The following is a 144,179-nucleotide window of genomic DNA, read 5'->3' as shown; positions in this document are numbered from 1 at the left end:
TTTTCTTTTCTGAGGAGATGTTTGTTTGTGCTGGATATTAGATTCCAGTTATAAGTGATATCATATGGTATTTGTCTTTGTCTTTCTGGCTCATTTCACTCAGTATGAGAGTCTCTAGTTCCATCCATGTTGCTGCAAATGGCATCATGTCATTCTTTTTTATGGCTGAGTAGTATTCCATTGTGTATATATACCTCATCATCCAAATCCAATCATCTGTCGATGGACATTTGGTTGTTTCCATGTCCTGGCTATTGTGAATAGTGCTGCAATGAACATGCGGGTGCACGTGTCTCTTTTAAGTAGAGTTTTGTCCGGATAGATGCCCAAGAGTGGGACTGCAGGGTCATATGGAAGTTCTGTGTATAGATTTCTAAGGTATCTCCAAACTGTTCTCCATAGTGGCTGTAGCAGTTTACATTCCCACCAACAGTGCAGGAGGGTTCCTTTTTCTCCACAGCCCCTCCAGCACTTGTTCTTTGTGGATTTATTAATGATGGCCATTCTGACTGGTGTGAGGTGGTATCTCATGGTAGTTTTGATTTGCATTTCTCTTATAATCAGCGATGTTGACCATTTTTTCATGTGTTTGCTGGCCATCTGTATATCTTCCTTGGAGAAATGTCTATTCAGGTCTTTTGCCCATTTTTCAACTGGGTTGTTGGCTTTTTTGCTATTGAATTGTATAAGTTGCTTGTATATCCTAGAGATTAAGCCCTTGTCCGTTGCATCATTCGAAACTATTTTCTCCCATTCTGTAAGTTGTCTTTTTGGTTTCTTTTGGGTTTCCTTTGCTGTGCAAAAGCTTCTCAGGTTGAGGAGGTCCATGGGCTTATTTTTGCTCTTATTTCTGTTGCTTTGGGAGACTGACCTGAGAAAATATTCATGATGTTGTTGTCAGAGAGTGTTTTGCCTATGTTTTCTTCTAGGAGTTTGATGGTGTCCCGTCATATATTTAAGTCTTTCAGCCATTTGGAGTTTATTTTGGTGCATGGTGTGAGGGTGTGTTCTAGTTTCATTGCTTTGCATGCAGCTGTCCAGGTTTCCCAGCCATGCTTGCTGAATAGACTTTCCTTTTCCCATTTTATGTTCTTGCCTCCCTTGTCAAAGATTAATTGACCATAGGTGTCAGGGTTTATTTCTGGGTTCTCTATTTTGTTCCATTGGTCTGTCTGTCTGTTTTGGTACCAGTACCATGCTGTTTTGATGACTGTGGCTTTGTAATATTTCTTGAAGTCTGGGAGAGTTATGCCTCCTGCTTGGTTTTTGTTTCTCAGGAGTGCTTTTGCGATTCTGGGTCTTATGTTGTTCCATATAAATTTTTGGATTGTTTGTTCTAGTTCTGTGAAAAATGTCATGGGTAATTTGATAGGGATTGCATTGAATCTGTAGATTGCTTTGGGTAGTAGGGCCATTTTTACAATATTGATTTTTCCAATCCATGAACATGGAATATCTTTCCATTTCTTTACATCTTCTTTGATTTCTTTGATTAAAGTTTTATAGTTCTCAGCATATAAGTCCTTTACCTCCTTGGTCAGGTGTATTCCGAGGTATTTGATTTTGTGAGGTGCAATTTTAAAAGGTATCATATTTTTGTATTCCTTTTCTAATATTTCATTGCTGGTATACAGAAATGCAACTGACTTCTGAATGTTAATCTTGTATCCTGCTACTTTGCTGAATTTATTAATCAGTTCAAGTAGGTGTTGGGTGGAGTCCTTAGGGTTTTCTATGCATAGCATCATGTCATCTGCAGACAGTGACAGTTTTATCTCTTCTCTTCCTATATGGATGCCTTTTATTTCTTTTGTTTGTCTAATTGCTATGGCTAGGACTTCCAAAACTATGTTGAAGAGCGGTGGTGAGAGTGGGCATCCCTGTCTTGTTCCAGATTTGAGTGAGAAGGCTTTCAGTTTTTCCCCATTGAGGATTATATTTGCTGTGGGTTTATCATAAATGGCTTTGATTATGTTCAGGAATGTTCCTCTATACCCACTTTGGCGAGGGTCTTGATCATGCATGGATGTTGGACTTTGTCAAATGCTTTTTCTGCGTCTATTGAGATGATCATATGATTTTTGACTTTTCTTTTGTTAATGTGGTGTATGATGTTGATTGATTTGCATATATTGAACCATCCTTGTGAACCTGTGATGAACCCTACCTGGTCATGGTGTATGATGGTTTTGATATGTTGTTGGATTCGGTTGGCTAAGTTTTTGTTGAGAATTTTTACATCTCTATTAATCAAAGATATTGGCCAATAGTTTTCTTTTTTGGTGGTATCTCTGTCTGGTTTTGGAATGAGGGTGATGGTGGCATCATAGAATGTCTTTGGGAGTATGCTTTCTTCTTCAAACTTTTGAAAGAGTTTAAGGAGGATGGCACCAGTTCCTCTTTATATGTTTGATAGAATTCTCTTGTGAAGCCATCTGGTCCTGGACTTTTATTTGTAGGGAGTGATTTTATGACATCTTCAATTTCATTTCTAGTGATCAGTCTGTTCATTTGGTCTGTTTCTTCTTGATTCAGTTTTGGCAGGCTGTAAGATTCTAGAAAATTGTCTATTTCTTCCAGATTGTCAAATTTGTTGGCATATATTTGTTCATAGTATTCTCTTATGGTTTTTTTGTATTTCTGAAATATCTGCTGTGATTTCTCCTATTTCATTTATAATTTTGTTTATTTGGGTTCTTTCTCTCCTCTTTTTAGTGAGTTTGGACAGGGATTTGCCATTTTTTTTACCTTTTCAAAGAACCAGCTCTTATTTTTATTAATTTTCTCTATTGTTTTTTGAATCTCTATTTTATTGATTTCTTCTTTGATCTTTATAATTTCCTTCCTTCTGCCGACTTTAGGTCTTCTTTGTTCTTCTTTTTCTAATTCATTTAGGTGGAGGGTTAAGTTGTCAATTTGGGATCTTTCTTCTTTTTTGAGAAAGGCCTGTATTGCTATAAATTTCCCTCTGAGCACTGCTTTCGCAGCATCCCATAGATTTTGAGAGGTTGTGTCTTCATTATCATTTGTTTCAAGGTAGTTTTTAATTTACTTCTTGATTTCCTCATTTGCCAATTTTTTTTTAGTAGCATGTTGTTTAGTCTCCATGTAGTAGGTTTTTTCTCATTTCTTTTCCTATGGTTGATTTCTAATTTCATGGCGTTGTGGTCAGAGAAGATACTTGAGATAATTTCTATGCTCCTAAATTTGTTGAGGTTAGCTTTGTGTCCCAATATGTGGTCAATTCTTGAGAATGTTCCATGTGCATTTGAGAAGAATGTGTATTCTGATTTTTTTGGATGTAGTGTCCTAAAGATATAAACTAAATCTAATTTTCTATTGTTTCCTTTAGGATCTCTGTTGCTTTATTGGTTTTCTGTCTAGAGGATCTGTCCACTGGTGTAAGTGGGATATTAAAGTCTCCTACTATGAGTGTATTCCCATCAACTTCTCCTTTTTTGTCTGTTAGTATTTGTTGTATGTATCTGGGTGCTCCTGTATTTGGGGCATATATGTTGATGATATATATCCTCTCCTTGGATGCATCTCTTAATCATTAAGTAGTGTCCTTCTTTGTCTTTCTTTATGTCTTTTGTTTTAAGGTCTATTTTGTTTGATATGAGTATTGCAACTCCTGCTTTCCTGTCATGTCTATTGGCATGAATTATTTTTTCCCACCCTTTCACTTTCAATCTATATGTATCCTTTCTCCTGAGGTGAGTTTCTTGTAGGCAGCATATTGAAGGTTTTTGCCTTCTTATCCACTCAGCCACTCTGTGTCTTTTGATTGGAGCTTTCAGTCCATTGACATTTAAGGTGATAATTGACAGATGATTATTTATTGCCATTTTGAACCTCGTATTCCAGTTGATTCTATGGTTCTCCATTCTCCTTTCTTTTTTTGGTTGAATGGTCTCCGGTTATTATCTGCTTGAGTGTTTTTTTTTTTTTTTTCCATTTTTTTGCGAATGCAATGTTTGGTTTTGGTTTGTATTTGCCCTGTTTTTTAAGTATGCTAACCCCTTCCTATAATTGTGTGTTTTAGCCTGATACTCCTGTAGGTTCAAACACTTCATTACTATATTAAAATTAAGAAGAGAAACAAACAAACAAAAAGGGTCTATTTATTTTCTAACATCCCTTGCCCACATTTTATGATTTTGATGACTCTTTTTTTTTTCCTTTTAAATTTATTTTGTTTGAAGCATGATCATGATTAAATCTGTATGCTGGCTTATTTGAGTGACTGCTCTCTGATTGCAGTTCCTCAATCCTAGTTCTTCCTCTTCTTCTTTTTTTGTTTTTCCCCTTTTCCTCCCTTTCTTTCCTTCCTTTCTTTTTGGTTTAGAGAAGCCCTTTCATTTTTTTTCTTTAGAATGGGTTTTTATATTGCTGTATTCTTTTAGCTTTTGTTTGTTGGAGAAAATTTTTATTTCCCCTTCTATTTTAAATGATATTCTTGCTGGGGGATAGAGTATTCTAGGTTGCATATTTTTTCCTTTTAGCACTTTAAATATCTCTTGCCATTCCCTCCTGGCCTGTAGTGTTTCTGTAGAGAAATCAGCTGATATTCTTATGGGGGTTCCCTTGTAGGTAACATTCTGCTTTTTCCTAGCTGCCTTTAGGATCCTCTCTTTATCACTAACTTTTGCCATTTTTATTATTATGTGTCTTGGTGTGGGTTTATTTGGGTTCAACTTGTTTGGGGCCCTCTGTGCTTCCTGTATCCTCAGCTCAGTATCCTTTAGATTTGGGAAGTTTCCAGCAATAATTTCGTCAAATATGTTTTCCATCCACGTATCTTTTTCTACTCCTTCTGGAATTCCTATTATGCGTAGATTGGCCCACTTTATATTATCCCATAGGTCTCTTATATTGCTTTCATGTTTTGTCATTTGGATTTCTGTCTGCTGCCCTGAATGGGTGATTTCCATTATTCTATCTTCCATATCACTGATTCGTTCTTCTGCATTATTCCTTCTGGTTTTTACTGCCCTTAGTTCAGTTTGTATCTCTACAAATGAACGTTCTAGTTTTTCTTGGCTCCTCCTTATATTTTCTAGTTCCTTTCTGAGGGTATCTGCATTACTGTTCATATCTTCTCTTAATTCCTTCAGTATCTTCACTATTTCTCTTTTGAACTCCAGGTCTGTCAGACTGCAGAGATCTGTTTCATTGTTGACTGTTTTAGGCGAGTTCTCCTGTTGGTTTAACTGGGGGTGGTTTCTCAGCTTCTTCATCTTGCTTGTTGTTTTCTTTATTCCTGGTGGAGTTGTACTCTCCATGGCCGGGCAGTGTTTGCCTTGTCACTGCCGTGGAATGTTTCCTGAGGGCTGGAGTTGTTGGTCAGTCTTTTTTGAGGCAGTGTGGCTTTTCTGGAGTGTTGATGGGGCTGACAGGGTCTCTCTGAAGCAAAGGAGGACTTCCTGAGGGCAGACAGGACTGGGAGATCCACACCACAATGGGAACAGATTTCACTCAGCCGGGCAGAGCTTGTTCTGGTGTTTTTGGGCTGTGAGGCTCTTCTAGGGGGATGGCGGTGCTGGGCAGCTGTTCCTCAGGAGTGCAGCACCCCCTGAGGGCTGAAGCAGCTAGCTGGGCCACTGCGAACCCAAGAGGCTCTTCCCCAGGGCAGCCTGACTCAGAAGAACTGTCCAAGAATGTAGGCAGATCTTTTCACGGCCCAGCCAAGCTTGTTCTAACTTCTTCTGGTCTGCAGGGGCTCCTCCAATGGGCTGGGGGTGCTGAACAGCTATTCCGCAGGGGTGCAGCACCCCCCCCCCACCGAGGGATGGTGCAGCAGTTCGTAGTTGGGCCGCTACGAACTCAAGAGGCTCTTCCCCAGGGCAGCCTGACTCAGAAGGACTGTCTGAGAATTAGGCAGATCTTTTCACTGCCTGACCAAGCTTGTTCTAGCTTTTCTGGGCTGCAGGTCTTTTACCAGGGGCTGGTGGTGTTTGGTGCTGCTCCACGGGGGTGTAGCCCCTCCAAAGGGCAAGCAGGCCAGGCTACAGAAGCCCCTGTGGTGGTAGGCTTCTGGCAATTGTTGAGGCCAGCCCTCACTGATGGCAGGCAGCCACAGGTCTGGTGTGTACGTAATGGGTGGTCAGAATGCACTGGGAAGCAAAACTTTCTGATAGCTAGCAGGCCGGTAAGCTCGTTGTGGTGTGGGGAGAATTTTATGGGGGCCCACCCTTTCTTCTCTCCCCTTCCTAACACGGGCGCAGGCCCGGCTCTTCTCCCAGGTTCCCTCTGATGTGACTTTCCACTTTCCCGCCCTTAGCATATTGCTCCCTCCCCCTGCGAGGCTCTGCTTTCTAGTCTCCCAGGCAGTCTCTGCCCCGTCAAACTTGACAGATCGGTTTCTAGACCTCCCAAGCAGTCTCTGCTCCACCCCGCCTGCCCTCCCCCAGCCCTTTCCAAGGTACTAACCTCTGGAGCCATGGTCTTGGTGCCCAGCCCCCACCCAGGCATCTCAATTTTTGGTGACTGTGCCCGTAGTTCAGGTGATCTGTTCGGTTCTTGCTCTGCTTTTCAGAACTCCGACTTACTGCTACACTCTTCTCTGCATCTGGAGATTCCTCCAGTTTGGTTGATCTTTCCATTGATCTAGGTGACTTTCCAGGGTGCAAGATCTCTTTCTCCTCCACAGTTCCCTTTCAGGAGCGTCCGCCCAGCTAGGATTCCCCTTCTCTCACTCTCCTCTTTTCTCTTGTTTTACCCAGTAATGTCATGAAATTCTTGCCATTATTGGAGCTTCTGCCAGTGATTGGTTGCTGTTCTGTGTGAGTCGTTTATCCCCTAGATGTGGTTTTTTTGTTGTGTTTGTGGGAGAGAGCGAGCGTGTCCCCCTATTCTTCCATCATCTTGCCTCCTCTCCCCAAGACATATTATTAATAAGAATGGCAAAAGGTAAAGAGAAAGAGAGGATTCTAAAGACAGCAAGAGAAAAGCAAAGCAATAATTATAAGGGGACCCCCATAAGGCTATCAGCTGATTTCTCTACAGAAACGCTACAGGCAAGAAGGGAGTGGCAAGATATATTTAAAGGGATGAAAGGCAAAAATTTGCAACCTAGAATACTCTATCCAGCAAGAATATCATTTAAATTAGAAGGGGAAATAAAGAATTTCTCCAACAAACAAAAGCTAAAAGAGTACAGAAATACTAAACCCATTCCAAAAGAAATACTGAAAGGGCTTCTCTAAATTAAAAAAAAGAGAGAGAAAAAAGGGAAAAAGAAGAATTAGGATGAAGGAAACCACAATTGTAAAGCAATCACCTAAATAAGCAGCATACAGATCTAAAAATGAAAATGCTAAAAAAAAAGATATCAAATTCAGACAATGTGGGGAAGGGAAGTAAGAAAATATTAATACTTTTTGTACTTCAATGATGTGTCTGAGTCTATATGACTATCAGGCTAAAGCTAGCAAATATAGGAAGGGCTTAATGTGCTTAAAAAACAGGGCAACCGCAAATCAAAACCAAACATTATATTCACAAAAACTGAAAAGTACTCAAGCATTAAAAAAAAAAGAAAAAGAAATGGAAACCGTCAAACCCAAAAGAGAAAAGAAGAAAAGAGAAACATAGAATCAATTGTAAATCAAGTTTTAAAATGGCAATAAATACGTACCTAGCAATAATCAACTTAAATGTCACCATTCTAAATGCTCCAATCAAAAGACATAGAGTGGAAGATTGGATAAAAAACAAAAACTTTCAATCTGCTGCCTACAAGAAACTCACCTTAGGACAAAGGACATATATAGATTGAAAGTGAGGGCATGGGAAAAGATATTTCATGATAATGGACAAGACAGGAAAGTGGGAGTTTCAACCATATCAAACAAAATAGACTTTAAAATGAAGGCCATAAAGAAAGACAAAGAAGGACACTATTTAATGGTTAAAGGATCCATTCAAGAAGAGGCTATTACAATCATCAATATATATGCCCCTAATATAGGAGCACCCAGATACCTACAACAAATACTAACAGACAAAAAAGGAGAAGTTGATGGGAATACACTCATAGTAGGAGACTTTAACGCCCCACTCACAACAATGGACAGATCCTCTAGACCGAAAATCAATAAGGCAACAGAGATCCTAAAGGGCACAATAGAAAAGTTAGATTTAATTGACATTTCAGGACATTACATCCAAACAAATCTGAATACACATTCTTCTCAAGGGCACATAAAACATTCTTAAGAATTGATTACATACTGGGGCACAAAGCTAACCTCAACAAATTTAAGAATATAGAAATTATTTCAAGTATCTTCTCTGACCACAATGGCATGAAACTAGAAATCAACCACAGGAAAAGACATGAGAAAAAATTGACTCCATGGAGACTAAACAACATGCTGTTAAGAAAGCCAACTGGTCAATGAGGAAATCAATAAGGAAATTTAAAAATACATAGAGACAAATGATAATGAAACACATCTACACAAAATCAATGGGATGCCACAAAAGCAGTGCTCAGAGGGAAATTCATAGCAATAAAACCCTTCCTCAAAAAAGAAGAAAAATCTTAAATCAACAACAAACCCCAACACCTAAATGAATTAGACAAAGAAGAACAAACAAAACCTAAAGTCAGCAAAAGGAAGGAAATGACAAAGATCAAAGAGGAAATCAATAAAATAGAGATTCAAAAAATTGAAGAAATCAATAAAACCAAGAGCTGATTCTTTGAAAATGTAAACAAAATTGAAAAAAACCTCTGGCTAGGCTCAACAAGAAGAGTAGAGAAAAAAACCCAAAAAACAAAATCAGAAATGAAAAAAGGAGAAGTCACAATGGATACTATGGAAATACAAAAAAAAAAAAAAAAAAAAAAGAGAGAGAGAGAGAGAGAGAGAGAATACTATGAACAATTGTATGCCAACAAATTTGACAATCTGGAAGAAACGGACAACTTTGTAGAGACTTACAGCCTGCCAAAACTGAATCAAGAAGAAATAGATTAACTGAACAGAACAATCACTAGAAATGAAATTATATATGTCATAAAAACACTCCCCACAAATAAAAGTTCAGGACCAGCGGCTTCACAAGCAAATTCTACCAAACATACAAAGAGGAATTTATACCCAATCTCCTTAAACTTTTTCAAAAAGTTGAAGATGAAGGAACACACCCAAAGACATTTTCTGATGCCACCATCACCCTATTTCCAAAACCAGACAAAGATACCAACAAAAAAGAAAACTCTAGGCTAATATCTTTGATGAATACAGACACAAAATTCTCAACAAAATTTTAGCCATCCTAATCTAACAACATATCAAAAAGATCATAGACCACGACCAGGTGGGATTCATCCCAGGTTCACAAGGATGGTTCAACATACGCAAATCAATCAATATCAAAAGAAAACTCGAAAACTACATGATTATCTCATTAGACACAGAGAAAGCATTTGACAAAGTCCAACTTCACTTCATGATAAAAACTCTTACCAAAGTTGTTATAGAGGGAACATTCCTTAACACAATCAAAGCCATTTATGACAAACCTGCAGCAAATATAATACTCAATGGAGAAAAGCTGAAATCCTTCCCACTAAAATCTGTAACAAGGCAAGGATGCCCACTCTCACCACTGTTATTCTACATAGTACTGGAAGTCCTAGCCACAGCCATTAGACAAACAAAAGAAATAAATGGCATCCACATAGGAAGAGAAGAGGTAAAACTGTCACTGTATGCAGATGACATGATGCTATACATAGAAAACCCTAAGGACTCCACCCAAAAACTACTTGAACTGATCAACAAATTCAGCAAAGTAGCAAAGATTAACATTCAGAAATCACTAGCATTTCTGTATACTAACAATGAAATATTAGAAAAGGAATACAAAAATACAATACCTTTTAAGATTGCACCTCACAAAATCAAATACCTGGGAATAAACCTGACCAAGGAGGTAAAGGATTTACATGCTGAGAACTATAAAATATTAATCAAGGAAATTAAAGAAGATGTAAAGAAATGGAAAGTTATTCCATATTCCTGGATTGGAAATATTAATATTGTAAAAATGGCCATACTACCCAAAACAATCTACAGATTCAATGCAATCCCTATCAAATTACCCATGACATCTTTCACAGAACTAGAACAAACAATGCACAAATTTATATGGAACCAAAAAAGACCCAGAATTGTGAAAGAAATTCTGGAGAACAAAAACCAAGCAGGAAGCATAACTCTCCCAGACTTCAGGCAATACTACAAAGCCACAGTCATCAAGACAGTGTGGTCCTGCCACCAAAGCAGACATACAGTCCAATGGAACATAATAGAGAAGGCAGAAATAAACCCAGACACCCATGGTGAATTAATCTTTGACAAAGGAGGCAAAAATATAAAATGGGAAAAGACAGTCTTTTCAGCAAGCATCGCTAGTAAACCTGGACAGCTGAATGTAAATCAATGAAATTAGAACACACCCTCATACCATGCACCAAGATAAATTCAAAATGGCTGAAAGACTTAAATATAAGACAAGACACCATCAAACTCCTAGAAGAGAACATAGGCAAAACATTCTCTGACATCAACATCATGAATATTTTCTCAGGTCAGTCTCCCAAAGCAACAGAAATAAGAGCAAAAATAAACCAATGGTACCTAATCAAACTGAGGCTTTTTTGCACAGCGAAGGAAACCAAGGGGAGACAATTTACAGAATGGGAGAAAATAGTTTCAAATGATGCAACTGACAAGGGCTTAATCTCTAGAATACATAAACAACTTATACAACCCAACAGCAAAAAAGCCAATCAATCAATGGAAAAATGGGCAAAAGACCTGAATAGACATTTCTCCAAAGAAGATATACAGATGGCCAGCAAACACATGAAAAAATGCTCAACATTGCTGATTATAAGAGAAATGCAAATCAAAACTACCATGAGATACCACCTCACACCAGTCAGAATGGCCATCATTAAAAAGTTCACAAATAATAAATGCTGGAGGGGGTGTGAAGAAAAGGGAACCCTCCTGCACTGTTGGTGGGAATGTAAGCTGGTACACCACTATGGAGATCAGTATGGAGATACCTTAGAAATCTATACATAGAACTACCATATGACTGAGCAATCCCACTCTTGGGCATATGTCCAGACAATACTTTCCTTAAAAAAGACACATGAAACTATATGTTCATTGCAGCTCTATTTACAATAGCCAAGGCAAGGAAACAACCCAAATTTCCATCGACATAGAATTGGATTCAGAAGATGTGGTATATATACCTAAATGGAATACTACTCAGCCATTAAAAAGAATGAAATAGGAGTTCCCGTCGTGGCGCAGTGGTTAACGAATCCGACTAGGAACCATGAGGTTGCGGGTTCGGTCCCTGGCCTTGCTCAGTGGGTTAACGATCCGGCGTTGCCGTGAGCTGTGGCGTAGGTTGCAGACGCGGCTCGGATCCCGCATTGCTGTGGCTCTGGTGTAGGATGGTGGCTACAGCTCCGATTCAACACCTAGCCTGGGAACCTCCATATGCCGCGGGGGCGGCCCAAGAAATAGCAACAACAACAACAACAAAACAACAACAAAAAAGACAAAAGACAAAAAAAAAAAAAAAAAAAAAGAATGAAATAATGCCATGTGCAGCAACATGGCTGGAACCAGAGATTCTCATACTGAGTGAAGTAAGTCAGAAATAGAAAGACAAATACCATATGATATCACTTATATCTGGAATCTAATATACAGTACAAATGAACCTTTCCACAGAAAAGAAAATCATGGACTTGGAGAATAGACTTGTGGTTGCCAAGGGGGAGTGGGAGGGAGAGGGACTGAGGTCATTGGGGCTCTTGGGGTTAACAGATACAAACTATTGCCTTTGGAATGGATTAGCAATGAGATCCTGCTGTGTAGCACTGGGAACTATGTCTAGTCACTTACAATGGAGCATGATAATGTATGAAAATAGAATCTGTATATGTATGTATAACTGGGTCACCATGCTGTACTGTAGAAAAAAAATTGTGTTAGGGAAATAACTATTTAAAAAAAAAGAAAAGAAAAAAGCTTTCCATAGTGATTATTGAGGGTGGAAGTGAGGAAAATGAGAAAAAAGGAGGAAGGACTAACTTTTTCATTTAGTGATGGTAATTATTGGTTAATCCTACTTTTGATTATATTATAAAACTATAAAAGGACAGTTTGGTATTTTCTGTTATGTTTCATTACATAAAACATGTTCTCCAGAAGACAATAATATTTTTAGTATTTTTAATAATATTTATCTTTAATAATATTTATTTTTGTTTGTTTCTGGTATTCCTTATGACCCTCTTTGTGAAATACACTCAGTGTGGTGGAACCACATTTTTAGCTCATCCCACAGAGCATGTTAATATCATTGCCTCACATTTGTTTTTAAATCTACATATTTCAGGCTTTATAAAATATCCCTTGGTTTTTATAAACTGAGAAATAGTATTTCTAGAATATGTCATATATTAATAGAATTTTTTATGTGGTGAATATTCACCAGGGCTGCACATTTTATATACATTTTATTATACCTTAACAGCATCTATGTCAGCTACTTTACAAACCTACTTTCCAGATGAGAAAATTGAGCTTGAGGAAGGTGAGCTAATTTTCCTATTGTAACAAATAATGATAAACCCCAAACCATCCATTTTCAAAGGGTATGCACTGAATCATTACTTTGACTCCACTTTGGGGCTCCTTGGGAACCCTGAGATCATGCACATGAATTTCAAAAAAAAAAAAACAAAACTCAAGAGAAATAGGTGAGTGATGTAGCAGAAAATGTTGTGTCTGCATTGCCTTGAGACACTTATATATCCCAGTCTCTGGAGCTTCAGTCTCCTGTGTCCATTCCCACCATCATGAAGAGACAAAAATCTGGCAAAGGATAGCCATATTAAATACACTCATTTAAATCTGAGTTCCAGATATAAGACAAGTTGTTTTAGTATGCATGTCCTAGATATTGCAGACATATTTATACTATAATTTTATTGTTTTTTTCTTTTGTCTGAAATTCAAACATAATTTGAATTCTGCTTAATCTAGAGAATCATATCCTTCCTTTTTTAGGCAGTTGGGCTGAAAATTTGTCTCAGCAGGTCTGAGCTCTTTGCTCTGGAATTCTCTCTTTCTAAAAAGTCACTTCCAGACCAGGAACATGAGCCTGTTTGTTGTACCTACCCATAAAATTGTGGATCCTTATGGGCCAGAGCCCCCTCTACTGGGACTGCAGCCACAATGCATACAGACCACCAGTTCTGCCTGAAGAGCTTACATCATGGCATGTGCTCTGCTAGTAAATTATTTCTAGTAAATTATTTCCCAATAAACCATATTTTACACCTATATCACATGGTACTAGATACAAGTGTCAGAAAACATTTTTCAAAATTTTCATTTGCTTTACCTTTTTCAATGTACACCCATATATAACAGAAATGCCACACAGGAGCTATTCATAATGGGCTTTGAGGAAGAAGTTTTGTCCTCTTGCTTTTAGAAAGAGAATCCACAGCTGCTCTCATTTACTTTTTAAAATTTCAGAGTAATAATATCTATTTATTCCCTCCTGATATAATACACTATCATTACCTGAAATATGCTATTTTTGCTTCTCTAAATCTCCAGTTTTATAAAGTTTTTCTTGAAATGCAGCTCTCATGCTCACAACTTTCCTTGCATAGATGGCTAACAATTTGGTTCCAAAGACAATTAATAATTTTTCTTTCATTTATCCTTCTCTTCCTAATAGGGACAATCATTAAATTGGTGTCCATTTAGAGTATACATGAAAACACAAGAATTCTACTTTCTCTAGAATTCAGTTAATAGTTTAGAATCTAGTAATACAGTATAAAATTTTGTTTATAACTTTCTGCATTTTGGAAAATGCAGTGTCCACAACTTCATAAAGTCTTATCTTCTCCATTTTTGCCTCTAAAGTGATATTTTTACTTTCAACAGATTTCATGCAATCCTGTGTTATTTAAGAACATTTATGTTCTTATTCAAAAATATCTTCCCAAAGTACTGCTTTTGACACTCCTCTATCTGCCATGCTCTAATTCTATACTATCCAATTCTCTTTCTAAACACCTTATATTTTTACTACTCTACTATTCTCATCAAGCTATTATTATTATTATTTCTTCCCATTTAAAGAAAAAATGACCCATTCTTTAAGAAACCTTGGGTAATACCCTGCTATATGAAAAAAAAATCAAATCTTTTCAGTTAAAATTCATAACTTTATATGAATTATGTTATTATACCTTGAGGTATAATCACTGACCTATTACTCTCCAGATAAAGAAGAATTTCACTGAGGTTGGGGGTCAATGTCATGCCATGTCACTCAAGAGACCAAGCAGAATTCTCCTCACATATTTAGCTTATCTTTGTAGATTCATCGTTACAATAAAATGCAAGACTTTGGAAATATACTGTAATATATTTTTTACAAACTCAATCTCATTGTTTTCCTTCATGACTTAGTAAATCATTCTCTGTGATTCTAGTTTTTTCCCCTTTGTACTTCTTTGAAATACAGGGTAAATCCTCTGATCTCTTTAATCCCTGAAGCAATATAACTTTTGTAACTAAAACATCTGTTTTGATGCAATAAAAATTTCCAACTTCATGTGGAGGTTCATCTGCTCCCATCCTCCTCTTTTTGAGGGTTACTGTAGGCCAGTGTTGTCTGAAGTAGGATAGAGGGTTATGGGTGGTCTTTCTGTCTCTCCCATCAATAGCCCACATCAGGTTCCTCCTTAATTGGAAGGGTGGAAAGGGCAAAGTCTTACTTTCTGTGTTCCACTAGTAAGGTGCTTTAACTTTGTAATTCTTGGCTTCACAGGGGTTGAAAGCTGATTTATTTTTCCTTGTAGCAAATAATTTTCATATCTCTAGCTTTATGCTACAATGACTACTTGCATCTGGGTGATAGGGGCTGACACAATCCAGGAAGAAACCTTCAGGCATTTTCCCTTACTACAATCTGGATGTTATGGTGAGCCCTGATGAAGCAAATATCTCTTTGCTGCTCTTTAAACCAGCTAACTGGTCATGTTCTCTTACTCTTTAGATTTCCTACTTCTGAGTCCAACAGTTTCTCTGAGTTCCCCAATGTGAAAGTTCAGGGTTCTCAGAGCTGTGTGCTGGGGTCTGAAGGTTTGTCCCCCTCTCCACCCAGTTCATATGTTAAAAACCTAACACCTGAGATGATAGTTAAAGAGGAGAAGCCTTTGGAAGGCAATTAGGTCATGAGAGCAGATAAATTAGGTGATAATAATCTTCATGAGTGGATTAGTGCCCTTATGAAAGAGACCCCAAGAGCTCCTTTGCCTTTTCTGATAAGAGGACATGGTGAGAAGTCAGCATTCTGCAACCTGGAAGAAGGCATTCACCAGACCCTGACAGTGCTGGCTGGCACCCTGAGCCTCCAGAAAAATATTTATGTTTTTTATAAGCCTTGGTCTCTGGTATTTTGCTATACCAGCCTGAACAGACAAAGACACTGTGTCAGAAACAAGAAGTAACTATAGTTTTACCTGAAGCTGAATCTATCCCTTCTATACAGAAAGACCTAGAATTGTAGAGTGTTAGAACTAGAAGATGCATTGTACTCATCTAGTCCAGACAAATCATAGATGAAGAAGCTAAGATCTAACCAATGTTTAAATTTAGTTCAACAAATATTACCAAATATTCTTCTGCAAGCAATAATGGGAATAACAAAGATGAGTATGACACAGAATGGACCTTGCAGGATATGCAGTTAATAGATGAACTGATATTACAATCCATATCCTAGTTCTTGTCCAAAATCACATCTGTCGCTCCACACTAGCTGAATTATTCTCAAGTTTAGTATACAGAAGACTCTGCCTGAGAGCTGTTGAAATGCAGATCCAGGTCTCTCTTGCTAGAAATTCAGTTCCCTGAATCTTCATGCACTTCAGGTAGTTCAAGGGCAGATTGTTCTGTTGCAAAATTAAAAACACAGGTTTTTTTTTTTTTGGTCTGCTTTGTTTTGGAGAGGGTCCTGCCCACTGATATCAATGTCAGAGAGAAGAACATCTGTGTCATCCAGTGCCTGCTCTATCACCCCATGATTTGTAGAGCTTAAAAAAAAAGTTTGCAGTAGTATTCAAGATAGTTTCTCTTCCTCCATTTTCCTAAAACTTATATTTTCGGGGGATTATTTTGGAGTTTCCTAAAACATATTTTTGGGGGATTATTTTGGAGTTTGCCAATCATTCCCTTGTTCTGAGATTCTGCAAGACTTTGTTTTGTTTTTCTTGTGATGAGAACTTTTTTTATCTTTTTATATCTCAGTGAATTAAACCTCGCACACACTGGACTGTGTAATATATTGGATTGATTGCATGTTCTTTCTTCCACTTCATAACACATCTTTATAAAATATGAAATTATGAGAGAGGTCTTAATAGTAATATCAATTTCTGTTGATGCTCCTGTTATATCTCATAGCATGTTAGGACCCTGCAAGGCCAAATATCTTGAAACTTAAACAGGTCTGATTGGATATAAGAAATAGATGGCCAAATCAGCTACCTGAGGCATGGCAAAAAATTTCTCAGGTGATAAAATGGTGAAGTTGGAATGCTGATGGCAGCTCTTTTTCAGTCCTTCACAGAAAGATCTCTGGTCCTTCTGTCTAGCCTGTTCTGGCCAAACCCAGTCCTCTTCTACATGGAGTGACACCACTGAGGTTTGGTCACTCTTCCACAAGATACAATATACTCATTTAAAATGAGGAGTATATGTATTTTCTGAATTTGCTAAAATGGACAGAAACCACCTCTATATTTATTTGAAAATGCTGTATATCTACAATTAGATTGCATTTATCCTCAGCATAGATAAGAGATAAAAGTCTATCAATTAATACTTTAATAAGACTAACTTTCCAAAAATAGAAGTTAATTGAGAAGAAAAGCTAGCCAGGCATCTGAATGCACGTTAGTTCTTCTTTCAATAAGGGGAATATTTAATTTGGCGACGTAATTATCACCTTCCTACTTTTATAAAGAAAATAAATTGTAAGGCTAATGTCCTAACAATTGTGTGGCAAATAAGAATCATTTAAAAAGCAAAAGCATTGAAGGAGTCACATTCAAGTACTTTTCTATCTAAAACTATCTTCTCCCAGAGCTGTCTTCTATGCTATTATTCCAGTAATATTTGTACTGATTTTTACAAATCACCTCAAGTGAGCATCCGCTTGTCCTACCTTTTGATCCTAATTCACTGATGAATGTGATGAGAAAACACTATTGTAAGTTGCTGCCTAGGCATTTTACAGCTCGGCAGCCCTGCTTAGGATTCCTGCCATAAGTTCCTGCTTTACTTTTCCTTGGACACCTGCCGCTAAGAGTAATAACTGCTAAGAGTTGACCCTGTGACAAGTTAGTTACCTCCACCCCTCCACTACCATATAAGTAAGTAATAAATCTTGTGGCTTTACTTCCTATGTGTGAGTGTATGGAAATTGCACTTTTAATCCAAAAGACCCAGTTTCAGTTTTCCAAAGGGAAAGCTCAGGTGTGGAGGAAAAACATGCTGACCCCATGGGTGACTTGTGTCTCTTCATACAGCAGGTCATAATATTCATATTCTTAATAAGTCAGCCAATAATGGGCCCCCAAGACAATAACCCAGACACTCTAGTAGATACTGGATACTCAATAGGATGCATAAATAGAAATATTACAACACTGCATAACATGCTATCAGAATTATGAATAGATCTTTGAGACTCAAAGGACAGAGCAACTCAACATTTCTGAAGGAGCTGGAGGAAGCTTTAGAGAAATGGGTCTCCAACTTAACTCTATATTAACATCACCTGGGAAGTTCTTGAAACAAATGATACTAACATCCAGTCCAGGCCAATTAAAGCAGAATCTCTGCAGGTGGGTCCTCAGAACTCATACATTTTAAAATCTATCCTGGTTATTACAATATACATCTAGTGTTAAGAACTACTGATTTAAGGGAAATGGCAAATGAACTCCCTAAAATGAAGAATGAGTAGGAAATCTATGTGTTTAAATACAGCCCAATTTAAATTACCTATTGTAAAATGAGGTTATTTTGTTGGTTTTCCTCTTCCACATTATTTCTATTGTTTTAATAATGCTTGATTAGTTAATTTTGAATGGAGTAGAATTTTAATACTCTCAAATTGAACAACTGCTTATGTAGTAGGTGATCTAGCTTAGCTAAAAGTAGAGGTTTTTTTCCCTACCAAAAGAAAAGAAGTTTGTCAGCTCATTAACTTTGTATTGTATTAGTAAGTATAATAAATTGGAGAGATTTTACTCATCATTTTGAGTGTAAGAAATAAAACTAAAACTAAGGCTTAGTGAAATAGAATAAAAGATTTAGAAAACAGATTTTTCAAATCTCACAGTAAGTATGTGACTATGTACAATAGTGAGCAAACACTGTAAGAACAGTGATTTTTCAGAGGTATATTTTAGGTCTAAACCTTCTGGAACAAACTACAAACATTTCTAAAATTCAATTGATAAATTAATTTAAAATATCTGACATTGATTATGCAGTTATTGTTTATTATAAGTAATAAAGATTAGTAAGGCTAATGATTACTAATCATTAACATCTGCTGTATTGAACCAAAATTTATTGGCAACATCTCACTCTGTTTCCGTAGGCCCCGCCCATCCTGCATCTGACATAATTATCCTCTACTTCTATCTATATAACCAATTACTCAAACAAAAGTTGTTCTATCTAATCATGCTGCTGTCTAGATGTCTTCCCCTCTAAAATCCAAGCCTATCAAAACATCATTTGTTCCTTAAATTCCAGAGGAATACCAGTGTCCCCAATAGAAGTCATATACTTACCTTTTGAATCTTACACTACTTATTTTTGGAATCAAGGATGGTGTCATATGTTTTCTTTTTTAAAATTTTATAATGATTTTTATTTTTTCCATTATAGCTGGTTTACAGTGTTCTGTCAATTTTCTACTGCACAGCAAGGTGACCCAGTCACACATACATGTATACATTCTTTTTTCTCACATTATCATGCTCCATCGTAAGTGACTAGTTCCCAGTGCTATACAGCAGGATCTCATAGGTTATCCACTCAAAAGGCAATTTGCATTTATTAACCCCAAATTAATCACACTCCCAACCCCCACCCCCCTGATAAACACAAGTCTGTTCTCCATGTCCATGTTTTTCTTTTCTGTGGAAAGGTTCATTTGTGCCTTATATTAGATTCCAGATATAGGTGATATCACACAGTATTTGTCTTTCTCTTTTTCACTTACTTCCCTCAGTATGAGAGTCTCTAGTTCCATCCATGTTGCTGCAAATGGCATTATTTGTTCTTTTTGATGGCTGAATAGTTGTCCATTGTGTATATATACACACACCATTTCTTCTTAATCCAATCATCTCTTGATGGACATTTGGGTTGTTTCCATGTCTTGGCTATTGTGAATAGTGCTTCAATGAACATGTGGGTGCATTTGTCTTTTTCAAGGAAAGTTTTGTTTGGATATATGCCCACAAGTGGGATTTCTGGGTCATATGGTAGTTTTATGTATGGTTTTCCAAGGTACCTCCATACTGCTTTCACAGTGGTTGTACCAATTTACATTCCTACCAACAGTGTAGGAGCGTTCCCTTTTCTCCACACCATCTCCAGCATTTGTTGTTTGTGGACATATTAATGATGGCCATTCTGACTGGTGTGAGGTGGTACCTCATAGTAGTTTTGATTTGCATTTTTCTAATAATCACTGATGTTGAGCATTTTTTCATGTGCTTATTGGACATCTGTATATCTTCTTTGGAGAAATGTAAATTCAGGTCTTTCGCCCATTTATCAACTGGGATGTTGGCTTTTTGCTGTTGAGTTGTATAAGTTGTTTTTGTGTCATATGTTTTCTTATTCTGTGTTGCATATATAATCTATTATGTCAGGTGCCAATTCTTGAGGGAAAGAGGATAAAAGGAAAGAAAAGAGCTACAAATTTTTGGAGGCTGCTATGTGTGGAGGTATGAACATACCTGCTATATCTAACATTTACTTCTAATCTGATATAGATTTTAGCATAGCATGTTATGGATTAAAAACACCCGAAATGACGAGTGACTTTCTCAAGTTAACAAAACTAGATAACAGGACGCCCAGACTCAAATTTTCAAATCTAATATCCCTGATTATGAAATCCATGAACTTTCTAATAGTTTATCTTGAAAGCATTATATTTATATTGAATTTTATCTTCCACATTTCTTCATTCACTCAAAAATACCTGATTTACTGAACACTTCCAATTGTATAGTATGCAAAAAATAAAATGTTTTATATTAGTTTCTTTCTGGCTACTGTTTTCAACTATATTATGCCTCATATTCTCCCCACCCCACCCCATAATACTCTCATGAGAAAATCTCATTGGTTTCAGGTAACATTCAGGTACTTAACCAAACCAGTGTAGTCCAAATAAAAACTTCAATTACATGTAGTTGCTGACTCTTTCCCTTTGCTACTCCACTGACTCAAAGAGATAAGCAATTAAGACCAGCTAACCTACTACATAAGAGGCTATGGGACATTCAAATGAGAAATGAGATGCCAGTTTCTCCTTCTTGTTTGCATTATAGGCAATATGTTTTCTGAGTTCCTAAATGTGGGGTGACCTATTACAATAAGCTCTGTACCCTCTCTAACTCCTGACTTCAGCAATTCTCTTGTTTTTATGGAACTACATTTTCATAGGCTGGGGAGAGGATAACCTGGGGCCAAGTTAGGGGCTGGCAGGACTAACATGGACACTTTATTTAGAGGTTAGAGAAGGCATCTCTCCACACCAGGAAAGATTTTCTGTGCCTTTCATTTTAGCAGTCAGTCCTGAGAATTATAATACCTTCTATGCAATGGTATTCATTGAGGGACTAACATTTATATTATAAAACCTCATTAAACTCAAACTGAGGATGCACCAAGTGCTGAGACTTGAGTATGGAATTTTGCACATAGCAAGTAACTAATGAATATGTATTAAAGAATGAGTAGATAGAGTAAGAGACATAAATATAATCATCATGAATGAATTTTTGAACTGAGGGATTCACCATTTCACCATATACAGATGGTATACTAATGAGTAGAGAAAAGAAGCTGTTGATACTGTGTAGAGCACCTAGATAATCAAGTTTAAATCATACCAACATGACCATAAGAAAACCAGCTGAGAAAGACAGAAGGAGAGATTTATGAACTGTGTTAAGTAACACCGAGATTGAAGATGAAAGATATTATTCAGTGGAGGAGATGTAACTGAAAACATTGGGCATTGGGGTAAGAAGACTTGGAAGCAGTTCACTTTCAATGATAGAATAAAACATGCAATGTCTTCAGTTTATTCTATTATATGAAAAATGGAAGATTAAATCTCTACCCAGATCTCATTCTCAAAATATTTAGGGAATTAAGAACACCTTGCATGAAGCAGATAGAAAACAAAACAGTAAGGGCAGCTTGTGATGCAGGAATCATTGAGAAGATAAAGGCTGTATTGCTGCAAGGGAGAGAGAGAGGGGTGTGATCACTGAGAGCTGGAGCAATCAGTAGTATTCTTAGAAGTTCTGGATATTTCCAGGAGAAAAGAAACACACAGGCCTTCATGATTTAAGGTTTCAGTGGGGGCAGAGACGAGGAATAAAAAAAAGATACAATAAAGAAAAGTGTGCCGGAGATTTTTAGATGTGAAAGAGTAATGTGTAATTTTGAATTCTGCAACATGACCATGCATTTGCGTAGCTAAACGAAAGCAAATGTGTACCTCATAACTTATAGAAAATAATAGACCATTGAATTGGAGTTTATATTTAAAGAAAAAGTAAATGTATTGTCTTTTTTCCTCTTTTTAAACTTTTTTCTTTCTCTTCCCTTTCTCTAACCTTTCCTCTTTCTTTATCCATTCATTATATAGATGTTTTCTTCAACTTCTATAAGATAGGTGTTAGAAATAAAGCAATCAACAAACAGCTTATATTCTACTTGAGGGAGATATTGTTTGTGTGTGTGTCTAAAATTGTTTTTGTCAGTAATAACTGATGTAAAGGTAAAGCAAGATAGAATAGAAAATGGTGAAATCATGAAAGAATGTTAAACATCACTCATTATTAGAGAGATGCAAATCAAAACCACTCTGAGGTACCATCTTACACCAACCAGAATGGCCATCATCCAAAAGTCTACAAACTATAAGTGCTAGAGAGGGTGTGGAGAAAAAGGAACCCTAGTACACTGTTGGTGGGATTGTAAATTGGTGCAACCACTGTGGAAAGCAGTATGGAGATGCCTCAGAAAACTAAACATAGAACTACCATTTGATCCACCAATCCCACTCCTGAGCATCTACCCAGAGAAAACCACAACTCGCAAAGACACATGTACTCCAATGTTCATTGCAGCACTATTTACAATAGCCAACACATGGAAACAATGTAAATGTCCATCGACAGAGGAGTGGACCAAGAAGATGTTGTACATATACACAATGGATATTACTCAGCCATTAAAAAGAACGAAATACCAGCATTTTTTGCAACATGGATGGGCCTAGAAACTATCATGCTAAGTGAAGTCAGCCACACAATGAGACACCAACACCCAATGCTTTCACTGACATGTGGAATCTGAAAAAAGGACAGACTGAACTTCTTTGCAGAACAGATGCTGATTTACAGACATTGAAAAACTTATGGTCTCCAGAGGAGACAGTTTGGGGAGTGGGGGGATGTGCTTGGGCTGTGGGATGGAAATCCTGTGGAATCAGATTGTTATGATCATTATACAATTACAGATGTGATAAATTCATTTGAGTAATAAAAAATAAAAATTAAAAAAAAGAAAATGGTGAAAGGTGGAGGCCTTAGCAAATTTTAAAATATACATTATTTTTAACCATAAGTACTATATATATATATATATATAGAGAGAGAGAGAGAGAGAGAGAGAGGTATATATGTGTGTGTGTGTGTGTGTGTGTGTGTGTCAATCACAGTATATTCCTAGGACTATTTCATCATGTATAACTGAAGTTTGTACACCTTTCTAAAGAAGACTGTGCACCTGAAGCTTGTATGGAATAATGAAAGAATATAATACATCCTAAAAAATCTTACTGAAAGATAATAATCCCTGCTGAGGGCTATTTTACTTTAATTAATAGAACTTCAATTGCACAAAATTTTTAATTTAAATTTGATTGATAAATTTGATTATTTTAACACCTTGGGCAATGCATCATAACAATATTTGGGGTGTGTTGTGAAAAATGTCTCCTTTATAATGTGGGAAGAGTGAATATGATGGTGCAGGTGGGAAGGTAAACAAGTCTATTTACAGGAATGCTCCAAGGCAGAGCAGTTCTAGAAAAGAGAACACATAGTAGGTGAAGTCTGAAAATTGTATTCCCTTAAAAATATCATGTACAGTGTACCCTTTAGAAAGATTTTATGTGCCTCTGGGAGTACATATATGACATTTAAACGTGTTTTCATTGTGGTATACAAATTAAGATTTACCATTTTTAGTATACAGTTAAGCGGCGTTAAGTGCATTCACATTTTTGTGCAACCATCACCATCTTACATCTTCAGAGCTTTCTTCATCTTCCCAGTTGAAACTCCATATCTATTAATTAATGTTTTAATTCCTCTCTGTTCCCAGTCTTTGGAAACCATTTTTCTACTTTCTGTCTCTATGAATTTGACTAATCTAGGTACCTCATTTGACTGGAATAATACAATATTTGTCCTTTTGTGTCTAACTTAGTTCACTTAATATGTCTTCAAGGTTTATCCATGTTTTAGCATATGTCAGAATTTCTTTCCTTTTTGTTGCTGAAAATATTCCATTAGATATACAGACAATCTCTATCAATCTCTATTCAATCTGTAGATTACTTTGGGTAGTATTAAAATCTAAACAGTATCAAGTGTTCCAATCCATGAACACAAGATGCTTTTCTGCTTATTTGTGTCTTCTTTTTAAATTTCTTTCAGCACTGATTGGTAGTTTTCAGTGTACAAACTTTCACCTCTTTGGTACACATGCCCCATTTTAAAGACTTCAATTATAGGCTTTGGCACAGACATTGGCTTTCACCCTCATGCTTTGAGAAACTTTATTGTCATTAAAGATAAAACATAATCAGCATTATTAAAAATATACAAAATTGTATGATCGCATATGCAATGAAAGTTCTGGCTTATTTTCTGAGGTAAAACTTAGTGCTCCACACAAAACCAGCTATAAGCAGTAAGGACAGTGCTTTCACACCGTGATTCTCCTTATGTGCTTCAAAATCTCAATTCATGTTATTAAGACATAAGAAACATGTGTAAATTGTTCCCCCACTTATGCAAATAAGCTATTTTACAGATAATTAGATGAAAGATGTATATAAGCCTCATTTCTGATCTGAGTTCACATCCAGTTGCTTTTCTCTCACATTTAACACCCATCTCAAGAGACACAAAATATCACTTAATGCATAGCTGATGCTGTGCTAGCTCAACGATCCCGAAATATCCATTTATTTAAAAGTAGTGAAGAAGGCTTTAAAATATGCTAATAAAGGATATTTTTTAAAAGAAAAAAATTAAAACAAGATTTCTTCTCCTTATGCATTTTCCAGAATTTTCTTTCTTTCCTTTTGTATGAAAACATTACTATTTCAGTATGATCTAGTAAGGCTCAATCATTCTCTGCTTAATTTTTGATTCTGTAATTATTTGTCATATATTATTTACAGAGACCTTTATTAAACACAAAGCTCACAAAACAGAAAATGGATATGGCCATAGTTTAAAATAGCTCCCAAGGAATGAGCAAAACTTGGAAAACACTTGACTGCTTAATTATATTAATGATCTGAAATTAAAGGTATATAAAATTCAGCAAAAATTCTCTACTCATGTTTTATCCCACATTTTGAGTAGAGGAAAATAAAATAGACATACTATGTAAATACTGTATTTACTTAATTCCTTGATCTGTTAAAAGTATGATAGATCTTCAGAGATAACATCTTACCAAAAAATATGCTACATATGCATACATGTAAAAAATGTTCTTTACCATTTCAATAGCATACTTTTATACATTTTACATAATTCTGTACAAATTATATGTAACTCTTTTGTAAATATATATTTTAATTTATTCATATATTTTAGATTTTTGTACTTTTTCCAACAAATTATACTTGAGTTTCTGTTTAGTAGAGTTTTCTTCTAGTTTGAAGAACTTTCTTTTACTATGTCTCGTAGCACAGCTTTGTTGATGGTGTTTTCTTCATTTTGTTTTTGCATTTGTAAGAAAATGTCTTCATCTCACTTTCATTTATTTAAATTTTTTTCTTTTTACGGCTTCACCTGTGGCATACGGATGTTTTCAGACTAGGGGTCCAGTTGGAGCTGCAGTTGCAGGCCTACACCACAACCACAGTAATGCAAGATCCAAGCCACATCTGAGACCTATGCCACAGCCTATGGAAGTGCCAGATCTTTAACCCACTGAGTGAGGCCAGGTATCAAATCCATACCCTCACAGAGACTATGTCAGGTTCATAACCTGCTGGGCCACACTGGGAACTCCCATTTCACTTTCATTTTTGATGAAAATTTCTTTGCATAGAGAACTTTAGATTCACAAGATTTTTTGGTTATCGTTTTTCAGCACTTTAAAGATGCCATCACATCTTGTTTTGCTTTGCATTGCTTCTCATTAGAAGACAGATCTTAGTCTTTTCTTTGTTTCTCTGCAAGTACTATGTCCTTTTACTTTGTTTTTAAAAGTACTTTTGTAGATTTCTTTGGGTAGTAGGGCCATTTTTACAATATTGATTTTTCCAATCCAGGAACATGAAATATCTTTCCATTTCTTTACATCTTCTTTGATTTCTTTGATTAAAGTTTTATAGTTCTCGCAATATAAGTCCTTTACCTCCTGGTCAGGTGTATTCCGAGGTATTTGATTTTGTGAGGTGCAATTTTAAAAGGTATCATATTTTTGTATTCCTTTTCTAATATTTCATTGCTGGTATACAGAAATGCAACTGACTTCTGAATGTTAATCTTGTATCCTGCTACTTTGCTGAATTTATTAATCAGTTCAAGTAGGTGTTGGGTGGAGTCCTTAGGGTTTTCTATGCATAGCATCATGTCATCTGCAGACAGTGACAGTTTTATCTCTTCTCTTCCTATATGGATGCCTTTTATTTCTTTTGTTTGTCTAATTGCTATGGCTAGGACTTCCAAAACTATGTTGAAGAGCGGTGGTGAGAGTGGGCATCCCTGTCTTGTTCCAGATTTGAGTGAGAAGGCTTTTGGTTTTTCCCCATTGAGGATTATATTTGCTGTGGGTTTATCATAAATGGCTTTGACTATACTCAGGAATGTTCCCTCTATACCCACTTTGGCGAGGGTCTTGATCATGCATGGATGTTGGACTTTGTCAAATGCTTTTTCTGCGTCTATTGAGATGATCATATGATTTTTGACTTTTCTTTTGTTAATGTGGTGTATGATGTTGATTTATTTGCATATGTTGAATGCAATTCCTATCAAATTACCCATGACATTTTTCACAGAACTAGAACAAGCAATCCAAACATTTATATGGAACAACAAAAGACCCAGAATCGCAAAAGCACTCCTGAGAAACAAAAACCAAGCAGGAGGCATAACTCTCCCAGACTTCAAGAAATATTACAAAGCCACAGTCATCAAAACAGCATGGTACTGGTAACAAAACAGACAGACAGACCAATGGAACAGAATAGAGAACCCAGAAATAAACCCTGACACCTATGGTCAATTAATCTTTGACAAGGGAGGCAAGAACATAAAATGGGAAAAGGAAAGTCTATTCAGCAAGCATGGCTGGGAAACCTGGACAGCTGCATGCAAAGCAATGAAACTAGAACACACCCTCACACCATGCACCAAAATAAACTCCAAATGGCTGAAAGACTTAAATATATGAAGGACACCATCAAACTCCTAGAAGAAAACCTAGGCAAAACACTCTCTGACATCAACATCATGAGTATTTTCTCAGGTCAGTCTCCAAAGCAATAGAAAGTAGAGCAAAAATAAACCCATGGTACCTCCTCAAACTGAAAAGCTTTTGCACAGCAAATGAAACCCAAAAGAAAACAAAAAGACAACTTTCAGAGTGGAAGAAAACAGTTTCAAATGATGCAACCGACAAGGGCTTAGTCTCTAGATTATATAAGCAACTTCTACAACCCAACAGCAAAAGAGCCCAATCAATCAATGGAAAAATGGACAAAAGACCTGAATAGACATTTCTCCAAGGAAGATATACAGATGGCCAGCAAACACATGAGAAAGTGCTCAACATCGTTGATTATAAGAGAAATGCAAATCAAAACTACCATGCAATACCACCTCACACCAGTCAGAATGGCCCTCATTAATAAGTCCACAAAGAACAAGTGCTGGAGGGGCTGTGGAGAAAAGGGATCCCTCCTGCACTGTTGGTGCGAATGTAAACTGGTACAGCCACTATGGAGAACAGTTTGGAGATACCTTAGAAATCTATCCATAGAACTTTCATATGACCCCGCAATCCCACTCTTGGGCATCTATCTGGACAAAACTCTACTTAAAAGAGACACATGCACCTGCATGTTCATTGCAGCACTATTCACAATAGCCAGGACATGGAAACAACCCAAATGTCCATCGACAGATGATTGGATTCGGATGATGAGGTATAAATACACAATGGAATACTACTCAGCCATAAAAAAGGATGACATAATGCCATTTGCAGCAACATGGATGGAACTAGAGACTCTCATACTGAGTGAAATGAGCCAGAAAGACAAAGACAAATACCATATGATATCACTTATAACTGGAATCTAATATCCAGCACAAACGAACATCTCCACAGAAAAGAAAATCATGGACTTGGAGAAAAGACTTGTGGCTGCCTGATGGGAGGGGGAGGGAGTGGGAGGGATCAGGAGCTTGGGGTTATCAGACACAACTTAGAATAGATTTACAAGGCGATCCTGCTGAGTAGCATTGAGAACTATGTCTAGATACTCATGTTGCAACAGAACAAAGGGTGAGGGGAAAAGTTTAATTGTAATGTATACATGTAAGGATAACCTGACCCCCTTGCTGTACAGTGGGAAAAAAATGTACTTTTGTCTATAGCATTAGTTTTCAGCAATTTGATTTTATATATACCTTGTTATAGCTTTTTAATGTCTTCCTTTTTTGGGGAATTGGTTGTATTTTGGAATCTCTGAAGTTTTAGTTTCATCAAATTCAGAACTTGCTTGACTTGTTTCAGAAGTTTACCAGACTTTTTGAGCAGTTTTGGTTTCACATAAAAATTGAGGGGGGAGATACAGAATTTTCTCATTTATACCTGGTGCCCCTGATATATAGTCTCTCTCATAACAGAGTGATACATTTGTTACAATTGATGAGCCTACACTGAGAAATTATTATCACTGAAATTCCATAGTTTACATTGGGTTCATTCTTGGTGCTGTACATCCTTTGAATGTGGATACATGTGTAATGATATATCATTATCTACCATTACAGTGTGATAGAGGGTAGTTACACTGCCATAAAAATCTTCTAGGTCCAACCTACTCACCCTTTTTTACCCCTAAACCCTGATAGCAACTGATCTTTTCTACTGTCTCCATAGTTTTGCTATTTCCAGAATGTCACATAGTTGTAATTATATAGAAGTTAGCCCTTTCAGATTGTCTTCTTATAGTAAGTAGCATGCACTTAAGGATCCCCCATGTCTTTTCATGGCTTGAGAGTGAATTTTGTTTTAGCAGTGAATAATATTCCATGATCTGGATGTACCACACTTTATCCATCACCTCCTGAAAGACATCTTGATTTCTTCAAAGGTTTAGCAGCTAAGAATAAAGCTGCTATAGACATCCAGTACCTGTAGGTAAATACAAATGGGCATGATTGAAAGATAATATGAATGTGTTCAGTTGGTCAGTAACAGATGTCTTTCAAGGTAACTTGACCATTTACATTCACACAAAAATGAGAGTTCCTGCTCTTCCACACCCTTGCCAGCATTTGTGTTGTCAGTGTTCCAGATTTCGACCATTCTAATAGGTGTGTGGTAGTGCGTCATTTTAATTTGCATTTCCCGGATGACAGAAAGCAAATAATCATATCACTTTGTTTTTTTCACTCACTATCAAATTTGAATCAAACTGCTTTACATCCAGAACCCATTCTACAGAACAGTGTCGCCTTTAATAATAATGCAAAACATCCCAGGAATGTATTGTTATTTATGACCCTTATTAGTCATCTCTACTTTTTATTTTAACCAACTTTAGAACTGTAATATCATTTTGAGCATTTTGAAGAGTATTCTATTTTCATATTTTACTAGCCAGTTGATTTCTTCCTGTTTTTCTTTTTTCACTACAATCACTAAGAGAAATTTAGTTCTTTGATCCTATAGTAAGAAATAAAGACTATTTAATTGATTTTTTTACTGTCACTCATATTTGACTCCCCAACTAAAACATGAAGTATCAAAGTATAACTGATTTATCTATTTTAGCCCGAGAAATGAGCAAAGTGACTGCTAGTGGATGCTGAATGTAAGCTCTACAAGACAGAGGTTTTAAATTTTTGCTTAAATTTGATGTTGCAATTATGTCCAGTGTGTAGAAGAGAAGAATTCCTCCCACATCTACTGTGCTCAATAATTTTTTGTTGGAAGGATGAGAAAATAAATGCTTCAAATTAATTGAAAGACAAGTGACCTAGTAACTCAAGATTAAAGAAAAGAAGAAATTTAACATCAAAATAACAAAAACATATACTATCCTTAAGGTGTTTTATGGATGAGTTGTACAATTGAACTAAGAAAATTGTTCTTAAGGATCCAAATGAGAGCTATCATCATGGTCTCCAGGTCCTATTCTTATCTCATTGAGATTCCTCCAGTAACTTCCTTTCTAATTTCCCTGCCCCTATAATCTCTTTAAATTTTAATTCATACTTCTCATTGGGCAAATTTGATGCCTTAAAGAATAGGCTATAATATTCAAGGCACACATACACACAAACAATCATTATAGTAAAAAAAAAAGATATTGCATTAAAGTTTTGATTTTCACTTTCTTTTACTTTAATCATAATGATGTACAGAGTTCCTGATGTGGTGTAGTGGGTTAAGAATCTGACTGAAGCAGCTTCAGTTGCTGCAGAGGCATGGGTTCGATGCCTGGCCTGCAGAGTGGGTTAAACGATCTGGTGTTGCTGCAACTGCTGCTTAGGTCATAAATATGGTTGATATTCAATACCTGGCCCAGAAACTTCCATATGCTGCTGGTGCAGGCATAAAAATTATCATAATAATGTTAAGCTTTACTGTTTTTCACTATGTGAATTGACCCTGGACACCCACCTTGACTAAAGGACAAGTAAAATCATTTAACATAAAGCCAGTGAAATTTTTATGAAGTATGAAAATTCTATATGGTAGAGTGGTTGACAGCGGCACTGTTTCTCATTAGTTATGTTTTATAGGTACCTGCAAATCCCATCACTTGTTTAATGAAATTACAGTTTAAATGATGTAATTTGAATGAAATATTCTTAGCAAATGGACCAGTAGGTTTAAATAAATTTCATAAGGAAACTACAGTTTGAAAATAATACTGCTTAGGTAAGTACAAATTAATAATGAAAATAATGACTTTCGCTTTTCTCATTCCCTGCGCATGTTCTTCATTATCTGGATTATGAGATTGAAAATAAAGATGGTCTGGGAGTTCCTGTTGTGGCTTTGAAGGTTGCCAACTAGTATCCATGAGGAGGTGGAATCCATCCCTGGACTTGTTCAGTGGGTTAAGGATCAGGTGTTGCTGTGGCGTAGGTTGCAGACATGGCTCAGATCCTGCATTACTGGAGCTGTGGTGTAGGCCAGCACCTGTATAGCAGAGTGTCACAGTCTAGACACACACACACACACACACACACACACACAGATTCTTTTTCTCACCTTGTCCTCCATCCATGTTCCCTCATAAGTGGACTAGATATCATTCTCTGTGCTATACAGCAGGGATTTCATTGCTTATCCATTCCAAAAGCCCTATTTTACATCTATTAACCCCAGACTCCCAGTCCATCCCACTCTCTCTTCCTCCCCTTGGAAACCACAAGTCTGTTCTACAAGTCCATGAATTTCTTTTCTGTGGAAAGGTTCATTTGTGCCATATATTAGATTGCAGATATAAGTGATATCATTGGTATTTGTCTTTCTCTTTCTGACTTACTTCACTCAATATGAGAGTCTTTAGTTCCATCCATGTTGCTGCAAATGGCCTTATTTTGTTCTTTTTGATGGCAGAGTGGTATTCTATTGTATATATATACCACATACTCTTAATCCATTCATCTGTCAGTGGACATTTGGGTTGTTTCCATGTCTTGGCTATTGTAAATAGTGCTGCAATGAATATACCAGTGCATGTATCTTTTTTAAGGAAAGTTTGGTCTGGATATATGCCAAAAAGTGGTATTGCTGGGTCATATGGTAGTTCTATATGTAGTTTTCTAAGGTACATCTACAGTTTTCCATAATGGTTGTACCAATTTACATTCCCACCAGCAGTGCAGAAGGGTTCCCTTTTCTCCACACACTCTCCAGCATTTGTTATTTGTTGACATATTAATGATGTCCATTCTGACTGGTGTGAGGTGGTACATCATAGTAGTTTTGATTTGAATTTCTCTAATAACTAGCAGTGTTGAGCACTTTTTCATGTGCCTATTGGCCATCTTTGCTTCTTCAGAGAAATATCTATTCAGGTTTTTTGTGCATATTTCATTTTTTTTTCTCTTGAGTTGTATAGGTTGTTGGTCCATTTTAGAGATTAAGCCCTTGTCAGTTGCATCATGTGAAACTACTTTCTCCCATTCCATAGGTTGTCTTTTTTTTTTATGGTTTCCTTTGCCATGCAAAACTTGTCATTTTGATTAGGTCCCAATACTGAGGAACAAAAACCAAGCAGGAGACATAGCTCTCCCAGACTTCAGACAATATTACAGAGCAACGATGATGAAGACAGTGTGGTACTGGTACCAAATCAGACATATAGACCAATGGAACAGAATAGAGAAACCAGAAAATAACAGACACCTATGGTCAATTAATCTTCAACAAAGGAGGCAAGAATATAAAATGGAAAAAAAAAGTCTTTTCAGCAAGTGGTGCTGGGAAAACAAGATAGCCACATGTACATCAATGAAACTGGAACACACCTTCACACCATACGCAAAAATAAACTCAAAATGGCTTAAATATTTAGTCCTATTTCTTTGTTTTTGCTTTTGTTTTTCTGGCTTGAGGAGATAGATCTAAAAAAAATTGATAAGAACAATGTCCAAAATCATATTGCCTATGCTTTTAAGAGTTTCATGGTCTCAGGTCTTTAAGCCTTTAATCCATTTTGAATTTATTTTTGTACGTGGTATAGGGAGTGTTACAATTTCATTGATTTTCATGTAGCTGTCTAATTATTTCAACACCATTTATTGAAGAGACTACCTTTTCCTCATTGTATATTCTTGCTTCCTTTGTTGTAAACTAATTGACCATATGAATATGGGTTTATTTCTGTGCTCTTAATCTGTTCCATTTATCTGTGTGTCTGTTTTTGTGCCAGTACCACACTGAGTTGAGAGAGGCTTGTGGTATAGTTTGAAGTCAGGAAGCATGATACTTGAGATTTTGTTCTTCTTTCTCAATTGCTTTGGCTATTCAGCAATTATATAATATTTCTATTATATACTATATATATATAGTATTCTATATATTGGCTCTTCTTTTATATTTCTGTATAAGTTTTAGAGCTATTTCTTCCAGCTGTGTGGAAAACACCACTAATATATTGACAGGAATTGCTTTGAATCTGTAGAATGCCTTGGATAGTATGGGCATTTAAACAGTATATTAATTCTTTAAATCCTGAGCTAGGATCTCTTTCCATTTGTTTGTGTTGTCTTTAATTTCTTTAATTAACATCCTGTAGTTTTCAGAATACAGGTGTTTCACCTTCTTGGCTAGATTTATTCATTGGTATTTAATTATTTTTGATTCAATTGTAAATGGAATTGTTTCCTTAATTTCAGTTTCTGATATTTCATTGTTAGTGTAGAGAAGTACAACAGATTTCTGCATGTTAATTTTGTATCCTGCAACTGTAGTGAATTCATTGGTAAATTTTAATACTTATTTTTAGTGTCTTTAGGATTATTTGTATATATTATTATAAGTGGTGAGAAGCGACCATTTCACTTTTCCTTTCCTCTTTGGATTCTTTCATTTCTTTTTCTCCTCCAGTTTCTGTGGCTAGAACTTGCAAACTCTGTTGAATAAAAGTGGTGAAAGTGGGTAGCCCTGTGTTGTTTCTGATCTTAGAGGAAATATTTTCAGCTTTTCACCATGAAGTTAGATATTAGCTGTAGGTTTGTCATATATGACCACATTATTTTAAGGTATGTTTCTTCTATACACACTTTATTGAAAAATTTTATCAAAAAAGGATGTTAGTTTTTGTCACAAGGTTTTTGTGCATCTATTGTGATGATTGTATGGTTTTTATTTTTCATTTTGTTAGTGTGGTGTATCATTGATATGAAGATATTGGTTCATCTTTGCATCCCTAGGATAAACCCCGCTTTATTATGGCATATGATTTTTTAAAGTATTTTAAAATTTGGTTTGCTAATATTTTGTTGAGTATTTTTACATATGTTCATCAGAGGTATTGGCCTGTAATCTTCCTTTTTGTTGTGTCTTTGTCTGGTTTTGATATTAGGGTAATTCTGGCCTCATCGAATAAATTCAGACGCATTCCTTTCTCTTCTAGTTTACAAAATAGTTTAAGAAGGATCAGCATTAAATTTTGATGTTTGTTAAAATTCCCTAATGAAGCCAACTAATCCTGGATTTTTGTTTGGGTGTTTTGTTTTATTATTGATTCAAATTCATTACTAGTAGTATATTAATATCTTCTATTTCTTCCTGAATCAGCCTTGGAATATTATACTTTTGTAGGAATTTATCCATTTTGTCTAGGTTGTTTATTTCATTGTTCCTAGTAATCTCTTATGATCTTTTGTTTTTCTGTGGTGTTAGTTGTAACTTGTCATATTTCATTTCCGATTTTATTTACTTGGGCCTTCTTGCTTTTCTTTTTCCCCATGATACTGGCTAAATGTTTATTATTTTTGTTTATCTTTCAAGAAACATCTCTTAGCTCTGTCAATCTTTTTTATTAATATTTTTTAGTCTCTATTTCATTTATTTCCACCGTGATCTTTGTTTTCTCCTTCCTTTTCCTAATTTGGGTTGTGTCTTTATTTCTCTTTCTAGATCTTTAGATATAAGTTTAGATTGCTTATTTAGTTTTTTTCTTATTTTCTGAGATAGGCCTCTATAAATTTTGTAAACTCCCCACATAGACCTGCTTTTTTGTGCCCTATAGGTTTTGCATTGTTTCCATTTCATTTGTCTGAAGTTATTTAATTTCATTTTTATCTCTTCAGTGACACATTGGTTGTTTAGTAGCACGTTATTTGACCTCCATCTGATTCATTGTCTGTTTTTTTTTTTTTTTTTTCCTTATATTTCATTTCTGGTCTCAATTCTCCTATGGTCAAAAATATGTTTGATAGGACTTCAGTTTTCTTAACTTTGCCAGGATTTGTTTTGTAACCTATTGTATGACTCATTCTGGAAAATCTTCTGTGTGCACTTGAAAGTAAGATGTATCCTGCTATTTTTTAATGGAATATTCTGAATATATCATTAAGTTTATCTGGCTAATGTGTTGGCCAATGTTTCCATGTTTGATTTTCTGTCTATATGATGATCTGTCCATTGATGTAAGCGGGATATTAAAGTCCCCTAATATTACTCTATTACTCTAAATTTATCCATTTTATTAATATTTACTTCATGTAAATAGGTGCTTCTCTGTTGAGTCCATATATATTTGCAAGTGTTATATTTTCTTATTGGATTGCTCCCTTTATCATTATGTAATACCATATTTTTCTTGTTGCAGTTTTTGTTTCAGTCTATTTTTTTCTGATATAAATATTGCTGCACCAGCTCCTTCTTCTTTCTTTTTTATTATTTTATTTTATTTTGCTTTTTTTTTTTGTCTTTTTGCCTTTTTCTAGGGTCATTCCCACAGCATACGGAGGTTCCCAGGTTAGGGGTCTAATTGGAACTGCAGCCACCGGCCTACATGAGACACAGCAATGCTAGATCCAAGCTGCGTCTGTGAACTACACCACAGCTCACAGCAATGCCGGATCCTTAACCCACTGAGCAAGGCCAGGGACTGAACCTGCAATCTCATGGTTCCTAGTTGGATTTGCTAACCACTGAGCCACTACGGGAACTCCTTACTTTGCTTTTGTTTTTACGGCCACGCCTGTGCTATATGGAGATTCCCAGATGAGGGGTCAAATTGGAGCTACAGCTGCCAGCTTGTACCACAGCCAAAGCCACATGAGATCCCAGCCACGTCTGTGACCTACACCATAGCTCATGGCAATGACAGATCCTTAATCTACTGAGGGAGGCCAGGGATTGAACCCTCAGCCTCATGGTTCCTAGTCAGATTCATTTCCATTGCACCATGACAGGAACTCCTTTTTATTTAGTTTTATGTCTGCACCTATGACATATCCCAGGCTAGAGGTCAAATCAAAGCTGCAGCTGAGGCCTACAACACTGCCATGGTAAAACCAGATCCAAACCAGATCTATTGACCTATGCTCCAGCTTGAGGAAATGCTGGATCCTTAACCCACTATGCAATGCCAGGGATAAAGCCTCCATCCTCAGAGACAGCATCAGGTCCTTAACCTAACGAACCACAGTGAGAACTCCTATTCTGTGTGTGTATGTGTTTATTTTCATGGAATATATTTTTCTATCCCCTTACTTTCAATCTGTGTGTCTTTAGATCTGAAGTGAGTCTCTTGTAGAGAGCATATAGATGGGTCTTGTTTTTCTACCCACTTAGCCATTCTATGTCTTTTTGATTAAAACATTTGGTTCATTTACTTTTAAGTAGTTCTGGATAGATATACAGTTATTGCCATTTTATTCATTGTTTTCTGATTGTTTTTGTAGCTCTCTCATGTTCCTTTCCTCTTCTCTTGCTCTCTTACCTTGTGATTTGATAACTATCTTTAGTGTTATGTTTGGATTCCTTTCTCTTTTTTTTGTGTGTATTACATGTTTTTGGTTTGTGGTTAACATGGGGTTCACAAATAATAAGGTAGCTTTCTTTCTAAGTTGATTATCTCTTAAGTTTGAATGCAATCTGACAACATACATTTTTACTCCACCTTAGGTTTTATGTTTTTGACATCATATTTTACACATTTTATTTTGTGTATCTCTTACATATTTTATATATAGATCACTTTACTATTTTTTTCTTTTAACCATCCTACCAGCTTTAAAGTGGTTGGTTCCCTACACTTACTATATGTTTACCTTTACCAATGAGATTTTTTCTCTTTCATAAATTTCTTATTTCTAGTTGTATCATTTATTTCTTTTTTCTACTTAGATAAATCCCATTAGCATTTTTTTTTCAAGGACACTATGCTGGTAGTAAGCTTTTTTAGATTTTGCTTTCTGTAAAACTCTTTCTCTCTTTCAATTCTCAATGATTACCTTTCCAGGTAAAGTGTTGTTCTTAGTTATAGTTTTTTGTTTGTTTGTTTGTTTGTTTTCCTTTCAGTATTTCCATATGTCATGCTACTCCCTTCTTGCTTGCAAACTTTTTGCTAAAAAGTCAACTAATAATCTTATGGGACTTGTTTATAACTTGTTGCATTTCTCTTGCTACTTTTAAAATGCACTTCTTGTCTTTATTTTTTGACATTTTAATTATAATGTGTTTTTATGTAGACCTCTGGGTTCATCTTTTTGGACTCTCTGAACTTCCTGGACTTGATGTCTGCTTTATTCCCCAGGTTAAGGAGATTTTCAGCTATTATTTCTCCAATGAGTTTTCTTCTCATTTCTCTCTCCCTTATCTTTCTGGATTTGTTTAATGTTAATATTAATACACTTGATGTAGACTTTTAGAGTTTTCTTAAACTACCCTGTTTTTAAAAATTATTTCCTTTTTTCTGTTCACCTTGAGTGATTTCCACTGTCTTGCCTTCCAGATCATTGCTTTGTTCTTCTGTATCATCCAATCTACTGTTGGTACTTTATAGTGTATTTTTAATTTCAGTTATTATATTCTTCAGATCTGAGTGATCTTTTTTAATATTTTCTAAATCCTTATGAAATTCTCACTGTGATCATCCATTATTCTCCCAAGTTTGATGGGCCTTTTTGTAATCATTACCTTTAACTTTTTATCAAGTAGACTGCTTATCTCTATTTATTTTAGTTCTTTTTCTGAGGTTTTCTCTTGTTCCTTTTTTTTTTTTGTAACAAATGTCTCTGTCTCCTTATTTGCATGATTCTTTGCATTTATTTTAATGTTTATGGTAGTTCCATTATGTCTCCCAACATTGGAGAAGTGTCCTTATGTAGAAGACAGTCTATGAAACCACACAACTAACCCTCTATGGCCACCAGAGTAGATGCTCCAGAATTGTCACTTATGTGGGTTGCACATACCCTTGTGTTATAGGATCAGTTACTGTGGGTGTGTGAGTAGGCAGCACTGGCCTCTAAAACCCTGGCTATGAGGCTCTTCCTCATTCGGTTGTTGCAGGTCTGCTGGTGAGCAGGAGAAGGCTCTAGTACTAATAAGCTAGAGGAAGGATCCCAATGGTCCTTGCCAGTACCAGTACTAATAAGTGAAATAAGATCCCCAAATGACTGCTACCAGCATCTCCTTCCACAGGGAGAGTCCCAGCTGCCTCCTCCCTCTTTTAGTGGCTCTCCATGATCAAGAAGTGGGTCTGATTCAGGTGCTTTTGAAAGTATTGCCTCTACAGTGGGAGTTGGAGCCTGTGAGATTTTGCACAGGCCCTCTAAGTGAAGATTCTTTGTTTCATATAACACTCTAGCTCTTCTGAACATAAGCCCTGCTTGTTCTCAAAGCCAATCATTCTGGGGCTCATTTTCTTGGTTTAGATCCCCAGGCTGGGGAGACTTATGTGGGGCCTTGACCCTTCACTCCTTGGCGGGGGGACCTCTACGGTTTTGACACCCTTCTCATTTGTGGGTCACTGACTGAGGGATGTGGGTCCTGACTAGATCATATCTCTGACCCTCCAACTCATTTCATTATAGCCCTTTCTTTAAATCTTTGGTTGTGAAAAAAATCTTTTCTGCTAGTCAAGTTATTCTCATAGACAGTTGCTCTGTAAATAGTTGTAATTTTTGTGTGCCACTGGGTGTGCAGGGGGAGCTCAAGTTCTTCCTACTCTTTTCTTTCCTTTTTTTTTTTTTTTTTTTGTCTTTTTGCCATTTCTTGGGCCACTCCCGTGGCATATGGAGGTTCCCAGGCTAGGGGTCTAATTGGAGCTGTAGCCACTGGCCTACGCCAGAGCCACAGCAACAGCAGGATCTGAGCCATGTCTACAACCTACACCACAGCTCACAGCAATACCGGATCCTTAACCCACTGAGTCAGCGCAGGGATTGAACCCGCAACCTCATGGTTCCTAGTCAGACTCATTAACCACTGTGCCACAATGGGAACTCCAAGGTCTTTCTACTCTTAAATATTAATCCCAATATACTGCTTATTCTTTAAAAATAATTTACCTTTGTCTAGCATTTAAGGCTATTTAATTACCTGGCTATATATATATTTTTTCCTACCTGCTATTTTCTCTCATTATTCTTCAGCATGAATTCTTTGGTTATTTCAAAGTAATACATCCATTTTTCACCAGAAATATTATGACTATCTTTTCATATTATTTTTCTAATATAAATATCTTGCCTCATAACATTTATCCAATTTTGCTCCATTTTTAAACCTCAGAGTAAATTAGCTTTCATTATGAAATACAGATCTCCCTCCCTGAATTCTATTTTTTTCCTTATGCCACAAAGTTTAATTGACTTCTTCATTCTTGGTGATATAATGTTTTATTTCTAATCATATTTTAGGTGTTCAGAATGTTTGTTACATGAACCCACATCTTCTAATAGTGTAATATTCAACTTAATCCTAAAAAAATATTTCTGATTATTGAAAGAACATAAAGGAAGAACTTTATGGTTTATACAGTGAATATTAAAACTGTATTCTTAGCATATTTACCTCTTATGTAATTCAGAAATAAGCAAATGCTTTTTAAAAATCTAATATTAAAATAGTTCACTGGAAATTTGAAAACTCACTAATTAAATATGAGACTTTTTTCATTGTTTGGAGCAATTACTGTAGAAGTCTTTATTAATCAATGTGTTTTAATTATATTTCATTTAAAATAAAATTTTCAGTTAAGCTAGAAAAAACAAACTTGCCTTTTGGGAAATACATAATTTTCTTCTTAAATTTCCCTCCAAGAAAACATAGCATTGCATAGTTCATTATAGGTGTAGATCATAAGCTCACCAAAAGAATGTAAGAAATGATTTCTTAATAATCTCATTTTCTCATTTGGCTTGAATAAGTTTTTAACTAATATGAGAATTTTTGAGCATAAATATTAAAACTCATTCAATATCTTTCAAATACAAATTTGAATACAAAAGGTTTATTATGATCACATGAATAATATTCATAAAATACAAATTTTATGAATTTTGCACTAGAAGAAAAAGTTTGGGTTAAACTCATTTTAAGTTGTGTTACTTTAAAATATCCAATCACATATTTGAAAAGACATAATTTATGTAAAATACTACTTGTCCAGCACATAGCTCACTCTTGATATTACTAAAAACTATGTACTTAGAAGATACATTATCTAATAGTACATGGACAAGTGATTTTTCTAAGGCAAGTAGTTATATAAGAGTATTTTGATCTATAATTGTTATAAATTTCTATTACATTAAAAATGTCTTCTCATTATTGTTTCATTTGATATTCTATACAATCTTAAATGAAGACAACTAATTAAGTTTTCTAAGTTTACCCATGTGAGACCTTGTACTACATCTCCATTAACTCATTTAATATTAATAATAATTCTGTTGTATGTGAATTTATTACCATTTTACCAGGTTAGAATGATAAAACTTAGAAATTGTTGCTGATAAGCCCAAGAATATATATGACAAGATAATGGTAAAGTCTAGATTCAGAGCAATGTTTTTTAACTTCAGAATATGTTCTGTTGCTCTTCCTTTAGAGTAGGCTTGGGAGATCTCTTCATTTTATTATTAAGGGGTTGAGGATTGAGCAAATTAAAATTACCTGGGGTTAAAAATAGAATGTACCTGTTTGAAGGCTTGAACTCTAGCCTAAATGCAGTGGTTTCTATCTATGCTCTATTGGCTCAGTGTAAAGGTGATATTATAGCACACACAGACATGTAAGCTACTAGCCTGATTATGAGGTAACTGTTGATATGCTATAGAGGTAACGGAGAACAACTAAGAAAAAAGACTGAAAAGACGGGGAGAAAATAAAACATGGTTTATTTCCTCTTATGCCTTGATGAGTTGCATATCCCACTCTTGCTTATTTAGACATATGAAATTAACTGTATGACTTTGGGAATAAACATCATGTACACATTGGTGTTCCTACTGTGGTTCAGTGGTGAAGGACATGACATTGTCTCCTTGATGATGCAGGTTCAATCCCTGGCCTTACTCAGTGGGTTAAGAATCCAGCATTGCCACAAGCTGTGGCATAGGTCTAAGATGTGGTTCAGATCCAGTGTTGCTGTGGCTGTTGTGTAAGCCTCAGCTGCAGCTCCAACTCAACTCTTAGCCCAGGAACTTGCATATGTCACAGGTGGAGCTATAAAAAGAAAAAAATTCATACACTCACACACACACGGAGGCTTTCTTACACACAACACACACTCAACATCAAATTCTTAGAGACTGAGATCAAATGCTTCAGGAGTCCCGATGAGGCCCCTGTGTTTCTATGTCTCTGAGGACCAAAGGAGAATCACTCTTCACTAGCTCTGAGATTAAATCTTCTTTCTATATCCCTGAGAATAGACATCAATCACAGCATCTAAGGATTTAACTATTTAGAATTCTTCAGTATACTATTTTAGATTGTGTAGTCTCACAATATACACAGACATACTTAGAGTTACTAAGAATAGGAAACAGAGCTAAATTTTTTAGTTTCAAATTTTAGTTTCAAAGTTCATATTTTCCTAATTAGAGAATGTTGATACTTAAAAAGCCTTTGGTCTTAAAGCCCTTATAGTGTTTCTAGAGACCATACTGACATACCCAGACTGTCATGGATATTGTCCAAATTATCCAATAATGTATTTTCTAATTTCTCCTAACTATGCTATTAAAAAACTGATTTTTTTTCTCTAGTAATGAAGTACACAATAGTTCTGGCTTTAAGATGATAGAAATAAAGATCTCTTTCCCATAAGAAACCAGTTGCATATGGTGGCTTCACATTTCAGAAGGAGCCCCTGCTCTTCCCATCTAGCTGCTCTGCCATTCACAGCATACAGCTCCCATCTCATGGTCTAGGAAGACTGCTCCAGCTTCTACTAGTACTTCTGCAAACTAGGAAGAAAGCGATGCAAGATAAGACCACTCCTCTGGAAGGATACCACGAGTCACAGCCAACAGAATGTGCTCATTCTCTGTGTCCATCTCCTTATATTTGGAAATATAGCTGATCATTTGATATTTATTTCATTTTCAGAAACCTTGTCAAGCCTCCGTGTTAGTGCTATTATTCTCTTATATTTGTCATAGAGATAATAATGTCATACAAATGACAGTATGTTTCTGTCTTCAATTTTTTCCTACCTCAGTGTCCAGGCTAAGACCACCCACAGCACAATGTTAAACACAAGTAGTTATATAGTCACTTTGTCTAGTTCCAGATATTAAAAGGAAAGATTTAAATTTGCAATGCAGTAAGCAATTTGTATATACCCTTCATCAGATTGAGAAAATTTTCTATTTCTTGGATAATCCAAGTTGATAATTATATAGATTATTTTTACATATACCTGCACTCATTCCTGTAATATTTTTCTTAGTATGTATGTATCTATGCCATTAAATGTGTTTGACCTGGAATTTTCTATGAAGGTACTATTGTCAGATTTTAAAATACAATCTTTACAAGTGTCATAATTCAGGGTTATTTTTTCCCAACTCACTCCAGAAAAGTTTGCTAAATATAAAAATACCTCCTTATTTGATGCTTTTTAGAACATTTCATGGAAACTGATTTCTCTTTTATATATCTAAATCTACAGCATCTCTAGCGATCTCTCCATTTCTGACTTGCTATTGTGGTCTTCTCTTTTTTACTAGATGAATCTTACCAGATGTTTATCAATTTCATTTGACTCTTCAAAGAAATAACTTTTGATTTTGTTGGTCATCTCTGTTGCTTATTTGCAGTCTATTTTTATTCATTTCTTTTCTTATTGTTTTATTCCTTTAATTGTGTGTATTTTAGAGAAGGATAGGTATTCTTTTTCTAACTTCCTGGGTTGGCTGTTTAGACTATTTAGTCTTTTATTTTGACATAAAGTCAAAGAATATTGTATAGGAGCTCCTGTCATGGCATAGTAGAAACAAATCCAACTAGGAACCATGAGGTTGAGGATTTGATCCCTGGCCTCACTCAGTGTGTTAAGGATCCGTCATTGCCCTGAGCTGTGGTGTAGGTCACAGACATGGCTCGGATCTGGCATTGCTGTGGCTCTGGTGTAGGCCAGCGGCAACAGCTCCGATTAGACCCCTAGCCTGGGAACCTCCATATGCCCTGGGGCGCAGCCCTAAAAAGACAAAAAACAAACAAACAAAAAAGTATTGTGTAAATTGTATAGAGAAATCCAATATAGGGTTGAAGTAGATTAAACAAGTGTTAATTTTTGCCTTATTTATCATTTCATGATTCTCTTTTTCTACATGAGCACATTCTCAGACATATTTTTTCTGAACCATTTGCCATTTGAGAGAAAATTATAGACATAATACACCTTTACCCTGAAATACTTCAATATGTATTTTTCAGGAACAAGGACTTTCTCTTCTATAACCACAATACAATTATGATAATCATAAAATCTAATTTGGATACAGTATTGCTATGTAATTCACATTCAATATTTGAAATTTGCCATTTATCCCGGTTATATCCACTATCACTAATTTTTCCTAGGAAGTCACCATATTTAATTGTTTTGAATTAAATTTTTCCTTCTTTTTTCCTAAGTATTAGGTGGCCATTTATTGATTTTCTCTGAGAAAATGGCACAAAAATGTAAATAAACATGTACACAGCTATATTTTAGAAACTATCCAGTGGAACTGAAATAACATTATATCTTATAAAACTATAATAATTTGTATCAGATAGAAGGAAAACAAAAGTGACCATGCAATTTTGCTTAAGGCAATGAAAGGGGATTGGTTTTTTGGAAATGGCTATTATATGGGAAGAAAAAACAACCAGGGTCATTTCTATATGGTTCCTGGTAGATCACTCTTTTTCTAACTGGATACCATGGTTCATCACTAAATAATAAAATTAGCTTTATGGGCTACAGCCAATATTTTGTTATGAAAATAATAAAATAGAAAATATTAGAGACTATAATACATAATAAGAGAAACTGTCGTTACTTGAAAATTTTGGATTTTTATGTAAGCGTGAACTATATTATGGTAAAAATATAGGTCTTAATTTATTTTCACTGTCATTAAAGTCTAAGAACCTGGATTGGATCATCCTAGCCACAGGAACATTTTCCTGAGTTTTTCCAAAAAGCATGTAACTTGCATTCCTTCTGAGAGTTAGCATAAACAACTTTCTCATTTATTTTATGGCTTTTCTCAGTAGAGAAATTTTAAAAACTCCTGGAATATTAAGAAGCAGGTAAAATATTAGGAACACAATTTCAATATCCTACACAATTGAGATTCAAAAAAATACCAAGTTTCCAATCATTTATGAATAAAAACTTTATCCTAATGCCCTCCCATAAGATGCTAAGAGGATATTGTGGCTCTGTTTTTAGGATCAGAGGAGACACCTCCAGACCCAGTCACTGTAGTCATGCCTCATTTTGGGGAGCTACCTAATGGGATCTGCTGCTGAAGTCTAAGAGGGATTATTTTCCAAGAGATTATTTTTTGAGATAATCTTTTCCTGGCTCAGAAAATATCATTTTGTTGCTCTACTGATGGGACCTTCCTAAGTGACATTTATTGTTGCCATTCATGAGGTCCCTGGACATATAGCACAATCAAAGTGAAACCACTTCTGGAGTGGGAGTCAAACTCAGCCACACTTTAGATGAGACTTGAACCCACAGTCTTCTGATTGAAACCACACACCTAGTTTCAGGACTTCTGAAACTCAGTTTATTTTGTCTTGGTGCAGAAAGCATTCAGCATGAGGCAAAGTTATAAGTAAGAAGTGGACTTAATAGTATAGGATGCTCATGAGTGATACAAGCAGGCAGCCAAGGGCATACCAGCCCAAGAACAAAAGGGATACATTTTTAGAATCAAAGAAAAAATAAACAGGAGGTGAAGAAAACCTTCTTCCTCATTCTTCAAGTCTTCCATCATTAATTCCTCGTACATGTTGGGCAGGGAAGTTTCTCACCCTGTATACCACAACAGGGACTGTCATGGCCCTATGGAAATGAGAAAAAGTGATAACCTATACTAAAATACAATTTCATTTTCTCCCATATTTCTACCCGTATGTAGAAAAGCCCCTTCCCAAAGATCATTAACTTGCTGGCCTCAATGGGCAGGATGTAGGTCTCATTCCACCACTGTTTTATTGTTTTGGGACATGTCATGCTTCTATTGCCTGGCTTTGTTGCTAAGCAAGCCTACTTTCTTCTTTTTTTTTTTTTTTTTTTTGTCTTTTGTTGTTGTTGTTGCTATTTCTTGGGCCGCTCCCGCGGCATATGGAGGTTCCCAGGCTAGGGGTTGAATCGGAGCTGTAGCCACCGGCCTACGCCAGAGCCACAGCAACGCGGGATCCGAGCCGCGTCTGCAACCTACAGCTCACAGCAACGCCGGATCGTTAACCCACTGAGCAAGCGCAGGGACCGAACCCGCAACCTCATGGTTCCTAGTCGGATTCGTTAACCACTGCGCCATGACGGGAACTCCAGCAAGCCTACTTTCTTGGAGTGACCATTAACTTACAGAGGTCTCCCATACGCTTCTCCCTACTTATGATCCCATAGTGGGATTACTATTTAATCACCTACTCTGTTCTTTTCTCTGACCCTATTAAAGGTAATAGCAAAGCATAATAGTCACTCCCTGGAGGGTTCCTCACAATAGAAAACTTCTTGTCAACAGACAGAAATTCTACTGGAACCAAGACCTACCAAATCTTCTCAAGATGCATAAACCGAAAAATTCTTAAGACAACCTGACACTGGGAGTCAGTGTCAACAAAGAGGCACAGGTGAAACAAGTCATGGACCTCTTGGTCAGGAAATACCAAAACACTTTCACCTAGACTAATATCCACAGGGTAAACTACAGCTGACTTCAGTAACTTTCAGTGGGCAGGACATGATAGTATAGGATTACAATGGTTTTGCTCTCCACAATGGATCAAATCTATTTCAGAAGTATCTGGGTGTTTGAAACCATGAAGTGTTTTCAAGGACACAGCAGGACCTTCTAGAACTCATCCTGACTTATGATGCCAACTCCTGCTGTTGGTGGCCCACTTGATTCAGCCTTAGCAATTCCAGAATCTCATACCCAGTTGGCCTCCCACTGGCAATGTTACTATTCATCTTATCAGGAAAGTCTGTGAATGAGGCTAGTCCATCCCCTAAAATCCAACCTCACAACTGCTGCCATTAGCTGAATTAATTTCTGTCTCCCTTTCCTACATTGAGCTTCCCCTCCTGCCCTATTCCCTAACCAACCAAATCCCACCATACCATAGCACAAATGTAGGACATGACTCCTTAGAAATAGGTAGAACTATATTTCTTAATTTTCTAATATTTGCAGAGTTTTCTAGTTGTCTTTTTTTTTCTGACTTTAATGTGCTTTGGAATATATTTGGGATAATTTCAAGCTAGTTTTACAGCTTGTGCATTCCTTGGCCAACCTGTCCTGGCATACAGTGGTGTTAAATCCATGTGAAGGTCTGTGACCCAAAATGCATTAAGAGTAGATAGTATTTCTCTTTTCATTTTCTTTCATTACTTAACTCAGCCCCAAAGCAGTCTCCCTTTAATGTTGGAGAGTGTGGGATTAATTCTGATCAAACTTTGCTGGAAGGAAGATGACCTTTTATGGTGGCAGCTTATTGTTAAAAAGCTTCCATTTTAAATTTAAAGAAGTGCCTCTGGTCCTAGAAATCTCCCCCCCCAACACACAACTGCCTGAATTCCACCTAAATTGACCCCAATTGTGAAAACAAGTATGCCAAATATGAACATTTGATGTGGACAAATAAATGAATTAGTGCTCTGACATTTTGCTTATAATTCTGGAGGCTGAAAAAAGGGTGGCATTTTGGGGGCAAGTGGGAACAGGTAAAATAAGTGTAATTCATGGGAGACATCTGTCCAAGAAAGGAAACAGGAAGATGACGAAAAGATAAGTGACAGGAAGTTTAGGGAAATGTTTCATTTTAAAATTACAGAGATTTAAACTTACATCTACTTGCCTTTTTCTTTTTTTCTTTTTTTTTTTTTTTCTTTTTTTGTCTTCTGTCTTTTTAGGGCCGCACCTATGGCATATGGAGGTTCCCAGGCTAAGGGTAGAATCAGAGTTACAGCTGCTGGCCTACACCACAGTCAGAGCAAGGTCAAGGATCAAACCCGGATCAAACCCGCATCCTCATGGATATTAGTTGGGTTCGTTAACCACTGAGCCATGAAGGGAACTCTGCCTTTTTCAATTTCAAATCTAATTATTTACTTTAAAATGTCTGAGTTTTGGATTTGATTTTGGTTATTTAGTTTTTGGTTTTGTTTTTTAAGTGGCTAGGTATGAAACTTGTTTGTATAGTTAGTAACATATCTTACTAAAAAAATCAAATTAAGGGAATCACTTTTTAATGCTAACTAGTCCTTCTATTTTAAAATTTATTTTTTGGATTAGAGTGACCACAAGGTGGAAAACATGGATTTCTTTGTTGTATGTTCATTTATCAACTAAAAAACATATAGAAAGTTTTTCATATTTTTCAAGTGTTCCTTTTATCTATCTATCTACATACCTATCATCTATTTATCTGCCTACCTATCTACTTGTGTATTTGCTATATTCAGTAAGAAATGATAAGTGATATTTATACATCAAAAATTTTTCTTTCTTAACATGGGCACATTAATTTCTGTAAGACTCACCAAGCACTTTTTCCCTCATTGATATTCTAAACTGTCTCCATGAATTCAACAAGCACTCACTGAAGATTTAATGCTTATTGAAGGTTGGGAACACTATATATATACATATATATATATATATATATATATATATATATATATATGAAATATTCTCATACCAAGATAATTAAAAAAACAGTTTCATAGAGGACGCAATCTTGCAAGTAAATATGTGTCCCCTCATGTTGTTATTAAGAAAAGACAGAAATGCAGCAGATATAGAAGGGAAATAATGATGGACTCGTTAATCAGCTTCAAGTAAGGAAAGTACGGTTGACATAGACTCTGCAGGTGATAAGACCTCAACAAATGGAAGAAATCTCAAATAGAGTATTCTAAGCTCCTTTTTCTGATATATCTCATGATACATATTTGGATGAAAAAAATCATACGAATAAAGATTTATATTGGGGGAAAAGAAGGTAAGAAGTTAACATCCTGTGTGCAGTGGATATGTAAACATAAAATATTCTTTTCATTAGATTTTTGTCATAGTGACATCTTCAGTAAATAAATTCTAAGGATAGTCTGTATCTATCAAACTGAAAGAGTAAATGAAGTCACCTCTACAGACCACTGCAGACTATGAGCCAAGTCTGCTCTTGGATTGGTTCCCAGAGCTGTTATTGATTTCAGTAGGGGTTGTGCACACAAATCTCAGCATTGAAATTGGCTGATGGACAGGATGTTATTATGAAGAGCAAATCTGTAAAATGTTTCAAATATCAGTAACAGGCAAAAGGGGAAAAAATAGCAGTTAATCAAATGTCAGAGTAACATCATGTAGAGCCAGTTTTGTCCCTAGAAAAGTACATGTGGTTCTTTGTGACTGAGTCAAGCTTCATTATCTCAGGACTAAGATATGTGACCTTCTAATTTTCAAAGTAGAGGCTTTACCCAAGTGACAGATGAGTTTAATCAGAAAAAAAGGGGGGGTATTTCCTGTTGTGGCACAGTGGAAATGAATCAGACTAGTATCCATGAGGATGCAGGTTCAATCCCTGGTTTTGTTTAGTGGGTTGGGGATCCGGTGTTGCCGTGAGCTATGGTATAGTTCGCAGACACGGCTTGGATCCTTCATTGCTGTGGCTGCGGTGTTGGCAGGTAGGCAGCTGTAGCTCCATTTCAAATGATCCCTAGCCTGGGAACTTCTGTATGCTGAGCTTGTGACCCTAAAAAGCAAAAAACAAAAACAAAAAATAAAACAAAACAAAACAAAAAAAAACAGGTATATTCACATTCCTGGGGAAAAGGTGAAAATTTAAAAGTAAATGAAATGTATAAAATATAAAAATATATATGAAAAATATAGCATTTAGATTTATATTAATATCTGTAGTTCAGAAACAGAGCAATCCCTTCAAAATGTGAATCTATTTATGTTACTTCTTCTTATGGAAGGTCTTTAGTTTACTGTCATTTCTTCTTATGAAAGATGCAAAATGTCTTAATGTGAAACTGAAAGCTTTACGTGTTCTGGCTACCACCCAACTCTTCAGCCTCATCTCTGTCCTGCCTCTTGTGTTCATGCCCTCTTCTAAGACCCACAGCTTGTCTTCAGCCCTTCATGCTATCTTGCATCTAAGGTCCCTTATATAAATGATTTTTCTTCCCTCTTATTCCCCCCATTAACTTTAAATAAGTCGACTAAGGCAATTTTCTACTGTCGGACTCATAGAAACACTCTCCTTTATATTTTGCCCACTGCCATTGGCCCAGAAGCTCTATGTAAAGACCATATATGTTTTGCTCATCATTTTGTCTCTAGGACCTAGCACTCTGCCTATATGCTGGGGTCCATGGAGAGCAAACTTGTCATTGCCAGGGTGGAGGGGGCAAAGGAGTGGGATGGTGGGGTTTTGGAGTTGGTGGATACAAATTGTTACATTTGTAATGGATGGGCAATGGAGTCCTGTGCATAGCACAGGGAAATGTGTATGACTTGGTTACTTTGCTGTACAACAGAAATTGAAAAAAACATTGTAAATCAACTATACTTTAATTAAAAAAAACTCAATAAGTATTTGCTGAATGAGTGAAGGAATAAATGAGATATCAAGACAAATTTTAATAATCACCACAATTACTGATTGAATTAATCTGAAGGCAAGAAACTGTTAACAGTCTTTCTCTAAGTAAAATGTGACACAAATCATTAGTTCATCTCTTTTATCCATAAAAGTATAGAGGTTACCTATACCTTTCCTCAATAATTGTGACTCCAAATGATAGATACCTATAGAATATAAGGAGAGCACTCATATATTTCTATTATGCCTCAACTATTTACATTGTGAAAATGTCACCCCAGGAAGAAAATACAATGCAGGTTGTCCATATGGATACAGACCTTCAGCATTCTCTAAGTGGCTTTCCAGAAGCAGATTAAACACATGAAGAAGTTTAAATTTCTACGGTGTCTTCTCTTAACTACCTTAATGTGCAAGGGAAAATAAACTTTAATATTCATAATATCAATTCCCATATCATGGAACACTAAAAATAAGCACTGGCAAGGGCACTGAGAATGCTTCATTAAAAGAAACAAAACAAGAACAAATTCTGCAAGGGAGAATTTCAAAATATTCTTGATGCTTATAATTAGCTGACTATGCTGCTGTGCTGGCACAGTGGGGTTGCTTTTAGAGAATCCCAAGCCTGGAAAGACTCAGGAGATATTGTAAAAATTGTTAGCAATTTGGTATTAATAAATGCTTTTAAACAGTGTTATGCTTAAATGTGCTCTCATAAAAATTTCAATGGTTAAGAAACAAAGCTATTTATTATTAACATCAGGACCCTCATGGGTCATGAGAACCTGAGTCCTTAAAGCGTAATTAACAGAACAAAGTTCTCATTATTAAAGGAAAAGTAGAAGACATAATGAGAGAACAAGAAAAATAAATCTAAAAACAAAAATCCACTGTAATGGACAAAAACAACAGCACCAAAAGCCCAGAGACATTTTAAAATGGTGATGACAACCCTTTAAAGCCGTAGCGGGCGAAGTGAACCATCTTTTCCAAGAAACTTAACTTACCAAAGGTGTTTTAGACCTTTGCAGAATAAACAGTGAATCAACCATACAACGTAATGTTCTACAGGCAACCGGAAAATATACAGATAGAACAGTACATTTTTATTTAGCAGTGTCTTCAGAATCACTTATTAATGATGCACCCTGAAAGAAGCTCTATCATACTCTAACATCCAATTATCAGAATTTGGTATCATAAGAAACATTATCACAGCATGTCAAGGTGTAAAAAAATTCCTATACTACATGAAATATCCATACAACAATAATATACTATGTTTATATTATAAGTAGTTATTTTATAAATATTTATCTCAGCAGAAGCTGGCAGGTTAAGAAGTTTTCTAAACCACGGTGGCAGAGTTCTTAAATGGTAGGTAGAACAAATTTTTGGACCAGTTTTTTTGACTCCAAAGTCCACATTTTAATGCAATATTCTATAGCTTTTACTGAAGAAAAAGAAATGAAACTCCCAGACATACTAATATCTACAGAAGAATACTTGTGGAAGAAAAACGATGTGGTTTTTCTAACAAGATGCAAATTCTCCCACATCTTACGTTATATTTAGGCAAAATGGCACAATGGGAGGTAAAACACCATTGTATTCCTAGAATATTCAAATGCCATTTCTGATTACTTTAAAATCTTCACTTTTCTACTGGTCTTCACTTCATTTATGTTTATGCTTTGCTCAGCCCATACAGTGTACATACTTAGGCATACAACCCATGTGCTTTGAATTCATGCATAGCTTAAAAACATTTCCTAATAACTATGTACTAAATACTTTCTTTGCTCAACTGGAATTTATGTCCCATTTTCACATCCTTTTGGGATTTTTTTTGGGGGGGAGGGGTGAAAAGTGGGTGGAATCCACCTTTCCCTTGAAAGGAAATTTCACAATGCACCTAGCTACAGGGTGACAGCTCTTAAATTAGATTAAACCAATCATTAAATCTTCACTCCTTTTTTCTATAATCATTTCAACATTCCAAATGTTGATTAATTATTACATGAAAAAATGACTATTTTTCATCTATAGGTGGGTGAGATAATAGGACAGGATTTTTTTTTTTTCATATTTAGATGATAGACTTTCTCTTCTTTTACTAGGAATAGGCTTCTACTGCTGCTGCTACCACATTGTGACCACAAGAGAAGCCAATCTAAAGACTAAGCTGACATGAGGAGGCCAGAGTTAAAAGAACCCACAGACTGACCTGAGAAAATATTTGTAAGGTTGATGTCAGATAATGTTTTGCTTATGTTCTCTTTCAGGAGTTTGATGGTGTCTTGTCTTATATTTAAGTCTTTCAGCCATTTTGAGTTTATTTTGGTGCATGGTGTGAGAGTGTGTTCTAGTCTCATTGATTTGCATGCAGCTATCCAGGTTTCCCAGCAATCCACAGCAACAGAAATAAGACCAAAAATAAACCAATGGGACCTAATCAAACTGACAAGCTTTGCACAGCAAAGGAAACCAAAAAGAAAACCAAAAGACAACTTATAGAATGGGAGAAAATAGTTTAAAATGATGCAACTGACAAGGACTTAAACTCTAGAATATACAAACAACTTGTACAACTCAACAGCAAAAAAAGCCAACAACCCAATGGAAAGATGGGCAAAAGAAATGAATAGACATTTCTCCAAAGAATATATATGTAGACAGCCAAAAAACACATGAAAAAAATGCTCAACATCCCTTATTATTAGAGAAATGCAAATTAAAACTTCTATGAGGTACTATCTCACACCAGTCAGAATGGCCATCATTAAGAAGTCCACAGATAATAAATGCTGGAGGGGGTGTAGAGAAAAGGGAACCCTCCTTCACTGTTGATGGGAATGTAATATAGTACAACCACTATGGAGAACAGTATGGAGATACCTTAGAAAATTATACATAGAACTACCATATGACCCAGCAATCCCACTCTTGGGCATGTATCCAGACAAAACTCTACTTAAGAAAGATACGTGCACCCTCATGTTCACTGCAGCACTATTCGCAATAGCCAAGACATGGAATCAACTCAAATGTCCACTGATAGATGATTGTATAAGGAGGATGTGATACACACACACACACACACACACACACACACACACATGCACACACACACACAGTGGAATACTACTCAGCCATAAAAAAAGAACAAGATAATGCCATTTGCGGCACAATGGATGGAATGAGAAACTCTCATCCTGACTGAAGTAAGTCAGAAAGAGAAGACAAATACCCTATGATATTGCTTATATCTGAAATCTAATATAAGGCACAAATGAACCTTTCCACAGGAAAGAAAATCAAGGACCTGATAAATAGACTTGTGATTGCCAAGGGGGAAGGAGAGGGAGTGGGAGGGAGTGGGAGCTGGGATAAATATGGCAGAATGTTGCCTTCGGGATGGATTAGCAAATGGATCCTGCTGTGTAGCACTGGGAACTCTGTCTAGTCAATTATAATGGGACACGTAATGTGAGAAAAAAAGAATGTATACCTGTATGTATAACTGGGTCACCATGCTGTGCAGTAGAAAAAAATATATAATATGTATATATATATATATATATATATATATATATATAAAGAAATTAAAAAATAAAGAATCCACAGAGAAGCAGAGCCCAAGATTTGACCACTTGGGTCCTCATGCCCGATGTACCTCTGGTGTGGTAATGTGTTTTCTTAGTCTTAGAGTTGATTTAAATCACAGGTTGTATTACTTGTATTTAAGAGCATCCTAATTGATTTAACATATACAATTTTGTTGATAAAGTTTATGATGTATTTTAGGATGAGTATCTTATCTAAGATGTGGGTACAGCATATAAATTGCATAATATGCTGTTTATTATGCTGTGATTTTAGTTGCATTCAATACAAAGAAATTCAGATAAAAATTGCAATGCTTCTTTCATTCCCTAACCCAGTGGTTTAATACAAGTACAAATTTATTTAATTAAAATTATTTAGACAAATGAGCATAATGATACCTTGAGTTACAGAATAGCAAAATATGTTTTTTCCCTTTAATTTGTCAAATGATCACATTGTGTTACCATTCAATGGAATCTTACTGCATTTGTAATACTCTTTCCTAACCAAGACTCCTGCTTAACTCTGGTTAATTAGGCATCAGGTATAAGGAACCAGTTTCTCAACTTCAGTCTTCAGTGCAAATGTGACCTCCTCTGGGCAGATTTACCTTTCTACTCTAAAGCCATTTCTTCCTTAAATACTCTATCACCCTGTTTACTTCCTTCATAGCTTTCATTACTAGCCTGAAAGTATTTTTGCTTAATTTTTTCACTTATCTTTATATATTCTCATGAAATTATAAATTCTCTCATGAAAGAAACCCTGGTTGTCATCCCCAGCATTAAATTCCCAGCAAATAGAACAGTGCCCAGCTCACAGTAGTAAATTAATGAATATTTTGTGACTAAATGAATGAGTTACTAAACAAATGTAAGGTTCCCAAAACACCAATATTTTCTCAATGTTGTTTCACAGTACTCTTGATAGAAGCAGAATAAATTTTTCTATTCAAATAATAAGGAAAGAACTGTTCCTTATTAGTGGTCAGTTGGGTTTAACAAGTCAACCTTAAACACATTTCTTTGCATGAGATATCCTCCGTGTTAACACTTTTTTAATTTTCCATTTTTCAAGTTAGCGTACCTTCTCTGAGAGATCAGAAAAATCTTTAGGTAGCTATGACTTAAAGAAGTAGGGAGAATTTGACTTAGACTTTTCAGTGGAGGATTTTGAATGGCCTATCTACCTCCAATTCCAACTGAAAGATTGGGTCCCAACAACATTTCCTTAATGAATAAGTCGGCAATTTCAAAACTGGGTTTTTTCTCTATTTACATGACCTTAAATTACAGTGACATCCACAAGCATTTAAAAGTACAAAGACTGCTAGGCCTTTCCTGACACCCATTTCACATTTCCAATTACCCAACTCTAAACACATAAGAATAATACTGAATATAAACCCTTTGATATGATCTTTTTTTAAAAATAAAATTAAAAGACCTAGGCACTAATCTACACTCAGTTTTTCCACACTTGAATTTAGATTGACAATAAAAAAATTTTTTATGACTAATTATAGGACAGACTGTTTCTTAAACTGTGATATTCCTGAGTTGAAAATATGTGTGATCTTCTATCACTGGAAAGAACAACTGTTTAATCAGCTACTTGTATGGCCAATATTATATAAATCATGTCATTTATCTTCTGTATTTTGATGTTTTAACAACTAGGGTATTGCTGACCCTGGATTATTGCCCCTAACAGGGTTAGACAATTCCTAGAGATAGCAAACAATTCACCCAGGAGCATGCTTTTCAAATGCAAACCAACCAAACCAGAGTCTACATCCCCAGCAACCTCCATTGTCAGGATCTTATAATTTTGGCTGCTCTCTACCTGTTTTTATTACCCTGAGCCAGGCACCTGACAACTCTGCCCCAGAGCCCTCTTGACCAACCTTGGAGCTTCCCTATGTGGACCTTTCTTCCTGAGAACTGACTACTGTCTCCTGGTTTGTTGCCATTACCATACCTAAATAATAATAAGATATGTTAAAACACATAAGGTGTAATTGGATGGTATAATTATATGGCAAAACACATGCATTAAAAAAAATGAAAGAACTTGAAAATTGGAAATTGAGTGAAAAATTTTTAGATGTGTAATACATATATTATAATAGTTTTTACTTTGACTGTATTCATAGGTTTTCATAAATTTGCTTTTAATTTATGACTTAGTTCTATTGTTTAGCCTATTAAGTTATAGCTCATATTTTGATTTTGAAGAAACTTAACATATAATTTTAAGGGGACTTCTGAGTTATTCTATTACATACATATTGTTTATCCTGTCTACCCAGCATTGTAGATTTTTTTCTGATTCTTCCTTGTGGAGGTAGAGATGAGTATGACAGGCCTTTAGAAGTAAGGAAAATTGCTGGGTCTAAGAGACTAAAAATGAGTAAGAAAATTAGAGTAGTAATGCAAATGAAGTCCTTGGGAAAGATGAGTACACTGAGAGGCATCAAGTACCATCATCATCACCAACCAACCTAGATTTATTAAAGATTTATTAATGCTGGGCATGCTGTTAGTCATTAGGTATGCAAACATAAAAAACATAAGGTCTTATCTGTATCAGAGTTTGACCAGAGAAACATAACCCAATTCATGATACAGCAAAAGGAAATTGTTAGAGGGGTTAGATCTAACAGAATTATGAGAGTTGACTAATGACTCTATACAAGGCTATTGCCTTTTTGTCTACTGTTGGATCTGAAGTCGTGATAGGTCAGTCTAGGAAGTCACCAAGAAGAGCTGCATCTAACTTGGAGGAAAACAAGGATAAATTGGAATGCACAAGGATAAAATAACCTACCTCTGTCATCTACCACATTCAAATTGATAACATGCACATCTTACTGAAAAAGCTAGTTTCATTCATCACCCACCACAGAACTAAACACACAGTTGGTCCATGCACAGAGAAGTTGAAGGAGGAGGAACCCTAAGAACTAACAGGGCTGTGGACCTGGATACTGTCCCATGCCAGCTTCTGAGTTAATAGAAGAGAAAAACCAGTGGGCTGTGCACAGTGTTAGGTATTTTATACCAAACCCAGTGAATAAAAAGGGCTTCTCATTCACTTCATCCATCAAAATCTTGTACAGATTTCTTTTGTGGTTCCTCCTAATTTGGACCAGCAAAGGGAAGGTAAATTCCAATCTGACTAAACTGTCAAAACAGAAAGCTACCAAAGTCCACCCCTTCTCAAGTTGGCATTATACCCATCTCCTTTAAATATATTTAATGGTTCAGTGAAAATAATAGCATAAATCATGGTTTTATCTAAAATTTTACAAGTATCCCTTATACAACCATAAGTATACTAAATCTTTTCAAAAGGATATAAAGTTTCATGTATATACACAACACTATATAGACAATAGACAGGTAACAGGGACCTACTGTATAGTGCAGGGAAATTTACTAGGTACTGTATGGTAATATATGGGAAAATAATCTGAAAAGAAATGGATATATGTATATGTATAAATAATTTACCTTGTTGTTTGCCTGAAATTAACAACTTTGTTGGTCAACTTCAGTCTAGTAAATTTTTTTAAAAAGTATATAAAGTTTTTCATTCCAACTTAGGCAGTGTTTATTTCTAGCTAAATCCCACTGCCCTTTAATAGTTTGCAACTTAAATACTGGATCATGAACCTGACACAACTTATGTTAGATTATAAGGGAATAGAAAAGGGAAAGATGATAATTAATTAATGTATTTACAAATAGATTCTTATCAGAATATTTATTCATAAACTATTATAGTTTTCAGTTATATAACTGCTCATATTTATAACTGCTATTTATTAACTGTTTTCATAAACTACCCATGCCATATAACTTTCCCTCTCAGCAAGCCTTTTGCTGGTCATGATTTCTTGCCTGATAGGTTGATCCAAACTTCCTTTCCTGAATGGTCTGGTCCATTGGCCGTCCTGCCTAAATGGAGTTGCTGCTTTCCATTGCCTTTTATCGCTTGTCATAGAAGGACTCAAGCAGCCTCCAGGCAATCATCTCCATTGCAGACATGCTCCTCCTTAACCTCATTATTTGGTAGCAACTCAATTTCTCTAGATGGTTAGGATTATTCACCACAGCTAGTACAATGACCCCCTTCTTTGCCCATTGATTCACTAGCATGAGGGACCTAAAGTGGCTAAATGGCAACTTTAACTTCAAATTTAATGGAGTCATTGACGTGATTCCTGGCAGAGGCATTCTTTCCTAGTGAACTAAGATGCTTATATCAGAATAGCCCAAATTCACTATTATTGGAAGCAAAAATTTTGTTAGCAGATTTCTGAGGCATAAAAGAGAGAAACAACTTCCTTTTCTATCCTTGATTCCCAGATCTATAAATACTGACTAGGAAAAACAGCACCACATATTATCACAGGCTGAATGCATATACCACAGCTCAGGGAAATTATGCAAATCTTTAATATATTAAACAAGTGGTTTTATACCTTAATCTTCAAAGTGTCTTTCCACACTTCTAACGATTATGACAGGAATCATGGTAAGACCAGTGAATTCCATGTACACCATTAAACTGTTGTACATCATTTGCTATAAAATGAGTTGTTTGGTCAAAAGTTGGGTTATATGGAATACTGTGATGATGAAGGCATTCTGTAAGTACCTGGATATGGTTCTGCCAAGAACACTGTAGTCAGAAAATGATAATCCATATCCAGAGTAAGTGCTTATCTAGTGATAATAAAACATTCTCTTTTCCATGATGGGTGTGTTGCAATGTAATCAGCCTGCCACGAGGTGGTAGATTGGTCCTCAAGGAATGATGCTATTTCAGAGTAGATTGGCCACTCATTAGTGGCTATTGCCAGGTAAGTTGCTGCGAATATAAGTTCATTTTTCTGATCCCATGAATAATGCCCTTGCCAGCATGACCTCTTGGTTTGTGAAGACAGAAGCTGCCTAACATCTACAAAAATGGATATCTTATTCACAAAACTATAAAAATACCCCTTAATCTAAGGCTACTTTTTGGTAAGCATTCAGGTGGGGTGCCAATATCTTTACATTCTCTTACTCATTTGTAAATGTCTTCCCACATGTCTTTAATCCAAATCTTATTGCACCAACCTTCCAGAAATGAAAGTCTTTGGTCATTCAGCGTAACCATTACTCACTATCTATAAATCAGAATAGATCCATAACTCTGAATATCTCTCATTCCAGACAAAGCAAACAGCTGTATGCATTGCTCAGTGTTCTGCCCACTAAGAGAATTTACTTTACCACCCTCCTTGAAGGACACCGTGGAGTGGGTGGGAACTACCATCTATTTTCAAGTAGTTCCAACATTATCAAACTACCTGTCAACAAGAAACACTTTTTTTTTTATAAGTTGAATTTTTATAGGGAACTCCCTATGAAGCCAAGGGAGTAGACTGGGAGGGATGAGGCAATAAGGCAGGAATAGGAGACATAGATATCTGAGCCAAATATACATGCAACTTTCTTACGCCTTCAGGACATATGTGAACTTGATATTTTATAGAACAGGTCTTTTGATGGTAGAGCACTGTTGTGCATACTACTGAATTTTACAGTTTTATAAGTCAGATAACCCCCACAGTTTGTTATGATTTTGGAGCCTAGTCAAATGGCAGCAATTCCATTTTCATTAATGGCCTACAAAGAATATCTATCCCAGAGCTCTTTATAAACCTAGAGCTTCCTTACAACACATATATTTCTCACCTCCTTAGTGAAGGGAGTGTCCCCTGGATCATCCTGTGTACAATTTGGGATTGTCCCACCAGGCCTATAAATTCACTGTATCAAACTAATCTCTACTAAAAATTTAGGCACCGTCTTTTATAGTATACAAGACAAGTTGTGAAATTTAAACTTCATTTAGTATAGTCCACTGCGGGGTCCAGATTTTCCAGTCTTCTTGAGAGCACAGTCACAGGATCAAAAGCAAGAAGCAAAGCCAAAGGGTAAAAGAAACCCTGATAAAAGCAGGTACAAAGAATAAGTTCAAGGGAACAAACTGAGCTAAGAGCCAGATGATGCCAGCAAGTTTGTGTGTGTTTGAAAGATTTAGGGTTAGGATTTACATGGCCACAGTTATAATTTTTGAAAAAGTAAACAACCCTGTGGTCCCTAAATACCCACACAAGACCTCAGGAATGTCAGAAAAGTTCAAATTTGCTCTTATGTACAAATGCTTACAAAGTACCTCAACTTCAGCCTTACACCACAATGACCTGTCACATCAATTCATCTGAAGGTACAGAGCTTCAAAATGTCTTTGAAGATGTGCTACGTTCATTTTTCAACAGCTTTTTTTAAAAGTATGTAAGATAAAAAACAAAGATCATAGGATCTCCCTTCCCATCTCAGGAAAATGACTTAATACATCTGTACTGTTCACCAGTGGAGGAAAGGGAACCTGGCCTAATTCCACGCTGAGGTTGAAACGAGGAGGTTTTCCCTTTCTCTGGTGCTTTGGATACAACTAACCAGTAGAGGACATGCCTAATGTTCTGTGTTAGCATGAGAATGCCCGCCACTGCACCCAGCTCTTATATCTCTCTTCTAATCCTGAGTTTTAATGTTCTGGTTTTCCACAGCTACATTTCTGTTTGGTGTCCCACTACTTTCTCAGCTGACTTGTTTTTCCATCTCAAGTAAGAGAAGGGTGATACCCTTTATTAAATCTCGTGTGTCATAACAGTTTCAGATATAATAAACTCTGATCAATTGACTTTACAACTCTACAATTATAAAGAATAATTGTACGATATTTATGATAATTTTGGTACAAGAAACCTGTCTGTGTCTTCTATAGAAATCATTATTGCTTCTAACAAGATAGTCATGAGAAATCCTTGATTCTTCAGTCCAATAATCAAGCTAAGGTGGAATTATTATAGGAAATTCTTTATAACTATATAGTAATAAACTATAGCAATGTAGTTCTTTTTTATTTTTATTTTTTTGTCTTTTTAGGGCCACAGCTGTGGCATATGGAAATTCCCAGGCTAGGCGTTGAATCAGAGCTGTAGCTGCCAGCCTATGCCATAGCCACAGCAATGCCAGATCTGAGCTGCATCTGTGACTTACACCAAGGCTTATGGCAATTGCCAGCTCCTTAACCCACTGAGTGAGGCCAGTGATCAAACCTGTGTCCTCATGGATAGAAGTCAGGTTCATTTCTGCTGAGCCAGAACAGGAACTCCCAGTTCTTTACACTATATACTAATCACATGCTTGATCAAGACTACTGTTGGGAAAAATAATAACCTGCCTTGTTAGGCATATATATGAACTTCTTTGTATATATAATGTTATTTTCTCTAGATAGACCTGTGCTACATACTGTGCATGTAGATGCCCTCCTTCATACTATTCACACATATCACTAAGTATTCACACTATTTCCAAAAGGTGCCATTGGAGAAGTGAGATCTTGGACGGAGTGGCCGTATATCTATATTCTACTCAGCATGTACTTGAAAAACCGGGTTTGACTTCTTTGTGGATTTAATCTCTGTATGGCTAGAGGGATCAGTGTCAATATCTGACGCTATATTTTTTTTCATACGACAATGTCAGATTCTGAACTAGCAGTGTTTTCGGAAGCTAATGGGATTCTTCTTTTAAAATAAAAGACTGAAACTACGGGAAAAGCAGGTGACCAAATATGAGGTCTCTTCTTCTAGCCTAGCACAGTATCCAGCACAGGTCTTACTGAGGGAAGATCTGTGGCTTTGGGAACAGTGGAAGATGACCTCTCCAACAACATGAATAATATTTCACTTTGTTCTTGTTTTGGGCCATTGTCCACAGTGGCAGAGACAAGATTCCAGTAATGAATCTATAGGAATAGGATATGGACAAGGAGGTCAGAGCAGGAGAGGAAGAAAATGGGGTTTCCAGGTATTAAAAAAAAATGGTAACCTCTTGTAGATTCATGCTCTCTTGGGAATGTCACTAAAACATTAATTCTTTATTAGGTTTCAGAAAATCCCCACCTGTATGAGTATATAGGGATGGAACCATTGTAATATCAACACAAAAGCAAAATTGACTCCATGTCTGCATAGTCATTAAGGCTGAATCATAAAAATAAAACCAAAAAAATCCATTTAAAATTAGAGATAACTTTATTTGAGAAGGAATAAAAATAAAAAGTGGTAACTCTCATTCTCCTCATTTTTACTTGAAAATAAAATTTTCTCATATTTCAGAAACATTTTCATTTTTGATTTAAAATATGTATTTGGAGAACTTGAGTTCATGGAGAATTTCTTTATTAAAAAGTCTCCACTGTAAGTAGCTTCGGTAAAAGTAAGAATGTGGATTATTTGAAAAGTGTACTTTTAAAAGCCTGATGTTTTTATTATAAGCAATTCCAACCAGTTTTGTGCATTGAATCTCTCTTTTGTTGTTGTTGTTGTTGTTGTTGTTTTGCTATTTCTTTGGGCCGCTCCCGCGGCACATGGAGGTTCCGGGGCTAGGGGTCGAATCAGAGCTGTAGCCACTGGCCTATGCCAGAGCCATAGCAACGCGGGATGGCATCTGCAACCTACACCGGATCGTTAACCCACTGAGCAAGGGCAGGGACCGAACCCACAATCTCATGGTTCCTAGTCGGATTCATTAACCACTGCACCACGACGGGAACTCCTGAATCTGTTTTTCATTTGATTGATATGATTGAGTTCTATGAACTGCATCACATCTAAGTTGTGTATGGCATTTGGCACTGAGATTTAAAAGGTAGTCAGAGGTTTTACATTATTTCTAAGAAATTAATGGTTTCATATTATCAATTTATTTCAGATTCCTCCAAGAACTTTCATTAGTTTTTCTATGTATTTTCCAATTAAAAAGCATGACAGAAAAAAAAAACTGACCTAAAGTAGGAATATTTAAAACATATTAAATATATAATTATTACACATATATAGAGAGAGATTTTATGTATACTGAAATCATTTTGAAAAGGAGACTTGTTTAGATCAAATAAGTTCAACTGTAACGTCATGCATTAAAGGCAGTAAATTCCAGCTTTTATGTATTTTTCAAGTTTAGTTGACTAGAAAGTCAAATGGACTCAATAGTATATCTGCAGTGGGATCTGCCAATGCCAGCTCTTTTAAAATTGAGAAAATGGCCTTGACATTGAACAAAATCCTTCACTGAAAAGATGTCCTTCAAAATAAATAGTCTCTTGCTATATCTATCTACTTATTAGAGGTAAAATACCTCGTTCATTTTTAAAGAGGAATATTTAATTTTTTAAATGTGTTTTGCTGATCAGAACATACTCCCCTCATAAAAATTTATGGGCATATATAGAAAACTAACTCCAAGATGTTGATGTACTTTTGCACATGAACAGACTGCTGGTAGCTAATCTCCCTGATTATGCAAAGATGGAATTATAGCAAGAATTACTAACAGACTGGTAGGTTTGAATTCCCCACTTCAAAAGTGGGGAATTGTTTCTTTTAGGTTCTGTGACAAATGACCTACCTAGCTGCTTGGCCATGCAGAGAAGCTTGGAAGAGTCAGAGAAGCTGACAGGACTGCTGATACTGGTGAAAGCTGATTGCAAAATGTAAATTTCTCCTAAAGACATTTTTTTCAGTATAATCAGATAAATACAAATTCTTTGAGTCATAAATGTCCATGAGCTGATTCTTGAAATTAATATCAAGTGTAATGGTCAGTTCAAAGAACATTCATATATTTTATACACTATTAGTTTAGAATTAATATAATCAGCAATATTATACACATATGTACTTATATATGCATGCGATGTGTGTGTATGTGTGTATAATGACTAGATCAATAATTGAAATGAAACTGTCAACTGCAAATTTTTCCCTCTTTGATCTTTGATTTAGAAATAAATGTAATAATCAGTAAAGATTATTAGGAAACCCCAATCACTTTCCAGAATTTTACATTTCACTGTTAACTCTATATACAGGATTGATATTTCTTTCCTTTTTTTTATTTTTTTAAATTTTTTTTTGTCTTTTTGCCATTTCTTGGGCTGCTCTCGCAGCATATGGAAGTTCCCCAGGCTAGGGATCTAATCGGAGCTGTAGCCACTTGCCTATACCAGAGCCACAGCAATATGGGATCCGAGCCATGTCTGCAACCTACACCACAGCTCAGGGCAACGCTGGATCCTTAACCCACTGAGCAAGGCCAGGGATCGAACCCTCAGCCTCATGGTTCCTAGTCGGATTCGTCAACCACTGCGCCAGGACGGGAACTCCCAGGATTAATATTTATGTTAGGTTTCTTAGTACCAGAGTTGTGCTTTTTCCTAGAAAATCATGTCTAGATCAGCATTTGAATTTATTGCATGTTTTACAAAATAAAAGAAATTGATAAAGTATCTTGATAAAGCAAGAGGTTCAGGAGATAAATTTTAATGTAGATTTTAGGATATCTTGAGCACAGTTGTCTTATCAGTAGATGTAACAAAGCCAAACAAATATGAATCAGTGTTCACAACTGGATGTACAGAGAAAATGAAAACTCAAACAGTTGCCGTGAGAAAGAAACTTATTTTCAGGATTGATTTATTTATTGTGACCTAAGCCCAGCTTAATAAATATAACTCTAGTTTCAGGAAATGTCTAACCATATAGAAAAGCCAGGGGAGAGAAGAGTTGTTCTTTCTGATCAAGGATTTCAAATTATTTTTATATACAATCAGAACAATCTGAAGAAATCTTACTCTAATTGATTAGACTGCTGTTCTTTACAAGTCAGAAGTCCTTAAGATTCTACAGATATGAAGATGAAATAAGTTGTTTGGTTCAACCAGAAATTCTTGGAAAGTCCTAGAGACCACCCAGAGTGATGAAATCATTCATTATTGATTTATGATCCTAACACGTGTCCTTTGAGGAAAATAGGACAAATATTATTTCCTCTAACATCAAATGATAAAAAGGAAGTCCAGAATAGTGAAACAGGAGTTCCTACAGTGGTTCAGTGGTTAATGAACCACACTAGCATCTATGAGGATGCAGGTTTGATCCCTGGCCTCGCTCAGTCAATTAAGGATCCAGCATTGCCATGACCTGTGTTGTAGGTCACAGATAGGGTTCAGATCAGCATTGTTGTGGCTGTGGCATAGGCCTGCAGCTACAGCTCTGATTCTATCCCTAGCCTGGGAACCTCCGTATGCCCTGTGGGTGTGGCCCTAAAAACAAAAAGACAAAATGGTGCAACAGCTAAGACTGCAGTTAACTAGAAATAGAGTGTGAATTTAGTCTTTCTAAATTCAAATCAAATATTCCTTCCGTTATGACAGACTGCCTTGTAACTTAAAGACTTTCTAGCTCATTTCTCCATTGCGTTCTCCTTCACTTCCAAGTTTTTCTAATACTCTTGTCAATTTTCAATTCTTTTTCAATGTTATGAAAACAAATCTTTGACATTTTACCATGTATGTGAATTATACTTTGGTTATTTAGGCATTTCAGGAAGATCATAGATGATATGATATCCATCCAAAGTCAAGAATTTTAAAATTTGAAATTGTATATCTTCAGTGGCCTATACAAATGTATTGCAGTCAATTGTCTGAATTCAATTTTATGATACATAGAAGAATTTTGAAAATTATATTTATCTTTTTTAAAAAATTGAAGATGCTCAGCCTTATTTGGCACCAATTATCATATTATTACCTATCTCTGAAAAAATTATTTGATTTTCATTCAATTGGAAGGTAATTTCCCTGGTGAAAATTCCTTAGAAACATCTATTTTTTGAAATTCTTATGATTCTAGTGAAGTAGGTGAAGATTAGCCTTTGCAGATTAAGTCAATCACGTTGACAACTGAGATGAACATCATATGTACAGATTTTCTTTGTTGAAGCTGAGCAAGGGCTGTCCAACCTACCTTCTTCCACCCCAATCAACTCCCTATTTGATTCTAATTGAAACTTAACTGAATGCATAAGTCAGAAAATCTTATTTATTCAACCACTTTCAGTTCTCAAAACTGTATTTTTCAAATTAGAAAGAACTCAAGCCATGAGAAAAGCTTTATTTAAGATTACAAATTCCATTTTCCTCAGATGTTGGTATGATTTCATTCCCTTTCCCCTTACTGACATAGAAACTGGTCAATTACATGTTGATAAATTGTTATTTGTTACTTATGTCAAGAAAATGGAAGATAGATGATACTCTTCTGCACTTAGCTGATGAGTTGCTGACAAATATTCATGCAAATTATTCAGAATAGTGAAATTCAAAAATTTTCGGTATCTCTATCACACCACATCTTGGTCTATCTTCGTAAATGGCCCCACATAATTCCTCAGAGAGTAAACTGTAAATATAAAATTCTCATTGCTCTGTCAACCAACTGATTTATATTTATAGCATCACTTCCTCTTTCTCAGCAGTGTAAACAGAAGTTCTTTCTCCTGTTTAAGACTATTTCCTATAATACTTCTCTAGATCTGTTTAACTGTCCTCAAAGACTTGCTTTCTGAATTGTATTCTTCCTCTTGTGCTTTCTAGTGTTCTCCCTCTCCCAAGTATTTATTTTCAATACATAAGTAATATCAATTCTCTATGATTTTTAAAACAAAAGAAGGATTTCATGGGAACAAACTCACTCTTTCCACTGTATGTGGTGAAAAGAGATAGTTATCTCCAAATGTTTATTTTTCTTCTTTCCTTAAACTTATGTTTTGTCATTTTATTTCCAATGTTATATTATCCCCTACTACCTTATCCATTAATCAGAGTTTTTATTTCCATCCATAGTCTGCTGGTTCCCAAGTCTATGTAGCATCCAAAACACCTCATAACCACACCAGTTTATCCATTTCCTTACTGGAATTCTCAATGTATCTTAAAGATATACTACAAATGGTGCATACATAATAGAATTCATTATCTTCTCACCAAAATTCATTCCTCTTGAATTGTTATTATTGACAATGACATTTACTCATTACCCAAATCATCCTGGACTACGTATTCACTCTTATCTTCTGCTTCCAACTCTTCCCCAAGATTTAAGTTTCTACCTTTTTTATATCTCTCCAATTCGTCTTTTACTTTAGGTTTTTTTTGTTGTTTTGTTTTGTTTTGTTTTATTTGCCTGGAGCATTTGGGTATTATACCTTTAGGTCTAGTCCTCCAAATCTTACTAATTTAAAAAGAAATAATTAGCAAATTGAAACTAGCAATGTATAATGAAGATAATATGATACATAAAATAATAATGTACAATGAAATGGAGTTACAATGAACAAAAAAGCTGGTTTTACTTTAGAAAAATCAATGCTAGTAATGCATTTCATTAAAAGATCAAAGACAAATAATGTGAATTTCTCAATAGATACTGAAAAATAAATAGATAAAATTAGATACAATTCAAAGAACCAGATAAAATTCAGTGTGAATTTAAGATATTAAAAAATGTGATCCTTCCAACTGGCACTATAACCAAGGCTTCAAAAAAGACTCCTATTTTTTATCAGCTCAGCTGCTTGTGAATGGCGGCCATGTAGTAAGAACATTGAGCCCCACTGCCTCACTGCTTTTGCTGTAAGATATTTCTTTGGTGAGAGGAACTTTGCAGGTGAATCTGTTTCAGTCAAAACAAAATTCAGAAATTTTAGCCATAATGATTCTGGCAGAAACAGGACAGGCAAAGAAAAGTTTGTAACCACAAGTGTCTGTTCTAGGGAAGATAAGTCACTGTCTCCTCTATTATAGAAAGGGTACAATGAAGTCAATTTTTCACCAAGCATTTAGGTGGTCTTCCTAGGATATGATGTTATAATGAGGGATGTTTTGTCTCTGTAGATTTGAAGGTTTCAGCCATAGCAGTAGCCAGATCAGCCTCAGTGAGAGAAAACCCAAGTTGATGAATCCATGCATCACCTCCATCCTGATATTATCGCCACTTTACTTTTTTTTTCCCCACAACTGTGGCATATGGAAATTTCTGGGCTAGGGATTGAATCAGAGCTGCAGCTGCACCATACATCACAGACACGGCAACACTAGATCTGAGCCGCATCTGCAACCTGTGCCCTATCTTGCAGCAACACCAAATCCTCAACCCTCTGAGTGAAGCCAGGGATCAAATCTACATCCTTATGGAGACAATGCTGGGTCCTTAACCCAGTGAGCCACAACAGAAACTCCAATAGCCACTTGGCTTAAGAGACTATTGAGAAGCATTAAGGTGACTGGTACAAATTGCCTGGTATTGGTATAATGGGTCACTTGGTCTACTTTATCACTGATATTATCTTCTGCAGTGAATGCCCTTTGGTGAGCACTTTGTAGTCACAACTTTTGTCACAATTTGAGTGTATTGCAAGAGATTCCTGCAGATATTTCTTACCCTAACAACTTTGTACGAATTATCCAATAGTTTTACTCATGTTTAAGAAAATCCAGACAAATGTTAACTAATGCTCATTAATTGATTCCAAGTTTTACCTCTGATCATCTGTCCTTCTAAAAAGTTTATATTCAGCTCCACTGCTAGAAGATCTGCCACCTTAGGAGGATTTCCTTCCCTACCATTGTACATAGCTACTCTAAATGGGACTGTAATTCTGCTCCTGACTGTGCCAATAAATCCCATTTAAACATCTGAAAACAAGGCTTGATTATGCTCTGCTTTTGTCAAATTCATATTGATTAATTAAGCTACAGGCTTAGCCGCTGAAAAAAAAAATTGAGAGCCTAAAATTAGTTCCTGAAATAAGAGAAAAGTGTTTCTCTCAGGTATTAGAGCAGAGCTAGTAAAATAGTTCTGACACCTTAAACGTGTGGCTTTCAACTCCAGCTTCAAGTCATTTGCTCTAATTGTAATTATTTCCTACAAATGGAAAGGTGGGGGGTAAAAAAAGAGCATTTATCAGTTCCTTAAGGACAAAAAGAAGGAGGATATCCATTATTTCCTGTGACATTTCACAAGCAAGAACTTAGTCATATCATAAGTTTTACATATTTGCAAACAGTCTACGCAATGGTAACTTTGTTGGTAGAGTAGAATAGATAATAGAAGACCACTCATGATTGGCCATGGCATGGCTTAAGGTGCTTTATATGTTAAAATTCATAAATCCCACTCCAAAATATATACCCTATTGTATATATGATCCAGAAAACATCATCACACTCATTGATACTTCTACACCATTTAAAACTATTAAATATTATCTCATTTAATCATCACAGCAGTGCTGTAAATTAGATACTATTTTTCCCATCATTCAGATGGAAAAATAAGAAACAGAGAAATTATCATGATAAGTTAGAGGAGATATGGAATAGATAGCCTGCTGTAAGTCATATCATATAGGGGAATGTTCATAACAGCCTTGGTTGTAGTAGCAAAAACAAGGCAAAACAAATATGGAAAACAACTCAAATGATCATCATAATAGAATGAATTGGTATATTCATATAGTGAAGCTAATTGTTGCTGTCAAAACCAGTGGCTACTGTCTGCTGAAGTTGCCTCTACACAGGGGAATGGAATGAACTGCATGCTATAACATGTATAACTCTTAGGAAAATTTTGTTGAGGAAAGAAAAATCAATTGTAAAAGGATATATATACATGTATATATATAGAGAGAGAACATATATATGAAATATATAAAATATGACTGTAATGTAAATTTCAAAATAAATCTAAAATATATTGAATAAATTAGAGATATGTTAAAATTATAAAGAGAAAGTTGATATATACAAAGTTTGGTATAGGTTTGTGCTATTGAATAGAGGGGAGAAAAATGAGAGGTATATTCAGGAGACCTTTGAAGCTAAGAGTTATAGTGTACTAATTATTTTATTTATTTATTTATTTTTTTGATCTTTTTGCCTTTTCTAGGCCTCTCCTGCAGCATATGGAGGTTCCCAGGCTAGAAGTCGAATCGGAGCTGTAGCCATCAGCCTACACCAGAGCCACAGCAATGTGGGATCCAAGCCGTGTGTGCTACCTACACCACAGCTCACAGCAATGCTGGATCCTTAACCCACTGAGCAAGGCCAAGGATCGAACCTGCAACCTCATGGTTCCTAGTCGGATTCATTAACTACTGAGCCTCAACGGGAACTCCTATACTGTACTAATTATTAATCTGCATTAATTCTCTGTGCCTTGTACATATTTTAGAAGCTTTCTAATGTAAAAATTCAATACTAAGTGAAAACAACTCTAAGAAAGTAACAGTATATTGAATTCACTGAAATTAAAACTATGTCCATAGAATTAAAAATATCAATATAGAATCAATTTCACAGGTGTACAAAATCATATATTTTATCTTTTTTAAAAAATAAATACTTAATAGGATTTTGTAATGAAAGAACTTTATAAATCAAGTAAATAGTGACACTTTTGACACTGAATTGCATGTGGGAATGAAGAAATGAGAATCAATGATGGCAGACAATTTAATAGGTGAGAAATAAGGGGAATATAATTTAATGGATAACTGAATGTCAATGCATTGTTTATTAACTTCAATAAAGTTAATTGTTTACTCATGAAGAAATTAAAAGAAAGTGTTAAACTCAACATGCCATATCAAGTCTCTGAATGCTAACAAGTCTAGATATTAAAAATAATCTGAAGAAAGCATTGTAAGTGAAGTGCAACTTCTTAATGCTAATAAAGAAGTTTCAAACACCCCATAGGAGGATCATTGACTTTCTCTAGAGTTTCTTGCAGTATAACATACAATTGTGGCACTTAAATGTGTCTAGGAAAAAAATAAAGTTTTTTCTTTGATCTTAGCCTATTTCTGTTTGCAATAATACACCTTTTGTCCACATGTATACCCTGAGAATGGAGTACACTATGTATAGGTGCCTCGGAGCATAAAATCACCAGCAGCAGGACATTGGAAACACTGATATGCATAAATAATTGTCAAGTGGAGAACTATATAATATTATCAGTAAAAATAGCACAAAAGAAGAAAGATAGATTAGCTTAAGGCACCCCACGGCATTTATCCCAATGATGTAAACTTCATTCCAGCACCTCAGAGATAAGTATAATCATAGACCAATAGAAGAGTTTGGATTAATGAAGAGAGCTGAGGTGCTAATGAGCCCCTCTGCCACTTCCTCCTGCCTCAGACACACACCTGCCTAAATATACTGAGTATATAGCATATCGAGGTATTTATAAGATGTATTAATATTATTTCATAGATCTATCTAAATAATAATTTAGGAATTAAAATAGCTTAAATGTATTGGATAATAATTAAACACCAAACATTTAACACAGAGTATCTAAAATTCCTTTCAACTGTTTTGCAAAGTGGGTATAATCATCACTACTCTAAGAGTAGTAAAACTGCAGATGTACAAAAATTAGGAAATTTTTCCAAGGTCACATATCTCATAAGTGTTTGTATATGAGCCTAGATGTCTCTGACAACAGAGTCTGCATTTTTTTCCACTACAAAAAGATGCTTCATGAAATTTTACTAAGCTGTTAAAATTATTCTCTTTTCTCACATTACAGGATGAGCATGGCACATAAATGCTTTCCAAAAAAAAAAAAACTCTTCAGCAGAAGTTATAAAATTGGGTCTAATAACATTTGTGTTGCCCAGCCGTATGTAATTCTTACCTAACTTGTCAGAAACATGTCAAAGATAATGCCAACCTTAAAGTAAAAAAGCAAACATTGATTTGGTAATTTTGGCCTATTCATAAACAATCTAACTTTGTAATTAAGGAGTTAAGAGAGGACCCATACATTAGAATAGGAAGAACAGAAACCAGGTAGAAACTAAAATTAAAATTTGAAATGATGCAACTTGAAATTACCTGTATAATGTCAGTTTTATTGAACAAAGTATGAAAGATACACATTTTAGGTTTTGAATAGCAAAGATACGTCTTCCAAATAATGCCTCCTGTAGGTCAAAAAAAATTTCCTAAATAAAAGAACATGTTTTTAAAGCAGAAATAATGCTGTGTTCAGAAAAGTCTGAGATTATCAGAGTTACAGAATTTTTGAGCTGAAAGGGACTGAAGAGAAACTCTCTTCTATATGTATGTGCATAATTAAATAGATAAGATAGAACTATTTGGCATAGTATATTGCAGGATGTATTTCTATGAATAATAAGCACATTCACACTCAACAGTAAGAGCAAGGCCTTCCCAAGGCCTTGAAGCATCCCCCAAGGCCTTCAACAATTTAATAAATGAAACTAAGTTTCTTTCTACTCTGAAAGAAAACTACCACTCTGATAAAAAACAAGAAAACAGCTAAGAATTTACTGAGTGCTATCACATTGCTGTAGGTATCTTATCTAACTTGTATCAAAGAAGCTGCTTTAAGGGTTAATGAATAAAAATCTGAATTTCTCTTTAAATATGCAATTTGAAAATTTAATGAATGCAAAGAATTTATAAATTGTTAAAGTATACTCCAATGTTTCTAAGCTGGATAAAATTTTTATTCTCCAAAGCCTGGAAATGACTATGATTCCAGGCCACTAAGGCAGTCATCCTTCATTTACTTGTCCAGTGTGTGAGTCTATTTTGCTCATTAAATTCTGTTTTTTATAAGAGATAGTATAGTGAACTTGCTACCAAGAATAGTCTTTCCACCTAGAGAGAAAATGACTGCAAACTTTTCGTTTTTTAAATCAATTACCAGGTCTCTCAAATGTTGAACCATAAAAAGCCACATTTTTTTCAAACTATAAAACAATATTAAATTTATAACTTACTTTTGGTGGAATAAGGAGTGTCCAATAAATAACATATTTTCCCACATGAACTCTCAATCTGTAGAGAAGTAAAAGTTAGCATATGGAGACCAAAATACAGCTTTTATTACTGATAACAATTATCTTCACAATTGTGATTTGTTCTATGAGCAGATAGGTGGATTTTCTCATGAAAACGTGAATCAGTTAAGATTAAACAGATGCCTGATCTTATAAAGCATATATAAATGAACACAGTAGATAATATACTTCATGATAGTAGGAACTTACTCCCAAGAAAGAACTGTCCAACCCAAGCATGCTAACTTTACCTGAAGTCACTCCGTCCCTCCTGGTGACAAGAGAGGAAAAGAGCAAGAGAAACAAATAGAATCACAAAGCTAGGTATCTTTCCACAGGAAGTAAATATTAGGAATGGGGAAGAGTACTCCATACTCCAACATTTTAAAGGAGAGGAATTTTAAATTAGAAAATAAATGAAAATGTATAGTAAATTTTCAACAAATATTAAGTGCTATCATTTTTCATATGATGATGCTTTTACCCTGTTTTGCTTCTTAAAGTTGATTTTAATACTTCTCTGACAATGCATAAAATGTCATACCGTAAAAATAAGTGTTCCTTAAATGATTAGACTGTAAGATCATGTGTGTTTTCTTATTTTTTTTGATTTTGGGAAGTATTTTCCTCATTGTCATTTTTAGACACTCCTCCAAATAAAGCCAAGTTCTATTACTACATAGCAAAGTCTAAAATGCTGATGAAAAAATAATGAAACAGATATTAGTATATCTGTCACATACACAATGCTAAGAATTCTAATTACTTCTGAAAAGCAAATTAGTAATACATATAAAGAGCTTTAAAAATGATTTCAAGTATTTCGACTTGATAATTGTACTGATGGGAAAATATCTGAAAGGCTAACACAATATTAAAAAATCATTGAAACAATTTTCATCTCTGGAACATTTAAAAAAAGAAAAAGAACTTAAATATTTGACAATACAAGAATGGATTAAACAATTCTGATGTACTTTTACATGTAGCAATGAAAATTTGCTCTAATAATTCATTTTTATTAGTCAGAGAAATAATTATAAAGTGAAAAAGAAGTTCATAAAATTATATATTTAATTATTGAATAAAATATATTCTATATTTACCAAGTACAAAGCACTGGGCTACTTTTTGGAAAGACTGGTGCATGAACTATAAAGGTTGCTTAATTTATTGCATAGGGTATGGACAAAGGCCAATAACAGCTGAAATAAAAAGTAGACAACATAATTGTAGATTATGATACTATAAACAGTGAGGAATTTCTGTTTCCAGCAAGATGACATATTAAATATGCCCAACAGCACCTATAAATGAAATAATAATTTGCTAGGTAAGACATTTCATCTTGCAGTTGAGCTGGCATGAAAGAAAGGAGTCTGTAATCTCCCTCTAACTGCCCTCCAGGAAAATGGAAAGAAGAAATAGGAAAATGAGGACAAAGATTTTGCTTTAGTGTTTCTCTGGACCCTGAAGTCTTTGAGCTTAAATTTGTGGCCACAGGGGATAGGAACGTTCTGGATGTAACATCTGAGACCTTGATAAGAATGAACTTTCCTGAAATAAATAAATTATCTGCAGTTAAAGCAGAGAATTACAAAATTGTTACTTCAGGAATTCCCGCTGTCACTCAGCAGGTTAAGAACCAGACATAGTTTCTAGGAGGATGCAGGCTGATCCCTGGCCTCACTCAGTGGGTTAAAGATCTGGTGTTTCCTGAAGCTGCAGCAGCATAGTTTGAGGATGCAGCTCTGATTCCATGTTGCTGTGGCTGTGGAGTAGACAGGCCGCTGTGGTTACAATTCAACTCCTAGTCTGGTAACTTCCATGTGCCCCAGGTGCAGCTGTAAAAAAGAAGAGAAAAACGGATGTAGCTTCCAAAAAGTAAAAGTTTATCACATTGAAAAACATAGTGGAATATTTGACTATTTCTACTTTGGTACTTAAGGAAAAAGGAAAAATATATACATAAAATCACAGTTCTGTTTCTCATATGAGATTTGCCAGAAATTTCCTTAAAAATTAAAAGAAGACATAGAAGAAACTTTCTTGACCTCATCAACATAAATTCTACAAGTTAATTGTGTGGTCTGAAAAATCCTTAGAAGAAAATTTAACTTAATATTGCTCCAGGTTGATAATGAAAAAGTCTGAAACACTCACATACACATATGCACATATAAACACACCAACATACAGGATCTCTTTAGAGGTACTTAAAATCAAGCTAAGAAAATTTCCAAGAAAGATAGGCATCACTAAGGCCCACTTCCCAAAGACGGGGAATTGGCTTGGAATTAAGAGTGAGAAAGAAAGAAATAATAATAAATGAGATAAACACATCACCAAAAACTTCAGCTATTAGAATTTTTAATGTAAAATATAATGTAAAGACTAGATGTTAAAGAAATAAATTATAAACTTGAAATGCAATCAGGGAATAAGAATTTTAAAGAAAAAAATATAGTCAATCTAAAACAACTATAAAAATTTTCTATAAAGAAAAATAAAATGACTCAAAGACTCTGAAGTTAGCTTAAATAACAAATCAAAAAACACTCAAAAACTTTCAATGGTTGTGCAGCAAAAGGCCCTTACAGTTGGCCCTCCATGATCTGCCTCAACTTCTATATCTCTCTTTCTTTCTTCTGTCACATAGGCTTTTTGCTATTCAGATAGCATCCCTGTATGTTCCTGTCCCGGGGTATTTTCCCTGGCCATTCCCTCGGCCTGGAGTGCTCTTCTTCCAAAACCTGCATGGCAAACTTTCTCACCTCCCAAAAGAAGGTGAGAGACTTTCAAATATTCTTTCTAATGAGACCCCTTATGAATACTGTGTTTAAAATTATAACCCCGACATCTATAATTCATATGTCCTCTTCTCAGCACTATGTAGTTTACCTTTTGTGTTAGTTAATTGTTGTCAGTCTCTTCCACACAATGTAAATTTCCTGACAGTATAAATTTTTCCTTTTTATCCTAAACCTTCAAAGACTAGATGGTTAATAAATGTCGTTAAAAAGAATGGTTTCAGCAAGCATACAGAAAGTTTAGTTAGGAAAATCAAGAAATTGCTCTCATCTTCCATTTTTTTTTCCATTTTAGCTAATAATTGGATAAAATGAGGCTTAAGGAAAGAGAAATACCTATATATTTTTTAAGAAAATGCAATTGAGAAGCAACCATGATTAGGGCATTTGTGATTTAATTACTTGAGGTTTGTGATTTGATTTTAAAGTCAAAATTTTTAACCCTATCTGAAATGTTCCTCAAAAATGTTTAGCTCTTGGAGAAAACATATTAAAAGCCATTGTGTTGAGTTTAGTCAGAATTTAGGTTTTTCCAAGTAAGTAAAAGAAAGAGAGAGAGGTAGAAAGGTAATGAAGTGTCATAAAGGAATAAGTATAATGGGAGCCATGGAATTTTGACAGGAGTAAGTCAGGAATTGAAGACCGGATTACAAAAATGATAGAGATGGCTGAGACTCTCCTGATCACTTAGCTGTCTCTATTATTTTTGTAATCTGGTCTTCAATCCCTGATTACTCCTGTCAAAATTTCATGAAATTTTAAAACAATACTATTGCAGTTCCCATTGTGACTCAGTGGGTTATGAACCCAACTAGTATGCAAGAGGATGCAGCTTCAATCCCTGGCCTTGCTCAGTGGGTTAAGGATCCGGTATTGACACAAGATGTGTCGTAGGTTGCAGATGCGGCTTGGATATAGCATATGCATATGTTGTGGGCCAGTAGCTGCAGCTCTGATTCATACCCTAGTCTGGGAACTTCCATATGCTGAAGGTGTGACTCTAAAAAGAAAAAAAAATACTATTTACATTAACTCTCCCTAAAATGAAACACTTAGTTATGAATTAACTAAATATATACAACATACATGGAAAATTACAATCTTTGATGAAAGAAATCAAGAAAGAACCAACTTAATGAAGAGATATTTCATGTTCATGGATAGACAGACTAAATATTGTGAAGATAAAAGTTCTTACTAACTTGATTTATAGATTCATCCCAATCAAATTCTATTGGTATTAGTAATTTAAATCTCAGTAAATTCTTTTGTGGCTATTGACAAACATTCTAAAGTTTATTGGAGAGGTAGAAAAACCAGAATAGTTAACACCGTATTGAAAGAAAAGAATAAAGTTAAAAGACTGACAGGATTTGGCTTCAAAATGTACTCTAATGTTATAGTAATCTAGACAATGAGCTATTAGTAAAAAAAAAAAAATAGATCAATGAAACAGAATAGAGAGCTCAGAAATACCCACATACTTACAGTTAACTGATCTTTGACAAAGAAGCAAAAGCAATACAAAGTAGAAAGGATAGTCTTTTCAACAAATGGTGATGGAAAACTGGGCATATACATGCAAAGAACTGAATCTAGACACAACCTTTATATTCTTCACAAAAATTCATCAAAACTGATCATAGACATGTGTAAAATTTAAATATATATATATATAACTCCTAGAATATAAAATAGGATAAAAATCTAGATAAATTTGGGTTTGACAATTTTTAAATTAAAAAAAACAAACAAACTGGAAATCCATGAGAAAAATACTTAAGTTGGATTTCATTAAAATTAAAAATCTCTGCTCAGTGAAAAACACTGTCAGGAGAATAAGAAGACAAGCAATAGACTGGGAGAAAATATTTGCATCCCAAATAAGAAATGAACAAAAGCTCTGAACAGACACTTCATCAAATAAAATGTACAAATGACAGATAAGTATGGTTGAAGTGATACTCAACATTATATACCATTAGGGAATTGTAAATTAAAACAATGAGATACTACCACACATCTACTAGAATGATAAAAATCCAAAACACTGATACCAAATGCTGGAAAGAATGTAGAGCAACAGGACTTCTCATTCACTGTTAGTAGGAATGCAAAATGGCACAACCACTTTGGAAGAGAGTTTGGAAAATTTTTACAAAACTCTACATAATCTTACCATATGATGCAGAAATTACACTTTTTGGTATTTACCTAAAGAAGCTGAAAACCTGTGTGTGGATGTTATAGCAGATTCATTCATAAATGCCAAGACTTATAAAAAACTAAGGGATCTTTCAGTATATGAAAAAATAAACTGTTGCACATCTAGACAATGTACTTAAAAGAAATGAACTATCGAACCATTAAAAGACATGGGAAAAAAACTTAAGGAATGTCTGCTGTGGTGCAGTGGGTTAAAAATTCAACTGGAGCATTTTGGGTCTCTCCGAACACGCAGGTTCAATCTCCTGCTTGGCACCGTGTGTTAAAGAACAGGGTGTTGCCACAGCTGTGGCATAGGTTAGATTCAATTTCTGCAGCTCAGATTCAGTCCCTGGCCTGGGAACTTCCATAGGCCTTGGGCGCAGCCACAAAACAAAACAAGCAAACAAACAAAAAACTTAAATACATATCATTAAGCCACTCTGAAAAGGCTACATACTGTGTTATGATCCAATTATATGACATTCTGTAAAGGCAAAAATATGGAAACAGCAAAAATATCAGTGGTTTCTGGGGGTTGAGGAAGGACAGGGATGAACAGGTGGAGAAAAAGAATTTTTATGGCAGTGAACTTATTCTGCATGATGCAATATGGGCAGATACATGTCATATATATAGAACACCCTAATGTAATCTATGGACAATGAGTGATAATGATTTGCCAATGTACATTCATCAATTGCAACAAGAGTACCACAACAGGTACAGATTGATGATAGTAGGGGAGGTTGTGCATGTGGAGGAGCAGAGGGCGTAGGACATTTTCTGGACTTTCTGCTCAATTTTGCTGTGAACTTAAAGCAACTCTAATGTAAGACCTATCTAAAAAAAGAAAATACTAAATTTAATTTGATACAATATTTCTACTAGTTTACTTTCTTTAAAACATAATAAAGCATGTATAGTGTAATTTGACCATTTTACTTTAAAAAATTACATGTATTTCCATTTATCTTGACCTCCAATCAGCAAAGAATAACCTTAGACTCCATGTAAAAGTAATTATTCAGTCATCTGTCAATGGACATTTGGGTTGTTTCCATGTCTTGGCTATTGTGAATAGTGCTGCAATGAACATGCAGGTGCATGAGATCCTGCTCTGTAGCACTGGGATCTAAGTCTGGTCACTTATGATGGAGCATAATAATGTGAGAAAAAAGAATGTATGCATGTATATGTGTAACTGGGTCACCATGCTGTACAATAGAAAATTGACAGAACACTGTAAACTGACTATAATGGAAAAAAATAAAAATCATTACATATATTTTTAAAAGTAGTTTTTCAGTTTCTAGCACTATTTAGTGCCAAATAGTCTTTGACGTTTCAAACTAGACAAAAAAAACCTCTCCTGTTTTGAGCAATATTTCACTCTTTCTACCACTTTCTATTCTCTCCTTAAGTGGGAAAAATAATTAATAAGAACTTTTTATAATAATTTCAAATTTAACTAACACTAAAATCACTAAGATAATATACACAATATAATTTATTTTTTCCTGTTATTTTAAGTTGATGTTTCACTATCCCTTTCTCTCTTTTCCAATAAAACATTACAAAAATCACCCAGAATTGAGTCCTTTCTTCCATCTTTTATTGTACAGATCTCCTACGATATTTTAATGGGAAAATTTAATTGTAACTCATGTCCTGGTCCATTTAATGAGATTGTTGCTATTGCTAGTTCAATAAGATTTTTTTTTAAATTTCTGCACAACTGTGTAGTCCATTAAAAATCTGCTTCTAACTTCTAATGGGGGTAGGGAAGAGGCATGTTTATATACTTGCAGAATAGAAACGAAAAATTGATCAGTTTGAATTATATGCTATATGCCAAGGCCTTTATTTAGTATGTTCAAAAAAAAGTATTCAGTAAAGATAAATATCCCACAGATCTAGAAAGCTTTTCAGTAGATAATGTCCTGTTTGCACAAAATAGAACAAATTATCAGAATGATGTGATGTTGATGTTTCTCATATTTGCTTTCTGTCATGCTAAAAATATATTCTACTCCTCTCCTCAAAAAAGTATAATTTGTATCATCAAAATGATGTATATGACAATTAAACAGCTGTGTATATTATTATATCTTCTTTCATTTTGAATTATGAGCAAAATATCTTGAAACAATTATAAGATTTAGGAAATAGAGGGAAGAAAACTTTTCTTCTTGTTGTAGCCATATGTTTCTTGGTAGAATTAGAGAAATCCAATTATTTTTTCATTTAGTCATTTACTAAATGTTTATCACCTGGGAATGTATGTTCTATGTTTATAGAAATATAAAGAATATGAAGATATGATACCTGACCTTGAAGGGTTCACAATCTAGTTATATAATAAAATATCTAAAACAGATATAGATCACAAGATTTGCACACATAAAACAATTCTTGAAGGATAAAAGTGTTGTGCATAAAAAAGAGATGCCATTTAAGGCAGAGAGATCATGGCAAAGGACTAGCCAAATGTTCTATTTAGGAAATGTAAAATAATTTCACAGAACTAGAACATGTGTAGCATGAAAGGAAAAGTTGAGAAATAAAGTGAGTGATGTATTGAAAGATAGATTGTGAAGGGACTTATGTACCAGATTAAGAACACTTCTCCAGGCAAAAGTAGTCTTTAGATGATCTTAAGCAAAGTAGGGTTTGCACATTTGAAATTATTTATGTATGTTCAGGAAGTAATGCTGTATGAAACCTATAGAATGTTTCAATGGAACTCTGAGTCTTCTTAGGGTAATTATCAGGTCATCAGAATAGCTGGAGAGAAATAATGAAATATCAGGAGCTCACTACCAGCACATCTTTATGTTTTCTCTTTAAGAGATTGGTTAAGCCTTTAAAGGATTCATAACTAAGATATCACCTGTGTTAGTATTGCCAGTTAAAATTCAGAACTTCAGTTAAATTTGAATTTCAGATAAACATTGAATATTTTTTAGTATAATTATCTTCAGTTAAATTTGAATTTCAGATAAACATTGAATATTTTTTAGTATAATTATCTTCCATTATGGACATATTATACTAATAAGGTAATATCTGTTGCTTATCTGAAATTCAGATTTTAAATTTAACTGAGTAACCCTACTCAGAACACACTTTTATATGAGGTGAATGATGCCCCTATCCTGAGGATCATAGAAGGTACCCTATTCCTCTCTTCCCAATTAAGTATTAAATGTTAATATCCATGGGAAATGAGGGATACCCAGTCAGCATCTAAAACCCTGGAATAGAGTCCCTAGGGAGAAGGATACAGATCTAGATGACTGGACACATTTTCAGTCTTCAGCAGGTAGAGACAATGATAACACCTCCCCTGCAGAAGTGAATCTCATGGCAAAAGGAAGATATACATATTCATAAATAATAAATCCAACCTGTTTCGTTTATATCCTACATGTATAGAAATACTTTCTAAGGAGTTTATTGAATATATTTGTTTATTTTATATTTTCAGTGAGGAAAGACAGTGAAATATTCATGAATGGAGGCTTATGGAACCAGGCTTCTTTACTTCAAGGGCTATTTCATCAACTAACAGGAAACCTACCTTATAAAATTTTTGTAACCATTAGTTATTACTAAAGTAATAAGATGTAAAGATCTTAGAATAGTGCCAGGAATCTGGTAAGTACTCAGTAATTATTAGCTTATTTATTTATTTGCTTTTTAGGGCTCCACCCATGGCATATGAAGTTCCCAGGATAGGGGTCAAATTCCAGCTGTAGCTGCAGGCCTACACCACAACCACAGCAATACAGGATCTGAGCTGTGTCTGCAGCCTACACCACAGCTCACAGCAACGCATGATCCTTAAACCACTGAGCAAAGTCAAGGATTGTACCTGCATCCTCATGAATATCATTTGGATTGGTTTCTGCTGAGCCATGATGAGAACTCCCAGCTAATTTATTAATGTATGGATAAATATATAAGTAGTAAAGCTGTTAGAGAATATAGGTACCCATAAAGCCAAGTCCAAGGCTACCTATGCTTGGACTATTTAGTCCTGGGAACCAAAAGATTCCATCTTTAAACACTGGACCTCCAAATTCTTAACTAATACAGAAATATATTTATAAGTTTTTAAAATATGTTCAATAAATTCCATTCAGTGATAAATTGCAAAAATTCTAAGATGGTATAATTGCTAGTTTAATATTTAACACTAGATTTTTGTCATTAAATAAAAGTTAAATTTGCCAATCTTGTGGTAGCCATTTAAAAATAAATCCTGTACTCATATTAATAATATTAATATTATTCATATAGTTGACAATCATATGTTAATGTTATTCACAGTGATATAATATTAATATCATTAATGTTTTTTAAAATAGTAAAGAAAAAATTATAAGATCTAGTATCTCAAACTTCAGGAATTTTTAATTTTGAGTTATATCACACATCCACATATATATCCCACTGGTTCAGATGGTACATCACATTAATTTTATAAAAAATTGTGATTACACAAAGAAGTTTTAGAGGGCTGAAAAATCTGTTGCCAGTGCAAGAACATGGAGCATGCAACAGTTTTGTCATCATTTTTATTGTTTATTTATCAAAAGAAGTTTGTTTATTTAATCTCTTATCTTTCCAAGTGATTCTACCTTAAAATTATGAGAAAGAATCTATTGCTCAAAGTAAAGAATATGTACTATATGTACTACAGAGGATTGGATTCGGAAGATGTGGTATATATACACAATGGAATACTACTCAGCCATAAAAAAGAATGACATAATGCCATTTGCAGCAACATGGATGGAACTAGAGAATCTCATACTGAGTGAAATGAGCCAGAAAGACAAAGACAAATACCATAGGATATCACTTATAACTGGAATCTAATATCCAGCACAAATGAACATCTCCTCAGAAAAGAAAATCATGGACTTGGAGAAAAGACTTGTGGCTGCCTGATGGGAGGGGGAGGGAGAGGGAGGGATTGGGAGCTTGGGGTTATCAGACACAACTTAGAGTAGATTTACAAGGAGATCCTGCTGAATAGCATTGAGAACTTTGTCTAGATACTCATGTTGCAACAGAACAAAAGGTGGGGAAAAAAATGTAATTGTAATGTATACATGTAAGGATAACTGGATCCCCTTGCTGTACAGTGGGAAAATAAAAAAATAAATAAATTAAAAAAAAGAATATTTACTATTTTATCCTTTTCTTATACCTCCCCTAACCTTAATGATAGGTTTATATTTGTAGGTGCTTTATGGTAAAAATCCAATTTCTTCCATTTTGAAATTCCCTACACCTTATATTTTCCTTTGTTGCCCAAATCCTCAAGAGAGTTATAGTTATCCTTAGACATTTTTCACCCCTATGGAAAAAAGCATCAGCCTCTAACATTAAAACCTTGGCATTCAGCTTTATCTCTGAAAGCTGCTGCTTATCCTGAGTTCCTGAAAAAACCACTTTAGACGGGGTATCTCTTGTGAGACTCATCACTTGAGACTTTCTTCTTCCAAATAAGTATAGGAAAAAAAAAAAAAGGTAGTTAATGGAATTTTCCTATATTTATTATACATGTGATCCAGCATTTTCAGTTTTCCTAATGGGCACTTGTTAAGCTGAGTGGAGAGTATGGTGAAACATTTTCCTTTTTTCCAAATGAAAAAACAATAATCTGAGTAAGTGAACTAATTCTACTATAATGCAACTCCAATACAAAATGGGTCTCTTAAGTATTACACTATATTTCTTATTAAAATTGGTGCAATTCTCAAATCATATTGTATACATTTGAATGGCTTAAATAATTTCATATATCTTCTTTAACTTTATTGAAATATAATTGACTAATGAAATTGTAATATATTTAAAGTACACCATGTAATAATTTCATATACATATACATTGTGAAAGGATTTCCACAATAAAGTTGATTAACACATTCATTATCTCCCATATTTACCTTTTTCTATGTGAGAGCACTGAAGTTCTATCTCTTAGTAATTTGAAATTATGCAGTGCTATACAATTACACAGTGTTATCAATCCTAGTCACTGTGTTATACATTAGATCCTCATATAGGATTCATCTTATATCTGAAAGTGTACACATTTTACCAAACTCTCCACATTTCTCCCATTTTCCCCCAGTCCCCAGCAACCACTTTTCTACTTTCTGTTTCTATGAAGTTAACTTTTTTTTATTCCAAATATAAGTGAGACTATATATTTTTTTCTGCCTTATTTCACTTAGCATATTGCCCTCAAAATTCTCCATGTTGCCACAAATGGCAGAGATTCTTTTTTTAAGGCTGAATAATATCCTATTGAAAACAGTGCCCAAGATAGTGGAGTAAAAAGACCCTGAGCTCACCTTATCCCACAGGCAGAACAAAATTACAACTATTTAGAGAGAAACTCTTGATGAGAATAATCTGAAGTACAACAATAACAGAAAAGATTTTATACAACTAAAGAGATAATGATAGAACCACAATAAGATATATAAGAGGGTCAAAGATGCAATATGGTCAAAACCCACACTCCTGGGTAGGCAACCTACAAAAGGGAGGACAATCACAATAGTAGAGGTTCTCCAAAATAAGCAAGGGGCCTGAGCCCCACATCAGGTCCCCAGTCTAAAGGTCCTGCAGCAGGAACAAATGCTCCAGAATATCTGTCTTTGAAGGCCAGTGGGGCTTGCTTTCAGAAGAGAAAACAAGTTGGGGTTTAAGCAACCAGAGACATTGGCCTTTAAAGGTACACACACAAACTCACATGATTTGAGACTGAGGGTAGAGGCAGTTATTTGAAAATAGCCTGGATAAAACCCACTTGCCAATCTTGGAGAGCCTCTTAGAGAGGCAGGAAGAAATTGAGACTCACTCTGGCAACATAGACTCTAGCAGCAACCCTTTTGGGGAGCTCAATATGCCATGAAGACACTAGTAATAGTATTTTGGAGTCCTCCATCTAGCTTTTTAGTACAATAATCTGGTGCCACCCACCAGCAGGCCAGCAGCAACTGTAAGCACTCCTTTACTACTGCATATGCTACAACCAAGCTTCAACCACCAACAGGTCAACACCAAGCTGGGGTCTCCCTGTGCCACAGTCTTTCCCTATCAGCAGACAGACCTAATCCCTGGGACACCAAGGCCTTCAACCAACCATGTCAAGAACCATCCCTGTCAACCAGTAAGGTGACACCAGTCCTAGGCCCTCCAGATCCCAGCCAGCCATGCCCACCATCTGGCTGGCACCAGGACCGGGCCTCCCTGGACTGTGCAGCCAGTTGCATTAGGATCTAGCTCTGCCCACAAGCAGCCAACAGCATCAGCACTAGAAAAACCTTACAATTAGATAGGGACTAGCCATGCCTACCAGCACATCCATAGTAGTCAACCCTACCACAAGAGAAAGGCCTACCCAGGTCACATATCTCCTCTAGGCATATAGTTTTAGAGAACAGATGGAAGTGCTAGGCCCCACAGGATATCAGGATATCTCTTGCATACAGACATTTATCCAACAATGGGAAATGTACCTGACTTTCATAATACATAGAAATAAAGGAGTTCCCTCATGGCCTAGCAGTAAAAGATTTGGCATTGTCACTGCTATGATTAAGGTTTGATCCCTGGCCTGGAAACTTTTATAAACTGCATGAACAGCCACAACCACTCCCCCTCCTCAAAAAAAAGGTAAAGAAAAAAATAGACACAGAATGTTAGGGAAATTAAGGAAACAGAGAAATATTTTTTAAAACAAAAAAGCAAGATAAAACCCAGTTGAGGAGATAAACTAAATGGAGATAAACTATCTAATAAAGAATTCAAAGTTATAATGATAAAGATGCTCAAAAAACAAAAGAATGGATGAACATGATAATATTAGCAAAGAGTTAGAAAATATAAAGAAAAAATAAAGAGAGCTGAAGTATACTGAAATAAAAAATACTCTAGGAGTTCCCTTGAGGTGCAGTGGGGTAAGGCTCTGGCATTGTCAGTGCTGCAGCTTGGGACTCTGTTGTGGAGTGGGTTTTATCCTTGGACCAGGAAGTTCCACATGCCATGGGTGCCGCAAAATATATAGAGAGTATTGTACTAAAAAAACAGATGGTTCAATGAAAAAAATCAAAGTCAAAAAGACCTGGAGACAAAAGAAAATGAAAACACAATGATCCAAAATCTATGAGATATAGCAAAAGTAGTTCTAGAAAAGAAGTTGATACAAGCCTACCTCAGGAACCAAGAAAAAATCTCAAGTAAACAACCTAACATTACACAGAAGTACAAAGTATTATAAAAGATTACTGTAAGTAACTATACGACTAAAATGAACAACCTAGAAGAAATTGAAAAATTACTAGAAATGCATAATCACCCAAGGCTGAATAAGGAAGAAATAGACATGAAATATGAAAATAACAATTACCTGTAATAAAATTCAATCAATAATTTTGAAAACGCCCAACAAAAAAAGTCTAGGACTAGATGTCTTCACAAGTGTGTTCTACCAAGCATTTAAGGAAAATTGGTGGGTATTATTTCTTGTAAATAAAATTTTGATAAAAAGTTAAGTGTATATTAAAATAATTTGCTATTATTTTTTTCTTTTCTTTTTTTTTTTTTTTTGTCTTTTTTGTCATTTCTTGGGCCTCTTCCACAGCATATGGAGTTTCAGGCTAGGGGTCGAACTGCAGCCATAGCTATTGGCCTAGGCCAGAGCCACAGCAACGTGGGATCCGAGCCGCATCTGCAATCCACATCACAGCTCACAGCAACGCCAGATCCTTAACCCACTGAGCAAGGCCAGGGATTGAACCCGCAACTCATGGTTCCTAGTTGAATGCATTAACCACTGCACCATGATGGGAACTCCTATTTTTCCATTCTAAGTATCACATATGCTACAATTAAATTTTGTTTATAGCAAAACTGGTTAAAACTCAATATTCAAAGATGATAATAGTTAAATGTAATAATGATGGCAATTACTGGGAAGAATTCTAATTAAGACTTTGGAAAACTAATAGTTAAAAATAATTGATGATATATTCATTTAAGAATAATAAATTAGGAATTTCATTTTGAAAATGTGAATCATTTTCCTATTTCTGTAAAAGGTTTCAAGCTAAAAATACCCCAAAATTTTTTGTATCTTTCTTTCACAGTTTATAGTTCTCCATTTTCTATTTAATTAAAGATATCCTGATGCACCCCCTTTACAAATAAAAACCTCATAGATAATCTGGATACCTTTCTGTTCATATTCCACATTAAATTAGTCACTAAGTTCAGCCTATTTCACTTTATAAATATTTTTATTTCTATCTACCTTCTTTACACCTGTATTTAGAGTCCAGGAGAGTATTCTCTTGCCTTGTTATTTTAACTGGTTCTTCACTTCTGTTCCCCTCAAGTCCTTCATCTCGTGGGGTTCCAGAATTGCTTTTCTAAAACAGATCTACAAATATTTTTCTCTATTCACAGACTTGGTGAGGCTACAAGTTACATCAAGAACATAGACTCCATCCCATGGTTTTCTAAATAGCATATACTTGGCTGCATACCACAAGTAAGATGTTCCCCCACACTTTGTCTTGTGATTGCCATCCTAGTATTCCCCCACCCAGCGGTGAGTTTCTAGAACTTTGATCTACTTGTCTGAATACATGAAATAAATTTGTGTCCAGTAATGATTTTGGTTTAATTTTTTTTAATCTTTGACAAAGGAGGCAAGAATATAGAGGGGGAAAAATTATTTTCAGCAAATGGTGCTGGAAGAACTGGACAGCTGTGTGTAAATCGATGAAACTGGAACACACCCTAACACCATACACAAAAATAAACTCAAAATGGCTTAAAGGCATAAATGTAAAATAAGACACTATCAAACTCCTAGAAGAGAACATAGGCAGAACATTCTCTGACATCAACCTTACAAATGTTTTCTCAGGTCAGTCTCCAAGGCAACAGAAATAAAAGCAAAAATAAACCAATGGGACCTAATCAAACTGACAAGCCTTTGCACAGCAAAGGAAACCATTAAAAAAATAGACAACTTACAGAATGGTAGAAAATAGTTTCAAACAATGCAACTGACAAGGACTTTATCTCTAAAATATACAAACAACTTATACAGCTCAACAGCAAAAAACCCAACAACCCAAATGAAAAATAGGCAAAAGAACTGAATAGCCATTTCTCCAAAGATATACAGATGGCCAACAAGCACAAGAAAAAATACTCAACATCACTGATTATTAAAGAAATACAAATCGAAACTACTATGAGGTACTATCTCACACCAGTCAGATGGCCATGATTAATAAGTCCACAAATAACAAATGCTGGAGAGGGTGTAGAGAAAAAGGAACCCTCCTGCACTGATGGTGGGAATGTAAGCTGATACAAGAACAGTATGGAGGTACCTTAGAAAACTATACATAGAACTACCATATGACCCAGGAATCCAACTCTTGGGCATATATCCAGACAAAACTTTCTTTGAAAAAGAGACATGCACTCGTATGTTCATTGCAGCACTCTTCACAATAGCCAAGACTTGGAAACAACATAAGTGTCCAAGGACAGATGAATGGATTAAGAATATGTGGTATATATACACAATGGAATACTACTCAGACATAAAAAAGAACAAAGTAATGCCTTATGCAGCAACATGGATGGAACTAGATTCTCATACTAAGTGAAGTTTAAGTCAGAAAAAGAAAGGCAAATACCATATTATACTTGATGCAGTTTCCTATGTCTTAGCATTATACCTGATGATCATCTTTCCTATATTGAGCTAAATAATATTCCTATTCAACTTTCAATATTTTGGGGGACTAAATGCTCTAGAAAACCTTCTCAGAGTCTCATCAACCTACCCCTAGTAAATCTAAAGCCACCTCTTAGAGGATCTAATAGAACTTGGGACATGACCCTATTTATTTACTATATTTTTAAAACATTAGTTTATGTTTCTATCTCAATCAATAAGTTGTGTATATCTTAAGAGGAGAAAAAATGACTTTCAATTTCAAGTGGCACCTAGCAGAGTGTTTAATAGATATTTATGAAATAGAAGTAAATCATTGATCTTAACTTTTTATTTATATCTCCAAATTTTATACTCTTTCACTGTTCCAAAAATTTACAATGTTTCTTACATATGTTGTTTGATTTTCCAATTTTCCCAGATTTATTCATGCCATTTTCCTCACTGAAACTTCAAGCTTCTTGTTAAGTGCCCTATGAAAATTCTACCTACATTTTAATGACTTTTCCTTGCTATGGCTTTTGTTGATTTATTCATATCAATGCTTCTAAATTTACACAGTAATCTTTCTTTTCAACACTTTATTTGACAGCAATAGGTCTTTATCTTGCTGTTTTTCAACTACATGTTTAGTTTCATGAAGACATATTTTTTTTGTTTTTGGTGAGGTTTTTTGGTACTATATATTACATGCCATAATACTTGTTAGAAAATAGATGCTTAATATTCATTTGACGCAAACTATTTCTACAATTCTTTACATTATAATTTTTAAAAATTTTTCAACTCAGGTAACAATTTCAGATTTTTCCTTCTATCTTATCCTTTTGGGTGTGTTTTCATGGACATAATTATAATTTGGAAACATGGGTAACTTAGAGACTCTCTACACAGAGAACTTTGCATTAAAGGTAAAGCTCAGACTTGATATTTGTGGATAATTAAAATAGAGTTTTTTTAAGAAGCTATTCTAATAATTTCATATTTTTTATTTTTTCTAATTTGCTTTAGAAAACTAGACCATTTTGGTGTATAGAGTGATGCACACACATTGATTTTTTTTACTTACTATCACTTTCATACTCTGAGAACTTTATACTGAAGATAGATTTTATAGGAAAATTTAGATGGCTACCATATAAGTAACACACTACCATTTTATTTATTTATTTATTTATTTTTTATATTCTGGCAAATATTCCTTTTTTAAATGGCTTCAGCTATGGCATATGAAAGTTACTAGGTCAGTGACTGAATGTGAGTTGCAGTTGTGAACTATGCTGCTACTGCAGTAATGCAAATCCTTTAACCCAATGTGCTAGGCCAGAGATTGAACCCACATTGCCACAGCAACTGAAGGATTGCTGAAATCAGATTATTTTTTTCTCCATTTTTTAATTAAAAAAATAGTTGATTTACAGTGTTGTACCAATTTCTGCTGTACAGCAAAATATATATTTATGTACATATTCCTTTTCTTTATTATTTTCCATCATGGTCTATCCCAAGATATTGGATATAGTTCCCTGTGTTATAGAATAGGATATCATAGATTATCCATTCTAAATATAATAGTTTGCATCTACTAAACCCAAACTTCCAGTCCATCCCACTCTGCCCCCCTCTTCTCCTTGATAACCAATAATCTGTTCTCTATTCTGTGAGTTGATTTATATTTTGTATATATGTTCATTTGTTCCATATACTAGATTCTACATATTAGAGATATCATATGGTATTTGCCTTTCTCTCTTACTTACTTCACTTACAATCACTAGTTGCATTCACGTTGCTGCATTTTTTTTATACTTGAATAGTATTCTATTGTGCCATGACTTCTTAATCCATTCATCTGTCATGGACATTTTAGTTGTTTTCGTGTCTTGGCTATTGTGAGTAGTGCTCAGTGAACATATGGTTGCATGTATCTTTTTGAATTGTAGTTTGGATAAATGCCCAGGAGTAGGATTGCTCAGTCATATGGTAGTTCTATATTTAGTTTTCTGAGGAACCTCCATACTGTTTTCCAGAGTTGCACCAATTTACATTCCCACCAGTGTAGGAGGACTCCCATTTCTCCACACCCCCTCCAGCATTTGTTATTTGTAGACATGTTAATGATAGCCATTCTTACCTTTCTGAGATGGTATCTTGTTTTGACTTGCACTTCCCTAGTAATTAATGATGTTGAGCATTTTTTAATGTGTCTACTGTACATACATATGCCTTCTTTGGAGAAATGTCTATTTAGGTCTTCTGCCCATTTTTTGATTTGGTTGTTGGCTTTTTTGCTATTTGAGTTGTATAAGTTGTTTGCATATTTTAGAGATTAATCCCTTGTTGGTTGCATCATTTGCAACTATTTTAATTCCATTCCTTAGGCTATTTTTTTATGGTTTTTCTTTGCTGTCCAAAAGCTTCTAAGTTTGATTAGGTCCCATTGCTTTATCTTTGTTTTTATTTCTATGGACTTGATATACTGCCCTAAGAAAATATTTTTTATGGTTTATGTCAGATAATATTTTGCCTATATTCTCCTCTAGGAGATTTATGGTATAATGTCCTATGTTTAAGCTTTTAAGCCATGTTGAGTTTATATTTGTGCATAATGTGAAGGTATGTTTTAGTTTCATTGGTTTCCATGCAGCTGTCTAGTATTCCCCAGCATCTCTTGCTAAAGAGAATTTTTTTTCCCCATTTTATATCCTTACCTCCTTTGTTGAAGATTAATTGACCATAAGTGTTTGGGTTTATATCTGGAGTCACCATTGATCTATGCGTCTGTTTTTGTACCATTATCACACTGTCTTAAATACCATAGCTTTGTAATATTGTCTGAGGTCTGGAAGAGTTACACAGCCACTAGGATTTTTTTTCCTCAAGATAGACTTGGCAATTCTGGGTCTTCTATGGTTCCATATAAATTATTAGATTATTTGTTCTACTTCTGTGAAAAATATCATAAGTAATTTGCTAAAGATTGCATTAAATCTGTAGATTGCTTTGGGTGGTATAGCCATTTTAATGGTATTGATTCTTCCAATTCAGGAGCATCTGATATCTTTCCATTCCTTTGAATTATCTTTAATAATCTTTATTGATGTTTTATAGTTCTTAGCATATAAGTCTTTCACCTCCTTGGTCAGGTTTATTCTTAGGTTTTTAATTTTTGTGGTACTATTTAAAATGTATTTTTCATATTCCTTCTCTAATATTCTGTTATTACACAGAAATGCAGCCATTTATGAATGTTAATCTTGTGTCCTGCTACTTTGCTGAATTCACTGATAAGTTTGAGTAGTTTTTGTGTGGAGGGTTTTCTATACCATGTCATCTACATATAGGGAAAATTTTACCTATTCCCTTCCAATTTGAATACATTTTATTTCCTTTGGTTGTCAGAGTGCTTTGGTCAGGAATTTCAATTCTATGTTGAGTAAAAATGGTGAGAGTGGGCATCCTTGTCTAGTTCCAGATTTTAGCAGGAAAGCTTTCAGCTTTTCTCTATTGAGTATTACATTGGCTATGGGTTAGTCATAAAATGTTTTTATTATGTTGAAATACGTTCCCTCTCTACCCAATTTGGTAAGAATTTTTTCAGGAATGGATGGATGTTTGATTTTGTCAAATGCTTTTTCTGCCTCTATTGAGATGATGATGTGGTTTTTGACTTTTCTTTTGTTAAAGTGGTGTATGACACTGATTTGTGTAGATTGAACCATCCTTGTGAAGTTGGAATAAATCCTACTTGGTAGTGGTATATGATTTTTTTTATGTGTTTATGGATTCAATTGGCTAAAATTTTGTTGAGAGTTTGTGCATCTATATTCATCAAAAATATCAGCCTATCATTTTCTTTTTTGCTAGGATCTTCATCTGGCTTTGTTATTAGGGTGATGGTAGCTTCATAGAAGTCTTTGGCAATGTTCCTTAAGGACATGGGTTCAATCCCTGGCCTTACTCAGTGAGTTAAAGATCTGGCATTTCTGTAAGCTGAGATGTAGGTTGCAGACATAGCTCGGATCCAGCATTGCTGTGACTGTAGTGTAGGTAGGCAGCTACAGCTCTGGTTTGACCTGAGGGACTTCAATATGCCACAGGTGGAGCACAAAAAAGACAAAAAAAAGTGTCAATGCAAGTTCTTCTTTGTATGTTTAGTACAATTTGCCTGTGACCCTTCTGGTCCTAGACTTTTTGTAGGGAGACTTTTTTTTATAGGGAACACTTTTTATGACATATTCAATTTAATTCCTTGTGATCAGTCTGTTCAAATTACCTATTTATTCTTGATCCAGTTTTTCTGTGTGTGCTGTATATTTCGAGAACATTATCCATTTCTGCTAAGTTGACAAATTCATTGGAATATAATTTTTCATATTATTGTCTTATGGGTTTTTGTATTTCTGCAGTATCTGTTGATATTCTCTATTATCATTTATTATTTCATTTATTTGTGTGCTTTCCCTCTTCTTGGTGAATCTGTCCAGAGGTTTGTGAATTTTGTTTAGCTTTTCAAAAAATCAGCCCTTGATTTTATTGATGTGTTCTATTCAAATTTTTATTTTTTTGATTTCCTCTCTGCTCTTTAGGATGTCCTTCTTTCTGCTTACTTTAGGTTTTATTTGTTCTACTACTTCTAATAATTTTAGGTGGTAGTTTAGGTTGTTGATTTGATATTTTTCCTGTTTTTTGAGAAAGGCCTGTATTGATATGAATTTCCAACCAAAAGATGCTTTTGTGGTATCCCATATATTTTGTATGATTGTTTTTCATTGTCTTTTGTCTCAGATATTTTTAGTGTTTTTTGAGTTCCTAATTAAACAACTATTTTTTTAGTAGCATGTTGTTTGGTCTCCATACAGTCAGTTTTTTCTCATTCCTTTTCCTGTGATTGATTTCTAGTTTCATGCTATTTTGGTCAGAGAAGGTGCTTAAAATAATTTTTATGCTCTTAAATTTGTTGATGTTAAATTTTTGCCTCAGAATGTGATCTATCCTAGAGAATGTCTCATGTACACTTGAAAAGAATGGATATTCTGAGGTGTGTTTTTTTTGGATGTAATATCCTGAAAATATCAGTGGATAACTATTCTATTGCATCATTTAGAATCTCTGTTGCCTTATTGATTTTCCATCTAGAAGATCTATCTGTTGATGTGAGTGGGGTAAGTATTCCAATCACATCCTTCTGTTATCTCTTAGCATTTGTTGTATGCATTTGTGTGATCCCCTATTAGAGGCGAATATATTGACAAGTATAATATCCTCTTCTTGAATTGATCCTTTTATCATTAAATAGTGTCCTTCTTTATCTTTTTTTATGGCCTTTATTTTCAAGTATATTTTTTATCATATGAGTATTGCAGTGCCTGCTTTCATGTCATTTCCATTTGCTTGAAATATTATTTTCCATCCCCTCACTTTCAATTTTCATATCCTTTAGATAGCTCTCTTGTAGGCAGCATATTGTAGACTCTTGTTTTATTTATTGTTTGCCACTCTATGGCATTGACATTGAAAGTAATTATTGATACATCATATGTATTATTGTCATTTTAAAACTTGTTTTCCAGTTGATTCTATGTTTCTCTCTTTTGTTCTTTTTCTTTTTTTTTTGGTTGGATTATTTCATTTTATTTTATGCTTGTGTGCTCTTCTATTTGGTTTTTGGTGAATGTATTATTTGGTGTTCATTTGAAGTTGCCCTGTGTTTCAAGTATGTTGACTCCTCCCTCTAACTGCCTGATTTACCCTAATGGTCATATAGGTTAAACACGTTCTTAAAAAAAAAAAAAAAAAAAAAAAAAAGGTGAGTTACCATTGTGATGAAGTGGAAATGAATCCAACTAGTATACATGAGAATGTGGGTTTGATCTGTGGCCTCACTCAGTGGGCCAGGGATCTGTCATTGCCATGAGCTGTGATGTAGGCTCAAATCCCATATTGCTGCGGCTGTGGCTGTGTCATAGGCCAGCAGCTGTAGCTCTAATTATACCCCTGGCCTGGGGAACTTCCATAGGCTTAAGGTGTGGCCCTAAAAAGCCAAAAAGAAAAAAAGGAGAGTCTAGATTTTCTTATTTTCCTACCCCACATTTTATGACTTTGGTGTCATTTTTCAGACTTTAGGTTTATCCTTTTGCTGTTCCTTGTGTTTATCTTCACTTTTATAGATAGTTTTCCTTTTATATCTGTATATTGGTTTATTTAAGCGATTACTTTCAATTGTGATTTTATCCATCTGATATCTTTTTACTTCTTTCCTATTTACAGGATAACTTTCATTTTTTTCTTTTAGGATAGCTTTGTATAGGTCTATTTTTTTTTAGCTTTTATTTGTATGATAAATTCTTTATTTCTCCTACTTTATTTATTTATTTATTTTTGTCTTTTTGCCTTTTCTAGGGTCACTCCCACAGCATATGGATATTCCCAGGCTAGGGGTCTAATCGGAGCTGTAGCTGCTGGCCTACGCCACAGCCACAGCAACATGGGATCTGAGCTCTTTGGCTCAGATCATTGGCTCTTTGTCTGCCGCCCTGATTGGGCTTATTTTTTTCTCTGCATTATTCATTCTGACATTCAATGCCTTTATCTCAGCTTTCATCTCTGCAAATACATTTTCTAATTTTCTTGGCTCCTTATAATATCTGGTTCATTTTAAAAGTAATTAGTGTTACTGCTGATATTCATTCTTAATTCCTTCAGTATTTTCACTACTTCTCTTTAGAACTCAGTGTCTGTTAGAATACAGAGGTCTATTTCTTTTTTTGGCTCTTCAGGAAAATTTTCATATTCTTTTAACTGAGAATGGCTCCTGTGCTTTTTCATTTTGCTTATATTTTTCATATTCTGTGAGATTAGGAAAAAAATTATCTACTGTAGTCTTGGAGGAATACTTATATTCAGGAGCATCCCTATATAACTTGTGAGAGCTTACTATGTTTTTGGCATGGGAGCTGCTTTTGATTTTGATGCTTGCTCTCTCTTTCCTCATTGTGCACATGCTGTTTTCCTCTTGATATGTGGTGTGAAATTGTATGGCCTGTGCATGCTCCCAGGGAGGTATGGGGCAATGAGAAGCTCCTGGAGATGGCATCTCTTCACTGGACCCTTGACAGTGGTGGGGACCCACAGGGAGGTGGGTATGGCAACCAGGGCCCTTTGCAGCAGTAGTAACAGAACATGTGTGTTCCCAGGGAGGTGGTGGCAACTGTGAGGCAGGGCCCTCTTCAGCAGAGCACCCTGAGGGGACTAGTGCCACAGGTAATGCCTCATTATGGGATCCTCAGTGGTAGTAGACTGCACCCACTTCAGGAGTCCAAGTTGGCTGCAGGACTTGGCAACACTCCTGTGACCTATAAAAAATGTGCCCCACTGCCTGAGAGCCCACAAGTGAATAAAGAAGATTCTATGGTGGTCCCACCCTTCCTCTTCTCACAGCCCCTAACAATGATGTCTTGCTTCTCTGGTAACACCAGACCTCTTCCCACACTCCCTGTGAAACACTGCTCCCTCACCCCCCTCAGGTGGTTTCCACACAGCCAACCCTAATCCTCTCCCAAAAACTAACTTCCATAGCCTGAGTCTCTGCACTTAGCCATCCCTTCAGTATCTCACTCTGTGGCATCCTGAGCTATGGTACCAAAGGTCTATGCAGCTCTCTCTGCTTTTCTCTTCAGACCAGCTGCTGTGCTTTTCTCTGAAGCTTTACAGCCCACCCCACCACCTGTCGGATCTCCCCATCAGTTAAGTGACCTCCAAAAGTGTGGATTCCTTTCGTATTTCATGGATCTCTCAGGAATTCAGGAGTACTAGTCCAATCCTAATTCCTTTCTTTTTTTTTCCATTTTTCTTATTACTCAAATGAATTTATCATATCTGTAGTTGTATAATGATCATAACAATCTGATTCCACAGGATTTCCATCCCACAGCCCAAGCACATCCCCCCACCCCCCAAACTGTCTCCTCCGGAGACCATAAGTTTTTCAATGTCTGTGAGTCAGCATCTGTTCTGCAAAGAAGTTCTGTCTGTCCTTTTTTCCAATTCCACATGTCAGTGAAAGCATTGGATGTTGGTGTCTCATTGTGTGGCTGACTTCACTTAGCATGATAGTTTCTAGGTCCATCCATGTTGCAAAAAATGCTGGTATTTCGTTCTTTTTAATGGCTGAGTAATATCCCATTGTATATATGTACCACATCTTCTGGATCCACTCCTCTGTCGATGGACATTTAGGTTGTTTCCATGTTTTGGCTATTGCAAAGAGTGCTGCAATGAACATTGGACTACATGTGTCTGCGAGTCATGGTTTTCTCTGGATAGATGCCCAGGAGTGGGATTGCTGGATCAAATGGGAGTTCTATGTTTAGTTTTCTGAGGCATCTCCATACTGCTTTCCACAGTGGTTGCACCAGTTTACAATCCCACCAACAGTGTACTAGGGTTCCTTTTCTCCACACCCTCTCCAGCACTTATTGTTTGTAGACTTTTGGATGACGGCCATTCTGGCTGGTGTAAGGTGGTACCACAGAGTGGTTTTGAGTTGCATTTCTCTGATGATGACTGACGTTGAACATCTTTTCATGTGTTTCTTGGCCATCTGTATGTCTTCTTTGGAGAACTGTCTGTTTAGATCTTCTGCCCATTTTTTCATAGGCTTGCTTGTTTTTTCACTCTGGAGCTATAGAAGGTGTTTATAATTTTTGGAGATTAATCCCTTGTCATTCGATGCATTTGCAAAGATTTTCTCCCATTCTGTGGGTTGTCTTTTTGTGTTGTTTAGGGTTTCCTTTGCTGTGCAGAAACTTTGAAGTCTGATTAGATCCCATTTGATTCTTTTTCTTTTAATTGTCAATACTCTAAGAGGTGGATCTGAGAAGATGTTGCTGTCATTTATGTCAGAGAGTGTTTGGCCTATGTTTTCCTCTAGGAGTTTGATAGTGTCTGGTCTTCTATCTAGGTCTTTAGTCCATTTGGAGTTGATTTTTGTGTATGGTGTTAGGGAGTGTTCTACTTTCATTCTTTTCCATGTGGCTGTCCAGTTTTACCAGCACCACTTCTTAAACAAGCTGTCTTTTCTCCATTGTATATTCTTGCCTCCTTTTTTGTCATAGATTAGTTGGCTGTAGGTGTGTGGGTTTACTTCTGTGCTTTCTATCCTGTTCCACTGATCTATATGTCTGTCTTTGTGCCAGTACCATATGATTTTGAGGACTGTTGCTTTGTAGTATAGTCTGAAGTGGGGGAGCCTGGTCCCTCCAGCTCCATTTTTCTTTTTCAGGATGTCTTTGGCTATGCTGGGTCTTTTGTGCTTCCAAGCAAACTTTAAAATATTTTGTTTGAGTTCTGTGAAAAAAGTCCTTGATAATTTGATAGGGATTGCATTGAATCTGTAGATTGCCTTAGGTAATATAGTCATTTTGATAATATTAACTCTTCCAATCCATGAGCATGGTATATCTTTCCATGTATTTGTGTCGTCTTTGATTTCTTTCATCAGTGGCTTGTAGTTTTCAGAGTATGGGTCTTTTGATTCTTTAGGTAGGTTTACTCCTAGGTATTTTATCCTTTTGGATGTGATGGTAAATGGGATTGCTTCCCTAATTTCCTTTTCTACTTTTTCATTGTTAGTATATAGAAATGCTGTTGATTTCTGTGTATTGATTTTGTATCCTGCGACTTTGCCAAATTTGTGGATGAGCTCTAACAGTTCTCTGGTAGAGTCTTTAGGATTCTCTAGGTATAGTATCATGTCATCTGCCAATAGTGGTAGTTTTACTTCTTCCTTTACAAATGGGATTCCTTTTATTTCTTTTACTTCTCTGATTGCTGTGGCTAGGACTTCCAGAACCATGTTGAAGAGTACTGGCGAAAGTGGACATCCTTGTCTTGTTCCTGATCTCAGCAGGAATTCTTTAAGCTTTTCACAATTGAGAATGATGTTCGGTGTGGGTTTGTCATATACAGCCTTTATCATGTTGAGGTAGGTTCCCGCTATGCCCATGTTCTGAAGGGTTTTTATCAGAAATGGGTGTTGGATTTTGTCAAAGGATATTTCTGCATCTATTGAGAGGATCATATGGTTTTTATTCTTCAGTTTGTTAATGTGGTGTTTCACACTGATGGATTTGAGGATATTGAAGAATTCTTGCATCCCTGGGATAAATCACACTTGATCAGGATGTACAATCCTTTTAATGTATTGTTGGATGCGGTTTGCTAGTATTTTGTTGAGGATTTTTGCATCAATGTTCATCAGTGAAGTTGGCCAGTAATTTTCTTTTTTTGTGGAGTCTTTGTCTGGTTTTGGTACCAGGGTGATGGTGGCCTCATAGAATGAGTTTGGGAGTATCCTTTCCTCTGCAATTTTTTGAAATAGTTTCAGAAGGAGAGGTGTTAGATCTTCTCTAAATGTTTGAGGGAATTCGCCTGTGAAGCCATCTGGTCCTGGGCTCTTGTTTCTTGGATGTTTTTTAATCACCGTTTCAATTTCAGTTCCTGTGATTGGTCCATTCATCTTTTCTATTTCATCTTGGTTTAGTCTTGGAAGATTGTACTCTCATAGGAATTTGTCCATTTCTTCTAGGTTTTCCATTTTATTGGCATATAGTTGCATATAGTAGTCTCTTATGATCCTTTGTATTTCTGTGATGTCCGTTGTTACCTCTCCTTTTTCATTTCTAATATTATTGATTTGAGTCCTCTCTCTTTTTTGCTTGATAAGTCTGGCTAGGGGTTTATCAATTTTGTCAATCTTTTCAAAGAACCAGCTTTTCATTTCATTGATCTTTTCTATGGTTTTCTTTGTTTCTATTTCATTGATTTCTGCTCTGATCTTTATGATTTCTTTCCTTCTACTAACATTAGGTCTTATCTGTTCTTTTCTCTCGAACTTCTTTAGATGTAAAGTTAGCTTGTTTATTTGGCTTTTTCTTGTTTCCTGAGGTGGGCTTGTATTGCTATAAACTTGCCTCTTAGAACGGCTTTTGCTGAATCCCATATGTTTTGGAGTGTCGTATCTTCATTGTCATTTGCTGCTAGTATTTTTTAATTTGCTCTTTGATTTCTTCAGTGATCTATTGGTTGTTTATTAGCATGTTGTTGAGTCTCCATGTGTTTGTGTTTTTTGCAGTTTTTTTCTTGTTGTTGATTTCCAGTCATATAGCATTGTGGTCAGAAAAGATGCTTGATATGATTTCAATTTTCTTAAAGTTACCGAGGTTGGATTTGTAGCCCAGGATATGATCAATCTTAGAGAATGCTCTATGTCTATTTGAGAAGAATGTGTATTCTGTTGCTTTTGAATGAAATGTCCTATAAATATCTATTAAGTGCATCTGGTTTAATGCTTCATTAGGGCCTCTGTTTCCTTATTGATTTTCTGTCTGATTAATCTGTCCTTTGCTGTAAGTGGGGTGTTAAGTTCCCCCACTATGTTTCTGTTATTGTTGATTTATCCTTTTAAGGTTATTAGCAGTTGACTTATATATGGTGGTGAACCTCTGTTCGGTGCATAGATATTTAAAATTGTTATGTAATCTTCTTGGATTGATCCTTTGATCATTATGTAATGTCCTTCTTTGTCCCTTAAGATATTCTTCATTTTAAAGTCTATTTTGTCTGATATGAGTATTGCTACTCCAGCTTCCTTTTGATCCCCGTTTGCATGAAATATTTTCTTCCCTCCTCTCACTTTCAATTTGTATGTGTCCCTAGAAGTGAAGTGGGTCTCTTAAAGACAGCATAGATATGGGTCTTGTTTCTGTATCCATTCAGCCAGTCTATGTCTTTTTGTTGGGGCATTTAGTCCATTCACATTTAAGGTAATTATTGATATGTATGTTCTTATTGCCATTGTATTAATTACTTTGGATTTGTTTCTGCTGCTCTTTTTCCTTTCCTTCTTCTCTTGTTCTTTTCTGCCTATAGAAGTTCCTTTAGTATTTGTTGTAAGGCTGGTTTAGTGTTGCTGAATTCTCTCAGCTTTTGCTTATCTGCGAAGGATTTGATTTCTCCTTCAAATCTGAATGAGAGCCTTTCTGGGTAAAGTAATCTTGGTTGGCATTTTTTTCCTTTCATCCCGTTGAGTATACCATGCCACTCCCTTCTGGCCTGCAGAGTTTCTGTTGAAAAATCTGCCGATAGCCTTATCGGGGTTCCCTTGTATGTTATTTGTTTCTTTTCCCTAGCTGCTGTCAAGATTTTCTCTTTGTCTTTCATTTTGGTCAGTGTGATTAGTATGTGCCTCAGGGTGTTCCTCCTTGGGTTTAGTTTATATGGTACTCGTTGTGCTTCCTGGATTTGAGTGAGTGATTCCTTCCTCATGTTAGGGAAGTTTTCGGCTATTATCTCTTGGAATATTTTTTCTGTCTCCTTCTCTCTCTCTTCTCCTTCTGGCACCCCTACAATATGGATGTTTGTTCATTTCACATTGTCCCAGAGTTCTCTGAGACTCTCATCATTTTTCAATCTTTTTTCTCTTTTCTGTTCTGCATCCGTAACTTCCACTAATGTGTCCTCCACCTCGCTTATTCGTTCTTCTGTCTCCTGTATTCTGCTGTTAGCTGCTTCTAGTGAATTTTTTATTTCAGTTATTGTATTTTGCATCTCTTCTTGTTTAAGTTTGATATCTTGTATCTCTTTGGTCAGTGTTTCCAGTAAGTTACCCATCTTTGCCTCCAGTTTATTTCCAATGTCTTGCATCATCTTCAGCATCAATAGTCTAAGGTCTTTTTCCTGGAGGCTGAGAATCTCCTCATGGCTTGGCTGTTTTTCTGGGGTTTTTCCTTTCTCCCTCATCTTAGTTATAGTCCTCTGTCTTTTCATTTTCATAGGTTTTTGGTGTGGTGACCTTTTTTCAGATAATAGAGTTGTAGCCTCTCTTATTTCTGATGTCTGCCCCCCTGTGGCTGTAATCAGTGTGGGGGCTTGGTGTAGTTTTCCTGAGGGAGGGGCTGATGCCTGCCCCCTGGTAGGAGGAGCCGATTCTAATCCCTCTGGTGGGTGGGGCTTAGTCTCTGGATGGGATTAGAGGCAGCTGTGTGCCTGAGGTGTCTTTACTAGCCTGTTTACTGAGGGGTGGGGCTGTGATCCCACCTGGGTTGTTGTTTGCCCTGGGGCATCTCAGCAGCTGGCTGATGGGTGGGGCCCGATTTTTCCAAAATGGCCACCTCCAGAGAAATGCACTGCTGCTGAATATTCCTGAGAGCTTTGCTTTCAATGTCCCTCCCTCACAACAAGCCTCGTTCACCCCTGTTTTCCCAGGATGTCCTCCAAGAACTGTGGTCAGGTTTGACCCAGATTCCCATGGAGACACTGCTTTGCCCTGGGTTCTAGTGCACGTGAAAGTCCATGTGTGCCTTTTAAGAATGGGGTCTCCATTTCCCCCAGTCCCATGGAGCTCCTGCGCACCAGCCCCACTGGCCTTCAATGCCAGATGCTCCAGGGCTCTTTCTGCCTGTGCCAGATCCCCACACGTGAGAGTTTAATGTGTGGCTCAGAACTCCCACTCTTGTAGGTAAGTCTCTGTGATCCAGTTAGTTTCCAGTCTGTGGGGCTTCCCACCCTGGAGGTATGGGGTTGTTGATATTGCAAAATCACCCCTCCTACCTTTTGATGTGGCCTCCTCATTTTTTTCTGGAGTAGGGCATATTTTTTAACATTTCTGGTCCATTGGGGTGAAGATTGCTCTGCCTTTAGTTGTGAATTTTGTTGTTTTTAGGAGAGAAGTTGAGCTTCAGTCCTATTCTGCCATCTTAATCTCGTCTCCCCCTGATTCTTTTCTTTCTCTTCTCTCTTTTTTTCTTTTCTTCTACCAAGTTATGTGGAGGATTTCTTGCCCTTTGGGGTAGTGTAAGTTCTGCCAGCATTCAGTAGATGTTGCACTTGTGTGAATTTTTCTACATGTAGATGATTATTTTGTATGTGTTCCTGGGAGAATGAGAGCTCCATTCCCTACTCCTCCACCATCTTGACCTGCAATCAGATTCTTAACCCACTGTGCCACAGTATAAACTATGTAAACATTATTTTATTAATTTAAATATATAATTCTTTGAAATAGTAAAACTCTGATGATTGGATTATTTATATCACTTTATTTCCTATTTTGCTCAAAATTTCTATTCAAAATTTTGGTCAATAAACAAACTTATTATTAAGATAATAAATTTATGTCTTAGTATTTTCATATTCCTAGAGAAGTTGTTACAGGGAAAAATGTTAAAATATTTGACTAAAGCAGCTCAGTTATTATAACACTAAGCATTAAAAACTCTATATTCATTTGCTGGACTAGTTGCTGAATATTTTAAACAATTTCCTAAGCCTCTTTGAGTTTCACTTTTCCCTTAGATTAAATGAGCAGAAAATGAGCAGAAGACATCTGCATTACAAAATGTACAAGATTTTAACTTATGATTAAATAAATCACTCATGTGAAAGCTCTTTGAAGAAAATAAGTTTAAAGTACAAATATATGTTATCATTATGAGATTTATTAAAAACTAATAATTTATATAAAAATCATTCAATCATTAAATAAGAATTTACATCACATGAATTATACACTACACTTTTCATGCATACCTAACTAATAAGATACTTTAAACAACATACTATGGATTGATTTCTTGATTAAAATTCAGTCAAAAATGGCATCAGATAAATTTCCATCAATTTCCCCACAAATGTAATGTAAATTGGCACAGCAACTATGGAAAATAGTATGGAGGTTCCTCAGAAATTTAAGGATAGAATTTCCATATAATCCAGCAATCCCCCTCCTAGGAATATATCCAGACAGAAATATAATTCAAAAAGAATCTGAAAAAGAATGGATATGTGTATAGGTATACCTAGAATCACTTTGTTGTATGATAGAAGTTAAAACATTATAAGTCAACTATACTTCAATAAATCTAAAAAAAATTTTAAAAAAAGAACGAGAAGTTATGTGTACCCCTATAATCATAGAAGGACTCTTCACAATAGCCAAGACATTGAAACACTCTAAATGTCCATCAACATATGACTGGATAAAGAAAATGTAGTATATATACAATGGAATATGACTCACCCATAAAAAAGAATGAGATGATACAATTTGCAACAACATGGATGCAACTAGAGATTATCATTCTAAGTGAAGTAAGTCAGAAAGAGAAGGACAAATACCATATTATATCATTTATATGTATAATCTCAAATATAACATAAATGAACCTATTTATGCAACAGAAAGACACTCACAGTCAAGGAGGACAGGCTTGTGGTTGCCAAAGGCATGGGGATTGGTAGAGAGGTGAAGTGGGAGGTTAGGGTTAACAGAGGTAATCTATTGTACATGGAAGGAATAACAAACAAGGTCTTCGTTTATATCATTAACAACTATAGTCAATCCGTCTCTCTCTCTCTCTCTCTCTGTCTCAGGGTGTGAGACAGACCCGCACCCCCTGAATGTGGCTGTTCACCTTGGAGACCTGATGTGGATTTGGGTACAAGCCCAGCAAAAGGTCTACACCCTTTCCTGGAATGTGGAGCATATATTAACCACCTACAAGAATTTGCTTCCCTCTGTCATGAAATTCAACTACCTACCCCTGCCCACCTACCTCTCCCTTGACCTTCCCCATCTCCTTCTTCCTCATTCTTGCCACAGGTTTCTGCCATGAACTCCAGCTACACATTCCTGCCACGGAGCCTTTATGATCTTAGCACCTCTTCACATTCACAGCTGGCATCATCTTGAGCTCAGTCCATGCCCTTCTGATGCCTTAATAAATCTCTTTCGCTTTACTAACTAGGCCTTGCATGTTCCTCCCTCAGCAAACCTAACATATATATGAAATCACTTTGCTATACAGCAGAAATTAAGACAACATTGTAAATCAATTGTATTTCAATTAAAAAGACAAAACATTTTCCCCAATGAGAAAAAGATAGTAAAATCCTATAAAAATTAGTCATCTACAAAACAGTGTAATTCAAAAAGAAATAATCTAATATTGCAAGCTAGAACAACTTTTAAAAAAATAAAATAATTCAAAAGAAAATGATCAAAACTATGGTTTTCTATGTTTAAATATTTGAAGAACCAAGGAAATGCCAAATTCTTGCACAATACAGACACTATTTTTTGTTTCTATTAGCACTATGTGAGGGTATCAGTTTCTTCACCTATTTGTTATTAGTTTTTTGTTTTGTTTTGTTTTTATGCTATAGTAGTAGGATATGAGATGCTATCTTACTATAGTTTTAATTTTCATGTCTTTACAATTAATAATGTTGACCAACTTTTCCTATACGTCTTTGTCATTTGCATATCTTCATGAATTGTGTAGTTTTTACAATAGAATGACTTCAGCTTCTTAATTTGTTTCAAATTACTTTACCAAGTTTTGGGGCATATTTTTAAAAAATTAATATGTTTGGCATTATTGAAATTCTGCAATTACTTTTTTTGTATTTATTTGTTCCCATTCTTTTTTTTTAATTTTTTTTTTATTTTCCCACTGTACAGCAAGGGGGTCAGGTTATCCTTACATGTATACATTACAATTACATTTTTTTCCCCACCTTTTGTTCTGTTGCAACATGAGTATCTAGACATAGTTCTAAATGCTATTCAGAAGGATTTCCTTGTAAATCTATTCTAAGTTGTGTCTGATAACCCCAAGCTCCCAATCCCTCCCACTCCCTCCCCCTCCCATCAGGCAGCCACAAGTCTTTTCTCCAAGTCCATGATTTTCTTTTCTGAGGAGATGTTCATTTGTGCTGGATATTAGATTCCAGTTATAAGTGATATCCTATGGTATTTGTCTTTGTCTTTCTGGCTCATTTCACTCAGTATGAGATTCTCTAGTTCCATCCATGTTGCTGCAAATGGCATTATGTCATTCTTTTTTATGGCTGAGTAGTATTCCATTGTGTATATATACCTCATCTATCGAATCCAATCATCTGTCGATGGACATTTAGGTTGTTTCCATGTCCTGGCTATTGTGAATAGTGCTGCAATGAACATGCGGGTGCATGTGTCTCTTTTAAGTAGAGTTTTGTCTGGTTAGATGCCCAAGAGTGGGATTGCGGGGTCATATGGAAGTTCTATGTATAGATTTCGAAGGTATCTCCAAACTGTTCTCCATAGTGGCTGTACCAGTTGACATTCCCACCAGCAGTGCAGGAGGGTTCCCTTTTCTCCACAGCCCCTCCAGCACTTGTTATTTGTGGATTTATTAATGGTGGCCATTCTGACTGGTGTGAGGTGGTATCTCATGGTAGTTTTGATTTGCATTTCTCTTATAATCAGCGATGTGGAGCATTTTTTCATGTGTTTGTTGACCATCTGTATATCTTCTTTGGAGAAATGTCTATTCAGGTCTTTTGCCCATTTTTCCATTGATTGGTTGTTTTTTTTGCTGTTGGGTTGTATAAGTTGTTTATATATTCTAGTGATTAAGCCCTTGTCAGTTGCATCATTTGAAACTATTTTCTCCCATTCTGTAAGTTGTCTTTTTGGTTTCTTTTGGGTTTCCTTTGCTGTGAAAAAGCTTTTCAGTTTGATGAGGTCCCATGGGCTTATTTTTGCTCTAATTTCTATTGCTTTGGGAGACTGACCTGAGAAAATATTCATGATGTTGATGTCAGAGAGTGTTTTGCCTATGTTTTCTTCTAGGAGTTTGATGGTGTCCTGTCGTATATTTAAGTCTTTCAGCCATTTTGAGTTTATTTTGGTGCATGGTGTGAGGGTGTGTTCTAGTTTCATTGCTTTGCATGCAGCTGTCCAGGTTTCCCAGCCATGCTTGCTGAATAGACTTTCTTTTTCCCATTTTATGTTCTTGCCTCCCTTGTCAAAGATTAATTGACCCTAGGTGTCAGGGTTTATTTCCGGATTCTCTATTGTGTTCCATTGGTGTGTCTGTCTGTTTTGGTACCAGTACCACACTATTTTGATGACTGTGGCTTTGTAGTATTTCTTGAAGTCTGGGAGAGTTATGCCTCCTGCTTGGTTTTTGTTTCTCAGGATTTATGCAATTACTTTTATTGCACCTTATTTTTCTTGTTATTTACTAATAAATGTTTTATAAATTGTACCAAGACCATGGTATGCCTTTTGTAATGGCACATTGTTTTCTTCCTCTATATAAACAGAGGCAGCTCTATCTGCGGGTAATGGATTTTTACGATTTTTAAAAACATTTTTTCACCATCTGCATTATATGAATTCTTTAATATAAGCATGTATCAATTTTAAAATAGAGTGGTTTTCTTAAAAATTAAAAGTGAGGAAAAAAAAGAAGGCAAGAAAGAAAGAAAGAGAGAGAAAGAAGGAAAGAAGGAAGAAGGGATCAAAGAAATATGTCAAGAAGTTGACAATAGTAAATTTTTGATAGAAGAATTGACTGGGAGTTCCTGTTGTGGCTCAGTGGAAACAAATCTGCCTATTATCCATGAGGATGCAGGTTCAATACCTGGCCTTGCTCAGTGGGTCTAGGATAGGTGTTGCTGTGAGCTATGGTGTAGGTCACATACGTGTTTTAGATCCTGCATCTCTGTGGCTGTGGCTGAAAACTGTGGCTCCAATTCGACCCCTAGCCTGGGAACATCCATATGCTGTGTGTGTCCTAAAAGCAAAAACAAAACAAAACAAAACAAAAAGGAAGTATTCATTGTTATTTTCTTTGTAATTTTGTGTAACTAAATTTTTTTCTATTGATTTCTAAAACGAAACTTTTCTACTTCAGAGTAACAAGTCAGTTAAGTGTTCATAAATAAATGGGGATATAATCAAGCTGAATACATTATAATCATAAGTGTTTAAACAGAGATTTTGCTGCATAGAAACATATCTAAAATGATCTCTGAGAAGTAATTGTGTCCCCTACTTTAATATGAAAACTGCAATGATGTGAGCTTGTTTTCTTAATTTGATTTTAAAGATCAATGTTGTATTATTTAATAGAAGTTATCTATAAAATTATCTTGAAGTCTCTATTGAAGATATTATGAGTTAAAACAAAGGTAAAAATTGCTATTTTTAAAATTGGAATATAAATTCCTTGATGTAAAAGAAATAAGAAAGAAAAATTTGATTGTTGGTTTCTGGATTCTAAGTAGAGGATGCATATACAAGTATTAGGAAATAGTTTAACCTCTTTTATATTATAAATAAATAAATAAATATTTTGTTTTAATATATAATCTATCTCCCAATAAGACACAACAATAGAATGTCATACATTCCCAGTGGTAGGTGTATAATTGAAAACTAAGAGTATCTTTTTTAATTTAAACATTTTAAAAATATTTTTTAAAAAAATAAAATATAATTGATTTACAATGTTGTGTGAATCTCTGCTATACAGCAAAGTGACCCAGTCATACATGCTTATACATTCTTTTTCTCATATTATACAAAAATATTTTTAAATCTTTGTTCCAGCATCAAATGAGTGACAATTTAAATATTATCCTGAACATTTAGTAATAATTTTATCTATCTCACATTCTTTAATTCACTGATATCCATATTTCTGTAAAGAACATATTTACCCTGTATTTTATATTACAATTAATGTAAAAGCAGAGTACATACTAAAAATGTTTTGTAATCTTTATTTAAAAAGTCCTCTTGGAGTTCCTCCTGTGGCTCAGGGGTTTAAAAATCCAATTGCATTGGCTCACGTTGCTGTGAAACTGGCAGAGCAGTGTAAAGAGTCTGGCCTTGCTGCAGCTGTGGTATAGATGCTTTGGGTAGGATGGCCATTTTCATGGTATTAATACTTCCCACCCAGGAGCATGGAACAAATTTCCGTTTCTTTGAATCCTCTTTAATTTCCTTGATCAATATTTTATAGCTTGCAGCATATAAGTCTTTCACCTCCTTGGTCATGTTTATTCCTAGGTATTTAATTTTTTGTGGTGCAATTTTAAAAGGTATTGTATTTTTGGTCTTCCTTTTCTAATATTTCATTTTTAGTATACCGAAACGCAACCGATTTCTGAATGTTAATCTTATATCCTACTATTTTTCTGGATTCATTGCTCAGTTTGAGGAGTATTTGCTTGGAGCCCTTGGAGTTTTCTATATATATAGTATCATGTCATCTGCATATAGTGACAATTTTACCTCTTCTCTTCCAATTTGGATATCTTTTATTCCTTTTGTTTTTCTGATTGTTATAGATAAGACTTCCAATACTACATTGAATAAAAGTGGTGACAGTGGGTATCTTTATCTTTTTCCAGATTTTAGTGGGAAGGGTTTCAGGTTATCCTCATTGAGTATTATATTTGCTGTAGGTTTGTCATAAATAGCTTTTATTATGTTAAGGTATTTTCCCTGTATACCCACGTTCGTAAGAGCTTTTATCATGAATGGATGTTGGACTTTGTCAAATGCTTTTTGTTGGCATTTGTTGAAATGGTCATGTGGTTTTTCATTTTTCTTTTGTTAATGTGGTAATGAAGTTGATTGATTTTCATATGTTGAACCATACTTGTGAACTTGAGATGAATACAATTTGTTGTGGTGAATGAAATTTTTTTATATGTTGTTGCTTCAGTAGGCTAAATTTTTTTGAGAATTTTTTTGTTTATATTCAACAAATTGACCTATAACTTTCTTTTTTGCTAGTATCTTTGTCTGATTTTGGTATTAAGGTGATGGTGGCTTCACAGAATATCTTTGGGAGTGTTCCTTCTTCAAGCTTTAGGAAAATTTCTAGTAATCAATTGGTTCAATTCATTTAGTTCTTCTTGATTCAGATTTGGTGGGCTGTCTCTACAAAGTTGGCCATTTCTCCTAGGTTGTCAAATTTGTTTACATATAATTGTCCATAGTATTCTTGTGTTTTTTTGTGTTTCTGCATTATCCATTGAGATTTCTCTTTTTTCATTTCTTATTGTGTTTATTTGAGGTTTTTCTCTCCCCTTCTTGTTGAGTCTGGCCAAAAATTTGCCAATTTTGTTTGCCTTTTCAAAGAACCAGTTCTTGGTTTTATTGATTTTTTTCTATTGTTATTTTTGAATCTCTTTTATTGATTTCCTCTTGGATCTTTATGATTTCCTTCCCTCTGCTGACTTTAGGTTTTGATTTTCTTCCTTTTCAATTCATTTAGGTGTTGTTAAGTTTTCTATTTGAGATTTTTCTTCTTTTTTGAGGAATGCCTGTATCACTATGAATTTCCCTCTCAGCACTGCTTTTGTGGAATCCCAAAGATTTAGAATATTTGTATCTTCATTATCATTTGTCTCAAGGTATTTTTTTAAATTTCCTTCTTGATTTCCTCATTGACCCATTGGTTTTTTAGTAGCATGTTGTTTAGCGTCCATATGGTTATTTTTTTCTCATTTCTTTTCCTGTGGCTAATTTCTAGTTTCATGCCATTGTGTTCAGAGAAGATACTTGAAATAATTTTTATACTCTTAAATTTGTTGAGGTTAGCTTTGTGCCCCAGTATGTGGTCAATCCTTGAGAATGTTCCATGTGCACTTGAGAGGAATGTCTATTCTGATATTTTTGGATGCAATGTCCTGAAAATGTCAATTAAGTCCAACTTTTCTATTGTGTCACTTAGAGTGTCTGTTTTCTTATTGATTTTCTGTCTAGAGGATCTGTCCATTGATGTGAGCGGGGTATTAAAGTCTCCTACTATGATTGTATTCCCATAAATTTCTCCTTTTATGTCTGTTGGTATTTGTTGTAGGTATCTGGGTGCTTTATATTAGGGACATATATATATATTGATGTTTGTAATATCCTCTTAAATGGATCCTTTCATCATTAAATAGTGTCCTTGTCTTTCTTTATGGCCTCCATTTTAAAGTCTGTTTTGCCCAATATGAGTATTCCAACTACTGCTTTCCCATCTTTTCCACTGTCATGAAATATATTTCCCCAGGCCCTCACTTTCAATCTATATGTGTCCTTTACCCTAAGATGAGTCTCTTGTAGATAGCATATTGTAGGCTCTTGCATTTTTATCCAATTTGCCCCTCTGTGTCTTCTTGTTGGAGCCTTCAGTCCATTGATATTTAAGGTAATTATTGATAAATATGTATTTATTGCCACTTTAAACCTTGTTTTCCAGGTGATTCTATGTTTCTATTATGTTCCCCCCCCTTTTTTTTTTGGCTTGGATCATTTCCGTTTATTTTATCTTTGTGTAATTTTCTTTTTAGTATTTGTGAATATAATGTTTGGTTTTGATTTGAGGTTGCCTGTTTTTCAAGTATGCTACTCTATTCATGTATCTGCTTGCTTTAGCTTAATAGTGATATAGGCTCAAACAAAATATAAAAAAAAGGAGTCTTGATTTTCTTATTTTCCTTCTCCACATTCTATGACTATGAAATCATTTTTAACATCATCATGTTTGTCTTTTTGCTGTTCTTTATGTTTATTATCATTTTTACAAATAGGTTTTTAGATCCCTTTAGATCTGTATAACAGCTTATGTGATTTCTTTCCAATTGTGATTTCCTCCATCCTCTCCCTTCTCCCTTCTTTTTTATTTAGAGAAGCCCTTTCAGTATTTCTTTCAGAATGAGTTTAGTATTGCTATACTCTTTTAGCTTTTGTTTGTTGGAGAAATTCTTAATTCTCCTTTTATTTTAAATGATATTCTTGATGTGTACAGTATTCTAAGCTGCAAATTTTTCCCTTTTAGAACTTGGAATATATCTTGCCACTCTTTTTTGCCCTGTAGTGTTTCTGTAGAGAAATCAGCTGATAGCTTTATGGGGGTTCCCTTATAATTAATGATTTGTGTTCCTCTTGTGCCCTTTTGAATTCTATTTCTATCTTTAATTTTTGCCATTTTTATTATAATATATTTTTATGTGGACCCATTAGGGTTCAATTTGTCTGTTCTTGCTGTATCTTGATATCTGTTTCCTTTAGATTTGGAAAGTTTCAGGCATAATTTCTTCAAATATATTTTTAATGCCTTTTTTTTTTATTCTCCTTCTGCAATCCCTATTATGGGTAATTGGTCTACTTTATATTATCCCATAGTTCTCTTATATTGCTATCATGTTTTTTCATTTGGTTTCCTATCTGCTGTCCTGTTTGGGCGATTTCCATTATTCTATCTTCCAAGTCACTAATTTGTTCCTCTGCATTATTCGTTCTGCTCTTTAATGTCTTTAGCTCAGTTCGCATCTCTGGGGATAAATTTTCTAATATTTCTGTGCTCTTCTTTATATTTTCTAGTTCCTTTCTAAGGTAATTGCATTACTGTTTATATCTTCTCTTAATTCCTTCCTATTCACCCTTATTTCCTTCAGTATTTTCACTATCTCCCCTTGAACTCAGTGTCTATAAGACTACAAGGGTCTGTTTCATTGTTTGCCACTTTAGTTGAATTCTCCTGTTCTTTTAACTGGGAATGGGTCCTGAGCTTCTTCATTTCACTTACATTTTTCTTTTTCTTTGAATTTAGGGAAACTAACTACTGTAGTCTTGAAGGACTATTTCTATGCAAGAGCACCACTTTGTATTTTACTATTTATTTTTGGCATGAGAGTTTGGATATTTGCTGTCTATTTCTTTGGTGTGAGCAAGCTGTTATCCCCCTGAGTGTATTTCCAGGGAGATGGAGGCAATGGGTGTAGCCAGTAGTCAGTGACTGGTTACTGGGCTCTTGACAGTATCAAGGAACTTCAGGAAGGTGGCACAGGCTACTCTTAATTGCAGGGCCCTGGGAAGTGGCCATGAGACCCATGCAGATTTAGACACTGCCTGGAGCATTTGGCAGTCGCAGTGGCAGAGTGTGTGAGTTCCCAGGGGAGTGTGATGATGGGTGGTCGGTTGCAATGTTCTCCACTGTGGTACATTCTGAGGTGATTGAGGCCACAAGTGGTGCCCATGCAGGGACCTCTAGTGGGGGCAGTGAGTCAGAGATAACTGAGGTAGTTTGCCCTGGCCACCTGTAGACCACACAAGAAGCACCCTGTCCTTTTTAGCCCATGCAGGATGTACTGCAAAGGCTGCTCCTATAAGTAACAGTGATCAGTCATGTGTGGGCACTGCCCAGAGTGTTTGGCAGTGGCAGCAGCAGGAAGGGTGTGTTCCCGGGGGAGTGATAGAAACAATGGGTGGTGGTCGGTTCCAGTGCCCTCTTTTTTCCCAACCTCTGAGGTGACTGGGGATGCAGGTGGAGCCTGTTCACAGATCCCTAGTGGTGGTGGGCCACATCTCCCTGTGGTGTCTAGGATGACTTCTGTGGTTTGTCCCTGCCACATGTAGATCACACAAGAGGTTCCACATCACAATTAGCCCCCCACTGCCCTTAGTCCACACATGAGGTACCCAGCCACCTGTATCATGCACAAGAGCCACTCAGTTTCCTGTAGCCCAAGCAAAGTTTCCCCACCCTCTGAGAGTCCACATGTAAGCAAGGAAAGACATTCCTATTGTGATCTGCCCATTCTCCTCTTGCCCTCCCCAAGAATGGTCCCTGTGGGCCCAGACCTCCTTCTGGGTTCCCTTGGCTGTGGCATTATGCTCTCCTGCCCATGGCACACTGCTTCCTATCTCCTCAGGCTGTCTCAACACAGCCAACCTTGGAACTGACCTCTGGAGCTTGAGTCTCAGCACCCAGCCCCCACCTGAGTGTCTCAGGCTGTGCTCTCCAGGGAAGGGTGTGATGGTGCAGAATTCACTTTGCTTTGCCCTCCTCAGTCCAGCTGCTGCACTTTTCATTGCAACTTTGAGGTCCCTCCATTTCATCTGATCTCCCTGTTGATTAGGTGGCTTCCTAGGGTGTGGGTTCCTTTTTCCTTTCACAACTCCCTCTCAGGAGTGCTAGTCCCATCTTGATTCCTTTTATCTCTCTCTCTCTCTTTTTTTTCTCTTTTGTTCTACCCAGTTATGTGAAGGGTTTCTTGCGAGGTAAGTTCTTCTGCCAATGTTCAGTAGATGTTCTGTGCAAATCACTGTACATGTAGTTATGTTTTTTGTGTGTTTTTAGGAGAAGGTGAGCATGATATTTTACTCCTCCATCACCTTGATCCTTCTCTCCTGATTTTCTTAGCAAATTTCCAAGCCATGTCTTTCTTTACAATTGTGTGCTCCCTACTCAACACTGTAATTTAACAATGAAAAATGACATATATGTCTTCACTCTTTTGGTGTTTTTTCTCTCTGTGTTAATAAAATATCCTCAATATTTAAATATATAACATGTATACTGCAGATAACTTTCAAATGAAAATTTTAAAATATTGACCTAATATAGTAAAAGTTAGTTCAGAATATATATCTACAAAATGTTAACACTGAGGACTATTTTACTTTTATATTTATTCTTTAACAATTCTTGCTACAAAGACAGACAAGAAACTCTTAAAAATGTGTATGTGGAGCATTTATTATTATTATTTTTAATTCCTTGTAGTAAGGCAGGCTTTTATGTTCACAAGATTATTTCCCCCTGTATTCCCCCACTCAATCTGGGCTGCCACAATCAGACAGACAGAAAGTGTGAGGATGCTTTCTTCTTGCATAGTAGTGGAAACCTGAGTAGCAGACAGTAACTTCTCCAGGCCTTTCAAATAGATGCATTTGGAGCATTTATTCCTAAATGAAAAAGGGATAACTTCCCATTCTAATAGGAGAGATGCATATAATGTGTTCACAGAGAGAAAGATCACTTGTTTGGTATCCAACAGATAAGGTTGTTCCTTTGCAACATTTAGATATTTTATTACTTTTATTAATAGAAATGTCATCTGTTGAGAGTAGGAGGCTTGGGGTTGGTTAAGGTTAAAAGAATACAGGGAAGCTTTGAAATAGATCTTGTGGGAGGGTGAGAGTAGATTGAAACAGAAATGTAATGAAAGTTATAACTTTCAAGTGCTTTTGATGTTGGTGAATTTTAGAGTGTTCAAGATCTGATCAGCTTCCATGATAATTTCACCAGAACTTCTTGGCTTTCCAGATGAAAACATAAGAAATTGACTAGTTAGGGGTTGCCTAGCATAAAGATATTGCTATACAGGTACGATGAAGCATTGAATGATCAAGGGCACTTAGAATATGGACAGGTGTTATTGAAATTATCTACTGTGAAATATGAACTGGATGAGAGAGGAAAGAAGGTTTACATTTGTGCAGTACAGAAATACAGACACACATCATTCAAATTTAATGCTGTTTTTTGATGTTAGTATGTAAATTGTTTTCTTTTGGGGTAATTTTTTTCTTAGTCTGACATTTGCATTATTATGTTTATGTATTCATTTATTTTTGTACTTTTGGTTTTAATAGCAAGATCAATTTTTGCCACCTTTTCATTGCAATGGATAACTTAAGAATAGTGCATAAAATAGCAATGAACAATTTTACATTTTTCAAGTGATATGTGGTACCTGATTTTAGAACATTCTCTGATTTTTGTGTGTTTTCCTCCCTAACCACTTATTCTTCCTCCCCTTTCTAGAGATAACCAATATCCTGATTTTATGTGTTCAATGTCTTTGGAATTATGTTTTATTTTACAGATTGTATGTGGCTTCTATACTACATAGTCTATATCCCTGATAGGTATGTTTCTAAAATGCATTTTGTATTTGTAGGCAACTTGGTTCTTTTATAATCATTGTGGCTGTAAGATTCATGCAAGTAATTGTGCATAGCTGCAGCTTATTTATTCAAGTTATTGTTATTTATTTATTATATATTGTTATTTAATTGTTATTTATTTTATGTAACAGAAGTAATTAGGTATTTTTAAATTGCATGTATCATTTACATTCTTAAAAACTACTGAGAACTACAGAGAATTTTGGTATATATATGTATGTAATAGCTATCAAATTCATCATATTGGAAATGAAAACTGAGGTATTTTGTAAAATTTTATGTCTATAACAAAATCGATAAATTTATCATGAAATCACATTACATAACAATATAAATTACATAATTTTATAAAAACAATAACACTTGAAAACTAGTAAAAATATTAGCACTGGTTTATATTTTTAAAAATCTCTTTAACATCTGGCTTAATGTCTGGCTAATATTTGATTCTCCATTTAAGTCCTTGCAATAGAAATACCACTGGAAGTAAATAAATAATAGAAGTATATAAATAAAATATAGCCTCATACAGATCTGTTATTGGAAAACATAGGGTAATTTTAATAGCCACTTAAGATAAATGAGAATATTCTTTTTTAATACTGCACAAAATGCAAAACATAGTAGATTTTAAGTCATTTTCATTGTGAATCTGAAGCTATGTAAGTGAACTTTTTACCCTCTTATCCTAAAATCTATTGATCTATCTTCAACTTCAAATGTATGGTTACCATACATCACTCCAAAGCATAATGCACTTGTCCTTTGAAAAATTCAGTTCTGAGTTAGGAAGATCTTCCAAATGTTAACATATGTCATTAAAAAATATTAAGAATTCTATTTCCCAATATCATTACAAACTTCATCAGTAAAGTCTTTAAATAATAGAAAACTAGCAAACTTCCAATGTTGGACAAAAATTTCCTAAAATTCTAATATTTCAGGTCAAATTTTATCAATTGCAACAAATATCTTAATTTATTTCTCCTGAAGTAGCAGGCTTACATAGTTTTTTTGAGAAAATGAATATCAAATATTAAATCTAAATACCCATATTTAGGTTATAGTTTTCTTTAAAATAAAAGAATGGAAAAATTAGCTAATTCACCTGTAACTTAAAAAAAATCATACAAGAGCTTTTCCTTGATATAAACACCTTATTGTAGTATTTAACCAAAATTTTTATTCATTTATTTTTTCTTCAGAATTTTAAAAACATTTACTGAAGGAGTGATATTTAATGACATTAAAATTTGTTACTGCTCTGTTGAAGACATTTTTAATTAAAACTTTTTTCAGGTAAGGACATGGTAATGAGCAATACAATTACAATTACAGTTACAATTACAATTACAATTAGAGTTTCTCCCCAGGGAGAAAGAGATTTTAGGCAAACACAAGACCCCTAGGTCTGGGGTCCTGAACCAGGAAGATAAGCCCCAAAACATTTTGACTTTGAAGCCCACAGGAAAGACAGAAGTCTGTGGGGAATAGACTCTCCACTCTTAAAGGGTGCACTCAAAATCTCAAATGCTCCAGGACAGAAAAGTAATAGTAATTTGAAAAGAGCTTGTGTCAGATCTACCTGTGATCTTGGAGAGACTTCTAGAGAGTCAGCAGGTAACTGGGGGTTTCTCTGGGGCTATAAACACCAGTGGTAAACATTGGGGAAGCTCAATTTACAACTAGAACACTTATGCTGGCAAGCTCCATTTGGGAAACTTCTCTTACCCTATCACCATCAGAACCCAGTCCTATCCACCATCCTGCTGGCACCAGTATTGGGACATCTCAAGCCAACTAACAAGGTAGAGGTAGAGCTCTTCTCACCAGCAGGCCAGTTGACTTAAGTCCCCCTGAGTCCACAGCCACTCAGGGACTTGGCTCTGTCCACCAGAGAGCCCAAGACACAGCCCTTCACACCAGTGGGCCAACACGAGCCCTGAGTGAGACTAGTTTACCTACAACTGGGAAGGCAGTAGCCACAGAAAACCCTGGGCACTGCCCTCTGCTACAAAAGGTCAACATACCAACATGTGTATACTCAGGACTCTGTAGTCAGAGACCCTGGGACATGACTCTACCTATCAATGAACTGGTATTAACCCCAAGACCTGGCTTCACTCATCAGTAGGCAGACAAAAGTCATGGGATTCACTGTGTCCCAGTACTACTTACCAGCTGGGAGACACCAGTCCTAGTCCATCATAGCCTTACAGCCTACTGTGTTGAGATTCAAATCACATATTTTCAGGTCAACACCAGCTCTTGTACAACTTGGGCTACTCATCCAGCCTCTTTAGAACAGGCCCTCACCATTGCAGACTGGTACCAGCTCCAGGAACCCAGGACCTTGGCTCTAAGTATCAGTAGGGAAACACTAGACTCAGGGCCCCTTGGGTCCAGGACTTGCCCAACAGTAGACTAACACCAGTTCTGGGACATCTTGGACTATTCAGCTAGTTGTTCTGGCATCCAGCAGGCTAACACCAGCTTTGAGACACACCAGATACAATAGCCAGCTTTGTCATGAACTGGCCCCACCAAATAGCAGGCAGATACTAGATACTGGACCTCAAGTCTAAAACCACCCATCCTGGAAAATGGCCCAATCAACTGACTTCAGCAAAAACTCTGCAGGTTGGAAGGGAGTGGCATGATATATTTAAAGTAATGAAAGGGTAAAACCTACAGCCCACATTCTCTCCATGATATGACTTTCATTCAAATATGATGAAGGGATCATAAGTTCTACAGAAAAGCAAAAATTAAAATAATTCAGAAGCATCAAACTACTTTTATAAGAAATGTCAAAGCGACTTTTTCTAGGTAGAAAAGGCCACAATGAGAAATATGAATATTATAAAGCTAAAACTCATTGGTAAAGACATCTATACAGTTAAAGTAGTAAAATAACCATGTACAAAGCTAGTAGGAATGCAAAAGTAGTAAAATCATCTACATTCTCAATAAATATTCCAGGGATATTAAAGACACAAAGATGTTATGTATGTTGTCAAAAACAGTAAATGTTGGGGAAGTGGGAAAAAAAAGCAGAGTATGTAAAATGTGTTTGAACTTAAGAGATCAGCAATTTAAAATAATTACTTATACATAGAGCTATTGTTTGTATAAACTACATGGTAACCACAAACAAAAAACCTGTAATAGATACACATACAAAGAGAAAGGATTCAAACATAATAATAAAGGTAGTCATCAAATAATAATGTAAGAGAGGAAAAGAACAAGAATGGAAACAAATGAACTACAAGAATGTTCAAAAACAGTGAAAAAATAATGATAGGTACACAGGTATCAATAACTATATTTTTAAAAATTGATTAAATGCTCCAATAAAAAGATATCTGAGGTTGAATGGTTATATATGCCATATATATGCTTCCTAAAAAAGACGTGCTTCAGATTGAAAGACATGCACAAACTGAGGGTGGAGAATGAAAAAGGTATTCTATGTAATGGAAATGAAAAGAAAGCTGGGTTATCAATACTTTTACCAGAACAAATAGACTTTAAAATAAAGACTGAAAAAAAAGAGACAAAGAAGGACAATAAATAATGATTAAGGGGTCAATCAAAGAAGCAAATATAACATTGCAAATGTATACATGCACCTACCATAGAACATGTAAATACATGAAGCAAATATTAAGAAACAACAAGGGAAAATTGACAATAACACAATATTAGTAGGGAATTTAACCCCTTAGTTACAGCAATGGATAGATCATCCACACACAAAATCAATATAAAAAACCTTGGTTTTAAAGCAACACTTTAGATCAAATATACTTGATAAATAATTAGGAAACATTTCATCCAAAAGCAACAGAATTCACATTCTTTTCAGTTTCTTATGGGACACTCTCTAGGATAGATTGCATTTTAGGTCACAAAATAAAGCTGAGTAAATTAAAGATTAAAATCATATCAATCATCTTTTCCAAATACAACAGTATGTGACTAGAAATCAGCTACAAGAAAAAATAAGCATAAAAAACATAAACACATGGAGGGCAAAAAATATGCACTAAACAGCCAATTGTCACAGAATAAGTAAAAGTCGTCTCATCATCTCAATAGATCCACAAAAAGTTTTTGACAAATGTCAACATAAGTTTATGATAAAAATTCTCAATAAAATGGGTGTAGGGAGAATATACCTCAATATCCTAAAGACAATATATGACAAACTCACAGGCAATATATCAATGGTGAAAATCTAAAAGGACTTCTAAAGTAAAAAAACAAGACAAGGTTGCCCATTCTTAACCATTTTCATTTAAGCATTTAAGACAGTATTGGAAGTTCTTGGCCCATCAATTAGACACACACACACACACACACACACACACACACACACACACACACACACACAGAGAAAGTAATGAAATAAGTATCCAAGTTAGAAAGGAAGAAATAAAACTGTCAGTGTTTGCATATGACATAATACTATACATAGAAAATCTTAAACATACTATAAAAACTATTATTACTCAATGAATTCAGTAAAGTTGCAGAATATAAAATTAATATATAGAAATCTGTTGCACTTCTACATATTGACAAAAAATTATCAGAGAAATGAAGAAAACAATTCCATTCAAAATTGCATCAAAAACAATAAAATACCTAGAAATAAATCCAACTAAGAAGAAAAAATAACCACACTAAGAAAACTGTAAGGCAATGATGGAAAAATTGAAAATGATAGAAATGAATGAAATATATACCATGCTAATAGGTTAGAATAATTAATGTTGCTAAAATGAGAATACTCCAAAGGCAGATTGTAGATTAATTCAATCTCCATCAAAATACCAATGGCATTTTTTTTTCACCAGACTGGATCAAATAATTCTAAAATTTGTATAGAAACAAAAGACCAAATAGTCAAAGAAATCTTGAGAAAGAAGAACAAAACTGAAGGTATCATGCTCCCTTATTTTAGATTATACTACAAACCACAGTATTCAAAAGTGTGTAGTACTGGCACATAAACGGATCTATAGATCAATAGAATAGAATAGAGAATACAAATATAAATACACATTTATGTGGCCAATTAATCTACAACAAGCAGTGCAAGAATATACAATGAAGAAAAGAAAGGAGTTCCCATTGTTGTGCAGTGGAAACAAATCTGACTAGGAACCATGATATTGCAAATTTGATCCCTGGCCTTGCTCAGTGGGTAAGGATCCAGTGTTGCTGTTAGCTGTGGTGTAGGTCACAGATGCAGCTCGGATCTGGCATTGCTATGGTTCTGGTGTAGGCTGCCAACTACAGCTGTGATTACACCCCTCACCTGGAATCCTCCATATGCCATGGGTGCAGCCCTAAAAAGAAAAAAGACAAAAAAAAAAAGAAAAGAAAAGGTAGGTTCTTCAATAAATAGTATTGGGAAAACTGGACAGCTACATGTAAAAGAATTAAAGTAGAACATTCTGTAACACTACATACAAAAATAAATTAAAAATGGACTAAAGACTTAAATATAAGACTGGATACTCTAAAAACCTTAAATAAAACAGACAGAACAGGATTTTATATAAATCCCAGCAATGATTTTTTTTTGATTCATCTCCTAAAGCAAAGTAAAAAAAAAGCAATAAAAATGGGAACTCCTTACTTGTACACGTCTGTGTAACTGTGTCACCATGCTGTACAGTGGAAAAAAAATTGTATTGGGGAAATAACAATTAAAAGAAAACATCTTTCACAGCAAAAGAAACCATGAACAAAACAACTTCTGGAACCTCCAGAAATGGAGAAAATATTTGCAAATGACATTACTAATAAGGGATTAATGCCCAACATATATAAACAGCTCATACAAATCAATAAAAAATACAAACAATATGATTAAAAAATAGACAGAATAACTGAATACATGTTTCTTTTTCCATGAGAAAATGCAGATGGCCAATAAACACATGAAAAGTTATTTAACATCACTAATAATCAGGAAATGTAACTGAAAACCACAACGAGATATCACCTCACACTTTTCAGAATGACTATCATCAAAGAGAACACAAACAACAAATGGGGAGGATGTGGAAAAGTTAACCCTCCTACACTGTTGGTGGGGATGTAAATTGGTGCAGGCCTTGTGGAAAACAGTATAGAATTAAAAAAAAAAAAACTGAAAAGAGAAACATATGAACCAGAAATTCCACTCCTGGTATATATCTGAAAACAACAAAAATACTATGCCCCCAATGTTCATAGTAGAAGCATTTTTGATTGCCAGAGTAAGGAAGCAAGTTAAGCATCCATCAGCAGATGAATGGATAAAGAAGAGAAGCTGTGAGATGCACAGTGGAATACTACACAGCATTGAAAAAGAATGAAATTTTTCTGTTTGCTGAAACATGGATTGACTTGGAAAGCATTATGCTAAATGAGATAAGTCGGACAAAGACGATTACTGTATGATATTTATATGTGGGATCTACCAAAATGCAACCAACTAGTGAATAAAGCAAAAAAGAAGCAGACTCATGGATATAAAGAAGAAACTAGTGGTTACCTGTGGAGAGAGGGAAGGGGGGCAATATGGAGGTAGGGATAAAAATGAGGATTATGGGATTTTATGAACTCATGTGTGTGAAACATTTGAAAATTATAAAGCACTATAGAATTTAAAGAACCTTTCACTCAATTAAAAAAAGCTTAAAGAGAGCTTTTTATGCTCAAATTTATACTCTTTCCACTTGACAGTAATGCTTCATGCTGTACTTTATTCAATGACTGTTTCTCATTCTGCTACTAGATACTAAATTTCCTGAAAATAGCAACTCTATACAATCTGGTGCTATAAAAAATAAACTACAATATCCAATCTATATCAGGCTTTAAATATCTATATGTTTAATCAATAAATTAGTACATCAATACATATGTCCATCAAAAAGTGATAAGGAAGCAAAGTGTTCTGGTACAAATTAGATTTTTAATGTAGATTACTGGAAAAGCAAAGGAACTTTATTTACTTTCAACTTTCTAGAAATATTATACTTCTGATCATTATCTCCCTATCAGTCCTCAACCATATATTAATTTGCCTTCATTAAAACACTTACTGACATTGAAACAATTACTGTTAGATATATTTATGATTTGTAATAATATATAGTACTTATAATGTATAAAATGCTAATTTATAAAATTACATTCCCATCCAATGTAATTTTGAATAAAAATTTAATCATTATATTTTGTTCAGAAATTTATATTTGTGAATTATAGTAAGAATGAGGTTTATGACAAAGTTAATGGCTATTTGGACCTGCAGTATGTGATAGTGTAAGGCAAGAAAAAAATGAATGGTACCAATTTTTTTTAGTATCTAGAAAATGCCAACTCTCCAACTTTTATTAACTCTCTATTTATGGACAAACGAGATATTTAACAAATTTTCTCAAGGTCTTACAACTTAGCCAAGAAAACTGGATTTAGATTCAAATAACAACTTGACCTAAAGATTTTCAAGATAATGTGTCCAAAGGATGAAAAAAAGAAGAGTGGAGTACAAAAAAGGAACATGTAAAGGAGAGAAATATAATAGAAAATTAAAAGGTTGAAGTATTGTTCTTTCTATTTGTCTGCTCTTTTAAAAGTTTTTGCCAGTCTCGATTACCAACTTCACAGCATTACATTCTGCCCAGTGATAAATTAAATAATAACACCTTTTTTAATTTATTTTTTCCCAGTGTACAGCAAGGGGATCAAGTTATCCTTACATGTATACATTTTTCCCCCACCCTTTGTTCTGTTTCAATATGCGTATCTAGACATAGTTCTCAATGCTACTCAGCAGGATCTCCTTCTAAATCTATTCTAAGTTGTGTCTGATAACCCCAAGCTCCCAATCCCTCCCACTCCCTCCCTCTCCCATCGGGCAGCCACAAGTCTATTTGCCAAGTCCATGATTTTCTTTTCTGTGGAGATGTTCGTTTGTGCTGGATATTAGATTCCAGTTATAAGTGATATCATACGGTATTTATCTTTGTCTTTGTGATTCATTCACTCAGTATGAGAGTCTCTAGTTCCATCCATGTTGCTGCAAATAGCATCATGTCATTCTTTTTTTTATGGCTGAGTAGTATTGCATTGTGTATATATACCACATCTTCCGAATCCAATCATCTGTTGATGGACATCTGGGTTGTTTCCATGTCCTGGCTATTGTGAATAGTGCTGCAATGAACATGCGGGTGCATGTGTCTCTTTTAAGTAGAGTTTTGTTGGACAGTATTTCGCCAACTCAGGAGCTGTCAAAATACTTCTTACTTTTTATCCTATCATGTATCCTAGTCACATATCCTAGTCTGAATTTATTAATATACTGATGATGAAAAGCCATTTATGGTGATTGAAGTAAACAAGTAATACTAATAAAGAAAAGTAGATAAAACAATTCTGATTTGCCTACTTTTGTTATATTTCTGTATTACCAAATTCCTGGGCTATACTTTGCATGTGTCATAACTTAATGCATCATCATGAAGTATCTGCATGGATATGACTCCTATCTAACTTCACGTTGTAAATCATGAAACAAGAACTATAGCTAGAACATACAGATAGTTATCTGAATGTAAAAAATTTTTATCTTTATGTTTGTAGTGAGATATTAATCATTATAGATTTGCCTTTCTGTTTGCCACCCTTCAACTTTCTTTTTTTTTCTATTACCCTTTTTATCAATTGGTTAAAAAAGGTAAACTGGTACAGCCACTATGGAGAACAGTTTGGAGATAACTTAGAAATCTATACATAGACCTTCCATATGACCCCGCAATCCCACTCTTGGGCATATATCCAGACAAAACTCTACTTTAAAGAGACACATGCACCCGCATGTTCACTGCAGCACTATTCACAATAGCCAGGACATAGAAACAACCCAAATGTCCATCGACAGATGATTGGATTCGGAAGATGTGGTATATATACACAATGGAATACTACTCAGCCATAAAAAAGAATGACATGATGCTATTTGCAGCAACATGGATGGAACTAGAGACTCTCATACTGAGTGACATGAATCACAAAGACAAAGACAAATACCGTATGATATCACTTATAACTGGAATCTAATATCCAGCACAAACGAACATCTCCACAGAAAAGAAAATCGTGGACTTGGCAAATAGACTTGTGGCTGCCCGATGGGAGAGGGAGGGAGTGGGAGGGATTGGGAGCTTGGGGTTATCAGACACAACTTAGAATAGATTTAGAAGGAGATCCTGCTGAGTAGCATTGAGAACTATGTCTAGATACGCATATTGAAACAGAACAAAGGGTGGGGGAAAAATGTATACATGTAAGGATAACTTGATCCCCTTGCTGTACACTGGGAAAAAATAAATTAAAAAAAAGAAATCTAAAATAGTCAAAATTCATAGAAGCAGAAAATACAATAGTAGTTACCAGGGTCTAAGGTGGGTGGGGCAAAGAGGAGTTGTTGTTCAATGGAGTTAAAGTTTCAATTATGTTAGATGAATAACTCCTAGAGAGCTGCTTACATAAGAGTTCCTACATGTGCAATTCGAAATTTGTTAAGTGTGTTCATAGCATGTTAAGTGTTCCTACCAAAAAAGTAAACAAATGCAAAGGAACACAAGGAAACTTTAGGAAGTGTTGGATATAACTGTTGCCTTGATTGTAGTGATGGTATCATGGTATTTGTGTGTGTCCAAAGTCATCAAATTGCACATAGTAAATATATGCAGTTTTCGTGTATCAATTATACCTCAATAAAGCTGTTAAAATGGAAAAAAAAATACTGTCCAAAATGAAGTCCCTAAAATTATGCTTAAATTCGTCAAAATTCATTTTTCTATTGAATATACTTAAATAATCTCTGACCTGACATTATCTGTTCACAGAATAACAGAATGTTAACTGAACACAGCCAAGTCCCCTCTCCAAGTAAATCAACTCCTCTTTTTTAAAAAAATGCTTAATTATGGTGAAATGATACTTTAAGTGCAATAAAAAAAATTTATCTTCAAGAATCTTCAGGTAAACTCTTAAAGTGTGAATTTTATTAGTACACTTAAAAGATGCACATTGTTGAGGCTTATACCATCTGAGCTTAAGTAGTGTAAAAACCACCTAGACTATTATGGAATTTCAATTTGATATGATAGCAGTTGGGTTCACATTTTATAATATATTCCACTCCACTTTTCTTTGCAACTGGAGGCTTTAATAATGCTGATTTTCTCATGTTATTTTTATTTTTAGTAGTATATAGGATCAAAAGGAGATAAATAATTTTAATGGGACCGCTTATCAGGAAACAGAAAAGTCAAGTATCTAGATAAAGTTGTTGAAAGTTGTGTGCTCTTTTTCTAATTAAAGTAACAAGTCAAATATGTTAGTTTCACTAGCTGAAATATCTTCACTATGTAGAGAAACCTGACATTTTCATGCACAATCAGTTTGAGCACATGTGACTACCTTGATTGATTAATGTAATAAAAACCAGTGCAGCTATAAAAAACATTCCAATCAGTCTTAACAGGAAAAAAAAAACTACAAAAAATATTGAGACACAATTTTAAACAAAATGGAATACTTACAGAGAGTTGATACAAACACATTTGCAAGCATTTTACGTGAAATAAATAAGTGATATTGTAAATGAAAGAAAAAATCAGGATCAATATAACCATACACTTTGGTTATATGAAAGTGTTAACCAGCTATGAATTAGGCTTTATCATATGCTATGGGCAAAATTACTCATGCCCAGTTGCAACTAACTTTTTCTGACTGTACAGAAGTGTAGTTAACATAAACATAGATCAATTTCAGTTGCATTGCTTCTTTTAACAGGTATGAAGCAAAGCTGTATTTAACTTCAGAATTCCCTTTTATCATCACATTATTATTTGTCTAAAGCTCATGGTATCATCCTCTTTCTGAAGTTTCCTATATATAATAACTACATTTTATCAGTTATGACATTTCACTTAATATTTTTCTCCTACAATCATCAATGAGTCATTTATTTGGTTTTTGGATATTGGCTCCATTGTCTTAAGCACTGGAGAAATAGAGTATGTCATCAGAACAAGTGATCTGTTACAATAAAGTTTATAATTAAAACAGACATTAAAATAGTAGCCACTTATTTAAGTAATTATCAGTGCAGATGTGCTGTAAGGAGGAATACAGTAGGAAATGAGTGCATGAAATTAGGGGAAACTAAACTGATTCATTATAGTTCACTAATGCTGTCCTGAGAGATGTGACTGATGTTTTATTTCAGATATATCTGGATAAACAGTATAGAAAGAATACAGAGGAGTGAGAGAACCTCTTTGTTATCTGATGAGACAGCTAAAAAGGTCATTAAAATGATGACTAAGTATGTTCGGAAGAATAAGTTAAAGGGAGGAAAAACTGTGCCTGAAGAGAAGATTTACAGAATAGATTATTGTAGATTGGAATAGACAACAATTCTGATTCATTCATTTAGTCAGTTATACTAAAAAAAAAAAAAAAGAACCTTTGTTAAGTTCTATATTACTATAGAACATGTCTATCTCACTTACTAGGCAAGAGTGACCAGACCTAAGAGGAAAGAAGAAAGGAAAAAAGATGGAACAAAATGTGGAAGAGCATGAGAAAATACTTGGAGTAGGAATAAATAGGTTCAGGTTAAATGAATACACTAAATTAAATGAAGAAAATAAATTCTAACCTAACTGGGCAAAACATTTTCCCAACTGCTCTGTGTGTGTAGTTACCAGTCATAGAGGCCTCCTGAAAACCAAAACCGAATAAACTACTTCTTTCTTTTCTTTTTTCATTTTTTGGTCTTTATAGGGCCACACCCATGACATATGGAAGTTCCCAGTTTAGGGACTGAATCAGAGCTGCCAGGCTATGCCACAGCCACAACAATGCCACATCCTTAACCTACTCAGCAAGGCCATTGATTGAACCCACATCCTCATGGACTATAGTTGGGATGTTACTGATGAGCCATGATGGGAATTCCACAAATAAACTATTTTTTATGTCGCTGTAGTCAGTTCCATTTTGTTCCAATATTTTCCTCAATTTATTGCTAAGACTTTATGCATTAAGTGATTATAAACACATATATGGTTACATATATATATATATATATATATATTTCTGTGTATATGTCAAAATTTTGAAAATATTTTCACTCAACTTTTAAGACTTGAAAAACGGAAGCTTTAATAAAATGCCTACGAGGTATGCTGGGAGGAGCATGGGCACTAGTTCGTCAGCTATGTTGCAATGTCAGGTTTACACATCTCTTCATCATTCTGATCTCTAAAATCATGATACTGTTTATTGCAATATTGGTGTGATGAAAAAAATGGATTGTGTGTGTAAAATTCTGGACTAGAAATATGCATAGAATGTGTAACTATTGTTATCACAACAAAAGAAGCATGTGTGTCCATTTTTCCATTTAATAATTTCAAATAATTTATAAAGAGTGGCAAGTTAAATTCTTTCTGTCTTTGTGCATTGTGATTCACACCATACATAAAGACAATTAATACAAAGAAGCATAACATGGAATTTAATGTCTATGGTTTTTGTTAACTTTCTTTTTAAAAAATTGTAATTCATGAATTAATCTGTAGTTTTTTTATATAATATCATATCTATTTTTTTCAATTTCCTTTACTCCAGGGTAGATATTTTATATAAATAGATGAAGTACTACTTAAACTCTTCTCCAAATATACCATTTGGCTGTAAAATTATCATCTTTAAAAAATTATATATAGTGCACTTTACACTCTATAATAAAATAATCAAATTTCACACACCAATAAATTTCATGTTTCCCTTAAGTTTAATATGTTTTTGTATAAACTTGAAGCACATTAAAGTTTTTTTGTGGTTAATAAACTTTTTAAAGAAACAAGCTCTTTTACATTGTTTTCAAACCAATAAAATTAAGGTATATGGGAGTTTCATTCCTAATAACCAAAGTGTAACAATGTATGTCAGCTTGAACTGTCATAACAAAATTCCATAGACTGGATATTTTAAACATCAGAAATTAATTTCTTCACAGTTCTGAAGGCAGGAAGTCTGAGATTCAATAAGATCAAGTTCTACTGGAAGCTCTCTTCCTGGCTTGTAGAGTCCTTATCACGGTGTCCTCACATGAAGGAGACAGACAGCTCTGGAGTCTCTTCCTCTTCTTATATGTGCACTAAAACCTTCACTGGCTCACCTCAACCTGATTCTCTCCTAAAGGTCCCACCTCCAAACACCATCACATTGGGAGTTACAGCTTCAATATATGGAATTCAAGGGGAGAATACAGCTCAGTCCATAGCATTGTTCTATATTCAGAACTCTCAAACCTGAAACAGGTAAAATAAATATAAGTAAATAACCAAAGGATTAAAATTTTGCCTTAGAGTGGTTATCATTTAATCCATGAGCACTTATACAAAAAAAGTAGAAGGGGGGAAAAGGGTTGTTTGTATAGAAATCTATAGAAATTTCAATTAAATTTAAATCATTATGTCTACATTTTGCATACCATGTTATAGATCTCAAAGTACTTTCAAAGATATTATCTCTTTTACATAACTAAAGTGATAAAGCTGCTTTAGAATTTTCATTTTTTTCTTATTAATATTCAGATTTCAAAAAGTCAGTTTCTTAGGATTATAGTGTTGTTTTTGGGTACCTAAAATCCAAAGAAATAAGTAGACAAGTCCCCTGTTCTGAATCTTTGCTCTTTTAAAGTTGACGTTAATATAGCCTGTCATATTAAAGGACATTTTGAGTTGAGATGAAAACAGCCAGGCAATCCTCTTACTAAAGATCTCCTAGCATAATCCTTTCCCATGTGCAGGTGACAAATTGAACTGAAGCTCCAGTTCTAAGCAGAGTCCTGCTCTTCATGACATATAGGTCAAAATGATAATTTTTATCTAAGAATTCACTCTTTACACAGAAGATCAGTCTCTGTCACTTTCATGGGTGTTTTATTTGATGTATTTCTGTGGATGCTTAATATCCCCTGAAAGAATACATTTCCACTTCCTTTTATCTAAATAATTTAATATTTATAGGCAGAATACAAATTGTAAAATGCAAATAGTCCTAAAAAAATCACATTTCTATATGTACTATGTGAATTTTCTTCATCTAATGTTTACAGATTCTATAAGTACATCATTATCAATACTTTATTAACATAAATTTGTTTTTTTAATAATTTTTATTTTTTCCATTATGGCTGGTTTACAGTGTTCTGTCAATTTTCTACTGTACAGTAAGGTGACCCAGTCACACATACGTGTATAAATTCTTTTTTCTCACATTATCTTGCTCCGTCATGTGACTAGATATAGTTCCCAGTGCTATACAGCAGGATCTCATTGCTTATCCATTCCAAAGGCAATAGTTTGAATTTATTAACCCCAAATTTCCTATCCATCCAACTTCCTCCCCCTCCCCCTCCCCCTTGGCAACCACAAATCTGTTCTCCATGTCCATAATTGGAGGTACCTTAGAAAACTATGCATAGAACTTCCATAGGACCTAGCAATGCCACTCTTGGGTATATATCCAGACAAAACTTTCCTTGAAAAAGACGTATGCACCCACATGTTCATTGCAGCACTATTCACAATAGCCAAGACATGGAAACATTCATCAACAGATGAATGGATTAAAAAAGTATTAATATAAATTATTTTACATCAGTGAATCTCTTACAATAGGATTATGAGTTGCTCTATGATTTGAAAGTTTAATTCTCCCTCTGAAAAAAGAAAGGTCATTTTTGATACTTTTACCAAATTGTGGTTCTGATGAAACTAGGAAATAATGCAATCCAATTAAAGAAAATGATTGGAGCATATATTTTAAAAGGCTCTTATGTGGAAGTATTAACATTAAGAGTAGATTCAGCACATATTTTCCATTTATTTTTTAAGAAGGATTAAACACATAAAGTAACTTGCTCACTTGAAAGTCATTCAGATTCTTAGAAAGTTCATGAATCACAATTTAATTTACAAAGTATGAAATGCTGTCATTCTAATACTTTATAGTGGATAATCCTATTTCTAGATATATAAAACTGCTTAAATTTTGATTTAATAATAGTTGAGGAGCAAAAAAATCAAAAGACCTAAGTTTACTAATTTATTTTTCTAATTGAATTGTCTTTAATCTTAGTTGTTTTAGAAGGTCATTACATTAACAACTAGGGCAGAAAATGAAGCTAATAATTATTAAGTTAATTGCAACAATGAATGAAATCATGTGTCAAAGGAGCATATTTACACTTCCTTGCACTTTCAGTGCATTCATAAAAAATATTTAAAGATTACTAAAGGCTTCTTTTATTTTAGAAGATAATATTAAATCTTAGTATTAAAAGTTAGAGATTATTTCATTACATTTTGTATAATTAGAAACTTAGAGTCAAAAATTCATTTCTTGATTAAAATAATTGCTGTTAATGAAATGACTTGTCTTATGTCCCAACTCCAATTCACCACACGTCCTTTTGTTTTGCCTGTCCCAGACCTTCAAGCACATTCCTTACTTGCATGAATAATCTCTTAGAATCACTTCCAGACTTTGAAAGTCACATAGAAAAGGGCATTTATTAAAGAAAGTAATCAAGACTATGGGATTTTCTTGGCAGTCCCTGATCTGAAAAACCTCGAGTGTGACAAAGGTTTGGATGGAAATTCAAGGAGCCAAAGCACTGCCGAACCTAAAGTTAATGTTCTTATGTGGTTTTCAATTTATATTTAACAAATGTTAAATTTTTGTACATGAAAACATGTCAGATTGTGTCAAGGCAACTCAAAAGGCATCAGATCAGAATTGGCCACATTTTGATTCTCAGAATTCTGACTGTGGGATGTACCTGCCTTGTGATGCTGACCAGTTTATCTTGCCTCTCACACTGTTCCCTGGACTGCAACTTGGGGATAAAAGACCTGACTCATTATGTTGCTATGAAGATCGAATGGTCCAAGCCACATGTGCCTATTCTGCCCTATAGGAGTATGTAAGCTTCACATACTACGAATTTCATTACTCTGAGATAATAAACTATGATGATACATAGATCTTTTCTCAGTGCTTAAAGACCAGGTAGTATATCAGATATGAAATTACTATATCTTTTTATTTTATTATATATTTCCCAAATTAATTTCTATTATAGAATTGTGGCACAGAGGGCTTTTCATGCAATAAATTTTAAATCTCTTGAATTGCTTTTCAAAAATATATTTGGATGCAATTGAATTAATATTTCTGCTTCTGTAGGACATATTAATCTAAATTTATTAACATCAGATTACACCAACATGAATAAATGAGGCAGAAATTTATGTGTGGAGGAGTAGTGAAGAATATAATATTGGTTTTTGCAAAACAATCACCAAACTCTCTTCATTTGCATATCTTTGGTGTCTCTCATCATCAAGTGCCATGAAGCTTGTAAGGAAGAAAATACACACACAAACACAGACATGGAAAAGAGCAAAAAAAAAAAAAAAAAAAAAAAAAAAAAACCTCACTGTACTTGAAAGCTAACGTTCTCATTTGTAAAACATTTAAAATATTGATCTTTTGAGTCTTAAATTTTTGGACAGCATCCCTCTATGATGTGCTAGACACTAAGGAAGGTTTATGCATGCATTGTATCATTGAATTTTTACATGCGCAGAAACTGGGACTTTAGATATACTAAGACACATTGGACAAAACTAAGAAGATGCAGTCAAGTTTCCTCCAGCAGTGCCCAACAAAAAGCAAGGGCCATCTATCACTGTGGTGTATGGTCTTTAATTAGGCAGTGTGAAGTGTTATTTTCAGCTATTAGCAATCACAAAAATTGCATCTCCGTTTTATTGCGCTGAACTAGTAGAATACCGTAAAGAGTATTCATGCTCTACTGGAACATTAAGAATTACACCTCAAAGGTGGTAGCACCTATCAAATACTCATCATCTTTAGTAATTTATAAGCTGTAAAATAAAACAGTTTGGAATGGTCTACATGGTAAAAGAAAATGGAAAAGGAAAACAGTCAGAAAAAAAAATGTGTTATTTTACCACTACCGAATTCTTCCAGTCTGAATCTTAGAATAGACGGAATGCAAGGAAGGCAACTTATTTTATCTTCTACAGAGTTTCCACCTTTTGTGACATCATTTAATACTAATGTATATCTGAGTTAATAGTGTAAAAATGGCATAATTAAAAAAAGAATTATTAATGCCCTGTATCTCCCTTTCAGCCGTCAAGATATCAGTTTATGAATGCATTTTTCACCATGAATTATTGAAATTTTACAGGAAATTTTACATTTCAACTCTTTATCCCATGAGGGCTGAATAGAATTTATATTATAAACTCTGGAAACATGAAATACCATGGCATTGTTTGGAAGTTTAAGAGAAAGAAATGATAGGCATAGTCCAGTTTTCACAAAAACGAAAGGGAAAGGGAGGTGAAAAAGGTTATGGCCCAATTCAGATATCAGGAGTCTTGAAACAGCATAAAACAGGAGTGGTGTCAGCAGCTTAATTTTCTATGATTATTTTTGGTGTGTTTTACATTTCACGTTTCACAGAAAATGCTGTTTGGTTCATGAAATGGCTGGATCTTCCTGGCTTAAAACTTTACAAATTTCTTGGACTCCTTATTGTTGAAGGGAGAAAATGAAGCATCCTTAGATTATGAGTTCCAGAATTCCTTGTACTCTAAAATCAGAAGCTCTAGTCATTTGCCGTGCAGCTAACTTGACTGGTATTTCAACATCATGGAAATTTGCCCTTTCTCTGCAATTCCTAAATGAGATCCATGACGTCAGCTTGTAGTTTTCATTCCATTCTGGTCTCTTCTATTTTTAGTCCTGAGTCCATATCACCATTTCCTGAACACTGCTTCCTCTTCTAGCTCTTCTTCCTCTTCCCATGTGATACGTAGGTCAGAATTTTATTTCATACCATTGTAATTACATCTAGTCTTCTCTTATTTAGGGAAAGAGAAATCAATTATTGCATTTCTTCTTTGTGAGCTGTGTGCAACATTTTGCTTGAACAATATTGTCTCTCATTTCTTCAGGGAGTAGGCATAATTTTCCTTTGCATGCCAGAAAAAGTACAGCCTATTTTTAGAGCCCTGATTATCTTTTAGTATTGTATGTGTCCTCTACCACTATTTTCTCCCCAAATATCCCCCAACTATGGTATCATAATATTTAAAGATATTTCATTATTTCAATATACGGCCCAACCCTACCTTACCTTCTAAAAGATGATAGTACTTTGGGGTACCTTCTTTTATGAAGATAGGGGCATGCAGAACAGAAAATATAAAGCATCTATTGGACCTTGCTTGTATATTTACAAAAGTTTATACCTACTAGGGAGCTTATGCTAGTTATATTTAAGCCAAAAAAAAGCATTGGGGCAGAAAAACTGCCTCTGAGGAAAACTTACGGTAAATAAGAAGAATAGTAATAAGAACAGAGAATTAGATGGTATTTATAGGGTACAATAATGTGCTCTTCTGGTTGGATGCTTGGGGACACAGAGATGTGGAGTCTGAGGACACAGAGATGTGGAGTCTAGAGACCCAGAGAGACAATAATACTGTGGGAGAAGGAACCACTGAGTGAATGTTTGGCTCCACAGTGTGGGGTCATTGAGAGTTTACATGTATCAGTGAACACCTAAGAGGGACAGATCTCTGCACAAACACACTCATAGTCTTGGATCTATATGCTCTTCTAGGACTTAGTCATGACTCCAGGGAAAGAGGAACTACAGCACAAAAATGATCAAGATTACACCTTCCCTTCTTGAAGGAATAGAGATTCAAAATATAAATTTACTTTTACTATAATAATACTTGTGTCTGTAATGTTTCTCATTCTCTCTCTCACACACACACCCCAACACACACACACACACACACAATCTATAAACCTCTTAAATGCACAAGCTACATCTTAATCATTTCTGAGTTCACTGGTCTGCTTTCATCAACAAATGGATCAGAAGTGATAAACTGATTATTAATTATTAGTTGAGAGACAGATTTCCATTACATGATGTTTCATGGACTAGTTTATTTGGAAGAAACTTAGTAGGATTCTCTTGTCATTTAACTCTATTCTATAAGCCATTCTAGGAAACTAAGTCTGTTGAATGTATAATTCACAACTTCAGCACTTGGTCTCCAATAGTGCAATGAGATAAAGTACTGTGGATATTCTGAGTCACCTTCCTGAAAATGCTTTAGAGAAATTACTGAAAAACCTTAGAAAAGACTGAAAATATTTGCATATATAAAGGAGATGATTGAGAAATATATAAAAAATATATCTATTATAAATTAAATATATTTTTAGAATTATGGTTTTACTGCTAGGCATTGATAAAAAAGAATGTTTTAATATTTTATAAATTGAACCATGATTATCTAAAGCCTCAAAGAGAACAAAAGTTTTTATAATATTTAATGGCTCCTGGAAGTTCAGAGAGTTATTATTAAAACATGTTTTAAACTTAAAATAGCCATTGGTTTTCATATTTTAAGCAGTATTATAAATTATAATCTGATTCATTTTTTTTTTTGCCCTGAACTGAATTCTTAACCTGTGAGTGATGGGAGCTTTGACCATAAAAATTTCAAATAGCCTTGAAGCTGTATTATAGGATATCTAATTCTCAGAGTGGCACATTGTAATTTCTATACTAAAATGTGAAGAGCTGCTGACCCTGTAAAATTTGGGTACTGCTGTGACCCCTTGGACTACTTATTTTAACTTGACCTCTTCTCAGAAGAAGTATGCCACTCTTTTGTTTTTCTTTTTAATAATCTGAAATTATGTCTAGGATAAGTTGACCTAACTAAAGCAAAAAAATATAATCAATAGCAGGTCTTTTTTCTTAAGCTCCCTTTCTCCATACCTTAAGGAATAACTGCCCTTATTCTATTGTCCTACTTGACCACGCTTAGCTATGTTCATAATGATTATTAGATGCAACTGACAAGGGCTTAATCTCAAAATATACAAAAAACTTATACAACTCAACAGCAAAAAACACAACAACCCAATTGAAAAATGGGAAAAAGACCTGAATAGACATTTCTCCAAGGAAGATGTACAGATGGCCAACAAGCACATGAAAAAATGCTCAATATCCCTGATTATTAGAGAAAGGCAAATCAAAACTACCACAAGATACCATCTCACACCAATCAGAATGGCCATCATTAAGAAGTCCACAAATAACAAATGCTGTAGGGGGTGTGGAGAAAAGGGAACACTCCTGCACTCTGGGTGGGAATGTAAGCTGGTATAACCACTATGGAGAACAGTATAGAGGTACCTCAGAAAACTATACATAGAACTACCATATGACCCAGCAGTCCCACTCTTGGGCATATATCCAGACAAAACTTTCCTTGAAAAAACACATGCACCTGCATATTCATTGCAGCACTATTCACAATAGCGAAGACATGGAAACAACCCAAATATCCATCGACCAACAATTGGATTAGGAAGATGTGGTATATTTACATAATGGAATACTACTCAGCCATTGAAAAGAACAAAATAATGCCATTTGCAGCAACGTGGTTGGAATTAGATACTCTCATAGAAGTAAGTCAGAAAGAGAAAGGCAAATACCATACAATATCACTTATATCTGGAATCCAATATATAGCACAAATGAACCTTTCCACAGAAAAGAAAATCATGGACTTGCAGAATAGACTTGTGGTTGCTGCGGGGTAGGGAAGGAGTGGGATGGATTGGGAGCTTGGGGTTTATAGATGTAAACTATTGCCTTTGGAATGGAGACACTGCTGTGTAGCACTGGGAACTATTTCTGGTCACTTATGATGGAGACTGATAATGTGAGAAAAAAAGCATGTATACATGTATGTGTAACTGGGTCACCATACTGTATAGCAGAAAATTGACAGAACACTGTAAACCAGCTATAATGGAAAAAAATAAAAATCATTATATAGAAAAATAAAGTTCACATTAAAAAATTTAAAAATTAACAATAAAATTGCAAAATATATTTATAATGAAATTTAAAAGTTCTTAAATGTTTTCTTCTAGAATTGTTTACCATACAAAAAGATAAGCTAGTATCTTGTGTGACTTGAATTAAGTGAAATTAATTTATTTAAAAGGGTAGTTAGAGACATAATAGATCATTGCAGCCTCAGTCAGAGAGATAGCTATAATCAGGTGCTAGGAAAAATATAGTGGATTATATTTTACTACAATAAAATGTATTAAATATCTGCTACTTATTTATGATTCTGTAGAACTCTATGAGAATGATGAAAGAAATCACAGATACAGCCCATAGCTTCAGTTTACTTTGTGGTGATGATGAGGTTATGAAACATTAGTAAAAATATGAAATAGAACATTATTACCACTACACTATCAGATATAGACAATATAAATTTTGATTGAGAAAGTTGAAGCCAATTTAATGTAACTGTAAATCAGATAAGATTTCAGGTAAGTTTGGAAGGTGGACAGGATTAGAATAGACAAATGGAAATAAAAAGACATTGTAGGTGAGGATGATGAAAGATTAAAAGTGATTGGTCAGGTAAGAACATGACTGAGTTAAGACACAGTGAGATGAAGAGACTAACTTAATTTGAGGGAAAGGAAGTGAAGTTATGGAGGACTTCCAAAACTATGAAAAGAAATATTGGCTTAGTTAATAATGAAAGATGACGACTTTTAAATTGTTAATGCCCAATAGTAACGATGATGATAAATTACTAGTAATAATATAAAGAATTTGTACTGGTTGCCCACCAAGCAAAATCCTATGGTTTTACCTAACCTAATTTAATCGTTACAGCATCTGCAATCAGTAAGATTGTCGTGCCTATTTTACAAATGATGAAATATAAATTGTTTTAGGTTATATAAATTCTAAGAGTCAGAATAGACGTAATGTGTTCTAGAAATTACATATAAATACTAGGTAATTTCTTATTAGAAATATGGAAGAACTTAAATAGGTAACATCAAAATTCACAAGAGAAATTAGACTAAACCTAAAAATTTCTTATTTGGGTAAAATAAGATATTTTAGGAATAACACATGAAAAAATCATGACTTGCAATTTCTCTGAATTTCAATATAAATCAGTGTTTCCCGAATTGGAGCCCATTAGTTATTTGAAACTTCATGAATTGGTTGCTCATTAAATAACAATAATAAAAATAACACAGCATAGATTATTTTGTTTATTTAAGCCAAATATATAAGAGTATTTTGGTGATTACAAGAAGAATTGTAGCATATTTTTAAAACACCCACAGTAACATGCAGAATAAATATTATTCCTTGTATACAATGAGATGGGAAAAATGATTTGCGTGAACATCATGGAGAACTAAGGAATGGATTTCCACATGCAATTGTTATGACTTTGTTACAAACACGACTATGAAAGCCTGAAGCCATGGAAAATCTGGTAAAGTCCTTGGAATATCTACATGAACAACTAAAATCACCATCCTTGTTCCTGTGGAAATTCTCATGGTTTGTAGCGCAAAAGCTTACTTTGCAGATTCCCTCTCTGATGATAGCTTAGATCAGAACCCACCTGTCTGGACACAAGTGACAGCATGAATTTCCAAATCTGAAACCTTTCAGGTCCTTTTGTGAAATTTTGGAGAGAACATCTGCCTACAGCAGTCTGACCATTTTTTCAAGGTGACCATCAACAACAAGGTGGCTCAGTGGGACAAGAGTATATTCTGAGCAGAGGGCAGATGTGAATGGCTTGATTAGTTGCATACAATCCTTAGGCGGCTTGAGCTCTGTTTTTGTTTTTTCATAAATAGCACTTAGACAAAAAGCAAAAAATAAACAAAAACTATTATGCTACATATATTTAATATATGTTACATATAATTTTATGACAAATTATACACATATATATGGAATATACATATATAAATGATCTATTAATAAGCCTGAAACAACATCCTATTTCTCTGCCTTCCTGAGATACCTATGATTCTCAGGTAGGTGTAAGTATTTTCTTCCATTATTTCACATTTTAAGAAGTTAGCAATATAATTTATAATACATAAAATTGCTTTGTAAATTCAAACTAGTATACTAAATATACAATTTTGTAAAAATCTTTAGACTTAACATTATGTCTTTAAGATTTTTAATATGGACACATGTAAATATAATTCTTTTTATTGCTTTTCAATACTCAATTTATGAAAAATTCAAAGCTTATCTATACATGCCTCCACTTAGAATTTTTTGTTTACCCTTATAGGTTTTCTTTTTTTTAATTTTATTTTCCCACTGTACAGAAAGGGGATCAAGTTATCCTTACATGTATACATTACATTTTTTTCCCCACCCTTTGTTCTGTTGCAACATAAGGATCTAGACATAGTTCTCAATGCTACTCAGCAGGATCTCCTTCTAAATCTATTCTGTGTCTGATAAGCCCAAGCTCCCAATCCCTCCCACTCCCTCCCTCTCCCATCAGGTAGCCACAAGTCTATTTTCCAAGTCCATGATTTTCATTTCTGTGGAGATGTTCGTTTGTGCTGGATATTAGATTCCAGTTATAAGTGATATCCTATGGTATTTGTCTTTGTCTTTCTGGCTCATTTCACTCAGTATGAGAGTCTCTAGTTCCATCCATGTTGCTGCAAATGGCATCATGTCATTCTTTTTTTTAATGGCTGAGTAGTATTGCATTGTGTATATATACCACATCTTCCGAATCCAATCATCTGTTGATGGACATCTGGGTTGTTTCCATGTCCTGGCTATTGTGAATAGTGCTGCAATGAACATGCGGGTGCATGTGTCTCTTTTAAGTAGAGTTTTGTCCGGATAGATGCCCAAGAGTGGGATTGCGGGGTCGTATGGAAGTTCTATGTATAGATTTCTAAGGTATCTCCAAACTGTTCTCCATAGTGGCTGTAGCAGTTTACATTCCCACCAACAGTGCGGGAGGGTTCCCTCTTCTCCACAGCCCCTCCAGCACTTGTTCTTTGTGGACTTATTAATGATGGCCATTCTGACTGGTGTGAGGTGATATCTCATGGTAGTTTTGATTTGCATTTCTCTTATGATCAGCGATGTTGAGCATTTTCTCATGTGTTTGCTGGCCATCTCTATATCTTCCTTGGAGAACAGTCTATTCAGGTCTTTTGCCCATTTTTCCATTGGTTGATTGGCTTTTTTGCTGTTGGGTTGTATAAGTTGCTTATATATTCTAGAGATTAAGCCTTTGTCCGTTGCATCATTTGACACTATTTTCTCCCATTCTGTAAGCTGTCTTTTTGTTTTCTTTCTTTATATGTTTTCACTTAATCTTGGTACAGTCTTATTTTGCATATTTAACAGAGATTTAATAGGAATATACCTATGAATGGAGTTTTTGAACTGAAGGAAATACACATTCAACTGTATGAGGTAATAAAATTGTCATTGATTATAGATCTAAAGTGTATGAAAGTCTTCATTTATGTTTGTTCATGATAAAATAATTATGAAAATTGAATATGTTTACAATTATATATATGAAATGGTAGATTGATGTTATTTGTTCACCATTCAAATGAGAAAACTGTGACAATCATTCCATTATTGGTCATTCCAGCTCCTTATTCCCTAAATTAATTGTTTTTTTATTTTAATTTTTTTCTCCAATACATTTTTTTTTCCTACTGTACAGCATGGTGACCCAGTTACACATATATGTATACATTCTTTTTTCTCACATTTTCAACAGGGTTGTTTCTCTTTCATTTATTTTGCTTTGGGAAATTTTAATATATAATTTTATTTATCAAAAATCTTTCAAAAATATGATTTATGATTTGTCTTTTACTTTTACCAGATCTGTCAGGAGTAGTTATATCAAATAGATTTGTAATGTAAAGCACATGGAAGGAACATGTTAATATATTGCATACCATTTTACGGGCCAGGTAACATTATATCTATGTTTTTAAAAATTGAAGTATGGTTAAAAAGCAATATTATATTAGTTTCAGGTATACAACTAGAGGCTTGACATACATTACAAATTTATTACAATAAGTCTAGCAACCACCTGTCACATACAAATTTATTACAATATCATTGCCCATGTTCCTTATGCTATACAATACATTCCTGTGATATTTATACTATCACCAGAAGTGTATACATACTCTTAATTCCCTTCATGCTCTTTTTTGGTGAACACCGATTTATTATCTACATTATGATTCTGCTTCTGTCTTATTTTGCTTTTTTGTCTTTTTAGGCTCCACATATAAATGAAACTATACAATATTTCTCATTCTCTGGCCCATTTCACTTAAATTACACAGTAACAAATGGCAAATCTTCATTCTTTTTAAGGCTGAGTAATATTCTACTATATCTATAAACTAAATCCTCTTTATTCATTTATCTGTTGATGGACACTTAGGTTGTTTCCATAGCTTGGCTATTGTAAATAATGATGCAAAAAACAAAGGGATTCATATATCTTTTCAAATTACTGTTTTTATTTTCATTGGATAAATGCCGAGGAGTGGCATTTTCTATTTTTAACTCAATTTTTAAATTTTTAAATTATTTTTAATATTTATTTATTGGCCATATCCATGACAAGCAGAAGTTCTAGGGTGGGGTTAAACCCATGCAATGGCACTGACAATGCCAGATACTTAACCCACTGAATTACCAGGGAACTCCTCTATATTAATTTTTTAAAAACCTCCATATAGTATTTCATAGCAACTGCACAAATTGACAAGATTGCTTAGGCTATTTGGGGCATTTTTATTTCCATACAAATTTTAGAATCATTTGTTCTAGTTCTGTGAATAATGCCATTGGTATTTTGATAGGGATTGCACTGAATCTGTATCTCACCTTATGGATTATGATAGGTCATTTTTAATCATATTAATTCTTCCAATCCATGAGCATGGTATACATTTCTATTTATATGCATCATTCTCAATTTCTTTCATCGATGTCTTATAGTTTTGAGAGTACATATCTTTCACTTCCTTGGTTAATTTTATTCCTAAATATTTTATTCTTTTTGATGTAATTAAAAGAGATTGTTTTCTTAATTTATATTTCTGATCGTTCTTCATCAGTGTATACAAGTGTAACAGAATTCTGTATATTAATCTTGTGTCTTGCAACTTTACTGAATTCATTTATTAATACTAATATTTTTGGTGGAGTCTTTAAAGTTTTTTATATACAGGCTTATCTCATTTTATTGTGCTTCACCTTTATCGTACTTTGTAGGTATTGCATTTTTAGCCAGTTGAAGGTTTGTGGCAACCCTGTATTGAACAAGTCTATTGGTGCCACTTTTCTAACAGCATTATTTTTAATTGTTGTACACATTGATTTTTTTTTTTTTGTCTTTTTAGGGCTGCACCCGTGGTATACGGAGGTTCCCAGGTTAGGGGTCTAATAAGAGCTACAGCTGCTGGCCTACACCACAGCCAGATCACCACAACACCAGATCCAAGCTGCATCTGCAACCTACACCATAGCTCATTTCAATGCCATAGCTCATTCCAATGCCGGATGCTTGATCCACTGAGCAAGGCCAGGCATCGAACCCACAGTCTCATTGTCCCTAGTTGGATTCATTTCCACTGCACCATGATGGGAATGCCTATGTACATTGATTTTTTTTTTTAAGACATAATGCTACTGGTTAATTTGGTTTACTAATATTTTGTTAAATGTTTTGGCATTTATGTTATTCAAAGATATTGTCCTATAATTTTCTTTTTTTATGGTGTTTTGTCTGCTTTGGGGTTCAGGATGATTGCTGGCTTCATTCACATGATGAATTTGGAAGACTTTCCTCCTCTTCATTTTTGGGGTCTAGATTGAGAAAGATAGTGGTTTTTTTTTTAATGTTTGATAGAATTCATCTGTGGATCCAATTGGCCTTGGACTTTTTTTTTTAGGAGTTTTTTTTTTTTAATTACAACTCTATCATTATTAGTAATCAGGTTGTCAGATTTTTTGGGTTTTTTTCTGATTCAGTCTTGGAAGATTTTATATTTCTTGGGATTTATCCGTTTCTTCTAGGTAGTTTAATTTGTTGGTATATAATTGTTCATAGTAATCACTTATGACCCTTTGTTTTTATGTGATATCAGTTGTAACTTCTCTTTCATTTCTTAATCATTTGAGTGCTTTCTCTTTTTTCTTGGTGAGTCTGGTAGAAGGTTTATAATATTATTTAATTTTTTTCAGAGAATCAGCTCTTAGTGTCATTAATCTTTCTATTGTTTTTCAGTCTATATTTTATTTTATTCTGGTCCTTATTATGCCTTGCCTTCTTATTTTGGGCTTTGTTCTTTCTTCTAGTTCCTTTAGGTATAAGATCAGATTGTTTGAGATTTTTCTTTTTTTCTGATGTAAGCTGATATCACTATAAAATCCCCTCTTTAGAACTGCTTTTGCTCTGTTTCATAGTTTTTAGATAGCTGTGTTTTCATTTTTATTCGTCTGAAGGTATTTTTAAAATTTTATTTTTGATTTTTTAATTTCAAAGAGCTATAGGAATTTTGGAAATACTAATTTTAAAATTAAAAGTATTTTAACAAGATAGTTTCACATTAAAAGTGAAGATTTACAAATCCAGAGATTAGATGGTAAAAATAAAATGAATCAAATAAAACCAAAAAAATTACATATGCCAGAAAAAAAAAAGAATGGAAATTACTCATCTAAACCATTCTCTTATTTAAGATAAAATTCTGAGGCCCAAATATGTTATGCTCTTTTTCCTTCATATAGTCAGTTAATGGAGGATTGAGAAATTAGTCTTTAGCCTTTTAAGTAAAATGTTCTTTCAACACATATTTGTTTGGTTTTGAACAGAGATTTGTATTTTTCTTAAATACTGTGGGATAATAACTAATACAACTATTTAGCATATTTTCCCCTGCCTAAGAATGTTGCATAAAATAATTCTGTGTAGCATGTTACCTATTCACCAGCCACTCCATTATCTAAGATCTCCTAGGAACGTTGGAAATTCAGGAAATGTTAAGACTTTAAAGTAATAAAATCTATTATATAATCATCAATCTTTAAACAGAAATACTATATAAAGTCAGTGAAACTTAATACAACCCACTCTTTCTTTGTTCTGCACCTACTAGATATCTACACTAACAAAGCATTTTATCTCATTTAATCTCTTTACCACTACCCCACAAGGAAGAATTAATATCCCAATTTTACAGATAAACATATGGAGCAACATAAAAACTAAGCAATGATCCAATGTAAAATACTTAAGGAGATGAGTCAGGATTCAAGCCCAAGTTTGTCCTTTATTTCTAGTGAACTATATTGATTCAGTTGGCAAAACTCACCTTATACCCAATAATTGGCATTTTCCTTATCAAACTGAAAACAGGTTGCTCTCATTTCCACATGCAGCATTCCAGAATTTCCCATGACTCTTTTGCTTGTGTGAGGATTGGAGTGGTACAGATATTTCTTTCAACCTCTCCCACAGTTGAATCATCATCATCATCATCATCATTATTTCTCTCTCTCTCTCTCCATTCCCTCTTGGCTCCAATTCCTTGATAACACAAAGTTGTTACATTGTTTCTTATATTTGAGAAACTTATCATTGCTTTGATAGCTAGTTAGCCAATTTCACATGTAGAGAAAGAGACCTAGGATGGTGTATGTATTGCCAGGGGCAGAGGAGTTGGGTTTAGTTGCTTCTTATAACTTGTGGACCTTTCAAACACATTTGGTCCTCAGGAGGTTTAACATATTTCAGTCTTTGTAAACCAATATTTCAATGCGATGATTTCAAATACTCAAAGCTATACTCCCCTTTTTTAACGACACTTTTTTTCAACATAATTTTCAAATGATAGCATATTCAAAGATCATTCACAGATGACTTTTAGTTACTGTCTCAATGTTCTTGCTGCAGTTTACAAAAAAAAAAAAAACCCTTTGGATTCTACTTTAAAAATTGATAAATGTATTGTTTGGGCTTGGAGTTTGATGTGCGTTTTCTAATTTTTCACTTCATATATTTCTGCCATTCCACATGTTTTGAGATTGTATTTATTTTATTTTGATGCTCTTGAAATATGCTTGTAATTTAAAAAATATAATAAATGGCTGTAATTATAAATCCTTCAGTTTTATTTTTAAATAATATCTTGTTTAAAATATATTTAATTTTACTAATGTCTTTTCTTTTTAAAAGATACATAAGTAGGAGGTGACAAAAAATATAAGTTTGGTTAAAATATATCCTTGTTCTTGAATTATTTTTCCACATTATATTATGTTTAAAAATTAGGACATTGCTAATCAAGAGTTTTAATTTTCAGATCAGTTGTCTATCTGAAAACAACATTCTTTTCCCTAACTTTTAGTTTGAAAACCATTAAACATTTTTCTCCACATTCACCTCAT

The sequence above is a fragment of the Sus scrofa genome, chromosome 11 (assembly GCF_000003025.6).
Source record: "Sus scrofa isolate TJ Tabasco breed Duroc chromosome 11, Sscrofa11.1, whole genome shotgun sequence".
Lineage (NCBI taxonomy): Eukaryota > Metazoa > Chordata > Mammalia > Artiodactyla > Suidae > Sus > Sus scrofa.
The sequence above is the reverse complement of the archived record's forward strand: the minus strand, read 5'-3'. Positions refer to the sequence as shown.